At 40.5% G+C, this 118,884-nt stretch overlaps 1 protein-coding gene across 4 annotated transcripts; it reads left to right on the forward strand.

Annotated features, from left to right (window-relative positions):
- The first annotated feature begins 10,820 nt into the window (after window positions 1-10,820).
- Window positions 10,821-70,178, forward strand: map7d1a (MAP7 domain containing 1a). Of its 4 annotated transcripts, XM_036135256.1 has the most exons (19): window positions 10,821-11,203; window positions 27,757-27,954; window positions 35,762-35,830; window positions 36,393-36,413; window positions 40,824-40,987; window positions 41,248-41,359; window positions 43,437-43,541; window positions 44,433-44,555; window positions 44,631-44,776; window positions 51,302-51,432; window positions 52,689-52,927; window positions 54,330-54,612; window positions 55,579-55,759; window positions 56,281-56,385; window positions 59,230-59,280; window positions 59,361-59,421; window positions 61,848-61,929; window positions 62,237-62,466; window positions 69,302-70,178. In XM_036135256.1, the coding sequence occupies exons 1-19, from the start codon at window positions 11,173-11,175 to the stop codon at window positions 69,310-69,312; spliced, it is 2,343 nt and encodes a 780-aa protein (XP_035991149.1). In that variant the 5' UTR covers window positions 10,821-11,172; the 3' UTR covers window positions 69,313-70,178. The 4 variants fall into 4 exon arrangements, with proteins under 4 accessions (XP_035991149.1, XP_035991152.1, XP_035991151.1 ...); XM_036135259.1 differs by lacking the exon at window positions 43,437-43,541; XM_036135258.1 differs by lacking the exon at window positions 36,393-36,413.
- Window positions 70,179-118,884: the final 48,706 nt, after the last annotated feature.

The raw sequence follows: 118,884 nt of genomic DNA on the forward strand, positions 1-118,884 counted from the left end.
AAATTATTAATGCATTTCTCTGTGTAAATACACAGTAAACATTGAATTTATATCATATTAAGCCAATAAAAACATAAAGAACTGAATATAATTTGAATACAGGCTAATTCTTGAAACATTTAACAATTCATTTTCTAATCTTGGGGTCTGTATATTGTGTGCCAGAGGTTCAAGTGGTTCTGGGGAAACCCTGCTGGTCTGGGGTCCCTCTGCAACCGCCTACCTTGGGTCAGCGCTGCTTGCAGGTGCTCGCATACATGTGTTACCTAGAAGATTTTTTGCAGGTCAGGCATTCCTGTCACTCATTTTCCTTTACAGGGGAATAAACGAGAGCAATATGATCACATGACAGTTTTACTAGCACATTCTTTCCATTGCTGTTAAACATCTGTCTGTTCCTGATGCTTCACTGCATTGAAAGTAGACTTGTATCTAAAGCTGCTTCTTGAAAACTGTCTGTTTTTTTTCTGCAAAGGATTATTGTCATGTTTAGTTTTAATTTGTAACATTATTGTCTTGTTGTGTTGTTGGGATTCCACCGGGGCAGTTATGAGTTATCTTTATTGTCTGTGGGGAATGAGGGGATCATTCTTTTACAAGCAATTAACTCGAAGGCAATCCTCTCATTTACCCAGTTCCATTTGGTATGCAAAATTATTTCCTGTGAGCAGCTACTGTAGTTTTTTTTTTTTAAAGCCATACTAACTCAACAGTGTCACTTAAAGAATAGACAGGAACAGCTGTGTGCCTTTTGTCTGTTAGCATGATGATTCCAGCCGGACAGAAATGACCCGTTTCCAATTCTGTGTAGAATTAATCCCAAATGTGATCTAGTTCGAATTAAAAATTAATCCGCTGTAACATATCTGTCGTTATAGGGCTGTCTTTATGTGTCACAGAATTTCTGGGGTTTGACCTAAAGACCTTTTTAGCTGTTGTTAATCTCCAGTGTGTTTAAATCACCCCAAAAGCCACTCGTCAGTCACGTGCCATGCAGTCAATGATATCCAGAAGATAATTAATGTTTAAAAACATTTTTATTCCTCTTGCAAACTGACGTTTAAAGTATTTTTTTTTCATGTATTTTTACCATCATGTTTATTTTAACTGGAAGCGATATTAATGATTTGGTGTAACCTAGGAAGAGTCCTGACTTGAATCTTTTAGAGAATCTGTAAAGGGATCTAAAGATTAGGGTCATGGCAAGGAGGCCTTTCAAGCTAAATATATGGAGCTTTTAATGCAATTTTTTTTTACTCTATTTACATGAACAAGTGGCTTAATCAAACTATTGTCCATACCTGCCTGCTTATCCGTGCAGTGTCGTGTGGGGCTGGTGCCTATCTCCAAGACTCAATAGGTTAGAGACGGACAGGTCACCAGTCCAACACAAGTAAACATGCAGACATAGGAGAAAAACAACAATGCACGTGAACACTCTCCTAAGGGCAATTTAGAGGAACATAGGAACCTAACATGGATGTTTTTTGGACTGCGGGGGGAAGCTGGAGTACCCAGAGAGAACATGCAAAGAAACATCCTAGGCCAGGGATCAACCCAATTCACGCAGCTTCATTTAAAATGAAATGATATTAAAAACAAAATCCAAATCTTTCATATTTTTACAGTTTTTAATTCGCAGTGGTGCTCGATGTCTGCTTCCCGCATGTCAAGTTTGCCTTCCTGCTGCTGATGCTCTTGTGACGGGTCAGTATAAGCTCAGTGAAACTTTATGGTCTCCCTTCTTAAAGATTCAACGAAAGGTCAAGGCGTAGCACCAGCGCCCTGTCATTCTATTTTTCCTGCCTCTGGTATTTCCCTCTCCTTTTATTGTGAGTTGTCATGGAAATGAAAGCTTGGGGGTTGGTGTGGAAGTAGGGGGTGAGGGAGGGGGTGGGGGGGCATCTATTCTTAAGGCAGTAGTGGGATTGGTAGTGGGCTGAGAGTTGTAAAAATGGAGCAATTCATGCACTTAAAAACAGAGAGTGCGGCAGAGCAGAAGGGGGGAGGGTGGGCTGGGAGGAGAAGGAGAAAGAGTCCAGGAAAAAAGGAGAATAGTGAGAGGCCCCGGGGGGGTTAGTGGTGATAGGAGCCAACAACACGTGTTTTTGGTCCTGTTTTCTTACTGATAGCACGTTTTAGAAACATTACATCATGGTTTGCAGGACTCTCTGCAGGAGACAGACTGCAGGGGAATCACACTCTTTATAGTCGACTCTTAAATGAACTCCTGGTAATGCCACCTGTTGTAGGAAAGATTTTTTTTTTTTTAAATAGTGTCTATACACTACTTATTGTTTATGCAATTCTATTTTGAAAGTATAGATCTTTATGCTAATATGTTTTCTTGGATAATTGAATCAGTAAAAAAAATTGCATTTTATTTCTTACTTCCATTGTGCTTTCCCCTCACATTTCATTAGCTTCATTGAGTTGTTAAGTTATTCCTTGGTGATGCATCAATCAGTGCTGATGCCTCACATCCCATCCTGAAAGATGCAAGATTTGTGAGTCTTTCAAACACATTAAAACATCTAATCATATCATATGGTGTAGGACATACTTGGAAAACTATTTGTTTCCTTGCAAATGTTCCACATTTGGCACGTTATAACCACAAACTTAAATTTTGGTTTAAATCTTATTGGGATTTTTTTGTAATCCTCTAACACAGAATAGGATGTAATAGTGAAGTAAATAAGAACATATATGTTTTTACATTTTTTTTTTGCAAATAAAAAACTGAAAATTGTGCTGAGGATTTATTTATAGTCCCCCTGAGCCTACTTATGCCAAAACCATCTTTCACAATGTTTACTGCTTTAAATCTTTTTGGGCCATGGCGTTACCAGCTGTTCTCACCTGGAGACTAAACTCTTTGCCCATTCATCAATGCAAAGTACCTTAAACTCTGTCAGATTGAAAAAAACAGAATATTTGAAAAGCAAAATGTCCGGTCTTGCCACAAATCCTCAATCAAATTTTGGTCAGGGCTGTGATTGGACCAGTCTAACACATGGAAATGTTTTGATCTAAACCATTCCATTGTAGCTCTGGCTGTATGTTTAGATCCACTGTAGTCACTGCTGCCTCTAACAGCTTTTAGTTGAATGGTTAACCTGTAAATCTCTGTTTAGCTCCATCCACTTCCCAATAATTACCAGCTTCACTGTCTTTGCTGAAGAAAAGCATCCCCACAGCATGATGTTGCTACTACCGTGGTTCATTATGAGGAACATGTGTTTAACAGTGCTTTAAGCCTTCCTTCATACATTTTTCATATGTGGTCCTAAAGGTAAAATTTTATATCCCTCAAACCACACCACCTTGTTCCATGTGTGGAGTCTGTTCCACAGCTTGTGGCAGTCCGCAAATGAAGCTTCTTATGATCTGCTTTATGCCACTATCTGTAAAGGCTGGACTTGTGGAGTTTGTTTTTCTCTCCAGATCTGTGGATTGCAGCAAGAAACCAATGAGAGTACAGAAATCCTTGCTGGTGGTGACCATTTACGACGCTGACAGGAGCCAATGCTTTTGTCACAAAAATAGAGAAACCTGACGGCAGAATGATCCAGTGACTTCTGTAATTTGCACCAAGGTATGAAGAAATTTAACAAGTGCACACAAACGTTTCAGCCGGGAATGCAAAACGATAGATTAGTTTTATATTTATTTGTTTCTAACCCACTGCCCTGTTCAGGCTGTTTAATATGCAAAATTTGCTCAAGGGAACAGATTGTGTATTCAGTAGTCTATACCATGGCCTGGGTCAGTGTTCCAGGGACATTCTAAACATTCCAGCTTTTGTTATTTCATTACCAGGATGAGCGTCAGCCTTGCCATTCACAACAGCTGACCTCCAGACTGACTGGTGAGGGCACTGCTGGCTGTGGGTCAAGCTATGTCTGTTTTTTTTTGTTGTTGTTTTTTTTGATACTTCAACTTAAAGAGGACATATATCATGCAAAATGCACCTTTTTACACCTTAAATACACTTCGTTGTGAATTGAAATGTTATTAATTTTGAATCATATCTTTTAAGCTGTTCAGTTTTCTCTGTTTTCTATTATGTTTTTCGAACAGTTATGTCAATATTTGCTGTGGAATAAATAAACAGGGTCATGGACATCTGGCTAAACAATTATGCAAATCCACCATTTTAATTTTTCGGAGCAATTTTGTAGTCAAAGATTTAGGATGCCGAAGTTACAAGTGGATGAGTCACAATGTTCGGTTGTTGGGTGTTTTATCCCACACAATTCCCCCAGCACACTACAAAAATGTCCGAATGGGGTGGAGTGGAACACTCTGTGACCTGTAGGGAGGTCACAGAGTATGCTTCCTTTAGATTAAAAGAGACTGCACCAAAAGAAGTTGCTCTCAGACGCAGTCCTATGACTTGCGCTGCAATAATATTGTTTACAGTACAATCCTGACGTTTGAGAAAATTGAACACTAAATTTCTTTAAAGTGCTTTAATTGCACAAATGTCTGCACTTACAAACATCTGACTGGAACTCTTCTATCTGGCATCTTTAAGGATGATTCTGTGTTATACTCCAATTTAAATTACTATATAATGCAAATTGGTAATATGGTTAAAAAAAATCTAAGTGTCACGTAGCTGTCCTTTAGCGGTTGGAGTACATGAGGTGTGGAAGGAGAGATGCAGTGGCAGAAATTGGTGTGGTCCACAATTTTTATTCATACATTATTTTATTAATTTATATTTTAACAATACCAATGTGCAAAGTGCAATGGAAGTTGGGTGAGCAGTGTGTCTTCTCCAGCAGCAGAACAGCAAGAGATGAAACAGGCACCTTAAATACAATCTCACTAACTGGCTAAAACCATTAAAACTCTCCCAGGGGTATACAAATTAAGATGAGTACATAAAACTATCTAAAACCCTCCATAAACCATAACCACAACCATAAACCAAACACCCAAAGATAGATAGAAACCCCATAGACCACTAAAAGCTCAACTTGGCTCCCCTATGCCTTTCCCTGCCTTGGTCCAGCCCAAAAACATCTTAAGGCACTCGTGTCTGTGCAGGCCTCCTTTAGGTGATGGAGCTGGACACAAGGACAAGGTAAGTAAAAACATATTTCACTAAAACACTTCAAGATGCAATAAAACACAAACACTAAGGACTAAATGGCAATATTGCACACATATTGCCTTTGTTGATACTCTAATTTCTGTCACCCTTCTTCTCCAGAGCCCAACCACTCTATTAAAGTGTTGCAGTGCCACTAGATCTAAAATCAGGAAAAGGACAATCAATAAACACTTATACAATCAACTGTGTGCAATTATTTCTGAAATGTGCAAATATGCTTCCTTAAAGTGCTGTATGCTATCTAAAGTGCTAAATATGCAAGTTAAAGTGCTCAAGTGATAAGTTAAAGATGTTCATTCTTAGACGTAATAGGCGGCTGTTTGTTACACAAAAGGAATCCCACTGAACTGAATGAACACATTGACTTGGCAGCCCTCATCCAGAAAAAAACATGTGGAAAGGCACGATCCCCTTTCAACAGGATGAGACCTTGGAACAAAACTGAGCTATGTATGGCCATCTCCCACAACTGGCTTAAAAAATGCACATGATATAGCAGACACACAGCAGCAACGGCCTCGGGGGACATTCTGTGTGAACAATGAAGAGTTAATTTAGTAGTACCTGTTTTGGTGGCTTCTTCTAGGATAGAAACTACGCTAAACACAATCACTGAGTCACTGGTAAGACAAGGTCAAACACAATGTATCACCTGTGAAAAAAAAACACAAAATAATCGCAGTAATAGCCCAACTGATGGCAGGGATGTTAAAACGTTTCGTATTTGGAGCAGTGATGGCTATAGAGTCTAATAGCTGCTGGGAGGAAGGATCTGTGAAAATGCTACTTTGTGTGTTTAGGATGCAACAATCCGTGCTCTCCAGTTCTGCAACAGCTTCATGCATAGGGCAGGAGACACTGTCCAACAGTGATATATCATCGGCATAACGGAAATCTATCCCATACTAATACTTGTACCAAGTGTCAGCATACATGAGTGTTACCTATTAATGACCAGCATACTCTCTATTCCCCTGTGTGACAGTTTATACAATGATTAAACTAAAAGTATGGGTAAGGTAGGTTTTCACAGATCCACCAGACTCGTTTAATGCTGTTTTTATACAGATTAATGTGATCTGAACCGTTACACCCCAATTTCCCCACAGGTCGAGTCTGAGAGCACAAGATTTCTCTTCTTTGCTGTTGATTTATTTTGAGAGCAATTCAAGGCCAAATGGCCCCTTAAACTTGACTATTTCTGGAAGTCACGACTTATCCATTTCTAAATACATCATGTTCCAAAAGCTCACTTCTCTTGTTTGAATACAATGTCATTTTTCAGTTCAGAGGTTGCGTTTGGCTTAGTTAAATGACTGAAACTCGTCAACAATACAAACAATGAAAACTGGCTGATTTTAATCAGGCACTTCTTTTCTCTTCAATCTCTTTTGCCCTACATTATCTCTAAGTGGGTCTGGGTTCTCCCACTCAGTTCCTCAAATCTTGTCAAGTCTCCTTCATCTGACTCGTCAGCTGTATTCCTTGTTTTCAGGATGTATTGTTGATGCTGATTCAATTATATTCACTGCTACTTTGATGTTTTTTTGTTTCTTTGCATGCTATTTAGAGGCCCTGTACCAGTGAATGAACTGCTCCTGGCAATCAAAGTCCTTTCTTGTGGAGGAAGGGATAGAGAGGCTTTTCCAACAATGTGTAGTGGAGGGGTCAGACTTACAAAGTGCTTTTTAAATTAGAAAGCACAACATTAAGAAATCAAGTCAGGAAAAGAAAGGACATAAAGGCTCCATTACCACTGGTAGTACCAGTCTGCTAAACTTTCTGAGGTCACACAACATTTCAACACATCTAAAAACCAATTATTAGGGGCCCACGGGGTTACGTCTGCTGTTTTGCATCCATCTGACTGTGAATGGCTCATTTACACAGTAAAGTACACAAATGTGTGATAACCTAAGGCATGGTCCCTGACACGAAGGTATGCTTTCATCCTCTGCCTTTTCATTTTCTTATCAGGCTGATACTGTAAACCTTTACTGCCGAATGTTCAGAGCCAGATGTTCAGGGTAACACTTTATACCACATGTTACTTACAGGGTTTCTATGAATTCTGGAAAAGTAAAAGTAAAAAAAAAAATCCTGGTCTATATAATCATGGAAAAAGAAAATAGATTATGGATGTATATTTTTTAAATACATGCTTTATTCCCTATCCCACACTTCCATCCATCCATCCATTCATTCACCTATGCATACATCTATACACCCTAAGGTGTTATTAGTTTTCCTTCCTTCTTTTCTTCTTTCCATCCATCCTTACAGTAGTTGGTTTTTGAATATTCCTTATTCAAAGTCTGCCCCCTATAGAAATCTGTGGCAAGTGTTTATGATTAACTTTTGTATTTGCGCTTTAATGGCTCAAAAGGGACTGAGAACTCTAGTAAATTGAGTCTGGATAAGCAGGACTTTTGAGATCCTAAATCTGTATAAAATATACCTAAATGTTTTCAAAAAGAAACAATCCTCAACAAACTCAAAACATATTTATTGAAAATTAACTGCTCATTTTCAAAATGAAGCATAAAAAGTTTTAGGAATAATAATAATAATAATAATGGCTGAATTATACATATGTGTATTGCCTTTAAATACGCACCAAACCCTTTAATTATAAAAAAGTTTTATTTGAAGAAATAGCTCTGTTGTATTCTCTAATCCTGAATTAATTTACCTAAACTTTGTTGAATTATTTGTATTTCTTCCTTTTTTTTGTTTTATGATGAGAGATTGCTCCTCTATATGATCTCTTACTTTAGAATATGTTAAAAAAAAATGAACAGAGATCCAATAATTAAGCTATTCAGGACAGCTTTTAACATTTTGTGTGTGGTTCCATTTATGTGTTTTTTCTTGTAAAAATATGTTTATTTTCAATTAAAAAACAGAAAATATGTTTTATTTCCTCGTTTCTTATATATACTCGTCTTAACATAACTGATAACATGTCTTTCATCAGTAAATACAAGCACATTCTTGTATTTAATAAATTGTTAGGGTTACTGACATTGGTGATCTCTATGGCCCCAGGATGATACTCAGAATGGAGGCATTTCTAATTATTCTGTGACTTTTTGTGAAGCAATTGACACATATATTTTTATTAAACTTCAGCTTTACAAAACTAGCTAGCCACCGACCCCACAGCTCACCCAACCCCCAGCATCCTCCACCATCTTCCAAAGTCCAGTTGCAATAACAGGTGGCTTGTGGGGGTTTGGGTGAGCGCGACTCAGCAGCTGCACAAAAGGACCCCACTAGGGTCCTTTACATAGGGTGTCCCCTCTCAAGCGTGCCAAGGCGCCTCTGGCCCTGCCCCCACCCACCCAGGCAGATGCTCTGAGCAATCCACAGGTGGTGGATGAGAAGAGACGCTGGACTTCTATCGTTGTGTATCACAGATCAGTTAAAAGGCTTAGTCTTTACCAGAAAGTGATTTTCACCTTGATTAAAAAATATATTTGATCAGACAACACGAGTGCGGGGTTTTGGAAACCCATCAAACATGAACCTTCTAGCTGATTAAAGTGATCTGTATAAGTCCCTCCGCTGTACTTCCTTTACATTTTGACCCATGAACAGTTTTCTCTGTCTAAACTGTAACATCTAGGAAAGATGACCTGGAAGCATCACAACAAAATATAATAAACTCACAAACTTTAACGTTTTAATTGGGATTTTATGTGATAGACCAGCACAATGTGGTGTGTAATTGTGAAATTAAAGGAAGACAAAACATGGTTTTTAAAAGTTGAAAGTGTGGCATGCAATGGTTTCAACTCCCAACTAAATCTAAATACCTAAATGTTGCTGATTCTTCTATGATGAATAGCTCTGGCTCAGTCAGTTGGAAGAGCATCAGTTACCTTGATTTTCAAGTGTTGCTACATATTCTCAATTTGAGTTTTATCTGGAATTTGACTGGACCGTTCCAGCACATAACTGTGTTTTGAAGTAAACCATTTTATTGAAGCTGTATCTGTATATTTAGGGTTTTTGTTCTTGGGGAAGGGAAAATTCCACATGAAGTGGTCTGAACAGAGCACCTTCTTCCACATCTTTGTTGTGCCCCGTTTTTGAATTGATTCTGAAGGTGTGGTGGTTTTATTTTGGTGTGATGATTATGTGGCAGAAACCCTCGTCTTAGGGTAAAAAAGCTTCCTCTTTAGAGTAATTCCACAATATATTTTCCTAAACATATATTCAGCATCGCAAGCTTTTACCAAAACAGTTTCCCCTTTCAGTACAGATATATATAGCTACGCGGGGGCACAAGGGGTGCGTCTTGAGCACCCCCTTAGGCCTTGCAATCTCCATTTTCCAAAACTTAAATCTTCATACATTGCAAATTCAAATTAATTGATACAATCGATTTACTGCCCAGTCCTAGTTCTAATAAGATGACATACGTAGAGAAGATCTGGCAAATGTTTCATGGGTGCAACATACACACTCAACCTTTGCTTCTCAGCCCACAAAAGCATTTTCCTTACAAATGGGGCGCTGTGAAACAGGAAATAAACAAGCTTTCAGACTGTCTAAGATTTATTGCCAAGTCGTGTTGTTACAACAAGTTTTAAAACATTGACCGAGCAAAGATTTTGTGACATTTTGTGATAACTTTATTCAAACAAATTATTTACTGATGTGTTTGCAAGTACATGAGCAGATTTTAAAGCATGTGCACAGTGGTGCAGAAAATAAAATACCATTAACAACAGTGGCTTGATTAATATTTTCATTATTATTATTATTATTATTATTATTATTATTATTATTAGTAGTAGTAGTAGTAGTAGTAGTAGTAGTAGTAATATTAGTAGTAGTGAAGGGAGTTTGCATTTAGAGACTGAAATTATTTTTTAACCCAAAATGAAGACATGATGTGCCGTTGCCTTTCTTGGTCAGATAACCCTGGTGAAAATGGTCTTAATCTCAATGAGTCAGGTTTATCTGGGTAAATAAAGGTTTAAGATATAAAAATGCTCATCCCCTTCTTCAGGTGCTTGCAGCTGCAACCCGCCTTGAAGCTGAGAAAGGTGAGATACTGTGTGCTGCCCGTATCTATTCAGCCGTTGATCACCGGACTTCCTGACTAAAAGAGAATTGCCATTTAGGTCTGAGCTGAACCATGCCTGCTGTGCAGAATGGAAACATCCACATGTCGGCCAGGCGTATCAAATTCCCATTAAATGGAGATGAAAAGGCCAACATCAAGGTTAAAGTGTGCAGCTAAAAGCCGCTTTACCTGTTGATGAACCAATCAATTGCACAGGTATTGCAATAAAAGCACCATGAGTGGTTTCACAATGTGCTCAATAATTAAGACGCACAACAAACCAAATGTGCTTGGTTTCATCTGCTTTCTTTTGTGAGCGTGCGCAAATCTTCTCATCCACGCAAGTTTTCGTAAAAAGAGAATCTCCGACGTTTTGTAGGCGGACGGACCAATATGAACACCAGGGGGGGGGGGGTGACTTCGTTGTTTTCTTACAATAACTAGCAAGGTATAGTTTTTTTAGTCAGATATGCTTTCGCAAACAAAAGCAGGTACTTATATAGAATGTGCGTGCGTAAATGGCATGAGAAATGTGGCCTGCTAAATATGTCCTATAGTAGCTGATCCCCCCTGTTGCGTAAATGGTAAAGTCCGGCGTGCTGAGCGAAGGGATCCTCCAGAGCGGCGCATCAGCTGTGCGGTCGTCGTGGAGAGAGAAACTTCTCTCTCCTCCTCCTCTTGTTTTTTAATTCTCCCGGACAGCCTTTAATTCCCAGCGGTGCACCCAGCTACCAGCGTTCTCGTCCACAGGCGCGTTCAGAGTATTTATCGCCGTTCTGGACCCACCGGGAGAGGATTTCCCGGCTCTTTTTGACAACTGCAGCGACTCCACCAAGTTTCCCCCCCTCCTCCTCCTCCTCTTCCTCCCGGTTTCTGCCTAAGGAATGAGAGGATCGCCGGGGAGGAAGAGCCGAAACTCTCAGGTCTGAGCGAACAAAAGGGACAAAAACGGAGGGAACTGCTGCCGAGAATGGAGGAAAAGACTTCCCCCGGAGCAACACGTAAGTCTTGGCTCACCAAAAACGTTTCAACAAATCCAGTTTTTCCCTCCCTCTCTCCAATAATAAAACAGCATTTTACGCGTAGCGAGACGCAGCTCTGTTCATCCATGTGTGCGTCTTGTGGTGGGCTCCGTTCATTGCGCAGGAAGCCGTGAAGGTTATTATAACACAATTTGCTGTAGATGAGGTAATCTCCCCAGTCCCATCCCATCCCCCTCCTTATGTTTGGATTACATCCCCACTAACACGATGCAGTCGCAGGCTCGCTGGGCTCCGTTTTTTTGCAGGGCATGTTTTTTTTTTTTTTTTTTCAAACTCAGGGGCGCACACAGGTGAAGGGAAGCAACTTTAATTTTACTTTTTTGCCAACGTTTCACTGTGCGGCAGCATACTGCATAAAAATAAGTCGAGAGACCCCAACTTTGAACCAGTTAACCTGCACAGGTAAAGTCGAGACCAGTTACTTTGACTGAAGCGCCTCTGATGCGCAAGGCGGATGGATACAACAGTATTTATTCTGTAGGAACATTCACAGCTGAACTGGAGGAATGAGGTCTAGTGAAAGCTGCTCACTCAGGGTTTGCTTACAAAACTTTTTAACTTGAACCCAAAACTGCAATGCAATCGATGAGCTCTCATCTGTCTAACCATATGAGGCAACTAATGGCATAAAGCCATCTTTGTCTGTTCTGTGGGAGTGCCACAGGGACCGATATCAGGACCATTGTGTTTTTTTTCTTACTATATTAAAGCTGTGCGAGGACGTTAAAATTAAAATGTATGCAGGTGATGCTGTAATGTACGGTAAGGATGTGGATCATGTCTTTTGATACGCTGAAGATGTCAAAGAACTGGCCCTGGGCCAACATTAATTAGCAGATACTCGTAAACTATTGACTTTTATTAAATTTCTGCCTTAGCTTTGTGAGCAGAATAGTTAGAAAGCTAAATTTCAACGAGTGACTTAACAGTGTGATTTTTGGCATTATTTTTCTTTACCTTGCATTCCAGCTTTTATGTTTTCATTTTGTATTCATTTTACATCTTAATTTTTCGGCTTTAAGGAAATTACCCAGTGGCTAAATCTCATTTCTCATGAGATTAAAGGTGCGTAGCCACGTTTGATTTAAACGTCATTAGCTCCATCTGGTTGCATATAAAGGTTTTATGAATGATTCTCAAGTCCTGCTGGCGTATTGGTTATTAATTTGCGGTTTTACGCTTTGTTTTTGCTCAGTTTGTTAGTAAACAAAGCCTTTCATGTTTTTTTGTTTTTGTTTTTGTTTTTACAATATTACCGGAAGTACGTGCTGTGCCTGCGCAACAGGGGTTAAAACAAGGAAGCAGCTAAGGGCTATTAGCATCTCCCAGTGAAACAATGAAGAAAAGTCCAAGATCCAGGGCAAAAAAGCGCAAAAAATATATAACTCCAAGAGGGAAAGACTGTAGTGTTGCTGGGAATACAGTACGAACGTTGGTGTTTACTGAAGCCGACGCTAAACCTGCCGACTGCTCAGATGTGACCGCAGAGTTGATTGACGTGAGTAAATTCTGTTAAAGTTGTTGTAGATCGTTGTCGCTTTACTGCGAAGCATTTCAGAGGGTCAGGCTCGGTCCGGCATTCTTTACAATTTATTTATTATCCAAACCGCCATTATAAAAGTTCTGCAATGTTGTCGGTAGATGTTGCCACGTTTGTTCATCGCGTCCAAAAGGGGACTATTTTTTCGTCTCAACAAGGACTATCAAAACACCATCAAGATGGAGGCTTGGTGTATAATTTTGTTTTATCATGATCAAATGGTTTTTGACTTTTTCTTTTGTTTAAATAAGCACATTACGTCTTTGTTTTTATTTTTAAAGCTTTTGTCGTGTTCTTAAATAAACTGTTAAATATGCACACTTTAAATAAAATACTAATTCATCAGCAACATTTGACACCGTACGAGCGACATCTTAAGTATTTTAATGAGATCATTCTCAGAGCCAAGCCTTGGCTCACTGGGACGATTTCTTCATGCATTTCCAAACTCTGATTACTTCATCGGTCGAGGCCGGTGTCATGCTCCTCCATTCAGCTTTTGCAAATTCCTTGGACACCTGCCAATGTGGAGGCTTTCTTTCTAGTACAACCGCTCTTTTGGTGGCATCTGATGTTTGGCTCCCCACATTGAAGAGCTTGAGCGCTGAGATGCTGCCTGTTGCTGGAAACGGCGTGGACGTCGCACAATGCTGCCGCCGCCTCCTCCTCCTCCGCCCGACAGGAAAACTTCCTTCCTGCTGACGGGGGTCTTCGTGGAGGGTGGCTAGCTTGTTTTGGCTTTGCATCAAGCGGGAGGCTAGATGTGTTCCACCCTGTTTTTTTTTTCTTTTTGTGGGAATCTTGATCCGTGGCCTGCAGAGTAAGGGCTGAAATGTTCAGAATAACACAATAGACATGAAAATGTGACGCCTAGAAGGACATTTCTATTCAATTTTATTTATATAGCGCCAATTGATGAAACATGTCATCTCAAGGCACTTTACAAAGTCAAATTCAATCATGTTATACAGATTGGGTCAGATTATACAGATTGGTCAAACATTTCCTATATAAGGGAACCCAGTTGATTGCATCAAAGTCCCAACAAGCAGCATTCACTCCTGGAGAACCGTAGAGCCACAGGGAGAGTCGTCTGCATTGTACATGGCTTTGCAGCAATCCCTCATACTGAGCAAGCATGAAGCGACAGTGGAAAGAAAAACTCCCCATTAACGGGAAGGAAAACCTCCGGCAGAACCGGGCTCAGTATGAACGGTCATCTGCCTCGACCAACTGGGGGTTACAGAAGACAGAGCAGAGACACAACAAGAGAGACAAACAAGCACAGAAGCACACATTGATCCAGGAATCCTTTCTATGTTATATGGTAATAGTGGGTGATCTGTCTTCTCTGGATGATGTCACAGTTAACAGAATGTCAAACCAGGTGTACCTACTATGAAGAAAAAAGAGAGAGAACAGAAAGTTAAAAGCTGAAGATAAGCATTTATCTTGTTTTCATAAATGTTCAAAGGTGTTTTCCCCCAGCCTTTTCTGAAAGGTTTGAGGTGTAGTGCGTTTTTAAGAACAACTTTCTTACCTATTGAACTTTGTCACATTTCGTCAGCTTACAGCCTTAAATGTCAATGTATTTCTGGAATCGAACTGAAGCGAAGGAACACACCAGACGAGGCAGGTGTAAAGTTGTGGAAAAGCTTTAAGGGAGGATTAGGTTATAAAAACTAAATTCCACACTTTGAACATTTAACAATGCCCCTTTTTAACATTATCCAAAAATAGTGTGGTTTACTGCAAAGCCTCCAATAATTGGCTATCCAGCTAAACTGGCCAAGCAAGAGGTGCATAAATGACAAAAGCAATTCAGCGGTAAATTTAGGGGAGCTGCAAAAAGAGATTTTGATGACAGGAACAGTTATGAGTTTTGCTCTTCTCAAATCTGGCCTTAACCACATGATCATGTTTCATGGTGAAACATGGTAGTGGCAGCATCATGCTGAGGGGATGTTTTCTTTTTTCTTTATTTATTTAAAGACAGGTTAGCTGTTTAAAGACGGGTTGAGCTGAATACAGATCAGTTCTGGAAGAAAACTGTTACAGGTAGGAAAACATTTGAGACCAAGGTAGAGATTCATCCTAACCAATGCGCCTCGAAGGAGGGGCGCAACTTTGTGTGTGTCCAGCTAATAACAGCTAGCGTGTTAGCCGTTTTAACTGGAAGGTTTTCTCCCAGCGGTCCGCCAGGCTTATAATAAGCTTTTTGAATTGATTCTGAAGGTGTGGCGACTTTTATTTTGGTGTGACGGTGCGCCACGATCAAATATATGTAGCGTAAACCCTCGTCTTAGGGTAAAAAAGTTTCCTCTTTAGAGTATTTCCGCAATATATTTTACTAAACATATATATTCAACATCGCAAGCTTTTACCAAAACAGTTTCCCCTTTCAGGACAGATTCAGATTCTACAGGTTCTAAAATGAAATGTTAAAAAGTTTGAGATGAATGCGTTTGCAAGATGCCGATTTATGCAGTGTTGCATCTGACCGACAGTCGGTTATTCTTTGTAGATTTTTCTTCTAAACCTTTTTAAAGGTTTCGCAGGTGCAGCATTAAGCTTTTATCATGCAGGGGCGTAGAGCTGCTTTCTGAAGAAAAGTAAAAAGGAGTAAGAATACTTTGAAATGATCTTTTGTAGCCTTATCTTAGCTATGTGTCGCCCCACACAAAACATGCTTGAACAAGAACACCTGACTGTTTTCTGAATAGTGGGGAGAGGCCTTCCTTTGTGGAAATACAGCCACAAGACGGTTCATTTCATCTCCCCCTTTGAAGGGCTTGTCCTTGGAACTGAGCGGCGGAAAGCTTCGTCTCCGGCCCTGAGAAAATCTGCTCGGTTTGTTTGTTTCTTTAAATCTTCTAATCCCTCTTTTTTTTTTTTTTTTTTTCAAAATGTTTTGTTCGGTTGCTTTTATCAGAACGTCTTTTCTTGTCATTATGCACATGCACAACGAGAATAAAGCCAACTCCAAACAGTGCAGAAATATCAATTATCAGAAATATATATAGTGTAAATATTAATGTATTTCTGTATAAATTGTAAAATATGTATGCAGATAATGCAAACTGTCAGTATTTCACAGGAGTAAGGGTTTTGTGACGGCCTGCTCTTTTTAATTGCAGTACCTGAGCAACCGGTGCATGGTGAGCTAAGATGAGCAGGGACTCTCTATTTCTGCTCCTGGGTTTAACAAACATGGAGAGATCTCGCTGGGATTTAGGTGCAAAAAGTGTCTATCGTTCCAACTGTTGGTGCCAGATATCAGGATGAAAGTACGCGATGAGTTAACGAGCCGTTAATCAGCCTTTATTTTGAGCCTGCCTCGCCACACATATGGCAAAGAGTACGGAAACCGTGCCCACGACCGCCTAATCCTTGTGTGTTTTGTAATGAGGAAGAATCCACCAGCTTTAGCTGTCAGCGCAGGATCAGTAAACTATGCTTTTTCAGCTACAGTAGTCATGTTATGTAATGGGTGGGGCATACAATAGTGTCCCATTTTTCCTTTTTTTTTTTTTTTTTTTTTTTGGGAGCAGCTTTGAGTCTTTGTGAAAAATATAATAGGCAGGGTCCCTCAGACCCTCCTAGTTTTACAGTCTAATTAAAGCCCTTGTTACAACAGAGAGGAGTCTTTGTTTAGCTGCGAGGCTTAACAAGTGAGCTTAAAGTAGTAGTTTGATGCATTCCAGATTCTGTGTGTCTGTGTATTGTTTGGATAGTGTCCATAAATTATGCGGTTTACATCATTAGGCATATGCTGTTGCCTGCCTTTGAGCTTAACACTTTGGTAATTAAGGCAGTAAATACAAGAAATATAAAGCTGTGGTGGAGGTAAAATGTGATTCTTCTTCTTCTGTTTAATAGACACGGTCTATTTCTGGATCACGCACATGAAGCGTAACACGTATCCCATATAATCAAATAACTTCATCATCTGCAGCTGCAGTCCCAAATTTCATTTACGAAAGCCTTTCCAGCTCCCAGCTGTGCAGATGGATGCAAGGTGCAGATTCAGCACATTTCAAAGTGGGGCTCAGCCGCATTGGCTGTATGGAGACAGACATGAAAAGATCCGAAACATCAGTCCCAAAGAAACGGATTGAAGTCACTCCAACTCTGTGGCGCTGCGGCCTTTGCTTGAATCTACAGTGCAGCTTGTTGGCCGTCGCGTACTAGGAGTTGTTTGTCGTTGCACTTTGTTACACTCAGTTAAATATGTTCAAACGTAAAGTAAAGTTTAAAGATGTGGCGTTCAAAATTTACGAATTTCAATCTAAAACTTGTTTTCAGCTGTAATGATTTAATCCAGCTTCTGTTTCTTTTTAAGAACTGTTACTTAAGCCTCGAGAATGGCGTTGAAAGTATTTTTTTCTTGCCGGTGCAGAGTGGACATTGTGTTAGAAGCAGGTGTGACGTCACACTGTGTGAGAGAGAGAGAGAGCAGTAGCTGTAAAACAGGGTTTTAATGTTTTAATACAAAGGTGAAACTGTTTGTGGGGTTGACATTTGTAGTTGAGAAATGTCTTATTATGTCGACGATTAATGCAGTTGGCACAGCTAGTTTTACAAAAACTCCAATTTCCGTGTGTATGTCCTAGAAGCAGGCTTCCTAAACATATCGGCCCGTGACCCCCTAAAAGCACAGTACCCATCTCCACAAAGAAACTCAGAAACTTTGGGATTAATTTCACATATTTGCAAGAAAAAAACCTGGATGTTCTCTGATGTCAAAATGTCATAAATATTCCAGAAAAAACTATTTTCTATGTTTAAAGGCAAAAAAATATGCTATATTAAAACTAGGATATCCTCACATTGCAAAGTCAGAAATCTGTTTAAAAATTTATTTTAAAGTTAGAATGTAGCTGTGTAAAACGGAAATATCTACTCAGTTTATCAACATATTACTTATTGTTTTTTGGACTATAATAACTAAATGAGGTTTTCCCAAAACTTTCTTCCTACATCACTGCCTCCTTCCAAAAGGGGGAACTGCTTCATGGAGAGACAAATGTTCATGTCGACGTGAAACGGCCCAGGTTTAAGGCTGTGGCATAAACACTCCCCCTATGTCTCTAGAGAAAAAAAATGTTTTAAGGAGGAGCAGACTGTCTCCAAAGTTCACATAGACGAGGCCTTGCGTCAGATCCAGTCCGGTCTGTAACACCCAGCTGGGGTAAATCACACCACCCTGATGTTGACCTATCTTAGGTGGGTGAAATGTGGGTCCCAGCCCCCTGGAAGGGCAAATAATGTATCCAGTAGTTTACATTAAAACTTTCATTGGACTTATTGGAACGCCTGCAGAAAAAGATGAAGTTCATACCTCGGTCTAAAAAACAAAAAACAGGTTTACATACTTTTTTTTTTTACAGGGCAAACATGAATCGTTTTAGATCTGAACTTTAACCCCAGCAGCTCAAATACGACAAGGCGGACTCTGCAAATAAACCCTCCCGTCGTGCATATGCTGTGGTTAATCCAGCTAACGCATCAAGAGACCACTATTGGCCTGTGTGAGTGTGTGTTCGACTGGGTTTGTTCATTATGAGAAACACATTTCCTGTTTATCTCTCTCACAACTACGCTCACGTTGCTAAATGTCACAGATTCTTTCAATGATATCCGAAGCCAACGGACTGCGCTCGCGCCCCGGCTGTATTTATCCAGCGCAGAATGTAATCCCACAGACGAACGCCACCAAGGTGCGTTAAATCTGTTCGCTGAAGACGAGCCGTTTTTACAGTCACATTTGAACTTCGCTAACATTTGACTGGTCAATGGCGCGTTAGATGTAGCAGAAAAAACATAAACCATGCAGTTTGGTATGAGATGAATTATGCAGCTGCACCAGTTGGGTAGTTAGAAAGTCATAGAAAGCTAAAGCAGCAGGTTGTTCTCGCTGTTATCCTGAACCGAGGCCCATGCAGCATGCACTTTGATGGCATCTTTTTAGACTTAGACTTAGGCTCAGACAATTTTATTTGTCATTTTGTATGCACAGAGTGTGTACAGAACAAAATTTCGTTGCATACAGCTTGTGAAATTGCAGTAAAAATTTAATACAGCAATTTTTTCTTGTGTCTTTAATGTTGTCTAAAGCCCAACTTTGCTGTCAGTCAGCTGACTTGCAGTCTCCCTGGAACACAGAGGAAGTACAAGTAGAGGGAAGTCTTGATTTGGAAGACGCTGCTCGTTTCTGTCACCTCTATTGAGATTAATAATACCCAGGATGAGCCTCCTTTGCTCTCTGGTCATCTGCAAGTCCAGTCACCAGATCCATCTGCTAATATTAGAAAGCACTTCTTCTCCAGCCAAAGGCCATGCTTGCTGTGTTAGAGCAGTGTAAACCAACCATCCCTTGTCCATGTTTCACCTCTCCTTAGGGGTAAATGCTTTAAAACATTGCGACATAAGCTCAGTTTTTGTCCATGATAAACATTTTTTACATTGTGGGTGATGGTTTTTACCTTCTTAGTGCTGGAGGTAGCTGACATAAAAAAAACCTGTATGTTAACGTTGCTGCCTGCAAATAAGCTGTTTTTGTGTGTATGTGTGTGTGCGGGTGGAGACAGAAATCCTCCAAATGATGGCTCTTGGTCATAATTGCATGCTGAGCAGCCGTAAGATTGCTGCTTAGAATGACTGAAACTTGAGGTAACGTGGTGAAAATATCCACGTTGTCTATGAGAGTACTGAGCAGGAGATGCTTTAGTGTCTTTAGGGCCGGGGAGTGTGTGAGGTGATGAAGGTTGCCCTGTTTGTGCTTAGGCTAGCTTGTTTTGTAGCCCACTAACCACTAAACATCACCAGCTCGGACTACCTGGTTACGGTAAGCTATTTTCAGTTCCGTGCCGTCACACTCCTTTGTGTTGTATAAAATAGATAAAGATTTCCCTTTATAGTCCCACAGAAGGGACATTTGTCTCTGTGTTTACCCCTCCCTTAGGGAGCAGTGGGCTGCCACACTGATCGGCTCCCAGGGAGTAAACTGGAGCTAAGGGACTTTGCTAAGGGACCCACAGCAGCAGTCTGTGGGAATCAAACTTCGTACTTGCAGTCTTCTCAGATCACAAGCACGCTGCTCTAACCTCAGGCCACCATCCCCGTATGCATAAAGGCCTACAATAAAATAATGAATGTTTATATAGAGGAGCTGCATGCAGGATTATCTGTGTAAAACAGTCATCACAATGGCCTGCATGGATGCAATGTTCTGTAGGATGTTATAATTGAATATAATATGCAGAATATAGTATGCAGTCATGCTCTGTATGTCAGTGGTCTTTGGCTAGTTAGATGGGCTTTTTCTGCTTGTGATGCCCAGACCTGACCTTTATCTACATGTTTACGTGACGTCATGCTGCCCTGGTATGTAGACTTAAAAGCAGAAACCTGTGTAGTAGCTACAGAGTATGATGCTTCTTTTTTTAGTGTCATTAGCTAAGGTTCACTCTATCTGCTCCATAAACCCTTAGATCAACACTTCTTGGGCACATGAAAAATGGTATTCTCTTATTATACAACTTTGATTAGGTAGGATGTAATATAAAGTTTTCAATTAGATTATTTTTCTTCTGAAAACAACTTGGATTAGTTCATTTTCAGATTTGTGTGATTTCAGAAAATATTTCAAGTTTGCAAAGTGTTTTTTTTAATTTTTGAATAAAAAGTAACTTTTTTTTGGTATTCACTGCTTATCGGAATTAGGCAAAATTTCTTTTAATAATTACTCAAATGTTGCAGTTAGAGCATTTCTGTTTTTTTAAATTTCTTTTAAAAATATATTCATTAAAAATGTTTGAGTTTTACACCAAACGTTCTTGATATATATATATATATATATATATATATATATATATATATATATATATATATATATATATATATATATATATATATATATATATATATATATATATATAAATAAATAAAATTTCACTGAATAAATATAATAAACACAAATACAATACACACTTGTGTATGCAGACCATAACAGACGATGCACAACCCACCCATCCAGCTGAGCTCGTGGCTCTAATCACCCCACATGCTGTTAAATAAATGGAATGAAATGAAGCGGTTTTAGATGTGGAAAATAAGAGACTGTGAATTTTATGAATACCATGGTGGCTTTAAGTTACTGAGAGGTCAGAGGGCGCTTCCCAAGTTCCCCAGATAATAAAATGTTTTAAACACAAGGTAACAATCCCTTTCTTTTTTTTTTTATTGAACTTAGGAGAACTGAACTATTAGAAATCCTGACCATGCCGATCATTGGTAACTAATATAAAAGTACATTAAGGTCCCTGGACAGAGTTTCAAAGAAACGAATACAGAAGCTCAGAGCATCTGGACTGTAAGTGTTGCATTGACAAGTGTGCACGAGTGATGAGGCATTATCTGGCATACGTTAACTTTAAATGAAATGATGCAAACTCCTCATATTAAGTAAACTCGTGCAATTGCCGTGCATATTTCAGTAGTTTTGACCTTTTCTAGGCAAAGCACTATCAGGTTCAGCTTCCTGTTTGTCTCGGTTCCATTTTTGTGTCACAGCCACATGGTGAAGGTGTGAAAACCTTTGGCGTGTTCATGTTGGTTTTGCTTTGATTTGGGACAAAGCGACCTAAATTGCATAAAGACCGAGCCGGAGGAATCTAACTCTGTCCCACATCACAACAAAAAAATTAAGCAAATAAAAACAGTCCCAAAAGGACGTTTACATCATCTCCACTTAACATGGCGGCACCGGTGACCTAGAAATCCTTCCTGGTCTCCTGACGTCGACGGACCACAGCTTGTGCTTTCTGCAGCTCGAGTCCATCCTCCCCTCTCTCCTACCTCTGCTTACGCCACCGAGGTTAGGTCAGTGTTTGCCGGAGCGTGCTCCCTGGCAGCGGCGGCGGCAGATGCGGGGGTCCGTGGGGAGCCGCTGCTAGTTCAGATAAGCGGCTCCTTTCATCAGCTCGGTGGCACGGAGGAGAGCAGCGGCTAAATGCCTGGCAGTGTTACGAGTCCAAGCCAGGTGACGAGAGGAAAGCTGCGGCAGCCGGTGAACGAAGCATTAGTATTCACCGGTCCGCTGGATAGCAGCGAAGGAGGGTCGGCGTTGTCGGTCAGGGTGCACAACTGCTTCTGTCTCTTTATGAGCCAGGCTAGAGCCCATGTTTGAATGGATCAGTCAGCATCTGGTCGCGTAAAGGGAAATTAGTTGTGATTTTTTTTTTTTTTCTGAGTTTAATTGGTCTTACCTTGGTGGTAAATCTTATTTTTGGTCTGACGCTGTCAAAAGCCGTTCATTAGAAACATTACAAGTCATTAATTATTTACGTCCTTTTTAAATGACTGGTTCGTTAACAGGCCTCTGCAGAGCTTAATGGGATTCTGTGGTGGTGGGGCGATCATTGTAACAAGGTGCGTGTCTTGGGTAGTTTTTTTGCAGTTAAAAAACAAGTGTAGTTTTTTAACTGCATCCTTTCAGAGTAGTTTTCGTCGGTCAGCGATGAGTGTTTGCCCTTCCCACCTTTTTAAACGCCGTTTCCACTTCCAAACACTCCTTTAAACCTTTTGGTCTGAAAACTCACTCGCTCAGAGTTCAGTGTGGCACGGAGCCGCCGCCGCCGCTTGTTGTTTACACTGCGCCTCCTCTGCGTGTCTGGGCCCCTTGCTCTCTTACGTCATGCTTTTTAAAAAAACTTCTGGACACAACAGGGTGAGAGTGGGTGATGGGGAGGGAGGGAGCAATGAGGTGGTTCATTTGTCCCCTGCTCCATCTCAAATGAGATGCAGATCCATTATGTTGCGCGTTTCCCCGACTTCCTCTTCCCTTTTTTAATTTGTTGCACTCTTTCCAGTTTCCTCTTTCCTTTGCAGCATTTTACTCCAAGACTTGACAATTCGTTCTATTTCTATGTTGTCTGTGCAGGATGTTGTATTACAATCCAACTCTTCTGTATCCTGCTGCTTTTCTACTATGGGATGTGTGACCAGAATAGAGCTGTGCTTTAGAGACGAGCTTCTAGCTTCATAAATATTGCACGCCCTGCCCTATATTTTTACTCTGCCCCGTATGCTGGCACGGCAGTGGAGGAACTCGGGATGTTGTCAGATGAACATCAGCTGCAGCAATACAACAGTAGGTCCTTTAAACCCTGAGACGTAATGGCCATTTGGCCTTTTACTGGTATCTAAGTATTAAAAGGTTTCAAACAGTTACTCTTTCAAAACGTCTAAAAATTTACATTTTATAGCTTCTATGATGTTCTTTTTTTTTTAAGCTGCTTGAGAAATTACTGGAGTGACCAAGGTGTTTTTATGAAGCAATGAGTGACGCGTAACTACCCCTCTGCCACTTGTTGCTGCACACTGCTGGTCAGCTGAGTGAAAGCAGTTTTACCGAATTGTATTTGTATCTTTGCTACTCACTTTAGTTTTAGTTTTTTTTCTTAATATTTGCTTAAAGTCTATGTATGGAAACCATAATATCTATAAAATGCATTTTCTATTACAACTGTGGTAACCAGCGTGTGGTGTTGGCAATAATTCTTGCCTTTCTTGTTTTATTAAAAACATAAGGAATTGGATCGAGCTATATTTTCATTAGTTTTCATATGAATAATGTACAACTATTGCATTATTAAAGTTGCTATACCATGACCATCTCATGCCAATCCATGGCTTCTTTGGAACGGGTCAGAGAAAACGAGACAATTTTCTGTTTGCACATTCTGTTTTGCACATTAAAGATATATAGCCACGTAATATGCTTATAAAAACACCAAAAACCATTTCATCATGATAAAGTAAGGATATATACACCAAGCCTCCATCCTGATAATGTTTTAATGGTCCTTGTGGATAAAAATAGCTCCGGCACTGGGCAGGATGATCAGATATAAACAAATGTGGCGGCATCTACCGGCAGTGTGGCAGAACTATTAAAATGGCAGTTTGCTTCATTAATAAATCTAAATTAAATAATGCTGGACTGAGCTGGACTCTGCAAGGCCTCGCAGTAAAGCGGCAGCTCGGCGTGATTGAAGTTCTGCGGTCACATCTGAGCAATCGGCTAATGTTCGTACTGTATTCGCAGCGACATTCCAGTCCTCTTGGAATCATTTAGTTTTTTTTTTTTTTTTCTTTCCACTGGATTTTGGACCATTCTGCATTGTTTCGCTGGGAGATGCTAATAGCCATTAGCCACTTCTTTGTTTTATCCCCTGCTGCACATGTGCAGTGCGTACATCCTCTGTTGTTAAAAATACAGACGAAAAGGTTTATTTAAATACAAATTAAGCATAAATATAGCGTAAACAGCAAAATTGATAATCTTTATAATCTTTCGTAAAACTTTGTTTGCAACCAAAGTGAGCTACTGACATATAAATAAAGTAAATTAATGTGGCTATGCACCTTTAAACACAGAGGCATGCACATATATACGGTCATTGATGTAAATGCACCCTTGCATAGGAATACATAAGTCTGTATACACTTTTATATAAACTTTTATCATCAACATACAGTATCTCTACAGATGGTTTAACTTGTTCTGCAAAGCAGCAGCACAGTGGCCTAAACGGTGTTTGTATAATTGGATTTCTCACAACCGGGTCAAGATGGGGAGGTTTCTTCGGCAATACTTAGTGAATGAAATTCTGGTAACGTTGGTAATCGCCGTCACGACTGAGATCAGTGCAACGAATGGTGCCAGGGCTTCGGCTTATCCCTCTGAGCCAAAAAACAAACAGAAGACAAAAGACAGGCCTGGTCAAAATGCCGGTTTTGCTCCAGCAAAAACCGTGGGGTTGAGTTTTCGGTGCTGCGCTCTCAACATGAGATCTTTGTTACTTGAACGAACGCTTGCATTACCTCTTTCAATACAAATAGATTCACTTGAAGGACGCTTGACTGCACTAATGAAAGTAATAATTGAAACGGGATACTACAAGGGGTGGAAAAAAGGCTCTTGTGGGTAGATATTTATGAAACTGCTCAAAGATTTATTAAAGTGTGAAATTGGATTTCAGCTTAAGCCCGTTTTGTGTGGCAGAATTACTAGTTGCCCCAGTTTCAACATGGCCCTGTTGCCTAAAAAGCCATCAGCTAAACCATAAAGCACTGCGTCATTTTGGTGATGCGCTGCACTTTTGTACTGCGATCAGCAAGCGCTATTGGATTTAAAACGATGAAATAAAATTTTCCGTGGCATTATTCCATAGTTTTCCACTTGTCCGTTTTACAGGGTGAAAATGGGCACTGACTTGTGCTGATTACCTGCTGGTTTCCAACCTGTCATTTAGCAGGCACACTGAGCTCAGGCATGCATGCATCCGCACCCCTCTGCATGGGTTCCTTCACTGTTGGGATTTGACTTGGATATCAGTTTTCCATTCTGCTGGACTCATTTGTATGCTTCTTCGCCTGATACCTGTTGGCTGCTAGCTGCACGGGAAGGGAGCGTTCTAGGCTGCTCTTATGGGCGATTGTCTAATGTTCATTAAAGCGGTTTCCTGAATCTGCTCCAACCTGTATTTATTTTGCAGTCCATTTTTTAATAGCTTTGTTGTTAAACATCTTTTAAGAAAAAATTTTGTTTCACTAATCCTTTCATCTTTTTTTTTTTTTATTAAAGCCTTGAGGAGATTATTACTGCAAATGTCAGGTTCTTGCTGTAGGAAGGAAGCTAATTAAATTGTAGATTTTTAAGAACCTCTGAGACCTCAGACCTATGCACGTAGACTGTAGATTTCAGCATCTTTTGAGGAAGTAGATGTGCTTTGATTCATGGATATAAATAATGTAAAATTATGTCACAGGGGAGTGGACTAATGGTTTTTGGCTGTAGTCCTCCTGCGGTTGCAGTTTCTCTGCGAGGCTTGAGAATAAAAGTGGAAGTTACTAAAGTGAAAGAGATTTTGCTCTAGTACAACAGTAACAATAACCTTAATTGACGTTCCTGTTTTTAAGCTATTATGCATAAGTGCGTGCCACGTTTTTTAAATATCCATTGTTTAATTTCTGCAGTCCTGTTTCTTGTGGCAGCTCAAACAACCTGCGTAAAGAGACTTTGTCTCTTCCTGCAGTATGTCTGTGCAAATATTACATGAGCCATAAACTGTCTTCTCCAAGTTATCTGTCTGTGCAGACAGAGGCCGGCATCAGTCATTCAGCCCTCGTCTTAGTCTCCAGCTCTGCTGCAGTAGCCCTCCCTCTGATCCTATCGCGTCTTTCTCCAAGACAGCCTCAGATTTCATCGGTATTCAGCGGCACCTGCATTCCAGAGGTTGTTGCGTTTTCATTCTTGTCATCGTTGACGATACGGCATGACCGGCAACTTTAGAGTCCGGTTCCCAGGTGTATGAGGATCTAACGCCTGGGACAGCTGCTCTTCTTACCCTCGATGTCAGAAATGCAGTCGGGGAAACTGTGCGGGGATTGCGAGGTTATAAATTCCTGAATAATGCTTGCACGATTCATCACCGGGGGAGTCGCAGTAGGTGAATGCATGCAGATCTGTTGCGTCACTCGGTTGCAGAAACATCTCAGGGATGTGGCTGTTTAACACATTAAAAGTTCTGACAAAGCCAAACGCAGGTGAAAAAAAAGGTGAATACTGTTGGTTAGCCTTGATCTTTCATGGCGTTATTGCTCCTTGCAGTAAACCCGTTAAATGAATAGCTTCGGTTTTTCTACTGAGCTCCTCTTTGTTGTCCCGAACTGAGCCCAGTGTTCATCTTCTGCTCGCAGTTCATCGCATTACCATCCCCCTTTGCTTCCTCTCTCTCCTTGCTGTCATTGCAGTGTTTTGGCTGCTGTCCCGTTGCCATGCAGAGCCCTCAACAATGGCCCCTCTAGGCCTGGGAATGCTTGTTTAATCATGGCTAACTCGGACAATGGAAACATAATGTCTCATCTCCCACCTGAAATCTTTTATAAACTCTGGGAGGTTTTTGCTGAAGCTCAGTCATCAGCAACTTTTTCCACATCCCCCATACCGATGACCTGCTGTTTCCATAAGTGCCCAGAGGCCACAGATTATCGCCGCTCTAAGGCAGAAGCGCATACGAACTGATACAGAGCGCCGTGTAGACGCTAGATCCGAGCTGCCCAGATGGGCAAAAGAAACGAGAGAAGAAAAATCATTCCTCTTTGAGGTTGCGCCGACTTGGCCTTGCTGCTCATTTGCGTGTTTCTATACAAAATGTTCAACAGTGCGGCATCTGCAGAGTAAATCTTTGGTGTTCCAGTGTGACAGCCCACTACTGTCAGAATAATATTGAGCATGTTGCCCCAGTGTTTATACCCCCCCACCCCCACCCCCTCCAGACTGTGCAGAAGTAACTTGGTTCCGCTTGGAGTGCAGGGAATACAGTAGTGGGCGGACAAAGCCAAGTCTCCCTGCCGCGAGCGTCTTTCTTTTGCCGTCTAAGTCGAGACAAACTAATGTTTGAGACGGAGATAAAAGTTCAGCAGACTGCCAAATGTGAGTCATACTGTAGCTGCAGTCCCAAACAACCAGCCCTGCTGCTCTTTAGCCAAACTGTTTTTAGATGTTTGTCTCCGAAAAGAAGGGCAACTGTTCCTGTTTGGTAAAATAACTTCTTCAATAGTAGGATGAGCTGTTGTAGGAGAGTCTGTTATTGATAATCTGCTTTGTCTATGGTGTTACTCAGCTAGGCAATTTGAACTAAAGAATAAATAACACAGTTAAAGTGTTAAAGTTAAGCTGATTAGATCATAACTGTGTTTCAAAAAAGAGGATTTTTTTCCCCCCTCTGAGCCATGAGCTCCACCCAATAACTGCATGGTTGACGTCAACCACGTCGATCTGCCTCATGGACTCAGCTGCAGTTGGAATGAAGAGAAACGAGTCGACTTTCTGTTACTTGTGTTAGCTTTGCTGCCCTCGCTCACTCACCCGTCATTACTCTGGGTCTTTCTTTTCAACCAGCTCCGTGCTCGGCCCTAAAAACTACCTGTTTGAGGCCTGACCCAGAGGGAGAAAGCAGCCCCCTGAAGATGGACAACACGCAGCCGACGGAGTCTCCGGTTAAAAAGGACACGGATCGAAGACCGACGACCCCCGTGAAACCTGACCTCTCTCGATCGCCTTGTTCTCCGGCATCACCAGTGTCCAGGTCAAAAAGAGGTAAATGTGTAGGAGCCACGCATCTCCCTCTTTAATTGTTGCTACTCATGGTGTCTTTAAGTTGCCCTTTTTTGCACTAGTGCCTCGTAGATTTCAAGTTTTTTACCCCATGTAACGAGTTATGAATGTTTTTCTGTCCGTTACCATTTAACCAGAAGCTTTCAGTATTCAGACAGGTCTGATTTGTTTGTCAACATCTTGTCCGATTTATTGTACTAGTTACATTGTAGTAGAGGGTCTGCCAAATTATTGATACTGAGCCTTTTTGCCTAAGCAGTCCAATTTATCATTTCTCAAGAGTCAATACAGCAGAACTGAGGCATTGCTCGTCTTAAACCTTCATCATGACCTGGGGTTTTCAAAAATAATGTTTCAATGTGATTGATACTAACAAAATGAAATAATCAAAGATGCTAATATGTGTCAATCCGTATGAACTGACCCATTCACATTTGCCCAAATTGTAGCACTTCTTCCGACCACAGCGCTGCAATAACAGCCTAGCTGTTCGTCTGAACAGAGAATTGTTTCTGGAAGTTTAAGCTCTGCTAACGTGTTGAGTAAAGCCAGAAAAACACTCGTGACCCTCCTTTATCGACAAGACAAACACAACATATGTGTTCATAGCTTTCCTTTTGAGGCAGGCAGACAAGAAAAAAAAAACTGCGAAATGCTGGATGATGCTACATGCTGGCCATATCATTGCTACATGCTAACTCCACAAGCTAACAGTACAACACTGAAGTTTGAAAGCAACTTAAAAAGTTCAGTAAAGCTCTTGTAGCGTAAAACGTGGCAGGGTGTCCCCCAGAAAACTGACAAAGCCTGGAAGAGGTTTCAGTAACAGGAGGTGTATGAGTCAGAGGGGAGCGTTGCGTGCTATGATGCAGCATTGCGCAGCTCAAAGGGATGCTAATGCTAGCTTAGAATGTAACGGCGTTCAGCATTTAATTTTTCTTGGGAAACTTTCTCTAAAAAACTCTTTTTGTATTTATCTGGTGTATAAAGAGGGCCACATGTTTTCTTCTGGCTATTCTCCACATGTTAGCAGACTTAAAACCTTCCAGCAGCAGCTCATTATTTGGGTCAGATGTGCGTGTGCGCAGCTGCAGGACAGGCGAATGTCTCTGTGCTGCTGTGGTAAAAAGCATGACAGTTTGGTGAGATGTGAATAGGTCATATAAATTATTCAAATCTGAATAATTAATATTTTTAGTATTGATTATATTGAGACATTGATTATTCTGACAACCCTTACTATACCATGTTTGATATCGCTGTTACTGATGTGTAAAAAAGTATTTAAAATAAATAACACCCTGAGTGAAGTGATAATACTCAAGGATGACATAAACCAACACTAGCTGTTTATATAGCCCTTAACCCTTCACCCCATTACCCATCATCTGTTTAGTTGTAAAGGTATTGGAGGCTAATGTGACTATCAAAGCCACAGGTTATGATGGAGCCAGACTGAAGCTGAAAACAGCTGAGAAAAGTAGAAGCCCACTGCGAACTGCCCTGCTGCTGTAGTAAATAAAAATAAAACGTTTGGCAAAATTACTAAAAAGGCAGAATTTGGACCTGATTATTTTTTTTTTTTTTTTTGTTTTGTTTACATTGTAAAGGTTTGTTGTGCTTGTGCCAGATCCATGTTTGTTTTGAAACAGTAATTTACTGTTTGTTTAAAATTATCCTTTTATTTGTTCCTCATTAACATTCAATTGCATCATTAGCAAATTGACGAAAGCCTATTGTTATCTTTTCTAATGCTTTGACACTTGTTATATTTCTTTAAACGAGGAATGAATTGTCCCATACTTATTGTTTTGTTCCCCCAAATAGGGAAGTTAAAGCTAAGTTTGCCATATTCTAATTAATCGTATTTTTGGCTCCTAACCAGAAATAATGCTATGCCTTCAAAAATGTTGCTGCAGTGTTATACAGTATAGAGTATTTTTCTTATCGGTATCAAGTTTGAAATTTTAGTGACAGGACATCCCAACTGTGACCATTATTTAAAGCTGATTGTCCTCTTTGCTTATGAAAACACAACTTTCCTTGAGGCAGAGGGATTATCGGCTGTCCTCTTCAATTTTAAGAAAAGCAGCAAAATAGTCCTAGTGCAAAGATGGTGCATTAATAAAAATAGTTTTGAAAGGGGCACAAAAAGCAAAAATAACAACCGTATTTAGGTTAAAGTTAATATAAATGTACCTCGAAATCCGAAATCTGGCCAAAGTTAATACAATTTCTATAAACTCAGCAACAGTTGTGGAAAATTGTAAATAAAAAAACAGGAGGCTTAAAGATACAGTGCTGTTGTGGTAAAGAAGAAGGTATGGCAGTTTCTCTTACTGTAAAAGTTACACACTCTAGTGCAACCTGTGTGAGGAGTTAGTCTAGAGATTGAGTTCTGTTGTTTTTGAGTTGAAATTTGCTCTGAGATGAATTTGCTTTGACTTGTGGCTGTGTTCTGAAATCCATTCACTGAAGTTGCCACGATTCTGAAATTTAAAACTCGACACAGTACTGAGAAAAATACTCAATATGTGATACCATTCACTACCGCTGCAACATTTTTTGAAGGCATGGGGCTATTTCTGCGAAAGGATAATTATGTACAGTATGACAAACTTAATTTTAAATGTCATAATTCAGACAAACCCTATACATAGGGAAAAAATCTGAGGAGGACTGAAACTGACAGAATAAAAAATAAAAGCAGGTGTATATATAAATGACCCAGTAAATAAATCACAAGAAGTCTGGTTGTGATTTAAAAGTGCTTGAATACACATAGAAAATAGAGGGGGGGGGGGGGATTAAAAATATTTTCCAGTGTAATTAAGGCTCTGGTCCATGCAAATATATTCCGCATCAGCCCTATGTGTCTTTCTGGTCATTTTGCAAAAATATTTTCTTTAGTGATCAACTCCAGAAACAGGGTATGGTTTCCTACGGTTTTCCTGCTCTAATTGTTAGCCTCATTCTTGCTTCACCATAACCCTGTTATAAGTATTCACGTTAGCCTTTACTAACTTTAAAACTAAATGGAGAAGTAAAGAGAGTGCACTGGTTTGTTTCGTTGCCTCACTATTTATTAAGTTTTCCTGCACCGATTCGAAGTGCAGTAGAAGGGAGCGTTGTGTGCGCACCTTGGAGGCGCATCTCAATGGTGGAGCACAAACCGACAGACCCCTGTCATTAAAGCTGCCCGGGTCCCTCCAGCTAACAACGGCTAGCGTTAGCTTATGTTGTCTGGGATGTTTACTGCGTCAGTGTTGAAGATCCAGAGGCCTTGTTGACTTTTTTACGTTGCTCTAAAACACCGGCGGCGTAGCGTTAGCTTAGCATGTAGAATCTTTAAGCATTTCTGTTTCCTTGTCCGTCTTGCCTTGTAGGGAAAGTTCCTTTTGAACAACGCTTCTGTATTTATCTTGTCAATAAAGAGGGTTGCATGTATTTTGCCCTGGCTTTACTCGACGTGTTTGAGTTTAAATTTCTAGCAATGGATGATGAAAATGGTCAGGTGAGGCTGCTGCAGGGAGCCGAGGGGCTGAGTGTCTGTAATCGCAGCCCTGCGGTCAGAAGTGTTACTGTTTTGATACAAATGGGTCAGTTTATATAGATTTCGACGCCAACGAGTATCTTTGAATAATAATTTTTAATTTTTTTTTAGCCAACAACTATATTGCGGTATCGATTATTTCGACAACCTTACCATGCACTTATTCCTGCACTCTGCTAGAGTTTGGTCAGCTCTCTTGAGGCATTCTCAGAGCAACAGTGACCACAGGCTTTCAGACATAAAAGAGAATCCAATAAATTGGCTGCAGCTGCTTCTCAGCTGGCGGAACAATCTCTAAACGTAACGTTATCCGAGATTCAAGTGGCTCAACGTTTTCAGGTTAAATCGGCATACTAAACAAAGTATCTTTACGATATGAACAAATATGCTTTGTTTTGAAGTGGACGGTGAATACCGGAAGAAGACGTGTACTTCATCTATAATCGTGTGTGGGATGAGGAGTCCCATGTCAGTGAGTAATGCCACGAGGGCGGTTTAGTTTGACGTGGCAGCTGCAGCGGAGATGTTTCCTCAATGGCACCACCTGAATTCAAACCCTTAGGAGCAGGTTCCTAGGTTTCTGGAGTGAAAACCTCTTTAGTCTCTCTTTTTTTCTTCTTCCACTTCATCCACTAAAATGTAGGTTTCAATGCTTCAAAGCTTGAAGTAGGAGTGCTTGGTCTATTGCTCCATCTTTTTCATTGCTTACAATTCTTTTAATACTTTTTTTGTTTTTGTTTTTTTTAGGACAAGTCTGGCCTAATTTATTGAAATCTGAGAGTCTTCAGTCTCCGGATTTCAAAAGTGGCCCACTAGTCTTTTGATCCTTTTTGATCCTTCAATGAAATAGGCTTTACTGAATAACTATGAAAAGGAACTTGGAGGTTTGGACCTTGCACTCTCTGGAAATGAAAGCTCTTTGTGACCCGATAATTAGTGCTATAAAAGGATAGGGCTGCCAGTAGCTGCCGCCTGTCTATTGTTTGAATATATTTTAGAGCATTTTCCTATAGTTTTCTAACATTAAAGCTCTTTTAACGCCGTACGTCTAATTTTATGACATCCTACGGGAGTGTTGGAAGTCAGTGGCTAAAAAAAAAAAAAAAAATCACAATGAAAGAAATTCAGCTTTCATTTTTGGAAGAGCACATGTATGTGCAATTTAAAAACCCACACGCTGCACTGCGCCGTGTTTTATTGGCCGTCTGTTCTTGTCTCTGCCGCTGTGCGCTTAGGATTGTTATGATTAAAGTGTCTGTGAGGTGCAAACTGCACCACATCACGCGACACATGGACTTTCCATCTCGCTATAAATATCAAAGTGGGTCAACGGTTGCTCTGTCGGGAGGCTGCAGAGCTGACGGCTTCTGTATTTCATGATTCAAGATTCTTACCTCCCCCTGTTAGAGGAGTTCCCACCTCGATGATGCCGGGCATCTGGGCTATTAAGACGGAGAGAGATGATGCGGCATCAAGACTCAAACCAGGTCAAGAAAGCCATCTGTGCTTCTGTTTCCCAACGGGGCCATGTTGGTTACAGTCCTCACATTTGCCTATAATGTAATATGCTTTCAGATTTTATATTGCTTTTTTTTGTTTTTTTGGAACGGGAGATTTCGGATGACCTCATTAAGTTGGAAAATAGGTGACCTATATTTTTATGTTGGGGATTGAATTGTAAAATGAGAGATTTTGGAACGAACTCTCCAATTCTGACAGATTTACAGTGTCCTTAAAACAGAGTGTAAAAGCAGCGATGATGAAGGTTTCCAGGGTTCTTCTGTTCGTCTTTTTCTGTCGGTCCACTTTCTGTTGAACTTTTTTGTCGGTCAGCCGATTCAAATATTTGTCCAGCTGTTTTTTTTCCCATTCATTTGACAGCGTTTCCATTATTTGTGCCTCATCCAACTATCTTTTCATCTGTCCTTCCATCCATTCATTCGCTCATCCCTCAGTTCATTTGTTTTGTCAGTCTATCTGACAAAGTTGTCTTTCTCCATTCCTCCTTCACTCCACTCTGTAGTTTTTAGTATTTCTGTTTTTAATAATTGCATCAAAATTGACTGAAAACCCTGGAAAGTTTTGGGGAATACTGTGGAATCTGGTTGAGTAGCGTTAGTCCAGTCATTAATACGGTTAGCAAAGCTATTCTTGCTTTATTCTCTGATCTTTTGAAATACCTGATAAATTAAACCGAAACTGCCGTTGACGTTTTAGCTAGGTTCTGCGTGAGCTGTTCAAATGTTGTTACTGGATAAACACCTGGAAAGTGTGGTTGTGATTAGTTAGAATGGCAGCAGTTTTTCTCTGGAAGACTCGCCTCAGTTTGTGGTTGGCATTCTTGCAATAGTTCTGTGTCTTGTGTTGCTTTTATCCCCTGTCGCCTCCAACCGAGCGCCTCCTCTGAGGTGTTTGGAGTTTTATGCGAGGATACGTCTGAGATCCGAGTGTCCTCCTTCAGGCATTAAATATTCAATTCAAACACCCACCCCACATCGAGGTGACATGGATTTGCTGTTCTTTTCTCCTCCTGCAGATCTTCTAGACAGGAGACCGCCTATTCTGCACCATTTGTTTGAAAGATGTGCATTTTTCCTCATAGCAGCAAAACATATTTAAAATGATTACTTTCAGTGCTTAAATAAAGCATCCCTGTTTGTGGTGTATTGCCCGTTGCCTTCATGCATTTCCTTGTTGAGGCATGTAGGCTTTGATTGCTGAGATGCAGTGAAAACGTGTTTGTGTTAATCAGACTCATTGTTTTCGCCACGGTCAATCCTCATAGGATTTAAATGTAGTGAGTATTTGATAGATACTGTACAATATAAATTAGGGCTGGATGATATAGCAAAAAAAAAGCATATAGATAATTTTATGCTGTTGCTTAGCAACCTATTTTTAGATAAAGAACAGACAAACACTGAATTCAAACTCAACCCTTTATTCAACCAACTTTTTACCAAAACTGCAAGTGTTTAAAAAGGAAAAATAAGGCATGCTCTCTGAACTCTTTGAAGGGGGCGGAGCTTGGTTCCTGGGTCTGCGTTTGTGATTGGTTGGGAGGATGTAATGACTGTAATATTAACCTACATGATAGGCTAGAATGTAAAAGGAAGGAAAACTTTTATTCTATTGAACTTGTTATTGACCTTTTTGTTTTCTATCATCAATATACTTCTATCGATCAATATATATTGTTGAATTAAGGTCCAGCTCTAATGTAAATGACCTCTGCAGAGTTAAATTAATTTTGTATTTTCTTGACAAAGCAAATAATGGCAATGTAGTTTAAAATTTTTTTGGCTACTTTGTGCTTGGCTTGCTAGTTTGATTATTAGAGGTGAGCCTTTGACTTACAGCTGTTAGCTAGAGGTGCCTTGCAATAGCATTCATCACCATTTAACTTTGTCACATTTTATCAATTTAAAACGTCCAATCCCGGTGTATTTTAATGGGATTCTTTGTCATAAACCAGCCGAAAGTGGTACATAATTTGAGGTGGCAGCATGCTGTTCCTTTTCTTTAGTTTTTACAAGTACAGATCTGAAAAGTATAACGTGTATGTATTACCCAGATACAGCTCAACCAACTAGCTGCCTTCAGAAGTCTTGTTGTTGATGAACACACCGCAACTTCATGACTAAAGAAGACATCCGATAAGTCAGGCAAAAGTTTAGGAAGCATTTGTAGGAGGACTGGAATAAACGTAAAACATGCCAAGCGCTGCCCTGTAAACATCTCACATGTGTTCATGCAGTGTGGCGCAACATAAAACCTACTGGGACGTGGCAGGGAGAGCATTCGAGTCAGAGAGGAACCACTCTGGCCCGTATGGAAGAGCAGTAAGAAGGTCATTGTTTAAAGAAAGCCATAAGAAGTCATGTTTGCATTTTCCACGACCGGGACACTGCACATTATTTTATTTTAGAAGTCAGATGGGAAAAGAGGGAATAAAATGTTTTTTGAAGCTTGTGTATCCTTTTTCTTCCTCTTCACAATGACACATGACTTAGTGTTGATCTATTACATTATATCTCCCAAAGTATGTTGAATTGAGGGTTTTGATATGATGAAATTAGAAAAAAAAACATGGTTTAAAGGGTTTGAATGTCGTTATAAGGCATAGTGTATAAAAAAGATAAAAGCAGTTCTATTAATCCTGAGTAAACTGGACATGCAGGCTCATACCAGTCCTTCACACCCCCTTCTCTTTCTGTTAAATCGTTCTTATCCCAGATGTGTCGAAGTCGGAGGAGAGACAGAAGCTTGCTAAAGAGCGCCGGGAGGAGAAGGCCAGGTACCTCGGTGAGTGGAAACATTACATGAGCACGTTCTGTGTGGTGAGAGCTCCCCCTGGCGTTGGGGTGGAACGTGTTGCAGCTCGTCACCTCTGCACTGGGCTGGCTGCAGATGACCTGCACACGTTTCACAGACACCTAGAGGGAAGGTAAGAGCCGGCTGGACTTCCTGCAGGAACGAAAAAGATCAAAGTCTATCTGTTTTACAAGTGGCCATCAGTTTATCTGCATGTTTCATGTGAGCAGGAATTGCTGAGATTGTTGCTCAACTCCTCACCCGACTGTCTGTGTCACATTTTAGGTTGGGTAAAAATATTTTTCACAGTCACATACGTGCATGATGGGTGGGTGGGGGCAACAAAAGCACACAGATCCTCTTTATTCGTTACAACTGAAGGTTCCACAGTCTGGTGGAAAGACGCAGCTCTTTTTTTTATTTAGCTGGAATTAAAAATGTAGCTTGTTGAACACATGGCTGACACGTTTTATCACCCGGCTCCACTCTGGCCGTGCACTGCTTTGCATGATTGACAGTTGCTCCTGTCTTCTCTCATTCTTTCCTCCTGCAGAAGAGCTCAGCAAGTTGCAAGGTAAGCCACTCACCTGCGTTTATGTGGTGGTGGTGGTGGTGGTGATGGCCTCCTTCCTCTTCTTCTTTTTAATCCATTCAGTTTTATTCTGGAAGTCTTCACTGTACATAAACTAGAGCTGGGTAACGCACCAAGAAATCTAATTGGTCCGCACGATATAAAGACAACATGAAATAGCGTTTTCGTTAAATTGTGAGGATAATATAATTTTCCTCAGCCTTTTGTTCAGAATTATTAGAATTATCTCACTGATTTCCATGAGCTTCAGCATCTTGGTCACAAACGCCTTTTGTCAGGTGTGGGCATTTAACGTCAAAGTCAGTCTAAAAGGCCAGATAATTAACAAGCAGAGTCTGAATGTGTAGCAAAGCAGATATTTAAAGCTGTTCCATGCAGTTAAAATTCAGTTTACATTGATTTAATGTGGAAACTAAGAATCAGCTTGTATCTAAAGTGTATCAGATTATTTTTTTTAAATGCCTACACACTTTTGTGTTTTTCATTTGATCCGAAAATACGATATGAAGTATAGTGAATTATAAGAAACTCTGTTGCATATTTTGGTGGTCTTGCCCAGCCCTAGGGCTTTTTCTTCCATTTTTAACCCCATGGTGCTTCTTTCTTTTTGGAAATCATTTTTGTCATCTTTTATCCTTCATGACATGTCAAACCCAACCAAATGTAAGTCTCTTGTCTCTGCGAACACCCTCATCCTATTTTAAAGCATACATACAGCCACAAATTGGCCACCTAACCATCTTCCATAATGTACATGAATCATGTTAACGCTGTGCACAGAGGCTGACGGATAACCTGTGTGTGAACTTTGGTCATTGTCCTGTTCCCGTTCAAGAAGATAACATGCCTAGAACCGCAGAACCGCTGATTACCATCCTCCTGGAGGAATTTAAGGCTTTTCAGACATTTGCAGCTAGTTTTAGCTTGGCTGTAAAATTATAGCAAACCATGGTAGTTTTGCCAAATATGACAGAACATGCAATTAAAAAAAAAAAAAAAGCAAGATATAGTATTTGGAGTAAACATATTTCGCTGCACAGTTGAGTTGATTATATCGGCTGTGCAAAATAAATCCACAATGCTGTTTGTTGTTTTAATTTTTTGCAGTGTAGATTAGGGCTGAACAATTAATCACATTTTCAATATAATCGGGATTTAAAAAAACGCAATTTCCAAATCGCAGACTCTGCAATTTTTGTCTATGTAACAATTAGGGAATTAGACACGTCCATTAGGTGTCAGTTTAAAGTGGGTTTGCCTCCACATGAAAGGGAAGACAGTTGCAGCAGTGAGATAATCTAATTTTATTACTTGTTTTATAAAATCATACATAGCATTAAGTACAGGTCAATCAGTTTATTACATAGACTTGTTTGTTGGTTGCACTTTATGTTCAACAAGGATTGATGTCCAAATCAACTAAAAGCTGTTCTCTTGAACAATATTCTGATTAATAGAAACATTAAAAGTTCTTGTTTAAAATAGTCCTTGTTTACAAACATCTTTATTTAGAGGCCATTTTTGTTGCTTGTGGTTATTGCAGAGAAAAGTCAAAATTGCAATTTTGGTTGAAATATATCATATTTCTGCTCTGAGTTTAAATGCTGTGGGTGTTTTAGCAACTAATCTGCACAGTGAAGAAACAAATTGATTTGTTGTTTGTATATGTTTAAAAAGACATGATAAATTAAACTGGGGGAAAAATCGCATTAAATCGCAATATTAAGAAAAAAAATCGCAATTAGATTATTTTCCAAAATCGTTCAGCCCTAGTGTAGATTTCCTCCCATGGGTTACGGTTTTACTTTCAGTAATGGATAGTCTTTGGTCTAATCCGTCTTACTTTCTGAATGCGGTAAGATGCGTTTGGCACAGTTGATGCCGTGGATCGGTCTAATTGGGCGATCACAGGGGCATGCCAGATGGTATGGGTCTTATCTAATTCCCTGTCAGACTGGGATAACAGAAGACCTCCAGCCAAAGCCCGTGTTTACAATGTCGGCTTAAAAAGAGGTTTTGGTGCTTCCGCACAGATACTGGTGCTTCTAGTAACAGAACGCGAGCAGTGAGGAAAGTTTACTTGTATAACGTTTTTTTTACACACAAAGTAATTCCCAGTGGTTTCAAATGATTTATTTATATATATATATATATATATTTATGTATTTATTTATGTATTTATTTATTTAAATTTTTTTAAGACCAATGGAGTAATGTTGAAATTTTGCGTGAAGTAAAAATAAACAGCAAAATGGGAGGAAACAGCTAAGACGTGCTCAGAATGATGCGTTAAAATAAACCTTGACCTGTAGGGGAAAGCTGCAGAAAGCAATGTTTTCTGTTCTGATGGAGACCGTTTTTGCACATTGTGAAGATTACCAGTACAACCATCAAACCTAATCAAAATTTAAACATCCACCAATCTTTCTTGTTTTTTTAAGCTGCTAATCATTTTAAGAATGTAGTACCTGGTTTAGTAGACTTTTAGTGTTTGATTAAATGTCCATGGCTACGTTTAGCTCTCTGATTTTTAAGGTTATTGAGTCGATTATTGATTATTGATCTCTGACTCTGTATGAAATTCTCCTTCGCCGTCATTAATATCATGAACACAGTTCGTAACTGCAGGAGACTGAGGTCATATACTGACCTAGGTCACCAAATTGTGTATCATCCGTTTTGGCATAGCAAGAGATATTGTAATCTGTAATCTTTAAGTAATCTGATTTTAGGAGGAAGCCTATCGATATTTAATAGAAGTATTCTGAGGATATAAACTTGACAAACTTCAAAACTGATTCACTTTTCTACTTTTATTGGTCATTATGCTTAGATCAGTTGTCTGATAAAAGTAGAAAATATATAAAAAAAAATTATACTCCATTTTTACACATCATCTTACATATTGAACTGTTTTCTGGGCAGATATAAATATTTCATGTTCCAGGTCGAAGCTCCTCTCTGGTGATTTTAATTTTTTTAATGACCTTACTGAAGTCTAAATCAATGTTGATTTCTGTCGAGAGTGAGTACTGGATGCACCAGCTTGCATTTTCAGATCTGTTTAAAATTTAAAGCCCCAGAATGCAAATGGCTAAATATCAATAGCACTTAGCTGCTATCAGACTAAATTTAGGTGACGTCTATGGCTAAAGACTTCAGCTGATTCGCAGCTCAGCTCTTCTTGCAACCATGGTTATTATTTGTATTGCAAAAGGAAATGAAATGCATGATTCAAATCAGATTTCGCACCTTTTTATTTAGTAGATTTACTTGTAATCCACTGGCAATTAATTTTGTCAAATTTAAGTTTATTTTATTTAAAAGTGCATTACTGGGTACAATCCATATACAGAGGCATTAGTCTTTGGGCCTTTGCTGCATGTCTTCCATCGCTCTCTCAACCCCATTTCCTGTCTGCCCACTTTGGAATAAAGGCCGCTTGTGCCACAAATGTGTGTCCACAGTGATGAGAGAAGCGCTAAGTGTTTAAATTATAATTCATATGAGCATGTCTGGAATATTATGGGGCGTTTTAGGACCATTCTTAGCGACAGTTTTTCTGCACTGTGAGGAAGAGCTCCCGTCTTGAATATCAAGCTGCAATAAACAGGTCTGCACTGCCGCAGTCATTTTCTTCTGCTGCACAGCGCTGGCAAGCAAGGGCCCGGGCATAACTCAGCTTTTTGTTTCGTTCTCACATGAAAGACAAACTGTGGGCCTTCCAATAAATTCCAAACCCACTAGCCTCCGCAGCGTCTCTTCAGTTATTCATCACAGTCTCCCGAAAACAACAACCAGCACCTCTCTGTTGTATTAAGAGGAATAAGGGGCAGCAGATTCTTCACAGGTTTTTCCTGAGTGGCTTAACAGAAAACGCTGATCTGTTTACACCGGAAAGAGGTCTGTAAAAGGCTTCTCGGTGCCCTTTTTAAAATGCTCAGCAACAAAGAGATGATTTCCATATCAAAGTATGGCTTCAGTGATACTTAAACGGATTACCAAGCTATAAAAGTGTCACCTCTGAAGCATTTGTGTTGGCCTGACTTTCCATTATGCGGCACTCTGTGGAAAAAAGTTTGAAGATTTAAATGTTTTTGACCAAACTAACGGATTAAGCCTCACAGATCTAACAATTTAAGTCGAGCTGCAGATGTGAAGGAAACAAGGCACCGAATTTAGGAAATTTATTTCTTGGATCCAATGTAAAATCTGTTGAAGACTCTTCAATTTGTCCAGGACTTTTTTTTTCTTTTTGCAGTTTTAAAATGTTATAAAACAAAAGCCAAAAGAACAGTTTTCTGACAGGACAGAAGTGAGGAACGGGTAACCTTTTTTTTTTCTTTTTTAAAGAGTCTTCCTCTCCTGAACATGTCCTCTGTCTGGTTGCAGCTGCCAAAAAGAACCAGTGGCTGGAGAAGGAGGAGAAGGCGCGGCAGCTGAGGGAGCAGCAGCTGGAGGAGCGTCGCAGGAAGCTGGAGGAGCAGCGGATCAAAGCCGAGAAACGTCGCGCCGCCCTGGAAGAGAGGCAGAAACAGAAACTGGAGAAGAACAAAGTATGTGTGGCTGGAAACAAAAGCCTCGTCTGTTCAAATCCAAACATTTACCAAAGGGATGTGTCAGTGAGGAAGGTGAAAAGTCGATGCCTGGTTTTTGCTGTAATGGTGCATAAAGTGGGTCAGCTGCAGATGCAGGGATTTATTTGTGCTCAGACACACGTGAATATGATATGTTGCTTGAATCCAGGCTGTCCAGCTGACCGACGTCCGGTAAATTAATTTCTAAGAGCTTGCACCTTTCCATGAATGTTTCCCAGGAACGCTACGAGGCAGCAATCCACAGATCGACTAAGAAGACGTGGGCAGAAATCCGCCAGCAGAGATGCTCATGGGTCGGCACGGGGTCGCCGAACTCCAGCCAGAAAGAGAGTAAGTACACGCAGTACTTCTCAATTAATGTTATAATTCACACTTCATGAGATCAAAATCAATTATAGGAACGGGTTTCTACAGGGTTGTTGATCGAAAACCAAGAAAAATGTTTAGTTAAATATATTGGCTACAGATTCTGATTACTGATGATTTTTTCCCCCCCTCCTAATTACAGCTTTCCATGACTGTGAACTGAAATCTGCATATTTATCCACATCCAGTACTTATGACAAGAGTTTAGATCAAAATATGAATTTACTCTGTAGTGCACAGAAAGTTTAAACTTGTTTAACACATTTTTGTTTATAGCTTAATAATAACTTTAATAATCTCACAAATATAAACCTTTAAGGTTTATATTTGACCATATTAAGACAATATTAATACACTGTTGGCAGTTTTATTGCCACAGTTGTAAGAATACTAAAACCTATTAATTAAATCAAATTGTCAGAAAATGTTAACTTTGTTCATTGTTGAATAAAGTAACAGAAGGTTTACTTTTTTGCTAGTTTAACATGGTTTTACTATTCAAACACAGAAAAAAATATATATGCCTCATTAGCTTTAGTAAATGTGAATGGCCATCTGTGTGTATTTTTTTTACAGAAGGTAAACCTTTACCTGTGGGATTTCCAAAATGCTGCTAAAAATGTCTTTATCCTGCATGCTTCATGACTTTAAGACGTTGAAACAAATAAAACTTATGTTAACCTTGCCTGCAAGCTGAATTCTTGCTGTATTTGTGCGTTCACAAACACACGAGAATCCATCTTGTGCGGCATCAACCGTTTGGGACCGAACCAGAAACTGTTCGGGACAATCATGTTGCGGCATTATGGTTTAAGGCGGGACATACAGGTGGGACCACAGCCGAACCACAATAAACGTGGTGGCGCAGGAGGACGCGCGCGTTGCTGCTGCTATCACATCTGTTCTGTTAGAATCCACAATGCCGTGCCGTGGCCAGGGTAACTTGTTGTGGTTTCTCATTGACACCATGATTGGCTAAAACCAACCTTTGGTAGGCGGGCACTAGGTGTCGATTTGTTCAATCAGCACTAAGAGTTCTGCTGCATTGTCCCTTCTTCCCCAAACGGATTCGATGGGAGCAGACCCAGATTGATAATGTGCAGAACGGAGAGGGCTACACGTCAATCTGGCTGGCCGGGTTAGAGAAAAGCAGTGGCCTGAAAATGTTTTCTTTTTAAACATCTTCTTACAGCTTTTATGCTCCTCTGGCTTTGTTCTTAAACGCCTCACTGATACCTGAAAATAGCCAAATTTCAGTTTTCAGTAACGGCTTTTAGGCCAGAGTTGCTGTGACCTGGAAGCACAAAGTTTATGAATTTCTGAGTTAACATTTGACTGATCAAGGTGGGTCAAGAAAAAAAATCTAACAGGTCTGATCACTAGCTGATTTTTATTTATTTATTGTTTTGGTGCATCTGATTTTTAATTTTTTTTAAACATGCTTCTGTTCATGGATATTAGCAGAAACTTTAGCTTTACTGTCAGATTTCACCTACATTAATTCATTTATAAATTGTTCGGCGTATCTAACTTGCTGTCTGTCACATAAATGGAGCAACTACAGTCTTTCAGCACATTCAGAGTTCCTTCGGTATGCACAGAACCTACGAAAGAGGCATTTTCTTGTTTCTTTTACTTGGAACATAAAGCTATGCAGCCTGACCTCATTGATGGGTTTTAAACATATTGAAAGGATAATGAGGAGAAAGCATCTCTGAAGTTCATTTTTTTTGTTGCTGCCGTCTTCATGTTGAGCTGAATAATTTGGTTAGAGTTGTGTTAAATGTACTGAGTATTGTCTGTTTTAACAAATTGTGGATGCATTTAAAACGGGTTGCTCTTGAAAACGTGACCTCCTGTCTCAATACCGTTTACCTGTTTTAAATAAAGAGGAAATGAATAAATTAAGAACAATGCAGCTTCTCCTTCAAAGAGCAAAGTGTCCTAGCATAACTCATGACGCGGCACTGGCTCCGCTCTCTGTTCTTCTCACCCATGTGACCTCTGTGAACATCTGTGTGGCGCTCTTTTGGCTCCTTAGGCAGATGCTCTGTCTCTGCGGTCAACCTGCCCAAACATGTGGACTCTGTTATAAACAAGCGACTCTCCAAGTCCTCGGCCACACTCTGGAACTCCCCCAGCAGAAGTAAGGCAACATCTGGAACGCCCCGCGCCTTTTTTTAAAAATCTGTCCATCATTCAGCCGCTGCCGACACCCACGAGTCCTTCCATCGTTGTCCTTTTTTTTTTTTTTTCCTCAGTTGCTCCCTTCCACTGTCTTTAATTTCAGCACCTCTCCTGACCTTGATGATTGACAGTTGATCCATTCCATCCTTCAGAACCACATTTTTATTTTTACTCTCCGGTGTTGTTGTTTTTTCTTTCTTTAAAATGCCCTGCATGTTTACATTTTATTATGGGATTATGATTTATTATGGGATTTTTGTTTTCACTGTCCTTTTTGGGTCTTTCGTTGTCTGGTGATGATCATTGCATTCCAGTTGGCTTTTGCGCTGTCCTTACTGGTCCTTTTTGTGTTATCATAAACCACTAGTTTAGGGATATCTTAGGTATGTGATTTACTAATGACATATAAACAAAGTGGAATAAACAAAGCACAATTCTTTGTATGTATAAAACAAACTCTGCTGTTATTTAAGAAGATGGGGAGTAAAAAAAAAAAAAGTAGAAGCTCTGTTACAGGATTTTTTTTTTTTTAACTAGGATTTGTTCATCTTCCCAGAAGGGTTATTGTCAAACAACTTGTTTGTGCATGAACCACAGCGAAGCATTAGGAATAAATGTAGAATATTATCCTATGGCAAATACAATAATGGGTGTCAGATTTTAAGGTAATGACACGGACTGGTGTTTTTTTTTATTTTTTCTTATGTTTGTCTTTAAATGGTTTTTCCTGCAGACTCTTTGTTACATGTGTGGCAACACTTTCTTTGGTGCTTTGTTCCATTGGGGTAACGACAGGCATGGTTCTGAGGCTCAATTTGAATCGTTTCACATTTTATTTTCTTACCCGCAGATCGAAGCCTCGCGCTGACTCCATGGGAAAGCAGCATCGTTGACCGGCTGATGACGCCCACCCTGTCTTTCCTCGCCCGCAGCCGCAGCGCCGCTAGTGTCTTGAGCAATGGAAAAGATGGCCGTGAGTTGCGTTTCGTCAGACCGTGCAGACGGCGCAAAGGTTTAGGAGCTTTTACTGATTATGTTTCATCCACAGACTCTCCTCTATGCCCTCGTTCGGCCTCAGCCAGCCCCCTCACCCTGTGCGCCCACCAGCCCCACCACCGCTGCTCTGACCGCTGGAGGGTGACGTCGAGCACGCCGGACATCACTCAGCGGCAGCACAGACGAAGCTCCACACCCGTATGTTAAAGGCAACCAACACCGGTTCATTAGACATGGCTGAACGCAGCGAGGTGTTCTCATTTTTGTTGCTGCAAATACGCTAAATACATTTTCTAGACCAGCAGAATAGAAAAGATTTGCCACAAAGGTTGGAAACTGTACATCTTTCTTTTAAGGCGAAAGTCTGACTTTTTTTTTTGGACCCACAGTATTTAGTTATTTTCTACTTTGTTTTATTAAAATATTGCATACTTAATTTATTGCTGAGCAGATAGAAAGACAATCATTTTGTGTTTTTTAATTAGGAATAAAAAAGTTATGACCCCTTTCTACTTTCAACTTGACGATTTTGGCTCATTACTGTGGTAAACCGACAAACTAGTTCATAATAGTAAAGTGGACGGAAAAACTCAGCATCCTTTTACTTTTTTATGCCTAAATAAATGTCATAGAAAGTGATTATTTAAATACTGTTTAGTGTGGAAAACTAACGCTGCACCTCACCTTAAACACAGAGGCCCTGTCTGATTAAAGTGCAGAAAGTTAAAAAAATGTTCTGACAGCAGGTCATATCTATCTAAAGCTATTTCTAACATTGACTGGATACACACAGCTCTTCAATAAACTCCCGTCTTTCTCTTGCTGTCGATGTTTCCATCTGGGAGATGTTGCTGAAGTGCTGTGCTACTGGTACCATGTTTACCCTCTTCTTTGATGGGATGTGTTGAGAATTTGGCTGCTAACAAATTTCACTGCAGCTCCAGTTAATCAGATATTGACCCAACCAACAGAAAAACTTGTTTTCCTTCCTAATATCAGCCATTTGCTTTGTGTCATGGTTGAGTTTTGGTTTGGCTTTGTTTTTCTGTTATTTTCATTTTTTCATCTCTTTTGGGTTAGGTTTGACTTTATTGTTAGTTTTCAGTCATCAGTTATTTTCTGTCATTTTTCACTTCACCTCCTCAGCAGTCAGTCACACCTGTTATCATTTACCAGTCAATTAGCCAGATCCTTGTTCCACCTGTGTAGTGCTCTATTTAAACCTCCCTCTGCCTTCAGTTCAGCACTGGGCCGTCATCATTCCACACCTCTCCATGCCAGTCCCCGTTTTGCCCTGGAAGCTTTGTTTTGCTCCTGTTGTTAAGGTTAGTCCTGTCAGTCACTCTAAAGACTGTTTGTTCACTGTTTGTTCCTGGAGAGGTTCTGCTCTGTGTCCTGGTGTCTCCAGAGAACTGCTAACTGGACTAGCCATCCTGGAAAGGCTCTGCTCTGTGCCCTGGTGTCTCTCAAGTTCTGCTAACCTGACTAGCCGCACTGGAGAAGCTCAGCTCTGTGCCCTGGTGTCTCTCAAGTTCTGCTAACCTGACTAGCCGCCCTGGTGAAGCTCAGCTCTGTGCCCTGGTGTCTCCAATGAACGGCTAACCTGAGTGCTTTGAGGCCTGCTAGCCGAGCAGCACCTTGCAAGTGTGGACTCTCTGTCTCCGGGCCGTCAGCTCCTGCCATCACATTCATCCCTGACCTTCTGCAGTCCTGAACCTCCGGTCTTCATCATTCACCACCCAGCATACTTCCTTCAATAAAGACTCAAACTTTTAGTCCCGTGTGTGCGTCCTGAGTTCATCAGTAAACAAAACCTTGACAGTACGGCCCAGTCAAAGGGTGAACTCAGGCGCCATGCGGGGCTTACCTGCAGGAGTTGACGACCCGGACATCCTCGCATATCTGGAGATGTGCGAACGCCAGATGAGGGAGAGGTACGCCAAGATGGCTTCTGCCCGGGACCCTGCGCCACCGATCCGGGTCGACTCCACTTCCCCCGTGGTTCACGTGGGCGTTGTTACAGCTACCCCGGAGCCCAGTGAGAGAAGCCGCTCAGCCTCTCGTCGTCTCGGTCATCACCTCCATGACTCGCAGCTGGCCCCTCGAGTGAGGCTCATCATTCCACCTAGCAGAGCCCCACGCATCAAGGAGAGCCAGCTGTGGGAGTTCTACTACGGTGACCGAGACGACCTTCTGCCCTGCTGGCCAGCTGCCACCCCCGAGATTGCCCCAGATTCCTCATCTGTCCCCTCCCGGCGAAGACAGCAGAACCACCGGCGCGGAGGGTCCGTCAAGGCTAAAGAGGAGGATCCGCCTCCAACCTCGGCGTCCGCTGAAGCCTGTAGCCCGGCGCCGCTCTCTGAAGCCTGTAGCCCGGCGCCGCTCTCTGAAGCCTGTAGCCCGGCGCCGCTCTCTGAAGCCTGTAGCCCGGCGCCGCTCTCTGAAGCCTGTAGCCCGGCGCCGCTCTCTGAAGCCTGTAGCCCGGCGCCGCTCTCTGAAGCCTGTAGCCCGGCGCCGCTTTCTGAAGCCTGTTGCCTGTCACTGCCTGAAGTAGCCGAGGAGAGGGTTCCGCCTCCACCAGTAAGCTCCGCTCTGCCGGCCGCCGAAGGATCTGCTCTGCCGACCACTGAAGGCTCCGCTCTGCCGGCCGCCAAGAAAATAGATCCACCGGCCGACGAGGATGAGCCCGAGGTCTCCGAGGGAGCCGCTTTGCCTCAGCCCGAGGCCTCCGAGGGAGCCGCTTTGCCTCAGCCCGAGGCCTCCGAGGGAGCCGCTTTGCCTCAGCCCGAGGCCTCCGAGGGAGCCGCTTTGCCTCAGCCCGAGGCCTCCGAGGGAGCCGCTTTGCCTCAGCCCGAGGCCTCCGAGGGAGCCGCTTTGCCTCTGTCCAAGCCTCGTGAGGAGGTCCAGGAGGACCTGCCTCCGCCCAAGCCTCGTGAGGAGGTCCAGGAGGACCTGCCTCCGCCCAAGCCTCGTGAGGAGGTCCAGGAGGACCTGCCTCCGCCCAAGCCTCGTGAGGAGGTCCAGGAGGACCTGCCTCCGCCCAAGCCTCGTGAGGAGGTCCAGGAGGACCTGCCTCCGCCCAAGCCTCGTGAGGAGGTGCAGGAGGACCTGCCTCCACCCACGGTTTCCGCCGAGACCGGTAGCTTGGCCCTGCCTCTGACTTCTCTGTTTGGCCGGAGCCGCCGACTGCGGACTCCGAGCCGCTCGACTCTGCCTCGTCGGGGCCGTCCACCACGGCGCCCGCCTCTGACTTCTCTGTTTGGCCGGAGCCGCAGACTGCGAACTTCGAGCCGCTCGACTCTGCCTCGTCGGGGCCGTCCACCACGGCGCCCGTCTCTGACTTTCCTGTTCGGCCGGAGCCGCCGACTGCGGTCTCCGGGCCGCTTGACTTTGCCTTGTCGGGGCCGCCCTCCTCGAGGGTTTAGTCGGGCGATGCTGCTCCGCCGCCTGCCTCGTCCAGGACGACCTCCACGAAGACTTTTTCTTTTTTGCTTAGCAGCCGTTCTTGCCTGAGCCCTTAAGGCCAGTGCCTTCTGTTATTTTTTGGGCTCGATTCCAGTTTTTGATTTACTTAGGATTTTTGGGGTTTTAGAGTTATTTAGGGGTTCTTGTTTTCTTAGAGTTCTTAGTCTCTGTTTTACTTTTGTTTTTCCTGCTCCGTTTTAGGATTCTAGGTTTTGCCTTAGTTTCCAAGCTTTGCTTTGTTTCCTCATTTATAGCCTTAGTTCTCTGGTTTTCTCGTTAGTTTACTTATTCATGTTCTAGTTTTCTTGTTTTGCCTTAATTTCTAGTTTAGCCTTAGTCTCATAGTTCTGCTTAGTATTTTGTTTTGGTTTTGCATTAGTTTTATAGTTTTTCTTGAATGTCTTGATCTTTTTCCTAGTTTTTTTTGTTTCATTTTGATTTTCTAGTTTTTTGCTTCGGTTTTTCTTTTGTTATCCCTACCCTAGTTCTTCTGGTTTTGTTCTATAGGTTAGTTCATGCCTGGTTTTCTAGTTTTTGGTTTAGATCTGTAGTTTCCCAGCGCTCTTTAGGTCCCAGCGCTTCTTAGTTTTGTTTTGGCCCCCTAGCTCTTAGTCCCCTGGCGTGTTTGACGCTCTCCATTCTCCGGAATTTAGACGCCCTTAGTTCCTGGTATTTTTGTTTCCTGGCGTGTTAGGACGCCCTCTGACCCCTGTAGATTTCGTGTTTTTCTGGCGTGTTAGAACGCCCTTTGTCTCCTGGCGTATTAGGATGCCCTTTGTTCCTGGTTCCCTGGTGTTTAGATTTCTAGCGTTTAGATTTAGTGTTCCCGACATGCTTAGACGCGCTCTGTTCTCGATTCCCCGGCGTGTTAGGACGCCCTCTGTTTTCGGTTCCCCGGCGTGTTAGGACGCCCTCTGTTTTCGGTTCCCCGGCGTGTTAGGACGCCCTCTGTTTTCGGTTCCCCGGCGTGTTAGGACGCCCTCTGTTTTCGGTTCCCCGGCGTGTAAGTACGCCCTCCGTTCTTGTTCCTAGGCGTTTTAGATGTTCCTGCTTCCGTCATATCCCGACGTTCTCTTCCCCAGCCCCGGCGTTTTTCCTCACGCCCCGGCAGGTTTACGCCCGTTCCTTCCCTTTGGCGTTAAGTACGCCCGTTCCTTCCCTTTGGCGTTAAGTACGCCCGTTCCTTCCCTTTGGCGTTAAGTACGCCCGTTCCTTCCCTTTGGCGTTAAGTACGCCCGTTCCTTCCCTTTGGCGTTAAGTACGCCCGTTCCTTCCCTTTGGCGTTAAGTACGCCCGTTCCTTCCCTTTGGCGTTAAGTACGCCCGTTCCTTCCCTTTGGCGCTGTCGTGCGCTCGTTCCTTCCCTTTGGCGCTGTCGTGCGCTCGTTCCTTCCCTTTGGCGCTGTCGTGCGCTCGTTCCTTCCCTTTGGCGCTGTCGTGCGCTCGTTCCTTCCCTTTGGCGCTGTCGTGCGCTCGTTCCTTCCCTTTGGCGCTGTCGTGCGCCTGTTCTTCCCTCTGGCGTTGTCGTACGCCTGTTTCTTCCCTCTGGCGTTGTCGTACGCCTGTTTCTTCCCTCTGACGTTGTCGTACGCCTGTTTCTTCCCTCTGGCATTGTCGTACGCCTGTTTCTTCCCTCTGGCATTGTCGTACGCCTGTTCTGCCTTGTGGCGATGTTCGCCTGTCGTGCCCGTTTTTGCCTGGTGGCGATGTTCGCCTGTCAACGTCGGTTAAACGCCTTTTGTTTTGCCTACCAGCATCTGTTAGACATCCTTTTTAGTTCGCCCTAGTGGGTAGTTTTGGTTTGATTTTAGCCCACGATCCTACTTTCCCTCCACCCACCCAGGTTAGATCAGCTTAGTTATGACTCTTGCCCGCCATCCTGCCGTCCCTCCACCCACCCTGGTTAGATCAGCTTAGTTATGACTCTTGCCCGCCATCCTGCCGTCCCTCCACCCACCCTGGTTCGGTCACTTTGTAGTTTGTTTTGTTTGATAGGCCGTCCGGAGTCCGGCCTTGAGGGGGGGGTAATGTCATGGTTGAGTTTTGGTTTGGCTTTGTTTTTCTGTTATTTTCATTTTTTCATCTCTTTTGGGTTAGGTTTGACTTTATTTATTGTTAGTTTTCAGTCATCAGTTATTTTCTGTCATTTTTCACTTCACCTCCTCAGCAGTCAGTCACACCTGTTATCATTTACCAGTCAATTAGCCAGATCCTTGTTCCACCTGTGTAGTGCTCTATTTAAACCTCCCTCTGCCTTCAGTTCAGCACTGGGCCGTCATCATTCCACACCTCTCCATGCCAGTCCCCGTTTTGCCCTGGAAGCTTTGTTTTGCTCCTGTTGTTAAGGTTAGTCCTGTCAGTCACTCTAAAGACTGTTTGTTCACTGTTTGTTCCTGGAGAGGTTCTGCTCTGTGTCCTGGTGTCTCCAGAGAACTGCTAACTGGACTAGCCATCCTGGAAAGGCTCTGCTCTGTGCCCTGGTGTCTCTCAAGTTCTGCTAACCTGACTAGCCGCACTGGAGAAGCTCAGCTCTGTGCCCTGGTGTCTCTCAAGTTCTGCTAACCTGACTAGCCGCCCTGGTGAAGCTCAGCTCTGTGCCCTGGTGTCTCCAATGAACGGCTAACCTGAGTGCTTTGAGGCCTGCTAGCCGAGCAGCACCTTGCAAGTGTGGACTCTCTGTCTCCGGGCCGTCAGCTCCTGCCATCACATTCATCCCTGACCTTCTGCAGTCCTGAACCTCCGGTCTTCATCATTCACCACCCAGCATACTTCCTTCAATAAAGACTCAAACTTTTAGTCCCGTGTGTGCGTCCTGAGTTCATCAGTAAACAAAACCTTGACACTTTGAAGCTCCATAAAACTTCATGAGTAGTGTTTCAGTTGCTTTCCATGTGCCTCTCTCCTCCATGTACACCCGTGCAGGGGACTTCTAAGCTAAACCTGCCAAGCAGGTCACACGACACCATGTAACGAGGAGCTGCAGCAGCCAATACAGTATCTCTCTTACTTTTAACTTCATGGTAAAGGGTGAAAACACCCTTTACCATGAACAAATTGTTAGAGAAAACTCAGATTTATGACATTCACAAAATAACAATCTGGTTTCTGAAATATATTAATTGGGTTTAACACAGGTATTTATTTATTTTTGTATAAAATCGTATCCGTATCTGCAAACAGGTTTTATAAACTGTAGTATTTCTGTATTGAAAAGCTTTGTAAACCCCAAATGAATGGTTGAAATGTTAATTTATTCCAGATGGATAAAAACAAGAAAGAGAAGAGAGACAAAGAACGGGAGAATGAAAAGGAAAAAAAGGCCATCACTAAAGAAAAGGTGCTGAAGAAGAGGCAGTCCCTGCCCAGTATGAGACACAGACCGGATCCAAGGTACAAACATTTATTTCTTTTGTTTAATTTTTATTGATTTACCCAAAGTAAGCTTAAAATGGACAGAATTAAGTAGTTAACAATCCTCTCTTGGCTGCAGTTATCCCTAGTGCTCCTTTTCCTACTAAAAGAAAAAGCCACATGGAGGATTAATGCTGCAGACATTGTGTCCGTGCACCTCATTTCCAAGCGGAACGTACTTGAGTCAAGCATAAACCAGCCTTTACTCCAGCCAAACTTAAACTTGAAAAATGTGCTGAGAGGAGGCTGTGCCCGGCGGACCAGGAAACGTGTGGGGGCAGGGTCTGGGCAACTAGTAAAAGCTAAATAAACTGATTACTAAGCTAATAAATGGTTCACTTCAAAACAACAACAACAAAAAAAAAAAAAACAGGTCCGCAAAACTCACTATTCAAACTCCTACTTGCTATGGAGGCGTACGAGACTGAGCTGCTTTCGCCCCCCACAGCGGCAGAGCTACTGACACGTCGGTTTCTCCAAATTACGTCACAAAAACTTTTGAACCAGTTGCAATAACTGATTCAAGATTCAATGCAAGACCACCCTTGAACCACATTGATGGTGTTTAGATACAAATGCACAAAAATGCAGTAATATGTGGAAAATAATTATCATGGTATGTAGACAGGACTATAAGACAACAATGTTAACAGTTTATTAGCAAAAAGAGTTGATTTGGGGGTGAGTTGCCCTTTAAAAACTGCTTTTTGTTCTGTTTAACTTTTACCCAGATCCCAGTGAGAGCCCATAAAAAAACTCCAAGCTCTCTGAGCTAGAATAATAATCCACTCTTTTTAAACCTGGAAATAAATATTCCTTGAAACCGTATTAAAGAGTAGGTTAACCATGATGCCCTTTAGCTTGGTTCTAATCACTGTGCAGGTTTTTGTGTCTCCCCTGCGTTGACTTTTAATTAACATGCTTGAATAACTGATGAGCCCCACAGATTGGGGAAGCATTTAGAAAGTCCTCTATAATCCCCAGACGGCAACATCTATGATGGATGGATGGAATAACAGCTGAAAAAAAAATCTAGTTTATTTTATACAACAGATATTGGCAGGAAAAAAACTCTTAAGAACCAGACTGGAACCTGCCAGCGGCTGTTTATTAAAATAAATAGCTGCAGTTTGTGTAATTCAGAATCATTTGTACCTAAACAAGTGATTCTTGTGTTCTCGTCTGCTGAGAGCTCTCCTCGATGTTTCTCAGTCTTTCCTCTCCATCTCTTCTAGTCCAAGTCCTCTGTCGAGACAGCGACCGGCATCCCCGGCCACACCCCGGCCCAGAAATGCTTCTCCCAGCCCTGCCGGCTCCCCAAAGCCCCCGTCGACACGTGGGAGCTCGGCTACCCCTAAAGCCCGACCAAAGAGAGCCAGCACCCCGGCCAGAATAGACCACCGAACCTCTTCCCCCGCCCCGCTCGAGAGAATAAAGGAGCCTCGCAGGTCCTCCACTCCAGAGAGACGAAAGAGTGAGTAACTAAAGCATGGAGAACACTGTTTATCATGAATAACGCTTTATAAATCATTGCTTTTTTTGCTGGAAGTAATATGGTCTCTAAAAGATATGGAGACGGATTGGATTTGTTTATGGTTCAGAGTTAATTGTACTACTGTAGTACTGTACTAGTGCATCTGCACATTTATTACAGAATTTCAACATGTCCATCTATCTATAGCCACAGTCAATGCTTGTAAATCTCCACCAAACACTTAAACACTTAAACACTTAAACCTGCAGTAGAGAGTTCTGAGAAAAACGTGGACTTGGCCTGAAAATTTGAACAAACACATCCTACAGCTCCTCCCCCACAGCCTAGCCTACCGTGCTGCTCTGAGGTTTACCCTCGTTTTATTCGGGCTCGGTCTAATTATTTCTTATTAGCTTGCTTTTTGCCTTCGGTCTTCTTGTTTTTACCTTTTATTCTGAGCAGGTGTCACTCGAGTAATTGTCGATTTTCCTGTAAAGCAGTTTTTTTTTTTTCATCATCTCTCTGCATAGCTGCGGCACGCAGGCAGTCTTGAGCTTTAATGGCAGTACGCGGCATGCTGGGGAGGGGTGTCAGCAGCGTGTACATGAAAGTGATCGACATTGCTAAGACGTTCCTCCTGACTCCTGATTGGTTGTTTCTGACCGGGAGCGGTGTATTTCTACAAATGACAGGAAACCCGCTGGGAGGAGAGCAATGGAGCTTGATTTTATTATTTATTCATTTTTTTCACAAATTATCTGTCTCATATTTTACTGTGAGGAAATAACGACAGTTTCAACTAATATGTACAAAACGTACCTAATGCAGCTTTAAAATAAGTCACTGTGTATGCACACATGTGACTTGAAATTGAGTTTCACTTTTTAATTTGAATTACTAAAATAAATTCACTTAATAATAATTTAATTTTCAGATGTTTATCTACTAGCTAATGCATTCTTTTGCTAATTTTTCCTTCCACTCAACCACCCATCTTTCTGTCTTTTTTTTTCCCCCACCACCATTGCTTGATTTTATTTATTTTTCTTCATTGTCTCTAGCTGTCAAGCTCTTCTCTTGTGGCTCGATCCCTGCCTGCATCTGAACAGAATAATCAAATAAATGTAAAATGGAGACTAAAGTAACTAAAAAGCATGTATAATATATTTATATTTTAGGAAACAGTAAGGACTACTAACAATCTGGCATATCTAAGCCACCAAAGAACAGACTGTGCTAATTAACTCGGTTCCTTGGCTGTCCATTTTTTTATTTTTTTTGCTGGCAGTAGAATATTTGACGGAAAAGCGGCTAAAACACCCCGCAAATATTAAAACCCAAACATCCAGTTAAAAATGATGGTTCTTGTTTTAAAATCTTAATATTTCTTTCTGTTTTTCAGGTTCTCCTGTCCCTCCTGCCATCACGTTTTCGTCTGCCGCTTCCACGCCTCAAACGCCAAGCATGGCAGCGGGCTCCAGCGGCGCTCCTTCCCAACCCGAGCCGGTGACTTCGGCAGCGTCTGTTCGCGCCGTGTCGCCTTCACCCTCTCCGTCAGCCAAGCCCATGGCCGGCACCAACGACCCGGAGGAAGCTGCTCGCATCCTGGCAGAGAAACGTCGGCAGGCCCGAGAGCAGCGAGAGAGGGAGGAGCAGGAGCGCCGTGAACAGGAGGAGAAGGAGAGGTCAGTCGGCTCGTGGGAGAGTAGCTCTGCGAATGGAAAGCTCTTTGCTTGATTTCAAAAGAAAAGTACATTTCTATCAGGAATGGTAATTGCAATGCCTTTAAATGCTTTTTTAAATGGATTTGATGCATTTTTCAGATGGACAAGTCACAATGGACATAAGGAAAGCGATTGCATTTAGTTCCCCTTTACTCTTACAGTCATGGACAAAGTTGTCGGTACCCCTCTGTCAATCGAAGTAAATCCCACAACAATCACAGAAATGAGTTGAAACTGAGAAAAGTAATAATACATTAAAATGCATTCAAAATTAACCAATGAAAATCAGCTATTTGCTTTTGAATACGGGAGCCATCATTTTTAGCCAGGCCTCTTTCATCAGTTTGTTTTTTTTAAAATGATTCTGTTAAGCCACGATTCAAAAGCAATGTCTGATTTCAATTGGTTAATTTTCAGGAAACTTTCATTTATTATTACTTTTTTCAGTTTCCAGTCATTTCAGTGACCATTGTGGCATTTTCTTTGATTAACAGATTGGAGCCAACAATTTTGTTCACGTCAGGACGGTATATCGAAATTGTAAAATCCACTGCAACCAATTAATTGCCTTTGGAAGAGACCAGATTTCTTTAGACTCCTCCTGTGGATTTATTTAATCTCAGTGGAAATGTACCTGTTCTGTTAAAGCCTGTTAGCTGTGATGACACTTGGAGAAAACCTGTTGGATGCTGTGAAAAAAAGTATATAGGATGTGTATAGGATGATTTGAGTCAAAACAGGTTTACGTTCAAATGGCCCAGTCAAGGTTCAGACCAAAGACAGTAATTACTAATTCAGTCAAAATTCCATTTTTTTTTGTATCTCAGAATGATGCGTTGCTTCAGTGTGAATCAGTTGTGTTCAAACACAGGTTAAAAAAGTATGAGCAAAAGTCTTATTATTAACTCTTGTGCTCATACGGTCTAGGATCCTGAGAGAGGAGCGAACAGCAAGAGAGGCAGAGGAGAGACAACGCAGGGAAGAGGAGGCCCGAGCCATGGCTGAGGAGCAGCGGAGGAGGGACGAAGAACAGCGACTGCAGGAAGAGAAGGAGGCTCAGGAGAAGGCCAAAGCTGAGCAGGAGGAGAACCTACGCCTACAGAAACAGGTTTGTTTTGGCGGAAAGAGTCAAACCAGCAGTGCTGATGTTTGTGTATGAATAAAACTGGAGGAGAATTGAGTTTAAGTAGAAACTGAGTGAAATCAGCCAGGAAATATGCTTTTCTATTTCGTAGACATGCATCAAGACTCAACTGTAGACCGTCATGAGCCCTGATGCTTTACTGCCCCCTTGTGGCCATTCAAACAGGATTTCGTGGTTAAACACGAGCCAGTATTTAAACACAGGGCCTATTGTTTTGGTGCCTTTTTTTTTTTCTTCTTCTTCTTCCATTTGGATTGTCCTCATGAGGATGTAAAAAGTCCAGAAAGGATCTGTTTTTTTTCTTTTTCTTTTTGTTGCCGGAAAATGTCCTGTTTGTGGTTGTAAACAGTAACAGCATGGAGCAACCACACCCTCGTCACGTAAAGAAAGAAATGTATTTTTGGCTGCCGTTTTCTTTTTTTTCTCCCCCTCTTCATCTGCCTGCACTGAAGTTGTGGTCGGATTCTCATGTGCTTGCGTTTCAGAAAGAGGAGGCTGAGGCGAGAGCCCGGGAGGAGGCGGAGAAGCAGCGACTGGAGAGGGAGAAACACTTCCAGAAGGAGGAGCAGGAGAGACTGGAGAGGAAAAAGGTAGGGCTGTAAATCCGTTCTTCCATCACTCTTCTCTTTACTAAGTTGATACTCGAGTTCAAACTAGACAGGCAACATTGTGAGTGTAAAGGGAAGAATGATGCATCGTTGATTTCAACGAAAGCAACGTGCTCCCAACAACATTAGACTAGGAGAATTAAAATTAGCCGATACAAAATCTCCTTCGCTCCCCCGTGAGTGGTGCAGTTATATCCTGAGCTCCATTTGCTCTGAGGTCTGGCCTCTGACACAACAAAAATCAGGCTTGAAAGCCGAGTCCCTGAAACCAATATGAATGATGTTTTTGGCTTGTCCTGGAAGGGGCTGTCTGCATGCCACGATTTAATAGGCCTTAGAGTGCCTGTGTGTTTTACTGTGGGAGTGTCTATAGGCAAGTTCTAATATTGGCAAGCTAGCGGCCCCAGTCTTATCTGAGTCGGTTTGAGGAGATGTTTGCACAGTTATGATGCTGGAATGAGCTCATGTTCAGGGTTAGCAGCCCGAGATTAGCCGTAAGAGCACGGAGGCCAATGATACCGCGCTTGGGGAGTAAAAAAAAAGATAAAACAACTGGACTTCTATTCCGAAGCAGAAGACGTTTCGCTTCCCATCCAGGAAGCTTTCTCAATTCAAAATGTCTGGAGTAGCGTTGAGTTCCAAGCTTTATAGACAGACATTTTGAATCTACATGTAAGTCTAAGCTCTAAAAAGGTCTCGTCAGCAGGTCTATAAAGTTGGGAACTCCACACTACTTCAGACATTTTGAATTGAGAAAGCTTCCTGGATGAGAAGCCAAACGTCTTCAGCTTCAGAATAAAAGTCCAGTTGTTTTATTTTTTAACCTTTTTAACCTTTTTTTGGGGTTGATCATAGCCTGGATGACTGCGAACCTTCACCAACACACAACCACAAAGTTGTACTGAGCTTTTATTTATTTACTGCTTTCAGTTCAGAACAGTTTACAGGAAAATATGTACGTGTGGCACATGATTATGAATTGAGGGAAGATGATGCGTTGTTTTCAAAACTTCTTACAAATGATCTAAGTAATTTTGAAAAAAACAGAAACAAACAAACACAAAACATTGGCTTGCATTTGTATTCAACCCCATTTTCCGAATAAATTGACAGGACCGTTTCTGTTTGACGTGACCGCGTTGTCCAACATTGTTGTTTCTGATGGGCTTCGTACGCCTGCAGCGTCTTCCTCCCCTCGTGTGAACGGCTCTGGGTTGGTTTGGCCAGGCCGGGCAAAACCAGCTCAGACACAGGAATGCGCTCAGAGGAACATCACGTCCTCCACCATAAAGATTTGGTCCTTAGACACTCTGTTTAGACCAACTCCATAAAGCACACAGGTGGTTGGAGGCAAACACAACAGCCTCAGCAGCTTATTGGGCAAGCAAATGTCTACAGCGTGGAAGCACAGTTTGCTGCTAAACTAAATGAGTGCATAAGCTGTGTGAGAAATAATCTGGGATCTTTAAAAATGCCTCTGTTTTATGAGCGGCAGCTGCAGTTATGATCTAACTGTGTCAGATGAAGGTCAGATCTTGTATCTAACCTTAGTGCATGTTAATGAGGCAGGCAGAGGGGTCTAATTTTTACGGAACCACAGCCGCGCTATCTTCTTACATCACTGCTGTACACTGTTCAATGATGGTATGGTTTCTCCTGCTAAATCCGTAAGACACACGTCATCATTATCGTCATAGACGCACAATTTTATTCTTAGCGTTAACAAAAATAAAAAAAAGTACAGTATGTTTTGTAAAGAAGGGAAATTAATGAACATTGAAATACAAAGCCTAATTTGTTAATTAAACAATTTAATTGGTCAAGTTCAGAAAATCTTTCAATTTCCAAGCAAGTATAAGAAACTAGAGATTATTAGACTTGTCAGATGTAGGCCTGAATGGCCTTCTCAGAGCGTTACCTTGAGAAAATTCAATTGAATTTTATTTATATAGCGCCAATTCATGATACATGTCATCTCAAGGCACTTTCCAAAGTGAAATTCAATCAAATCATACAGATTGGTCAAAAAGATTTCCTATCTAAGGAAAACCAGTAGATTGCATCAAGTCTTGACAAGCAGCATTCACTCCTCCTGAAAGAGCGTAGAGCCACAGTGGACAGTTGTCTGCATTGTTGATGGCTTTGCAGCAATCCCTCATACTGAGCAAGCATGAAGCGACAGTGGAAAGAAAAACTCCCCTTTAACGGTAATGAAAACCTCCAGCAGAACCAGGATCAGTGTTAACGGTCATCTGCCTCTACCGACTGGGGGTTAGAGAAGACAGAGCATAGACACAAAACAGCACAAAAGCACACATTGATCCAGGAATTCTTTCTACATTATATGGTGATAGTGGATAATAACCGTGATGGGTGGCGCTTTCTTATTTTCCATGCCACCATTGTCTGGGTTTTTCACTACCAGACCTGTTTCCAAACAGTAGAACTTGTCTTATATTTTTGTAAGCCAAAGAAATGTGTATTAGCTTTGTTTCAACCGGCTGACCCGCAGTGCACAGCAACCTGTGGGAAATGGTGAAGCGCTGCGACAGTCTATGCTTCATACAGTCAGTGAAATATACCTACAAATCAACTACAAATCCTATTAAAATGACTTTAAATACATTTTGAAATCTAGCGTTGGGGTTAATAACTGAGCCATGCCTACACCAGAATAATCATAGAACTGAATTACTTGATATCCCTACTTTATATGGAACGGATTTTTATACCTCGGGTTACGGATGTTAAATCGAATATTCAGAAAAAAACTGATTTAAAATAGTCTCCATTTCCCCTGAGTTTCTTCCTTTCTTTCCTTGTCAGCGTCTGGAGGAGATCATGAAGAGGACACGCAAGACTGATGGGGGGGAAAAGGTACCAGTAAACTCCACCTTTTACTAAAACAAGAAGCGACAACGCTGCTAAGTGATTGAAATCCTCCTCGACTTTTACAGAAAGAGACTAAATCCAGTTCAGTCGCTTCGGCCAATGACGGACAAGCAGAGAGCAGCAAAGGTAAGCAAACCGGATTTGTTTGCCATTTAAAGAAGGTCTCTAATGAAAAAAATGAAGACATTGTCCACTACCAGCCTTTAATCTACAGATGCTATTAAGAATGATCTAATTAATGAATCATTAAGACATTTAAGACTTTAAATGGGAGAGAAGGCTTTGTCAACAGGGGTCTTTTAGAGTCCACAGGAAGACATTTAGAGCCTCAGTTAATAAACTCAAAGAAACTTTGTAAATTTTAATTTGCTCTGACTCATCCGGTTGCAAACGAGCCGACATGAACCGGATTTCAACCCGTACCCGAGAGCAAATGTTCTTGTCCTCCGTGTGCGGCACTAAACAAAAGCACATCGCTGCCGTATCTTCCCTGTTGGCTCGCATCTGCGTTGGATTCACCGTGAAGCGTGTTGTATTAAAGGGTCTTTAGATGATATCTCTGCCTCATATCCTGTGCAGCTGCAGTTGGACTTGCTCTACTCTGCGCAATAGGACCCACGTGTGCTCACTGATAGCTGTGTCCCCAGAGCCTGAAGGCTGAGAGGGGAAGAGTGGGCTGATGGCAAAAGCTGGCCGCAGTTTAGCTCCGATTGTTGATGCATGAGATGCTACATTTTGGTATCGCATCTATCCGGAATATAATTTTTCGTTAGATCAAAGGATAATTAGCAGCTTCTATGTGGTCTTGGAGATGTGCTGCTGGATCCAGAGCTTTCTGAGTCAGGAGCCGATGTGGTTGGGGGTCTGAAAAGCCCGGATCTGTTTTAATCGGGTTGCCAGTGGCGCTTCGTCTCAGCCGCAACCAAATCCATACGGAAGCTCAGAGAGTGGGGGGTCTGGAAAGATGCCTGAACAGAATTATACCTCACCTTTCCTCCTTGTTACTGCATTTTTTGTTGTTGGTAATTGTACATTTTGAAGTCTATAATGCATGCAAAAATGGATCTCTAGAAATTAAAATGTTGTTGAATTTTTTTCAGTAATTTAAGCTTTTGAATTCATAGCAGCCTAATACCCTCTGCTGATATATTTGAAGAGCTTCAGTTCATTTTTAGGAATTTGGCTGATATTTTTATTTTTTACAGAAGACCAATAATGGATTTAAAAAAAAATAATAATAATAATAAATAAATATATATATATATATATATATATATATATATATATATATATATATATATATATATATATATATATATATATATAAAATATAAAAATGTGACATCATTGCCTCCACAACCAATGGGAAGGCTGCTAACTTGACAGCTGTTCAACAGACTGCTACAAAAGGCAATTACTGAAAAAGCTGACTGTTCTGGGTGCTCCACCCAAACATATTAGCGGAAAGCTGAGTGCAAGGAAAAAGTGTGGTAGAAAAGGCCCACACTGCGAGGAAGGCAAGGACTGGAGTCTAGAGATTCAAGACCCACCAGACAGACGCACCTGGCTACGGACCGCAACGTTCACATTCCTTCTTATGCCCAAATGAAGCAGAGGATCCCAGCTTTCTGAGCATGGACTTCCCACGGTCAGGGATGATTTAGGCAGCCCAGGTCATCTGCTGTTGATGGTCTGCTGTGTTTCATCAACACTGAAGTCAGTGCAGCAGCCACCAACCAGATAAATTCAGAGGACTTCATGCTCTAATTGCTCTGTCTTTTATGGAGATGATTTGAAAAAGAAAAAAAAAAACCCTGCTTTAATGAGCACAGTACTGTTGTACTTGATTGGCCGTCAAACTTCGCTGACCTGATGCCAGTAAGATAATCGGCGTCGTTGGAGTCTCACTGCAGTTGATGTCTCCACCTGACAAAGATTAGTGTCCAGGATGCTACGTTTCATTGATTGGTGGAAACACGCATGAGGAAAAACAAGGGACAGGAAGTCTGAAAAACGACCAAAAATATCCCCCTCATAGGTTTTTGCTTTATTGTGGCAGACCCAGCAGTGTATATATATATATATATATATATATATATATATATATATATATAAGTTTCAGAGATACAGCGTTTTGATTCTGCTAGTCATAGTAACCTTAATTAACAGGAATGCACTTAAAATATATCAATGAATCTGTATTAGTTTAACGTCTTTAATTGAACTATTCACATTAACTTTAATTGTAAATGTGCTCTAATTTATTTAGATTTACCTTCATAGTAATAATAAATAATTTACTATAAAATTGTTTTTTTACCACAAATTACAATATAATTTCTTTTGTCACTTGCTTCCCTTTAACTTAGGGAAATTGATCTGCAGTCTCTGCAGGGCATTCAGGAAAAGGAGCAGCAGCACAAAGTCAGGGCTCCAAGATTAGGAGTTTGAAATGAACACAAGGTCTTCAGTGAAGCCTGTCATTTGGAGGAGGAATGTGGTAGCAAATGTGGCTCCGCCGTAACCGCCGTTGTTTACTTTGTTCGCTGCAGGATCTGCTGACTATCAGCCGAAACTGGACGGGAGCCTGCATAACAACAAGGCGGAGAACGGTCAGAGTGACGTCAAAGAAAGGTAACGCTTTAGTCTTGTTTTGCTCGCCTTGATTGAAAGACCACCATGAAGAGTGTAAAGCCGAGACACCAGGAAGCAAAGCTGCAGAAAACACACATGCAGGAAGTTTGTCTTTTTAGTGGCAAACATGGAAAACCACAAAGGATCAGGCCGTCAGTAAACAGTGTCAACACTCAGGATGATCTGATTTCCTGAACTGTTCACTTTTTCGTATTTTAACACACTTCTGTGTGTAAAGTTACGAAACTTGTTGTTCGACATAGCGAAATGACTCATCGCATCGCGCTCTGTGCTTCCCTCCCTTCAGCCTCCCGGTGGTTAATGGCCTCCAGCCCACCAGGCATGAGAATGGCATGTCCTCTAAAGGAGACGCCGCCCACTTCCAAGACTTTGTCCACCTGACAAACCAGGACAACGCCACCAACGGATCCCGGGACAACTCGGAGACCGGCTCGTCCGCTGAGCCCATTCTCCCCTTTGACACTGAGGAGTCCTTCGTGAAGAAAGCGGGTCCCATGAAGCCTCAGCATGTTGCAGGTACGCCGCTTTAAAAACATTTTAGAATTAAAACCTTATTGGAAAGGACGCTGAAACCAGCAGTGATGTTGTAGGAGACATTAGAGGAAGGACAAAAGATCCTCTGAGTCAGTCTGGGGACAAAAATGTAGATTTCCCGTACATTGCCGTTTTAACCAGGTTAAAACTAATCATTCACCATACAGCATAACTATACTGTACATTTTACAACAGTAGATTTTATTGTACCCTTCCCACCACCTCCCCTTAGATTACTTTTGAGAAATATGTTTGTCCCCCTCCCCCCCAAACTCCCTAAAAATGAAGTTGATTTTCCACCATTGTCCATCTATATATGCTTCTTGGCAGGTATTCTTATAATCTGTTTATTTCTCCTTGACTGGTGCCACATTTGTAAGAAAAAAGCCTTTGTGGTTTGAGCACCATATCCCTCTCTCCCAATGCCAAATGCCTTTTGGTGGGGGCAGGGTGATGGTTGGCGGGCCAACGAAGACCGCCATTGGCAGAGACGAGCTCCAAGATGCCGACGATCGGCCCAACAATGCAGGGTTTAGCAATTAAATTTTGTTTATATAGTGCCAATTCATGAAACATGTCATCTCAAGGCACTTTACAAAGTCAAGTTCAATCATATTATACAGATTGGGTCAGATTATACAGATTGGTAAAAAAATTTCCTAAATAAGGGAACCAGTTGATTGCATTGGAGAAATATGAATTTCTCCAATGTGAGATCAATAAAGCCTATCTTATCTTATCATCAAAGTCTTGACAAACAGCATTCACTCCTGAAGAAGCGTAGAGCCACAGGGAGAGTCGTCTGCATTGTCCATGGCTTTGCAGCAATCCCTCACACTGAGCAAGCATGAGGCGACAGTGGAAAGAAAAACTCCCCTTTAACGGGAAGGAAAACCTCCAGCAGAACCGGGCTCAGTATGAACGGTCATCTGCCTCGACCGACTGGGGGTTAGAGAAGACAGAGCAGAGACACAATAAGACAGACAAAAAAGCACAGAAGCACACATTGATCCAGTAATCTGTTCTACATTAGATGGTAATAGCGGGTGAGCCGTCTTCTCTGGATGATGTCACAGCTAACAGAACGCCAGACCAGATGTACCTACTATGAAGAAAAAAGAGAGAGAACAAAAAGTTAAAAGCTGAAATGATGACAAGCAATGCATAATTGAAGAACAGTAGAACTCAATAGAGTGAGAAAAATAGACCCTGATGTCCTCCAGTAGCCTAAGCCTATAGCAACATAACTATAGAGGTAGCTCAGGGTAACATGAGCCACTCTAGTTATAAGCTTTGTCAAAAAGGAAAACAGAGACTAGCTGTAGTTTTTGGTGGTCGGAGAGGAAAGGTTGGCCTTCCTGCAGTCCTGACCTAAACCCAGTTGAACAGCTGTCGGCTCAGGTTACATGTGTTCACGCCGGACTCAGCGACACGAGCCCATTGGCTGATTTGCTACAAATGCTGGTTGGGCAACGGGGATGCTGTCCCGCAGTAGTGTGTGACCAACCAGGCGACCAGCGTGAGCGTTTGTGGTTGTTTATGGCTCTCCCACGCACTGCCAAGGCCCCCGTTTGTTAAATGAATAAATTGTTAAACTGTTAAGATATCTTGTCTCTTCTTGACAAAGAGGACTGTGCAAATTGTTCATGGGCATAACTAAATTCATTTTTCACACAGATTTGGCACCACTGACAGTGAAAACCTGCTTTTCGACTGTTTCATATGTATCGCCAAGAAGCCTTGTTACAGAAAAGAAATATTTGCCCAAACCCAAATGTAGTTATTTTGCGAGGTGTGGCCTGTACTGAGAGGAAAACCCAGACTTTCAAATACTGAGAGGACTCGCGCTAATCTTAACGCTGAGATTTCTGTCAGGCAGCACGTCAAATAACGGCGGTATAAAAGCTAAAAGGGACAGAACGGTAGCTTTGTTGTACTCTCTTCAGCCGTCCTGCCATCTGATCTGTATCAAAACAAATAGTTGCTAAGGTTCCTTTACAGTAAACTCTGGTTTAAATCTTTTTTTAAACCTCTTGCTGTCCTCCCCTGGGTCCACATGCAGCCTTGTCAGTTATAGTTCCCTTTTTGATTTAACAGTTTTTATCGGTCTGACTGTAGATAAGGGGGCAAGTTGAGGTAAGAAGAAGTAATTTCCGGCTTTATAAAAATCAGCTGGCACCTACACTGCAAAAATGGATCTAAAAATAAGTAAAATGTTCTTAAAGTTAGTGTATTTGTCCTTGATTTGAGCAGGTAAAAAAGATTATTTGCCAATGGAATGAGTATTTTTACCCCTAAAATAAGATAATTAGACATCCTGCACTTGAAATAAGGTGATGGAGATGAAGTGTTCCTATTTTAAGTGCAAAAATCTTATTCCGTCGGCAAATAATCTTATTTACCTGCTCAAATCAAGAACAAATACACTCATTTAAAGAAAATTTTACTTATTTTAGGTTCCGTTTTTGCAGTGTACCTCATGTAAATGGTATGTGCTCTTGTCTTTCCAATTTTGAAGAATGGCTAAAAGAAATGAGCCTCTGCCATCATATTTATACCTGAAGGATACATAAAGACCTGTTTTACCAGCTAAAACTTCCCAGACAGACTGATCAACTTAGAATAAAGTATAAAAAGTCTTCACTTACATGTATGTTATAAAGATGCATTAATAATTTGTTAACATTGACCCACCCCAACAATTGGAAATAAAAAAAATTCTGTCAGATTCTACTACTATAATAATAAATCTGTTTATTTTTAGGTTGTTTTATATTTTTTGTCCTCATGCTACAGATTGCTTTGAGCAACGTCAACTAGAAAAAGTTTAGCACTACACATTTACAGGAGACCCTGTGCTCCTTGCCCGGCGCGGGCTTTAGGAGGCGCTGATAAGGAAGACAAAGCCAGCTTTGTCTTCAGATATAACGCCGGCCGGTCCCGGCCGTGAAGCCACTCTAAACCTGAGCTGCACTCAATCAAACTTGCAATTCATCACCCCCCAGTGAAAGCGAGAACCCCCTCGAGAAGAGGAAGGTGCGGCACGAAGAGTTCGCTTACACTAAAAAAAGGTGGAGATGGGATATGGAAGCAGCGCCGTAGGAAAAGTCGAGGCGACGCGGGGGTATCTTTATCCTGTTGACAGTTTTTATTCACCAGCTCGACTGACTTGGGCTCGGACCCAGGGAGGAATTCCTGAGGCGACGAGGAGCCCCTATCCACAAGTGCCTCACTGCAGGGGTTGGAAACACGACTCCGGGGCAATTAAGCACCACGCAATGCTTCACCCGTACCCCTCCCTCCCGGCAGCAACGTCAGCAGCGCCCGCCTCGTATCTGCCGGGTTTTTAACTCTCACCTGTTACCCCCGAAAAAACGGGCCAGAAATCACAATTCCCGTGCCAGGGAAAGTGGAACAGGGCTTTCTTTGATAACGGCTCAATTCTTTCCCCGTAGTCCTGATACCTTGATCTGAGCGTGGCCTCGTTCTCAGCCCTGCATATCTCTTTCTGTTAACTCCGTCATAAAAGCAGAAACATTTGGCTTCTCGTCTTCACTCGTAAATCTGGATATGTGAGATGCCTGACCTGGCAGTACGAATACACCGCACTGATTTAGTGTCACAATGTAACGCCACATGAGGACGGTTTATATTCAGGCCTGAATCCAGGTTTCGTTTCTAATCCTTAAATCGGAGCAGATGAGCCGGCTTGACCCACCCCACATATCGGATAGCAGTAAAAATGCGTTGATTCGCAGGTTAGCTGCTTTTTCACTGTAATGTCTCAGCGTTTGGAGCCTTGCTGCCTTCTCATTTGATCCTTGTAAACAAGACAGTAAAGATTTATTGGGAACCCGCCCCCCCGCTGCGGCGTGTTTAACATCCTTTTGCATTTAGTATTGTCAACGGGTCAGAGGTTTACACACGCTGTCGTTACTCAGTTCGATGAGGGCAACTCGCCTCTTTGGCAACGGATGTGACCGTTTCGTCTGTTAATGCGACGATGCGGGTGTATCCTAATTAACTTAAATATAAATGAGGTAATTCGTTGTTGTACTGCGATTCAAAAGGTGGGACGTTTGTGACGGGCCTCGACAAAAGCAGGAACAAGTCTCCCCGGGGCGTTTTGTGTTATTGGCAGATCCTGGAAGAGTGGACTTTAAGCTTTTCAATGATGTCAGACTTGTGGAAATCAGAAAAAGGATTTAAGAAAACGTGACCATTTGAATGTTGGCACTCTGCAAAGACGATAAGTGAGAAAACGAGCCTCACAGCTTCTTTAGAGTCACCTGGGCAGCCAGGGGGGCGTTAACTAAAACTGTTAATTTGAATCACTTTACATACCTCGCAGCAACACCTCCCACCCCTTCAATGCCGGTCTGTAGTGTCGATGTAGACCCACTGCACTACTTTTCTATGCAAGGATCATTTCCAGTAACCTGACGCCGCCAGATAGATTTGCTTCGCATATCCATCTGGAAACCTTCCGTTGAAGTAATTTTGGGAAGGGGCGAAAATACTGGTTAGCTGATTGGCCTATGTTGGTGATAGACGGGCCAAATGAACCAATCAGATCAACGAAGCATATGACGTACTCGTCAACATGCTTCGTCGTCGCTCTTATTTTCGAGCGACGACGAAAACACAACCACAAGCCAAGCTACTCTTGCTGCTGCAGGTAAAGGCTCGTTAGCTCAGCAAAGAAATACTCTGTAATTCCGATAAAACTTGCTCGATAGCCACGCTAACGCTAGTTTCATCGGCTGAAGCCGCCATGTTCTTTAGACTGAACTGTCGCTCCTCGTTGCGTCACACCTCAACCCGCCTCAAAGCCAACGCTGATTGGACGTTCGTTTGGTGAACTGCTCCAAATTTTCTTCAACGGAGAGTAGCCAGACTGATCTGCGAGTGAAACCTTGAAAGCTCGCGAGATCAGGATGGTCTCACGAGGCTACAAAATACCAGCACTGAATTACAATATTGGTGTCATATCTGTGCATTGAACAGACATATTTCAGCTGTCCAAAAAGATTACAACACCACATTTAATGGTAACACATGGTAAGTAGGTAAATAAGTAAAAAACACATTTACAAAATTGGTAAATGTCAACTGTTTACGTTTTTTTTTTTTTTTTTTTTATTGCTGCATGTTTTTTGTCTGCAAGCTGCATCATGACTGCATATTCTCTTTAATTGCTCATTTTGTTTTTTAAAAACTTTAAAATGGTGCTTTATGCGTACCGGCGTAATCCCTGTCACTGAATAGGAGTGGTTATGCATTTCTAGACCAAAGACAGCCGCTTCGGGGTTGGTGATCAATGTGTCTGCTCAGAATGCAGGTTCTCAAACTCACCCCGTGTCTGATGGTTCTCATGTCCTGCCGCTGTTGCAAATGATCTCTGGAGAAGGTTTCTGGTTCAGCACTGTGTCCCAAGTGCACAATTCTTTTCCCTTTTTCTCCCGCAGCATTTGCAGTCAAAGTGATGCATCTTCTCCATTTTGCTGTCTCTGTCTTCTGCAAATGTGCTGGCGACAGCTTCTGATATCCTACGTTCTCGCTCCTCTGCCGCAAACCCAAAGCTTTCTTCAACTTCGGTTAAAGTCAGCGGGAAGCCAAGAATGCTCTATAAAGTCAGCAGATGAGAATTTTTCCACTTCATCTCCTTCTGATTCTGAATCTGAAGAGAGTCCGCCGTCGGTGCTGGTGAACATTTACTCCCAGAGAGGAGCGTTGTAACAGCCGCGGCTTTGTTCTGGGGCGACCCGGTCAGCTCGCTCTATCTTCACCAGCCACAGAAACTCAGTTTCTTTTTTAAAGTAACCATATGTTTTCTTCAGGTATGCAACTTATTGGTCCACATGAATAACAAAAGCCTCCGCGGGGCCACGCAAACAAGCTGTAGGTTTCCCCTCCCCAACCTTGCAGATATCGGTCGGCTGGACTTTAAGCTGAAAACAGGCCAAGTTTACCATTTTAAAACCTCAAACCGTAATTTAAAGAATTTTTTTTTTTTTTTTTTGTAACTTCATCTGGCGCATTTCTTAATAAAACTAAAACTAAATTTCTCAGAAACTGAAGGATTTTCTGTGTTTGTGCTCTGCCAACTTGTTCCTGCTTTTCTCGTAACAAGTCTCATATATTCATTACACACAAAGTTGCTTTTTTCAAGCTGTTTCTGCTCATTTTGACAATGTAAGAATTTGGGGATGATTTGCAAGGTGTCAACTGCAGCTGAAGTCGGTGGATTCTTTAAGCTACTCGAGACAAAGCGTCTCGCCTGGGGTAAGGACAGAAAGAACTGGACAGTTGAGCACGGTTTCAAGCTCAAGCATTTTCACATTTGGTCGTCTGTGTCTGGTGGCACCACCGACTCCAGCTGCAGTCCACGCCTTGTGAATCTCCCCCCAAATTCTTGAACGGGCTTTGGCTCAAAATCCTTTCGAGGTTGTGGTTGCCCCTGTTGCTTCTGCACCTTTTTTCTTTCCACTTGAGTTTCCTTTAATGTGTGTTGATACATCTGCCTGAAACAGCCAACTCTTAGATCAGCAGTCCTTCCCACCAGTCTGCAGGCCTTAACAATACAACATTTTTGAGCTAAAAATATTGCTATTGATACTTTGTAATATATTTATTTACCAAGAAACTGATATTTGATAAACTCCTGAAATATATCAGCACTTTCGTTCTAATTGAATTACTAAAATGATCTTTTCCATGATCTTCAAATGTTTTGAGTTGAGCCTGTATGTATGTATGTATGAAATGGTTTATTCTTCTTATCTTAACCTTTAACACTCTGTGCCCCCCTTTTCAGAGGTGCTGTGACATCTTCCAGTGTTGGAGTGATCCGGTCGCCTTAGATTGTCCTGAACCCTGCCAACGTGACCTGTGCCAATCGTAAATCTTCATCTATGCTCTCAAATGTAAAGCCGCCGCTCTGAAAATGAAGGTTCCCACAGAAGATGAACCATTCGGGAGAAAAGGCGGAGCGCGCTGCTGCACAAGGAGCACAGGTGCATCCGTTTCACCATTTCTAAAGATCTTCATGCCACCGATGCAGGACTCTACGACATTCAGCGTCATCCTTGCTTCCTGCTGACTATAGCACAGATGAATATTGTTTTATTTGTTCTTTAGTTATTTAATGGAAAGAAGAATATAAAAGACTGGCCACCACGTCTGTGTGAATACTGTAAATGAACTGCGTGTCAGAGGAAGAAGGAACCACTCTGGTGATTTAAAGCTCTACAAAAGGGAGTCTCGTCTGCCCAGAGCAGATTGTCAAGTTATAATCCAGCTATTCTACAGCCTGGTTTGTATAAAGCTACATGTAGCGTTTTTTTTTGTAAAGTAAATAGGAAAACATTTTGAAATGCAAGCTGATGAGAAGCGGCTTCTCGCCGTCTGTCCACTAGCTTTGAATGATTGTATGAAAAAGCTGTATGTACTAATGAAGTATTCATCTCTGTTGCTGTTCAAAACAAAGTCATCTTCCTACTAAAGGATTTACTCCTGCCGTAGCCACGTGTCCTCCCACACTTGTTCAAGCATGACAGTTTTTTCTCTCATTTGCGTTGAGATCCACTGAACCTGTAGGTGTTTGAAAAGCTATTTGTGCTCTAAATTGACTTTTGCTGTGTTGTAAGGTCAGTGGGAGTATCCTAAATCTTAATAAAGACAGGCAGTCTATGCTAGAGTCTCGTCTCAGTTTCTTCACAACATACAAACTCCATCTACATCTATATGTTTTTTGAGATAAATATGAATTTAGGCCTGGATAAGTACAAAAAGGGAGTATGGATACAATGTATGTAATCCTTTTATAATTAGTTTTTTTTTTTTTAAAGGGGACATATCAGTTCCTTTTCACATCGAAATTATTCACTTGTTTTCTATTTAAAGCAGAACTGCTTTGGTCTGAACATCTGCTTAATTTACCCTCAAGCACCCTTTTATTTACCTCTGTTCTGAGGTGTGCAACTCGTTATGGTGCTGTCTCTTTAAATCTAAAGGAGGCACTTCACAGCCCACTCTGAGAAATAAAAATGCCGGCTTTGCGGGACTTGTAAGCTTGTTTCACTGGTCCGCAACAAAAACTGTTGTAATTGATCAAAAACATAGTAGAGAAAAGAAAAAAAGAATTGAACGGCTTGAAAAGTTTGACACAAAAAGAATTTAAAGATATCTACGCTGTCTCAGGAGAGACTACATTCAAGTTCTCTGCATTCTTAGAGATTCATGTGTCTAAAGGCTAAAAAAGTGGATTTTGTATGATGTGTACCTTTTTTTTAAAACAGGAACCCTGATCCACAAAGTCAGAAGGCCCAGTGTGAAAAATCAAATGAAGCTAAGCTGGAGATTTGAAGAATATCATGTCTGGAAGGGACTTAAAGTCTGATTCTGGGTAGAATCAATACTTGCTACTTTGGATGGTAATATTAGGGTAAAGATGATTTATGTCAATACGTCAACATAGTGAAACCCACGTTCTACAGAATCATTACTCTTAAGATCAGCCCATGTTATGACTCGTTGGGAAGAAAGCTGACATGGCAGCTGTTAAGCAGAACTCAACACCCTGCACGATTAAATTAAATGCTCCAGTAATCCGTTGTCTTTGCAGCGTTCCCCCCTTCCACTCACCTTTCTATTAAAATGATTGCTTGCAGCATTCTGGTCAGCCACCATGTTTAGCGATGACCTTTCTTGGCTTACCCTCCCCTTTTGCGGACCATGACCTAACATTTCTGTATTTATAAGATTGGTCTAATGTCTGAGGGAAGAAAGGGTGTGGGGAAAAACCACCTTCCAAAAATGTGCCCGGTCGAAACATTTGGATTAGTCTGGCCTCATCCCTGCCACACCTTTAACAGTGAAGATCCAAACTATCCTAGATCCTGACTAATTTGGATTTTGAGTGGTGGGCATTTAATAATTACCCAAAATTAAGGAGTGAACCGTCAAAATGCATCCAAGACTTAACATTTTAATTGTTTCAATGATTTTCTTTTTGTTTTTTGTTTTTTTTGTTTTGGTGCAGTAAAAGCTGCAGTTTCTTCACATAGTTTATCATAATGAGGGAGATCAAACCTTTGGCTGATGCCTGTAAACTAAGATTCTTATCAACTGGGTTGGTGGTCTGGAAAGTTTCACAGATGCAACCGGAGAACCTTTTTGTTCTAAATGATAATGCTTTTGATGATTTAGGGATTTGTTGTGAAATTGGAAAACAAGCTGACATGGATAATTTATCAGTTTAGAAACTTACAAATTTGTAAACTTTGCAAACATACATTTGTGAGACTTCATTAGTTTGCGTTTTGTCGGAAGAAAAGGTGTTTTCACTTGGATTTGTGACGGAGAAAAACTTGCTCACCAAGCAAAACCAAATGGTGTTAAACTTCACACACATTGCAAGTGACTTGGTTCAGCTGTCCATTTCAGTTTGGGTCTCCTTTTACAAAATCTCCACAGGTGGTACGTGCCACTCCAGCTGCCGCCTCCCCCTCCTCATACCGCTTTTATTTTTGTGGCCACTGGCAAGCCTGGGACAATGTTTCCAGCCCGCTAGGCAGCTGAAGACACGATTTATGTTTCTCTTCATGCAAACGCGAAGACATCCCGCGCTGATAATCATGCAGAACTGGCGTGATTTAAATGTCTCGAAGTAGCTGTGAAATGTCACGGTGATGTAGGCCGGCCGAACTGAGGACTATAGCTTGTTCACGGTTTATGGTGTGAGGATGGTGTCTTGCCTCCTAGTAGGCCTGATTGGGGGCCTTGTAAAAGTATCTCTACCCGTCGGACATTTCAAAGCTGCAAACTTCACATTACTGGGCTTTCACGTGACAGACGAAAACGTGCAGAACAAAGTGGAAGAAGAAAGATGGCTGGTTTTAAGTTTTTTGTTCAAATAAATATCTGGAAAATATGGCATGAATTTGTATTCAGCACCCCCCAGTACTTTGTTCCAGTGAAGTTTCTCCTTGTCTTTTCATGTGCAAATCTCCTCTGGGTAACATAGAAAATGGAAATTTTGGGAAGTAGGTGATTTAGGAAAGGGATATAGTCAAAAGGGTATACTACTGAATAATTTTTTACATTTTTACTTCTATATGCACATTTTCAAATGGTGTCCTTCCATTATTATCTATTAATAATTGCGCTGTATTTTTTCCATTCCAAAAAGTCTTATTTCTCTTCTGCTTTACAGCTTAACTTAAATGCAGCTTTTATTCATATTATTTAATCTAATATAAGTCTGGTGTCTTCTTTCTAAGTGTTTCTGCCACTGTTGAGCCTGAAATTCCCCATTGTGGGACAATAAACTTAGACATAGACTTAGTCAACTTTATTTGTCATTTTGTATGCACAGAGTGCGTACAGAACGAAATTTCGTTGCACACAGCTTGTAAATTGCAGTAAAATTAAATTACAATATAGGGTGCAGTGCAGCAGTGATTTAAAAGTAAACAATTTAAATGTAGACAATGCAAGAGAAGTCACAGTGTACAGGTGAGTATTTAAAAAAAAACATTTGTATGTGCAGAATTTGTGCAAGAATACAGCTTGTACTTTACAGTAGATTTAAAATACAGTATAAGGTGCAGCACTGAATTTAATAGTAAAACAATTGAAATGTAAACAATGCAGGAGAAAGTCACAGTGTACAGGTGAGTATTTAAAAAAAAACATTTGTATGTACAGAATTTGATTGTGCAAAGGGCATTTGTGCAAGAATGCATTTAAAAAACTAACTGTGGGCAGCATTTGTAATGCTAGATGGAGATGCAATGATGCAAAATGTGCAAATATGCGGATGTTGTGCAGAGTTTATGGGTTAAAAACGTGTTTCTATTCTATTCCATGTTTGCTGTGTTGGCTTCATGGCAAATTCTTAATTTCCTGTCCTTAAAAAAAAAAAAAAAGCTTCTTCCCTTCCACTGCTCTATAAAGTGCACAGAACAAATCTTTAGGCGTCTTCTTCACAGATTCTCCCACCTGAGCTGTGGACCTTTACAGCTCCTCTAGAGTTACAGTGGGCCTAATGGCTCCTTCTTTCAGTGATATCCACACCAACTGGCCCGCTAGTTTACAGGACACACTGTGTCTTTGCAGTTTTTATGTTTTATAATATGTGATATTTGAAGTTTGGAGTGTTTTAGAACCTAACCTCACTTCAACCTTTTCAGCAACTTCATCCCTGACCTGTTCAGTGGGTTCTTTGGTCTATAAAATACCAAAGAACCCACTGAAAATAACAGCATCATGTACACTACATGATGCTGTTTCTTCAGTATTGTTCAGTTATCCACTTGGTTGCACTGGAGTTTAAGGGCATTGGATTAAAAGTAGGAGAATTGATATGCTCGCTACACTTTTCAGATTTTAATTTGTAAGAAAGAAAAAAAACTTTGGAAACATAAATCTTTTCCTATCCACTTCTTAAAAGGACCACTTTATGTTGATACATCTCATAGAGTTAATGAAATTACTAGGCAGTTTGGCCTTTTCCACATTTTGTTACGTTTTAATGTCAGAGTGGGAATAGTTTTGCTAAGCACTGTAGAATAAATGTTTAAAATTATATATTTAGCAAGTCAGGACCCGATCTAAGAAAATAAGATAAAGGTGACAAATGGCAATAATTGGGTTAACAATAGTCTAACAAAAAGGTGCCGTTACATGTTATTAATCTGACTTTTCCGTTTAAATATTTTGTTGTTGTTCTGCAGAATAAAATAATTGTCAGTTTGAAAGATTAAAAGATGGTTACTTAAAGGAAGCAGGTTCCTCGAGCAAAACATAAGCTCTCGCTGACAGTCTCAACTACCGGTATGTTGTCTCTCAGATTCAACGTTGCATCTGTACCTGCTCTTAAAAGCTGTATGGAATCACCCCACAAGAGGGTGTTGCTCTGCATCAGTGCAGGTGATGTAACTGGGCTTTTTTTGATTTTACATTTCAGCTTGTATGCTTTCCACATAGGCACATGTGTTCAGTTGGTCACTTCCCAGTACTTACACAGTTCTTTGAAATGAAAATGAAAAAAATAAAAATAAAGTCTCTGCTTCTTTGCTGCAGCTGAACTGCTTGTCGATCTGTGGTAATGTGTAGTACTTCTCAGAGGGGGTTTGGGGATTAGTGGGCACTATTTTTGGGAAGTGTCGCGGGGCAGTGCACAATTACAGGCCGAGTAGTGCCAGGTTTTAAAATAAGTTCTCACAAAATGAGGGGAAATCAAATGTAGACGAGAGAGGTGATCCAAAACACACCGACGCTTATCGAATAAAGGTTATTTCTGCAATCAGAAGTCAAATCCTGTCAAATTCCTTGTTTGTGTCCACAAGCTTGGCAAATACAGTTGATTCTGATTAAGAATGGTCAGATTCTCCAGGAATAGCCGGACCACCTGGTCTACAGGGTCTCTCCCATTAGCAGCACCTGCTGTGTCCACTCCGCTTTGATTGATGTGAGCATTATCTCCTCAGCGTGCAGAGAAGCCGAGAAGGTGTCACCATTTTGACTCGACGTCTAATTCCCTTGCACAGGAAGAGACGAGCTTCCTTTTGACAGTCAAATTAAAACGGACGCAACGAAAACAAAACGATGCGTTTTTATATCTTAACATGTGAGAGCTTTGCATTTGTGTTTGTAGTTTCTCCGTGCGCAGAATCCAGCCCGCTTCCTCCGGGACACACACACACGCTCCCGTCATAAATCTCTGCACGTGAGGACTGCGAGGAATCTGGCAAATGTTTCAGAACGGCAACAGCGTCGGCTCGGCTACCATTTAAAACAAGATAAAGAAGGGGTCCAAAGTGTGGCGGTCAAACCCCGGTGTTCCACTCCAGATAAGACCGCCGCTGCAACAATCGAGCCTCTATCGCAGCCATCAAAGCCTGACCCCTGCTCAGTGTTTATTCTCACCCCCCCCCCCCCGTCTTTATCTGCTCAGCAACAGGCTCTCATCAAAGCTGCTCTCAGATGGCAGCGTGTTAATGAGAGGCCAGCGAGTGGACGGCCCTCGCAGAAAATCCTGCGCCGCTATCCAAGCGAGGCAACCTCTCAGCTATTGTGACAAGAGATGGCCTGATTAGAGAGTGACCAGGGAACCTCTCAGGTTAGATTATTTATACCATCGACTGGATATGGCTGCTCTTTTAGAGAGCGGTCCCCTTGTGTGTATAGTGTTTCACTAAACCTCAAGTGTTTGAGGAACTGGTGACCTCCCTGAAGCTCTCTGCGCTCATGTCACTGTGAGCCGAAGGCGTCTCGTGCAAATAAAAGCAAGAACGGATAAAGTGGAACAGATTTTATCGGGCAGTTGATCTGTTTTATGAGTGCACTTGCATTTGATTCTCACTGTCTGAGATTCTAAACAGTCAATAAAGTGCGGGTCTGAATAACCGTACTGCTAACAACCGAATGTTGACGTTGTTTAACTCCTTAAAAACTGATTGGCCACAGATCAAAATCTATTTTTTTTTGTGTGTGTTATTCAGAACTGCCACTAATGCAAGCATCAGCATGTTTGTTGATTCACCTTAAGTTGAGTACAGTCAAAGATCAATTACAGGTCTGGAGCATACTCTTTGCATGAATATAAAAATTCCATCATGGTTTAAAACCTTTCTTCTTTAATAGTCTTTTGTTACATTTAATTGTTGAATAAGAATAAAAATACACACAAACAATCTTCAAGTCAGGCCTTCAAGGAAATTGATTTGATCCATTCAAAACCTGACGTCTCCTTTATAAAACATTGCGTAAGATCTATACTAAAAGTCTGCGTACACCCACAAGCCAAAAACATGGCAAAAAAATAAATAAAAAGATTTATAAAGTCATGGGCACGCACCACCACCAAACAATTTGCCTTTATAAATCACAACTGCTCCTGAACGTTTGCACACCAGGTTTTGCCTGATGTCTCCCTTCTACACGTCTTCATTCAACCATAAATGTACAATGCAAAGCACCTCATGAATGGCAATGTGTATTTAAGTGAATCAGAGGATCAATGTTATTTCAGGGTTACCAATGGCTACTACAGAGAAAAGAGCAAAGAGACTGAAAAACAAAACAGAGAAAGGCCTTTATGTGTAAATCTGAGGTGAAAGCACATGTTGTCCACATTAAAATAACTTGTTAAAAAGCGAACCTTTTTGATGTCCAGGGGGGACGAGGTGGGAAATCTGATGGTAGAACACCCAATGAAATGTGTGTACTTTAATTTAAGATTAAAGTTGGTTTATGGGCCTTTTTTATTAAATTGAAAGGCCCCGATGCACTGCAAAAATGGAACTCAAAGTAAGTAAAATTTTCTTGAAATTTGTGTGTTTTTCCTTGATTTGAGCAGGTAAATAAGACTATTTGCTAATGGAATTAGATTTTTGAATTTAAGAACAATTCATCTCCATCATCTTATTTCAAGTACAGGATATCTAATTATCTTATTTTAGGGGTACAAAATACTCATTCCAAAGGCAAATGGTCTTATTTAGCTGTTCAAATCAAGGTAAAATATAGTAATTTCAAGAAAATTGTACTATTAGTTCCCTTTTTGCAGTGTGTTATGGCTCACCAGTGCAAGAAAGAATAACACTGCAGCTTTGAATGCTTATGATGAACTCTATCTAAGGTTTAAGTTTGATATGGAGTGAAATTGAACATCTGAGAGGAATCATCTTACAGTGTGGCTGCAATTCACCAATTCACCACTTCACCATCTGCCTTGCCAATTTCCCCTGTCTCCAAAATCAGCTTATGCATGGATGAAAGTTTGCGTGAGGGACTGCACATTCTGACGTCAAGTTTTTCTTTATAGATCACTGTCTTTGCTTGGAAAGTAGCGCACGCTATATTCAGCCTTTGTGTGAAGCTACGCAAGCTTTAGAAATGAGGTCCCATATCTGTGCATTGCTACAAAAAACATAATCTGGGGGCTAAAGGCGGACTATACATGTTTATATTAACTTTTCAAAAACTGTGAAAATGTTCCAGATTTATTAAGCTTGTAGTTTAGCATCTTACTAATTAGCCAAGCATGGTGACATCATGCAAGCTATCGCTGCATTAATCAACCTTCCATTATAGGGAAAATAGTGTAAAACGTGTGAATTAAAGTTAGAGTGTGCGATTTTTCCAGAAGTTTCCGAAGTCCGTTTTTAAATAACTGTGCATGCACACGACCAATCCCTGCCATTCGGCCCGAACGGCAGGGATTGGTCAGAGTTTTTACAGGCCTGCAGCTGCCACAGAGATCAAATTTTTTAACCTCCTTTTTTTCTGAATACATAATGTATTTACAACTATCAGGATTGAAGGACCATTTCAACCAGTATAACAAAAAGAGTTTCTGAACAGGATTACACATTATAGCATTTAGATTAAGTTCACCATTTAAGGGTATGTTCAGATAGAACGTACAAAGCCATTGTGTTCAGGGTTGGACACCTGGAAGGAGCATTTGTGCGGAAGCAAGCATTATTTTGGAGGTGGACTGGGACATTGTGGGTATAACTCTGGTCAAGGTGATTTTAAAGGATTTGCACAAGTACACATTTCATTGTCAATATTGCTTACATTGACCAGACATTATTGTGTCGTCTTGATAACAGTTGTCTTTTGTAATCGTATTGCTTTTTCAAAGTCTTTTTGGGTTTCCTTTGGAAATTTTTTTTCTTTTTGATCTAATTAAGTTTCAGTCTGCACCGGACCATGACATCATCTTGTACAGTGTCTGTGTGTGTGCTCGAAAAAAACTGAAGAATTGTAAGACAAAGCAAGCAGTGTCGTGCTTAAAAAAATCTAACTACAACCGGTAATGAGTAGTCTTTGAAACATAAAGAAAGGTCACAGGATCTGTGAGATGCATCGTACTTCATATCGTTCAAACAGTTGATTAAAAAAAAAGGTGGCGTGTAAGTTTTTGGTGATCACTCTTGTTCAGGGAAAAATATGTTTTTGCTCCATGTATTGCAATGACTCTTTTAGGTTTTCTGTGAAGATCAGGATGACTGATGGAAAGTAACAGAGAACTTCTTTTATGAAGAACAAGTTACTTAGCTGGCTGCTGAAGAGGCGGCAGGTTGAGATCGGACCAAGTAGGGATGAACAGAATACAGTTCTTTGAGACGGAGGCAGGGCAGCTGATTGCCAAGCACAGCTTAGTTGACCTGTATGAAACATTTGCATCACTTCTGACGTCCGTCCCTTGGAAAACAAGATGGATTATATAAAGCTACAAGTACATGTACACCATGTGCGCGCACAAGTAAGAGTATGTTGTGTGTTGCACCCTCTCCATAGCAACAACTCTGAATCTATCTTAGGGGCCTGGCAGTTACAGCAGCTAACATGCTTCTGACCAGACAGCAAAACAATTAACCTGGTCATCCATATAGATAATGTGCTGTACATTATCAATCGGGGACTGCTCCTATTGAATCCATTTGGGGAAAGGAGAAGAACTCTCAAAGCTGATTGGACAAATCGAAACCTAGTGCCCGCCTACCAAAGGTTGGTTTCAGCCAATCATGGTATCAAATGAAAACGTATGCAGCAGCTGCTATGAGGAAGCACAATAACGTAAGCTAGTAAAGGCACTTGTTGTTCTACTGTCAAAGTAGAACATTTTACAAAACATCCTCTTGAGTTGCCTGCAAGCTGAATTCTCGTGCCGGAGAATTCAGCTTGCAGGCAAGGTTACAAAACAATGGCTCTGCTGTGAAAACTAGATCCTGCACATATCTGAGTAAAAACCTCAAATGCTAACAGTGTTATAGTTAAAAGTGCTAAGGGCTGTTGGTATTAGCCACTAGCCAGTTTGTTTCCATGCAGTCAGTGGTTCTCGGCTGGTGGATAGACTATACTGGCCATGGATTTCCTGGGCTAATTCCCCTGCTGCTGGAGTGTTGACTCCATCTTAAATTTTGGTCTGCTACATCCCATGGTGTCTAAATTTGATATTTGCTGAACAAGAGAAATTATATTTCTGTTTACAAACGCTGGCAACTTTATTAGGTGCACAAGTTCAATTTGTGATTAAAACACATAGCAAATAAAATATTAACATGGCAGGAACTTGATGCATTTAGACGTCAATACTCGGTGAGGCAGCTTTCTGAAAATCAAACAAAGCGTCAGATTGGCAAAGATAGAGGGTTTGGATGGTTTTGACAGTGGTATTGTTGTTGGTGCCATTAAGGTTGGTTTGCGTATTTCAGAAACTGCTGATTAACTGAGACGTTCACACACAACCGTATGTCTGGTTTGCGAAGAACGGCTTTAACATCAAATTATGTTTCGTTTTTGTTTGAGACTCGATGTTGACCCTATGAAATGGAGAAGGCAAAAGGGTGTCCAAGGACATTTGTTTTAACTTACACCATATTATTTTATCGCCATATTGTGTAAGCTGTGGGATTTTTCATAGTTTTAACCAAAGACACTCCCCAAAACTTCTGTTTGTGACAGGCTGCTAAAGCCGATTCGTTTAGTTGCTTCTTTGCTGAGTTTTCTGCTGTGTGGTCAGAGCACCTGTGTATCCCCTGAGTTTAGGAGCCTCTTACAAATCTTTTAAGAAAGCCAGAGGAAACAACCTAAGACCACTTTAAAATCTGAGTAGAAAGCCTGTCTGCTTTGGAAATACAGAAATAGGTACTGTTGCATGTTTAACAGTATCAGAAATTATATCCAATTGGTCCATGCATGCCAACAGACCACATAAAAAAAGTGATTAAAATCCCTTTGGCAAAAGAAAAAAGAAATATAGAAAGGCATAAGAAACTAACAGATGCTTTTCACTAAAGAGATGTTTGCCCTGGCAGAGAACAGCGGATTTGGTCTGAACGACATCAATGCAGTTTCTTTTAGTGCAACCCTACACTGCGACAATGATGCAGGCCGCACAACAGAAATACTTTCCTCCAAGAGGAATGCAGCCATCATCAACACACCTATGAATATCAATGGAGGATATGCACAGTTTCATTTTTGTCCAACCTTGCAAGCTTGGCTATTTTAGTTGGCATGATAACTGAAAATGAGCCCCTGATGGATGCACGCTGCCAGCAACAGTCCTGGCTTGCTCACATTTAGCTCACTTTTCTTGTTCCATTAAAAAAAAGGGGGGCCATTAGAAAGTGAAAGAAGCCCAGTGATTTAATTTGTTTCAATGCGTCATAGTAGTGGCTCAGCAACGCTGGACCACTGCATGCTTTCTTTCCCTCTTGGATCGACTGTAGGTGAGTGGCCTCTTGTTTTGCTTTTGCACACTAACTGGAATTTATGGCAACGTTTTCAAAGCTGCGGCTCCCACCAAATTTCCTGTAGTACACATATTTATGGCCTAAAAATTTATGATGCCAATAAAAACAACATAACAGGTTTAAACTCCCAAAATCAGCTATACAACAAGCAAGGTTCAGTCAAATATGTGCTGTACTGCTTAAACACTAGATCGTTTTTAGAGTATATCAAGTGTGTTTGTCTGGATATGAGGTGTTTGCAAAAAAAAAAAAAAGGAGGACATAAGTGAAATACATTAACCTTCCAGAAAGCTTGCATACTTGTTAAACTGTAAGGACATTAAACATGACAAGATGTGAAAAAAAAAAGCATCGGGCGTGCTTGTGTGATATATGAGAACGACGGTTGGGACCTTGGACAGCGGAGAGCAAGCTGAGAAAAAAAAAAAAAAGTGGCGGGGTGGGTTATGACTGCCCACCATGCAACAGCAACCCTGAGATGAGTATTTAGGAAGTGGAGGGAAAGAAAAATACATTTCACAGGGGAGAAGGTCAGGCCCAGTTCTAGAGCGAGGCAGTAAGTGAAACAGAGACTGAAAATGTTATTTGCAGAAAACACCTGTGTTTCAGTAATGAATGGCGGTAAAGCATTTTTACCCCTTTTAGGATAGATACTATCGTATGTGTCCTGCTCTGCATACATAGTTTGTTCTCATTATTACTGGTTTTCTGCAGGTGATGAAATTACATGTGGATATTTATGAACTACTGCTGATAAAATGATTGGGAACAAAAAAAAAAAAAAAACTACTGAAAAGAAGAAACACCTTATTCTAATGTCATGTTGTTTTGTATTATGCCAAACGTAATCAAAACCAGATACGTACACCGTACGAAAAGACATAACCATTTAATTCTCACTGTCTGATGATGGATCAGACCTAAGTGTAGCTGTCAGTTAAGATTACTAAAGTTGCTTACAGGGGATTCTTGCCAGAATGAAAACTTAAACATTTGAATGTGAAGCTTTTCAACAAACAGGCTTAAACCGGAGGCAACCGGACTTTCGCTCAGTTTTTCTGCAAACCTTTTGACACCTATCCAGAAGTCTTTGTCAATTCTGGTGGCTCGAACTCAAGCAACCTGTAGTTTCGAGGTATTTTTACGCAGATGGAGGCACTTCCTCCTAGGTGCATTCAAAGTCAGATGCAAATCAGTGACCCAGCCGTCACCGTCCTCGGTCGTTAGAAGCTATCGCCCGGTGTGAGTGGAGCACTTGGTCACCTGAATCCTGATGAGACTGCTGATGTAATCTCTTTGGAACGTGTTGGAGGACTGAGCTGTAAACACTGGGGAGTTGGAAGCTCAATCCTCCCGCTATGTTTAGTGATGACTTTTCTCTTTTCACTCCTCCTTCAAATCATCTGTTCTCCTTGTCCAAAATCTGGACATCATGGTCATCAAAAGAGTGCCCTTTGTTGTTGAGGTGCAGGTGGACTGCTGAATCTTGAGCTGATGCCATGGGTTTATGTAACAGTGTTTACTTTCTCCAATGTAGGAGTCTGGACGGGATGGGATGAAATGTTTTTTTTTTTTTTTTTTGGTCTCAGAGTGTTATTAGGTTTGAATTTTTCTGGTATGTTGTGTTTTGAGAAAATTTCCCTGAGTTTCTCACAGACTCCTGACACATATGGAATGTTTTTGCGTCTCTCTATTTTCTCCTTTGTGTTTTTCAGCCAACTTTTTTCCCCCGATTTGACAAACACCCAAACTGGACAAGACTCACATGTAAAAAAAGACTATAATTCTTGATGACATGCGTTTTTAATTGTTAAATAATTTTACAGTGTGATGGAGTAGTTTAGTGATATGGGTAGAGAATTCATCCTTCAGACCAACTTTAAAAGATTATGTGATGACATATGATACTGGTCAAAACCGAGATCGAACTAAGAGAGTTTAATGTAGCATGTCCACAAAAAAATGCCTATCATTTCATCCCTTAGTGGTGTTCATCAGCTTCATTTGTTTATTTCAGCTTAAGCATTTTGTGTCGGAAAGGCATGTTTGACACCTAAACATCCATATTTCCGTAAAGAACATAAATTGTAGTTAATTTGACTTCAACATATGTTTAACTTGTTGAACATACTCAATCTTGAAGTTGTCCATAAATGTAATAATAAGAACAACAGATTGATGTTGAAATCTTTTATACATGACTGATCTGAGAAGTTATAATTTATGCAACATTATCCCTTCAGTTTCCCTCGTAAAGGCATGGGGTCAAGGGTGTTTTCACCCAGAGAAAATGGGAATTCTGTCTGCACTTTTTTTGTTTCTCTTTTTTTAGTTTTTGCCCCCCCTCCCTCCCATCAGCCCAGCTTGAAGGCAATCCCAGCTGTCTTGGTCTTCAGCTTGGAACCCCTGGGTGTGATGTGGCCTCATTTTGTTTCTGCCAAATCTTTTTTTTTTTGTTTGAATGAGTTATAATTATTCGTCTTAGCTCTCAAGGACTCTTTTAGCCACACTGAACAGTTTGGATTGCTTGCTTTCACGGCATTTATTTTAACTGTGCAACAGAAGTAACGAGGCACAGAAATTTAAAAGACCAAGGAGGAAATAGAATTCAAGACAGATGCAAAAAGGGATCAAAAAATAATTATGTTACAATTAATATATAATTATAATATAATTATATATAAATAAAAAAAGAATCAAGAACTACCACTATGTGAACCTCGCTTGACCCTGGATTAAAAACCATAAATTAATGTTTGTGTTTCAAATCAAAGGTTTGGCCAAAATTTAAAAAGAAGTAATCTTTACTGTGTTTTAAAATAGTCAAAAACTAACGCATGTGCCACGACAGTTGGTGAGTCCACCCAGTGATTCAGCAGCAGACACAACCACATTCAAAGGCAATGACTTTAAATTATCTTGTGTATGTAATTACCAGATTCACACATCCCTGTGGAGAAAGCCTGACCCATTCTCCTTCACTACGTAGCCGGAGTTTATTGAAGTCTGAAGGCATTTGTTTTTGCACAGTTGTCTTGAAGCCCAGAGGCTGAATTTCAATCAGATCTGGACTTTGCCTGAGCTGTTGCAACTTCATTTGTTTCTCTTTTATTCCGATGTATATTTAATTCAGGTCATGACGTACTTTGTCTTAAAGATAACATTTTGCAGACTCGCTTTAAGCCACACGTCAGCTGGTGGATTCACGTTTGATGATATAGTAGCACGGTATGGTCCTCTCAGTCACTTCAGTTGCTGCAAAACAGGCACAAATCATCACTCCAACACCATGCCTGGCAATTAGTATGAAGTGTTTTGGCTTGTAGGGTGTGTTTAGTTAATGCTAAATATGGCACTGCATATTAAATTGAATAATTCTCACTCACTGCTAATTATTTGCCTTAAGTTACATGGCTAGTCATTTTGATTACGTTTTTTTTCTGATTTTATCCACTTCTCTATGTTTAAGTCAGTCCGTTAGTTGGATTAAAAGTCGTTAGGGGCCAGCAGGTATTTTGTTGTTTGTTACATACAGCCTGACTTTTGAAAGACCGTATTTACCATTAGTGAAAAAATTATAATGTTTACAAAGTGTTATAATTACCTGGCCAACCTTTAAAAACCGTTTAGCGGGCTCAAGCGCCTGGCAGTGTGAGAAGCTTGGCTGAAATGACTTCTTACCAAAACCCAGAGTATCCTCAACCCTCCGTCCCTGCAGACCAACACCATATTAAAAATAAACTACAGCCGCATACAGAACACCCATGTGGTCCCAAGATCAGTTTCCACTTCATTTTGCCTTTGAAAGTAATTTGGTAAAGCACTGTATCTTCATGGATACATCATGTGTAGCCCCACAGCAGGCTTCTGACCTGGTCATCTATTTGCTCCCTGCTTCTGTCAGCCCCTCATAGTGAAGATTCTCATTTCAATGGTGTTAGCGCAGCAGTACAACAGCTGACCCAATGTCATGAGAAGTGTCTCTCCTGCTCCATCACTTTGGAGCCTTCATGCCCCTCTTTATGATGTAAAGAAAAGTGAATTTGCATCTCGCACAATCTCCTTAAGATTCCCAGTCTGCTTGGATTTGACGAGTCCTGCAGAGTTTTTTTGTCGTTTAACCAATATGACCAAACAAGGAAATATGGCTGGCTTTAATAAGGCAGTGGAGCTGGCATGGAGAAGTGTAAGCTGGTCCTGGTTAGGGAAAATGGCGTTGGTCTTGAAACACTTTGCAAACTTGCATAACTCGGATCCAAAAAAACAACCACGCAGCCAAGACAGACTGCTGTGAGCCAGAGAGCTGCTGCTTTTACCCAACCAAACATTTTCACATGTGTTGCTTTTTGGAACTGGTTTAGAGTCGCATCCAAGGTGAATTCTCATTATAATTAGTTTGTGAAAGAAAAAAAGGGGGAGCAATGTGATGCACTAAGTGTCTGTCAACAGTTTTATGTTGATTACGCACATTACGGTAGAATACGAGAACAAGTGCAATTTGTCATCATATGTCACTAACAACTTAGTGCAAGACAGTAAATGTAGGTTGTTGTTTTTCTGGAAGTTTTAGACTAAGGATGAAGAATTGAGACATCTAAAAAAAAAAAAATTGCATCCAAACTTCTAGTGAGAGAGAAACATTATTAAATATCTAATACAGACAATTTGGTCTCCTGTAAGTCCACTTTATAATAACCAGCATTCATTCATACATTCATTTATTCTCCATTTATGTTTTGTTCCCACCAAATTCTGACACTATAAAATCTGAACGTCAAGGCTAAATTTAAACTCACTGAATCCGGTCTTTTGGGTGTTCTTGTAAGTCACACATGGTGACTTACAAGAGCGGAGGTAGCATCACACAGCATACATCTCGAACAGACGATGTAACCTGAAGGAGCCCAGTGACTGCAAGGTAGTGGTTTGTGAAAGTGTAACCAGACAGCACAGGATGGTGGTGTGTAAAATTACTCTGATGGTGCGAAGGATTGAGAGAACAAGGGCAGGGCAGAGGACAAAATGGTGGAAGCTCAAAAAGGAAGAAAGTTGTGAGGCTTGCAGGAAGGAATTAAACTCTGGGTGGCCAGGATGTGCTTTAAGATAACTGGACAACAGCTAACATGATCAGGGAGACAGGTAGGAGAGTACTAGCTGTGTTTTCTATGTGAAAAAGTTATAAAGAGACCTGGTGGTAGAGTGACGACTCAAGAAAGTCACTAGGAATACTGGGAGATGCAGTGTGAAGGGAAGGTAAAGGTAGATAAGGCCAACCAGACGGGTTACCGTGGCTTGTATGATAGGTTGGACTTCAAGGAAGGAGAGCATTAATACAGGTTGGCAAGGCAGAGAGACAGAGATGGGAAGGATGTTTGGCAGGTTGTGGTGATTCAGGATTGATGGAAATGTATTGATTGGTGCAAACAGTCTGAAAGGAAGATGAAAGGAGTACTTTGAAGAGTTGAGAGATCAAAGAGCAGAAAAAAAGCAACCTTTGTGGACCAGGCAGTGGCAAAGATTAAGAAATTAAAGGATGAATTAAAGCTACAGTTGGTAATCCTGTTTAGAAACACTTTTTGTTATACTAGGTAAAATCATCCTTCCATCCTGAAAGTAGTAAATACATCATGTATTCACAAAAAGGAGGTCTTTGGGAGCTGCAGGCCTGTAAAAATTCTAACCAATCTTTGCCGTTCGGTCTGAAGAACAGGGATGGCTGAGAGTCGCACGATGCAAACTGAGTTAATGTTTATGAGAAGAAGAGGAAGGCCTTAGTAAAAAAGAAATAAGACCAGAGTTGATTTGAGAGATTTTTTTTCACGAGATCCTCCTGAAGACCAGAAGAGCGAGGTAAGACTTTCTTGCGCATGTGTAGTTATTCAAAAAGGGACTTGGGGAAACTTCTGTAAAAATCGGCGACTCTAGCTTTAAGGAAGGCAAAGCAGAAAGTTGCCAGTTGGTCCTGAGCTCAGTGTTTGACCAAGTTGTTCAATGAGATCTTAGAGATCGAGAAGATGCCTGAGGAATGAAGGAGAAGTGTGCTGGTACCAAATTTTAAGACCAATGGAGATGTGCAGAGTAGTGGCAACTACAGATGAGTAAATTTGATGAGTCATCTAATGAAGTTACGGGAATGAGTAGTGTAAAATAGACTGAGGTCAGAAGTGAAAGCCTGTGAGCAGCAGTATAGTTTCAGGAAAAGGTACTACAGATGCAGTATTTCCTTTGAGGATGTTGATGGGGAAGTACAAAGAGGGTCAGAGGGAGTAGCGTTGTGTTTTTGTAGATCTAGAGAAAGCAAATGGCAGGGTGCTGAGAGAGGATCTGTGGTAATGTATGAGGAAGACTGGAGTAGCAGGGAAGTATGTCGGAGTGGTGCATGACTTGTTAGAGGGCTGTGAGACAGTAGTGAGGTGTGCCGTAGGTATGACAGAGGAGTTCAAGGTGGAAGTTGAGCTGCATCAAGGATCGGCTCTGAATCCTTTCTTGTTTGCTGTGAAGAAAAATACTGCAGGTGTAGACAGAAATCTCCTTGGACTGGATTCTGATGTTTGAAGATGACATGTAAAAGTATGTCCAAGCAGGTTGGAGCAGATGCAGAAAAGTGTCAGGTGTGTTTCGTGATAAAATGTAGATAGAGTGAAAGAGGGCATGAAGTTAGTTGGTGTGAGAGAAGATGTGGGGTGACCCCTGAAAGAGAAAAGCTGATGTTTAATACATATATAACTGGTACTAGAACAGCAGCCTTAGGGAGTATGTTTTTTATTTAAAGAATAAAGAATTATACTATTTTTTTCTGGACCAAAAATATGTATTCTTTTTTGTTCCCTTTGGGCTGGATTGGCTTAGATCATGATTTACCAAGTAGACTGGCTGGTAGAAGACGGTAGCAGACAAATGATTCATCTAATGTCTCGCCAAGAATTTCCTGAAGGTTTCTGGCCTTTTCCTAAACAGTTTCCACAGACTTGATTGTGAGCCACAGACTGCCACATATATTTGTATACTGTGATGTTAGAAGCAGTGAAAAAAATGTCAACTGATTTTTATGTTTAGCTCATAGATTGCTTAAAATATTCTTCCTTTTTTTCATTTTTAAAAATAAAAAAGAATATTGTCTCAACAAACAACAGTACTCGACATGTGCTCCTCATCTGGTGTGAAAAAGGCACTAAATCAGCGGACTGAAGAAGGTCACAGCAGGAAATGGGGTTGTGGGAGGATGAAAAAAGTAAACTGCAGGATGGAAACGGAAACCTGACGGTTTAATGCCAGGGAGCTTCTTTATTGCTGAGTTCCCCAGAAGAGGTTAACCTTTTTTTTTTTTTTTTTTCGCACACAATGATCATAAAAAGTGATTTCCCAGAGAACAATCATAATGTTTGAAGGGACTCAGACAGGATGTCCAACTTGGGAGACAACTCAGGTTTCAGGAGGGCCAAGGGAGAACTGCGCAAGCTTGAGAACTGGAGGAAAACCAAAATTGTATTCATCTGCATCCATGGAAAGACAGAAATGTCCACAGCGTCTCATTGCAACACATTAATGAAAATGTTTCACGGGGAAGATTGCTGTTACACATCTTTTCCAAATGTAATTACCCCAACTATGAATGCTTATTGGCAGTAGCTAAAAATCTATTGGACAAATACTTTCCTTACAGAGCCAATAGAAAGTCAAGCAAAACTTGATTGTATATCTAATGCAGCAGCAGCAATGGGATCGTAATAATACGTTTTTATCCTTCCAACAAACCTGATGATTGCATCATTCAGAGCTGGAAGATGTTTACGAGAGGAACAGTCCCAGAGTGCCTCACGAGTTTACAAAGGTGCCGGTGTCGTCAATGCTATTCTCGAACCTTTCTAAACCCCACAACCTTGGATGCAATGTGACATGACGCCCGTGCACTTCCTCTGCCCCTCAACAAGGACTCCGACTCAGCAGCAGCAGCAGCAGCAGCGGAGAGGAAATGCTCCGTTGTGTGTTAGTGAGCCGGGGGATGCTGCATATGTGTCAGTACACAAGCAAGAAAGAGACAGAGTCATGTCTTACATGGTGGCTGCACACTGCATTATGTGTAGGGACAGGGCGTGCATGTGTCTGCAGTACAGATCAGACAGAGTGTAAGGGGGGGGGGGGGGAGGTTTGGGGGAATACCGCTTAACCAAACCTTGGAGCTCCACCAGAAGCCACTAAAGAAGCTTTGAATCCAGCATTGTTGAATCTGGGAAGACTGAACAGGACAGAGCAGAACAGTGGTTCCATTCAAACCGCTCTCCTTTTTCCCCTGGCAGTGACTAGAATGGGTGTAAGATGAGACCACATTCATTGCATCTAAAATGTGTCAGAAGTGTGAAAGCAGAAGTGAGCAGTTATTTTTACAAAAGCACCGAGGCTTCTTTTGCCTAACAGTTGGAAATTAAAAAAAAAAAAAAGTCATACTATTACCATAAAGTACTAAAAACAAATTTGTTTGGATTAAAGCTGGCAGGGTCTGAGTTTTTCCAGGTGGAGTTGCTTCTTCCTGGTTCTGGAGGAAACTGGCAAAGTTTCCATCACCCGAATAAGAGTGAAAGCATAAATGTAGCCTTTTAACTCCAGCTTTCTTCTGTCACTTCTACTTTTCAGCTCGATTACTAAACAGTTTAAATATTTGACTGAATAAAATGACCTTGAATGCTTTCAAAAATCCAAATAAAGAACAAATAAGTACAGTCCACACATGTCAGCAGGGAATAGCAAACACATAAAGTGGAGGAGTGGGGAAACCACGCATGATCAACTACAAACACAATCTGATAATATTTCTGTCTGATTTTGGTTAAACACAAAACAAAAACCTCCTCAAACTGGTTTGGATCAGGAATTGTTGACTGACTTACAATGAGTCATTCTACAATAACAGAATAGTTTGTCGTCTTTCCTTCAGTAAAACCTCATGTTTATAGTCACGGAACAATGAAGCTCAGAAGAAACCCGTACTGATGGTCTTTAATAAACAAGCCGGAAGGTGCTGAAGAAAACTGGAATTAAAGTTGCTGTAGAGCTGGACTCATCTGGCTCTACGTGGTGATTCCACAAAAATGACTTCTCTAAGGACTAGGAAAGTTTTACATGCTTAAAACATGCAGAATACACACATCAGCATATTTAGATTATTTAGAATGGTGTGACAGAGATTGATTGTTTTAATATTAACCATCTTGGAAAAAGTGCTAAAAGAAGAAGCTAATAAAAAAAAAGGTTTCCCCAGCTCATCTATTACAAGATTCAATACATAAATGTTCTATTGGATGAGAGGAAACATCGAAAAAATTAAAATTGTAGAAATAGGCAATTTTAGGTGAATAACTATTTTGTAGTTGTCATTCCCTAACTGATGAAGAGCTGCACATATCTGCCCTGCATTTATTTTACAGAACATTTTAAACATGCCAATAAGGCCTAATACACACCTTAACATACAGCAATAGCTTAAAACAAGCTTTCATAAACCTAATAGTTTCCTAAAAAATGTAAAATTGTTCTCTATATAAAGGGCGAACCTCTTATTTTATAAAGAAGCATAACATCCAGTTCAGGTATTCAAAACACAAGTAAGTCCAGAGATAATCTTTGAATCATGCAATGATCCTAAGTGCTGCCTTTATGGAGGTTTCATAGAAGAGGTTTTGGAAATCCATCTCATTTTATGCAAAGCACTATTTGAATGTACTTTGCATGAAGGGCAGATCTCTCAGAAATGATTATTCTCAGCAAAGTAACAGAGTGTGAGAGAGAATCAAACCCAGATGGGTTTCTGGCACATTAAATGTGGATGGGAGCAAATCCAAGAAAAAGAAGTGATCACCCAACAGTTTTTCTTTGTTTGCAACTCTCACAAATATAGCCTGTTCTCAATTACACACAGCTTCCATTAATGCCGTTCACCAGGTTGATCGGCTGATTATTATCATGACTATATAGACAAAAGTTAATTTAACCTCCTCTTACTTTTAATCCCTACTTTTAAAACAGTCTTTGGTTCCTTTTACAACATTCAAATAGCTGCCCTTATTTGACCAAAAGCGTGTGGCATTTTGGAAACCTTCCTGTTAAATAACATAAAAAGAATTTAGAGGCCTCTGAAAAACACGTTATCTTTTACTGCTCCACACGAAAAGATAAGACAAATGGAGGTTTGGGTATTTTAAGCATTTTTGGATAACTAGTTTAGGCACAATCATTCAACAATGATGAATGCATGCATGAGAAACCTGCCAACAAAATGGGTTATGCGATGTCAGATGAGGCTGCCTCTGCCTACTGACTAAAAAAAAAAAAGCAAAAAAACAAAACAAACGGCTGTAATTTCATTCCAAAATCAGTTTTGATGTGTGTTGGGGACCATTGTGTCCCAATTGTGTTAAATCTTTTACCATCTGACCCCCATCTGTTGAAGAAAAAAAAAAGTTTTTGGATGTTCAAGAACAATTCAGGAACACCAGTGTCCCTGTCCTCAATGAAACGGACTGTACAACAACAGGATGAGACTGCAGACAAGAAAGAAGCCGACACTTTGAAGGCCAACTGAAACTTGAGGCTACCCACACAGACAATTCAAATGCCATCTGGTGAAATGGTGTTCTCGTCAGAGGAGAGACACACCGAGTAAGATTTCAGCAAAATTTTCGCCTGATTCCGGTGCTGTTGCTCGTTTGACATTTTGCCAGCACTTCGTGTGGCCGATGGCGACAATGCTGCATTCGCTTCAATCGCTTCACTGCGTCATCAAATAGGAGCAACTTCTGTCCGCTAGCCTGTTGTTTGTTCAAATCAACAGGGTGGAACGGGATTTTACAGAGCGAGTCACGGTGCTGCGTTTAATGTGGGATGCCGAACAATGGCGCCGGTGTCCCTGGGTCCACCAGATCCTTCCGAGATGGCCCTGACCAGCTCTGGAGCTCAGACAGGAGGAGCAGGAGAACAGAGCAAGTAGCTGGGCAGAGAGAGAGCACCGAAACGGGGCAGAGGCGGCGGCTGGCTGGGACCAGCTCTGGAGCTACAGCAGGAGGATGAATGATGAATGATTTAACAGTCCTTTTAAAGGCTAAATTAAAACAGCTTTTTTTCAAAGCCGCCCACAAAACATCTAAAGAGAATTCCTTTCATCACCCCATGTCAACATAAATTTTTGTATCTTCCATTTTGATTGAAAAAGACTTTGTCTCTGCTGCTCTCCTTCCCCATATGTTACAACAACAACTAGTCCCTGATTGGTTGACGCAACGCGAATTGACAGAAAAGTTCAGATTTTTGAAATCCTGCGAAAGTCATTGCGGATTTCGCTCTGTTCTCCCTAATCACTCCATCCACATCGCTAGCAACATGTCCTCCGCATCATTACTGAACTAGTAACTTCTCTACTTAGCATCCTAATCATCCGCTCCGGTCGAGTCATTCGTGTTCGGTGTGAGTGCACCATTAGATGACAAGAACGATGCAACTAGTAGTTAAGATGACGCGTTCAAACATGTGAACACTGTACCAGTGTTCAAGCATGGTGGTGGTTGCATCATGATGTGGGGCAGTTTCACTGCCAGTGATATTAGTGCATTGTACACAGTGAATGAAGTCAAGGAAAAGGAGAATTTCCTTCAACTAGTCTGTTGAAATGTGGATAATGATCCCAAAGACGGCCAAAAACAGTTTTTGGAATGGATAAGCAAGGAAACATTGAGCCATTGGAATGGCCCTGGCAGAAAAGTGGTCAAAATATACAACCATAATTATGCCAGGTATAGCACTTTATGAAGTCCAACGACCACAACGCACTTTACACTACAGTCTGTCATTCACATATTCACACCCTGATAGCAGTGAGCTACGTTAGTAGCCACACCTGCCCTGGGCCATACATCAATGCCACTGGGTCCTCTGACCACCATCATCAGGCAATAAGAGTGAAGTGTCTTGCCTAAGGACATAACGACAGACAGTCAGAGCAGAGCAGAGATCAAACCACCGACTACATAAAGCTGAATTTTTCTTAGCTTGTTAAAAGAGAAACACAAGTAGTGGTATACTTACAGTATATATTTGAGGCTGTATGTATAATTTTGACTAATTAATAGAGAATATCTACACTGCAAAAACTAAATTTTCCTGAAATTACTGTATTTGTCCTTGATTTGAGCAGGTAAATAAGATGGTTTGCCAATGGAATGAGATTTTTTGCACTTAAAATGGAACAACTCATCTTTATCATCTTATTTCAGGTGCAGTATATCTAATTATCTTAGTTTAAGGGTCAACATACTCACTCCATTGGCAGATCATCTTATTTAGCTGCTCAAATCAAGGATAAATGCACTAATTTCAAGAAAATTTGACTTATTTTTAGCTCTGTTTTTGCAGTGTACCAAAGGACGCACATTTGTGCAACCAGTTCTTGTTTAAATGCATCATTAAAAGTCCACAGTAGCATGCCAAAGCTGTATGCTCATGAAGCGAGTGTGTGAACTGACCAAGCCGAGATCTGGATTAACCAAGACAGACACATTATGACAGAATACAAACACTGGAAAAAAACTTATTTATTCAAAACATACATTTTCCAAAAACAACTGAGACTTCAAGTGTCCAGATTAATTAATGAATCATGCTGTTGATGTGTTTGTGAGCAATCATTTGATTAAGTCAAACTCGAACCAAGGATTTCCCTGCAGACTAATTAAAAGTTAGTCTGCAGGGAAGTCCCACTCAAGGGACAGTAATGTTGCAAGCCTATTCTTGTTCTTGTGATATGTTTAGTGCTCACAACTTCCAATAAGTTAATGTTTGTGAAGTACTGGAAGCATTATAAGCCACTGTATGTTTTGTAAATCAATTCAAAATCGGAGTGTTGAGAATTAAAGGCAAGTTGTTTTTTTTGTTATGTTGTTTGTTTTTAAAAATATTTATTATTGCAACAGTATGGTCCTAATCACATATAACATAATATGGAAAAGCAGGCACCTGGAACTCACAGTACAGTGTTGAAGAGGTAAAGTATTAGTCCGTCCATACAAGGCATACAAGGGGAAAAATCTGCACAACCTCTGACTACTCATTAAAAGAAGTTTAAGCCACATTAGTGACATTATGCAAATGTTACATGGTTTTGAAACTGACTTCATGAGTATTCTATATTCAGTTGCATTAAGTCTAAAATGACCAACTTATTGAGCCATGATGCACTGCATGCTGGGTAGTATCAACAAAGTTCATGTTTTGATTCGTTTCCATGCATAATGCCTGTAGAAACCAGTTGCATGCCAAAGCCAGAAATGCAAACTGGCAAAAACACAGAGACAAATGGATCGGGTGAAGATTGACTGCTGAGTTCTGCAATGAGAGAAACTGAATTAGCCAGTTAGTCATTATGCCAGCAATGTAAACATACCACTGTTATGTCACGGAAGAAGGAAAGGACAGAGGTCAATATTAGCACGTCTGTTTCTCCATTTTCTAGAAAGTAGAGGAACAATAATTACTTGTAAACAATAATGACCATAAGGTATGTTTCACTTTCTTCATTTGTACCGCACTCTAACACACGTGATACACAGTAAGTGGATTATTTATTGTGATCAGTGAGAGGATTTTAGTTTCTCTTTTAAGTTATAACAATAACCCTTTTTAGTATGTTTGATCATGTGTGGTTGTCAGGGATAAGGTTAAGGAAGACCAAAGACCAAAGCCCAGACCGGAGCATATGTCAGAAGTTTAATAATAAACAAGGGAAACTTACAAAATGCTCTTTACCAGGAAATCAGACAGGCACCACCGGAGCATATCGGGTACAGAAGAACCAAGGTGGCAGGAGGTGTGAGTCTGTAAACATGCAGAGAAGCCAGCAAGAAACAGGGAGAAATGGAGACATAATATACTTGGGGGAGGGTGATGAAATGGGACAAAGGACAGGTAAAAGAAATCAGAGGAAATTAGGAGCAGCAGAGCCCAGTAAGGACCAGGGAGCTGAGGGAGAGGGAGAATACTGGGCAGGGGCAGACAATGAGAAACACAAGGAAAAGACCTTGTAAAAAATATAAGGTGAACATGAAAGACTGACAACAGAATCCACAAAATTAATTATGACAATAGGAAAACCCTAAAGAGATCAAGACCTGAGAACATAAACTAGTCAAAAATGCTCACATTAATAAAAGTCAGACGACAAACACCTGGAGACCGGGACTGGGGCGTTTTTGATCACAAGCAAAGATCTTTCAAATAGCATTATGTAGAGCGCCCACACAGTGGTAGAAAGTTTAACAGTTGGTGTCCTTCCTATCAAAATAACCTAGTTTGCTTTATACTTCAGTGAGCCCATGACAAAAATATGTATACGTGGAATATAGAGACTTATATGCAATGGAATGTAAAGCAATTACCAAAAACAATGATCTGACAGGCCTCTATAGAAAAAAGGATCCAGACAAGACTGCACCTCAAATTACCAAGGGTAGAGCTTGCTTCATGCAGCCATGTGACAACAATTAAAGTGTGTGCACTCCTACACTACAAGCTGCAGCTGAAGTCTTGCAGTGATTTCAGTCATCAGCAGCTAACTCAAGGTTATACAAGGTCAAGATGAGTGAACTGAAGGGACCGAGGGAGGCAAATTATTCCTGGAACTGAACAATTTTGAACACAGTTTTATGATACTGTAAGACTACTCTATTAAGAAAATGTTCTATTGGTATCTAATGCTAAATGTTTGTTTTTTTCAAGCAAGATCCACCCTGGCAGACCTCAAGCAAGAAACTTATTGAGAACAGATTTTGTTTTCTGTGTTGACTAAAAAGAATTATTATTATTTTTGTTTCTGCATGACAGTCTTCATATCCTGCTTATTGGTTTGTCGTCAGTCATTATATAATGTTGTGTTGTGCAATGTTATTATTGGATATTATAATTGATAATGTGTTATTCTAATCAAAGGTAAGCAACAATGAAAAAAGTTTCAAATGGTTGTGATTGAGGGCTACTAGCCTTCAATGATTATGTCTAGCAATTGAAAGATGGGTGTTTAAAACTGTGTTTAAAAGATTAGCCACCAATAATTGTTAATAACCTAAATTTACAATTGTGATTGGAATTATTAATGACTAATCATTAATCACAAGTAAAGAGAAATGTCTCTATGTATATCCGTGTTGTTAACTCAAAAGAGACGATTTGGTAACTCTAGAGACAATTTGATCACGGATATAAAAATAACCACAGACGACCACACTTAAGCTAGTTAAAATTCAATAATTCCATGTTACAGCAATCATTCTGTTTAATAGTACTACTTAAAAACCTTAATGACGGAACCAGAGAGGGAGGAAGGGGGATAAAGGGAGAGAGAGACAGAGAGACAGAGAGACAGAAAGTGTGTGTCCTTCTGGAGTAAAATGTCAGCAGACGCTATGAATAAGAGGCAGAGCTGCTTGTGTTATACCTGTAGGGTGGAGTCCCAGGGAGTTGCATGCTGGGAGTTAGAGTCCAAGCCGTGTTGCATGCTGGTAGCCATAGTCCGAATGGCCTTGATATTACGGCATAACAGTTGTGTCCAGTGTACATCATTATCTTGCAAAACTGCAAACATACTTAGCAACTTTTAATGACTAATTATATAGTTATTCTTCCAATTAACCTAGAAACTTGTTCGGGAAGTTTACATGATTATGGCCGGACTCTTAGCACTTATGTTATCTTTGTAAAGCATTTTACATATGTAGCTAGAGTTTGGCACATTTAACAAATTGAGTCAGCATAGCTAATGTCACTTGCACTCCAGTTGCAACTTGTGCTCCTGCATTTTTCTGCAAATCCCCCTGCATCCCATTATGCTCTAAATGTGGGCCTTCGACCATCTGGGTCCTGGATCTTTAAACTGGCTGTAAGTGTCTAGCAAGAAATGAGAATGAGCAAGATTTTCCGTTTCTGCACCAGCTACTGTTGACATGTGCTGACATGCCTTTAAGAAGGGAGCTTTGCTGTTCTGGGGCAGCTGTTAAACAGGAAACAGTCAAAGGCTGAGGTTGTTGCACAGAGCTTGACTTGAATTTTATTGCTGAATATTTTCAAGAAGGGCATGAATTGAAAGGAGTGCCTATGCACAGGCAGTTTGCCCCAAAACGGGGTAAACCTCTGTCACACTTAGCATTTACAGCCTGTAAATTTTTTTATTTATGGCAACTTTGTTTTGGTTGAAAGACAGCTGGTCATGTTTTAACTGTTCAGGTCATGCTGCTAAATTAAATGAAAGAACAACGTTTAGAACCAGTGTTGTGCATAAATGTGTTCAAATAAGCATTTGTATGAATATTTCTAACTTCTTGGGAGGACATTTGAACTTAATGTTGGTCTTTACATGATAAATCTAAGCACAGTTCTCGCCGCCGTCGTTTGACAGCTTTCTATTTGAAAGTTAAGGTTCTGTACTGACAGTAACCTTAACATGAACTTTAGCTTCCTAATGCTTAAATCTTTTGCAACATTTCCCCTCAAACATAAGAGCTTGGAGACTGCCGTATTTGTGTGCATCAAAACTGATTATAGTGAGTTGTTTTTGCTGCCTGGTGTTGTTGCTACTGTGTGAGAGCCTGATGCAGACAGGGAGTGAATCCAGCTGAGTATTATCAGACACAGCTGAGATGTCACTTCTGCCGTGACTTTGATGTCCGACCACCATAAAAGCAAAGTGACAGCACAAATACCTTTGATTTGTGCTCCTGTGTTGAGGTTGTTATAAAACTAGAGCACCAACCTGGTTGGGCTTTGAATAATATAAAACAAATATTGTTTTGATAATCAACTTTTCATTTAAATTTCTAAGTTATTTTGTTTACTGATGGTTCAACCAAGCAGAAATGTACATAAATGCTTGGATTTTTTTTTTCTGGGGGAGGGTTATTTCAATGTATTTATAATATAATTTATGTGACCAATATGAACAAGAGATAATAGAGCAAATGCAAACAGGCTTGCAAAAGTTAGGTTACCAATGCCACACTGTGGCATATGAATTCTGTGATGACGCTGTGACCTATGTGTATTTTTAAACATTGTTTCTTCTTATGATTGATGAATAGACAAGAATTTGCTCATGTTATCATGTAAATGTTGTTCGAAATGCTCCGTTTATGAACTATGAAAGTTAATTAAGTCAATTTTAACCTATGAAAAAATAACTCAGGGCTGGTTCAAGTTAAGGGTGAATTTACCAGGATAACTCATCAACCATAGCTGAAAAGGTGAAAATGATAAAATGCAAATAATCATGTAGTTCAAACAAAATGGTGATTTACAGTTTTATAAACTAGGTTACTCAACAAACAGTAATGGTGCTGTAGACATCTTCAAACCTATCCATGGCCAACAAAATGTTTAAGGAAGTAAAGAAGATGGCAAACAGTTCTTAGTCTCTGTCAGTTATTGTTTAATGAATACCTGCTAACGCTAAGAACAAGCCATTTCTCATTACTATTATAGAGCTACTATGATCCGGTAATGCCTGAGCTCTGTCTCACGTGTCTCAACCTACTGGTCCTACATCAAATCCAGAAGTAATTTAAATATTTTTGACCCGTCAAAATTTATTAAACAATTATTTATATACTATATAGTTATTTTTCAGTAAAAGTTATACTTTTATTCTTCATCCCTATAGACATTCTATGGATGCATTCATTTTGAAAAATGTATCGTTTAGACAAAAAAATTAGCTATAACCTTTAACTAGGCTGGTAACGTTTAACTAAACTACTAAGTCAAGATTTAAAAATCATGAAAAATAATAAAGCATGAAATAGGGAAACAAAATTACAAAGCTGAAACCAATATCCAATAAATTGATGCAGTGATAACACAGTTTAGTGTGATTAGGCACGTTTAAGAACCAAGGTTTGTGTTGATGGATTTGCAATGAGGTCAAGCTCACTTTTATCCTAACTAAGAATAAAAGCTAGGTTGTGTTCAAACAAAAAGTGTACATAGCATAGGGGTAGAGCGCCCCACACATGTAGGTAGGTTTTAGTCATTGACGAGGCTTTCCCAGGTTTTTGGACCGTGGACCTTTGCCACCCTCTCTCTCCCTCTCTTCCCTCCTCTCTCTCTACCCAGTTTCCTGTCAACTGACTGTGAAGTAAAGACCAGTAGGGCCAACAAAAAAAATGGAGTGATGGACTAATAAAACGGCGGCTTAAAGTGGATATAGACTCTTTTTGGCGGTCCTGACAGCAGAAGCAATGATGTAACAGCTGGAACTAGCGGTTCATCTGACAACAAAGAAAGTAGCTGCAGCGCTACTTAGCAACCCTTTTAATTCCCACATGGACCTTTAAGTTCAAGACCCATCATGCGATGCTTATTGTGTGAAATTCTGTTGATGAGATATTGCTTTAGGACTAACCAGCATTGTTTTGCTCTCATAAGAACCTACTTTTTTTTTCCTTAAAAAAAATACTGATAAATATAAGCCAATTTCATGGCTTTCTTTGACTTTTTTCCCCCCACTTTTTTCCTTTATGTGTAAAAGGTCTATTCCCTTTTTCTACTTTATTACTATTAATGGAATAATTACTTTTGTATGCAACTGTTAGTCGGGCTGTTAGCAACATCTGATGTGAATTCCTGAAAAAAGCCTTATTATGAATCTATTTTGTTTTTTTATAAAAATGCTAAAATATTCTAAACATTTTGCACCCACTCTTTGTGTGTGTCACTACTTACCATTCTAGTTTTTGAAAAAAATGTGTTTAGCATTATTTTTAAAGCGTGAAAAGTATTTGTGATAAAATTCAGCACCAAATACCCTTATTTGACTATTTAACAGTCAACACCTGTGAGCGGTTTTACAGGTGAGATTAAAGCGCACGCAGGTGTCAAACTGTTCTCTTTGTGTTGGAAGACAGAGATAAAGCCTTAGCCACACATGATTTTGTAAAACAAATGTTTAGATAAATGAGTCTCACCACAAATAAAAACGGAAGACATTTAAATGCATACTAAATATTGAAATTGTTACTTTTGTTTCAATTGTTTCAAATGTCTTTCATTGTAAGCAGAAGTTCTTTTGCATGTTAATTCTTGCAAAAATGGCTACATTTCCCCTCTGTCCAGAGTCTGGATATTACAGAGTGTGATTTAATTCCTTGCTGTGGAAAAATCTGCATTTTCTAGCCACAAGTATTGTCAACCTTTAAGACATGAAGTGAACTAAATGAACAGCAGCAGCTTAGGGGAACGTTGTAGGGGAACACTATGACCAACTCCAGCATTCTTTGTTGGGTATACAGTTAAATTTAATTAATTGGAATATTGTTGAAAAGTTCATTTATTTTAGTAACTCAATTTGCTAAGGGAAAAACATTATATATTAGCACAGACTGATGATGTTTAAAGCCTTTATTTCAGTTAATTACAGTTTCTTTCCCCAGCTTCTATTTAATAAAAACACAGCATTTAAGATTAGAATATTGCATCAGAACAATGAAAAAGCAAAAGTTTTCATGCAGAAATGGGGACTTAATGAATAATATGTTAAATATTGACAAAGTTTTTCTCTTTCAAAAGGTACTTTTGATCGTGCAAACAAATCTTTTAGAACTGCATATTGTAATGTATTTACTATGATTATACTGTAATGATGTTTATGCTTAGCATGGTCCTTTTTGTTTGAAAGCATCTGTTAGAAAAAAATTTGATGCTAACATTCAAACGTAAGTATCATGAAAGCTGTTTTTTCTTTCCCCAAATTCACTAATTTGGAAGCTTTAAATCATTCCTCTATCGCTCCACTTAATCAGAGCCGTTTTGTCGAGGTAGCTAAACACAGAAGGAACAAGTTTATTTGGAAGCTTGTGTATTTAATAGATGGAATTTATTACTTTGTTGTCTTGTTTTTACTTTCCTGATCTTTGATACCAATGTCCATCAAGTAATCTTCACATCAGCTTGAAGTATTTATTTTTTTTATGTCTTTGTCGGGCTAGTTAAAGTGAAGCCTGGCACCAGAAGCATCTGCCTTTACTTAAAAGGACCAGAGATTTAGCTGTATCCCTTCCAAACTCCAAGGAGGGCTGCTTCTCTCAAGCAGAGGGTTGTGTAACATTTGAAACAGCGGCTACAAGGTCCTCTGGTCTTTCTCATCAAGCACAGCAGAGGGATTAGATGACACAACTAATTCCACCACAGTCTAAAAATACACTTGTCTATATGGCTCGGTAATGAATATGCATATTTAAACCAACCCATATGTTGCATGTTTGCTCCCCCCCACACACACACACACACTAGAGCTACCAGAACTTTGTAACTGATTTCTGATCTCCAGTTTGTGACCTGCTAATCCCAATTTTGGTCAGTTCAGAAGATATCAGAACAGCATTCAAAATATTCTTTCTAGCTTTCCTGCAGTGAGAGGTAATTAGTTATTTAAAATAAAACACAGAACGTCAGAGACAAAAGCAACAGCAAACAGAAGTTTAGTAATATTTTAAAGACAAAATTAATATGTAGCTGGCCGTTTTAAAACGTCTTTAAAATTTAATGTTAGCAATTAGCATGATTCGTGAAGCTAACGTTATAAAACTGCAGTCCCGTAGTGTATCGACTAGAGAATGTTAAATTTGTACCTTAAGTAAAGCATGTTTATAATACTACAATATTTGTTTAGTACAATATGAATAGTGTAGATTATTTTAGTTTTAATCTTCTGGCACCTTTATGTTTTGCACACACTTCTCTTATTTGGAAAAAGTCTAATTTTGGATCATCATCCCGCTGTAAGCGCTTCCACACAAAGGAGTGTTCTCGTCAAGGTGATCCGTTTCAGTTTCCATGCTGCATTCACTGATTGGGGAAAAAAAAATGGATTTTGTCTAACAAGGTCAGGCCCAAACATGCTAAAAGAAAATCATCTAATTCCACTCAACAGGTGAGTTATCCTTGCATCTCTAGACTGCACCTGCAATGGTCACTATTCTAAGCTTTTTGAATTTCCAATGGTTGCATTAACATTTTCATGACTTGCATGTAGAGCAGTTAGCTGAGAATTTTGCTCTATACCACAAACCAGGTTTCAGCATATCTGGGTTTTCTCTGAACAATCTTTCAGTCAACCCTTAAACTGAAGATTACGCGGTGGAGACAATATGGAACTGGTTATTGTCACGATCCCCAGGGATTTGTGCTTGCTTTGGACTGATTCCTGGGATCGTGTCTTCTTCAGTTTTTCATCCTGTAGTGTTTGTTTATTTCTATCTTGTGATTTAGTTATTGTTCCCCATACAAATCATCTGATTGCTTTCACCTGCTCTCCATGACTTTCTCTCATTGTTTCTCCTGCCAAGTCAACTCATGCCTTCCATTTTATGGATCCTCCGTTACGCAACCCCCTGTACAGTCCTCAGTTCCTTCCTCCTTGTAAGTTCCTTATTTCTTTATAAAATGTTGTTATCAACACGACGTCCCTGGACTCCTGCCTACACTTCGGTCCAGCCACAACATCACAAACCATGTAACATGGGTTCATGTAAAATAGGTAATAAAGATGAACGAGCATATAAAGATTTCGGAATTGCAAATTTTACTCTATCGAACATCGCACTTGTTTAATTTCACTTTCTGTGCAACAAACCTGGCTGTTTTAAATGGAATTTGTTCCAAATAATAAGCAAAAACAAAACAAAATTTCTGCAAGCAGGAAAGTTATAAACGTGTAAGATGTGTTCTGGTTGGTTTGCAATTTGAAACAGTTTTAAATAAACATCCAATTAAGCAATTCACTTAAATGTGTAAATGCAATATGTGGCTCTTTGGAGAATATGATGCACTATGCACTCAACTAGGTATAATGAACGATGAGGATATACTTTCCAGAAGTGGTAGCGCCAGGTCTGAACGAGGCACAAGGCCTCCAAGGTCAAGGTTCAGGGTATGTTTGTTTTCCCCAAAAGAGAAATACAGCTGGTAGCAATAAATTAACTCTAAAACATAAACAGCACTACACATAACACTACACTTGTATGCACACTTTCCAATATGAACATAAACAAGAGGAAGAATCCCTGTTCTTATGTTTCCAGCGACCAATGGGAATGCTAACTGTAAGCAAAACTGTCGACAGCTTGGGGTACCGAGCGACATCTTAGGAAAATGAGACCGTCGGTGGGTGGACTACTGCTCATGCTAAATTTACACCTGGCAAAACACACAGAGAAGGTATGACGACGATTCTTCACCTGTGCTAGCATCTGGGTATTTATTTTTATTGAGAAGACTCTTTTTTTTTCTCCTCTGACATAAACTGCTTTGTTGAGTGTAGCTGGGGAGAGGTAAGGTTAGAGTTTTTTTTTCCTACAGTAACAACATGACTAAGAGCCCCCTCACTGGGACCAGGCCAAGCCACAGATGGCTCCGAGGAGAGTGGCAGCCTCAGCTGCTCTCTTTCACGCAGCCCATCCTTTGGGCATCTTCTGGTCCTCTGGGACGCTTTCTGCGGATTCGAGAAGGTGAAACTTCAAGGTGGTTAGTGCGTTTGTTTTTCTTTCCATGTGCGCCATAAACACCCCCTGCTTGATTCAAAAACACATAGATCCACTTGTAGAGATGCTTTCTTTAATCTCTTGTTTCACCTGTTTCTGATCTCTGGCTCGCAGAGGTGAATAAAGTAAAAAAATCAGCACTCGAAGGAAATACGATCCTTTTTTGATCTGATGACATTTCCTCGCTGTTCATACAATCACCAGAAACGAAGACGACTTTCAGTCAGGTTCGACGTTGTATGGAAATTGACACATGGAGCATTATGTGACCTTCAACCTCCCAGTTTACTTCAAGCTATCTCTGGTTGTTTGCATGGCCATACCACCTGCTGTCCCCTCCTGCAGAGTTAAGTTACAAAAGAAGCTGCAATAAATTGAATCCCATTAGAGGGAAAACAGGCACCAACCACCAGCCAGCCCACGATTTTCAAAACTGTTTGGCAGTTCATGCCTCTCATGTGTCTGGCTTTCGTTTTTAGTACAAAACTTTCCAAATCCCCCAGGTACTGATTCATCAAAACCATATTATTGGAAATCTGACCAATGAGCTGCCTCATGACGCAGGAGACTCTTAGATGTAACCTCAGCTAAATCTGCTGGCACACTGCATGAATGAGAAACAGAGAGCAGCAGTTTCCCTCCCCTTTCAGACCATTGTGCTTCATAACATGGGTGTTACATAGTTCTAGGGTTACTTGTGTTAAATTTAACCAAAGGTTTACTTTTTTTTTCTATTTTATTGAAATATCAATGCTGGATGAAAAAAATGGGGTAATTGCAGTCTACTGAAAACATGATAAAGAAAGGAGATAATCTACTTAAAGGATTTGATATGTGGTCAGAAGACTATAAACTCTATAAGCCAAAGAGCCCATATCTTCAGATTATTGGGTTATCTTTATCCCTGCTGGTCAGTCCGTCTTGTCACCAATTTTGAATTGAGAAAGCTTCCAGTTATTTTATTTTTTAACCTTTTTTGCATTGATCATGACCTGGATGTCTGAGAATCTTCACCAACTTTATTGAGATAATGTTGGCATCAATGGTACCTGTTTTTTTTTTTTAATTTAAATACTTTTTTGTTCTTATTTGTCTATTTAAATAAGGTGGAATTAATGGAAATTATGAATATATAATTACACTCAGCCACTGTACTCCTGTTCAATTGCTTGTTATCACAAATGGCAAATTTGGCAATCGCATGGCAGCCATTTGATGCATTTAAGTTTTTCAAAGTGGTAAGAATGACCCTCTGAAGTTTAAACTGAGCAAGAAATAGTTCAGTGGGTAAAAACGCCTCGATGTCAGAGGTTGGAGGAGAATAGGCATACTGGTTGGAGATGATAGAAAGGCGACAAGAACGCAAACAACCACTTGCAACAATGAAGGTATGCAGTATACCGTATCTGAATGCACACAACTTGAAGCAGATTGTCTGCAGCAGCAAAAATTTCACCCAAAGTCATTTCTGTTAGCCAGAATTGGGAACCCAAGGTGACCATTTATACAATTGCGCCTGATTTGTTAAGTCTTGATCTCTGTTGGGACCTTCCGAGGGTAGTGTCAGAATCAGAGACAAATGACAAGAAAGAGTAGATCCATCCTGCCTTGTATCACATGTTCAGACAGATGGTGGTAGTGTTATGATGTGGGGGATAATTTCTTTGGACACTTTGAGACCCTTAATACCAATATGGGGTCATATCAAAATAGACTAAAATTGTTTCAAAACATTAAAGAATTAAGGCAGTTCTAAGAGGACAAGGGCGTTCAAATCTGGAAATAGCAAGGTGAAGCTGATAAAGTTGCCAGTGAGTGTAATTCATAATTATGCTAGTTTTTATTTATTTCAGCAGCATAACATAGATGTAGAGCTAAACAGCATATGACCTAAAACATATGCTGTTTAGCTCTTTTTGAAACCCAACTAACATAAATTCTATATGCATTACACACATCTCCATACATAAAAATGCCTTGGAGTTCATGGGAACCCAATTTGTCATTATAGGATTGTGGCAAAGGTTTTTCCATGGATTTATTTCCAACGCCCAACTGGAGCCAGTGCTAGCTTAGCACCAGTTCTGTTACACTTTCAGAGCCCAAACTATGCGTCCAAAACTCTGAAGCTACTATAGATCATGTCTGTCTTCTTGCAGTTAACAACAGTTCTAATCAAATGTTGAATATGCTTGCATGAACCTGGAGAAAGGGTAATGACAGAACAAAATAAGGCACATTCTTTATAACGGACAGACACTACGCTAGATGTAATAAAGTGTCAAAGACAAACTCCTGTCTTTCTGTAATGATTAGTACAGAGAGCTCCATAACTCAGCCAACACGGAGTTGCACTTTAAAAGATTTATTAAAGATGCGAGTATGACAGGTAGTGCATGAGATGAGGGCAGAACAGACTGATAGGGGGCAGAACCGGGTGCTGGAAAGCTGCAAAGATGGATGCTGGTGGAGGTGATTGATCAGGCTAGTGAAAACGGTCCAAAGGACTAGGCAGAACTCCATGAACTAGAGCACAAACACTGCGGAACATGCATGCAGGGAGCGAGACGATCTGGCGCTGGCATGGCTATGAGAAGCAGGTATATTTAGGCAGGGTCCCAGGTGAATTGACTTGATGATAATGAGCTGCAGCAGGTGTAGCAGATTGAGATGAGTGGAGCAGAGTGTGAGGAGGAAACAGCCAGCCTGCCCAAAAATAAACAAACACAGATAGCATGAAAGTTTCTGCGTTTAATCCTGGTTTTAGGAATGTTAAAAGCGTGAGACACTTATACAGGCTCTGGTTAGGAAAACTGGGTTTTAAATAGCTGGCAAAATGACAGCAGGATCCAAGAACAATACCAAGTTAATTGGATTTGTACAACTGGTGTAATCTGATCAGAAAAACTGTATAATGGTAATGGTATCTTATTTTTAACAAAGATATTACTTTTCTATGGCTTATTCTATTTAATCCCTCCTTTAGTTGCCTTAACATGAGATACAAGTGAGGAATCTTGGGGGGAAAGCTTAATCCAGTATTACTGGGTCAAGCCTATAACCCAACAGTTTGGCTTGAATCGACCATTAGCTGGATCCATCAATATTTGAACCGGACTTGGGTTAATAAAATAACCCAAACTCTGATATTTTTAACCCAGGAGTTTTTAAGAGTCTACATTTTAACTAAGGGCAGAACTGAGCAACATGACTGCTGCAGGTTGAGATTTATAAAAAAAGAAGACAGAAAATATTTTTGGTTACAAATTATTTTTTAAAGTTGGTGTAAAAAGCAAGCTGTAATGAGGCATTGTTTGTGCATAACAATTTTCTAAAATTTGTATCGCTTTAACCTCAGAAATAAAGTCGTAGCCCTCATATCGCTGTTTTAGTTTTTATGGACATTCTAAGTCTTTTTTTTAACATGAAGGCTCTAGTAATAATAAATAGTCCACCTTTTTTTGGGCTCTACAAATGTTAAAGTAAATACAGTACGCCGGTCACAATTTGTTACACAGGCAAATGTTTGTTGTAAGTAGTCCCTAAACTGTGAATGGCTAGTTTGGGTTTTAGACTTACTTCATCTTTTAGGTCAAAACGACCCTTGCATACTCTCCCAAGGTGCCAACAACACAATGAAACCACAGCCTTCTCATATAAAACCGTCAGAGCATAGGGAGAAGAACAAATGTGAGTAAACAAAAGGCTTGTTGCAAGACATTTCCCAGAGTTTAATAATGTTCATATTTGTCACATGACTCATAGAGGCCTGTTCTGCCCTGCGTACTACATCGTATTATATAAATGTGTTTGTTAATGCTCAGTATACAACTTAACCAGGTAGTCTGATTTATGTGAATCCCATGACTTCAACCTGTCATTTCCATTAGCAAAAAGATATCGATTTGCTATAGCTGATGGTGCCGCGCAGCGAAACCCCGTGAGCTAAAGACTCTTTGATGTCGCTCTAGGTTGTGTGCAGTTTTACTCTGAGGAAATAAAAATAAACTTTGCAGGAGAAATTTCCATGAAAGAAGCCGGACTAGTTGGTGAACATGTGCTTTCAATGCAAAAGACATCTTTAAAGCACACAGGCTTCATTGTTCGGAAACATAATGTGTGTGTTGGGTTGTTTATTCGAGATCTAGAAGTTTGATGTGCTGTGACACAGTAAAAACAAACCAGAAGCCTAATTCCCAACAGAAGTTCTTCACATTCATTTTTCTCTAACTCACTGGTTCTACCTTTTGAAATAGTTTATCATTGATTTAACTAATCAATGCTTTGTACGCGTGTGAGATAATTTCCCACTAATTATACTATAAGAAAATGGGCACGTTGTTATGTTTATTGTTTTAAAATTAAAACATTGTAAAGGATTGTATTAAAATATCCTCAGCAAGTCCAAATATTCTAGTAATTCAATTCAACAAGAGATGAAGATAAGTGGATATATTACACACTGTGAGATATAGCACAAGCATTTATCAGGTAATATGGATTATTCAGCTCAGCTGAAAAATAGAATATTGAAGACAACAAATAAAAAAAAGAAGATTTTTAATCCATAAATGTTATGTTATGATCTACACAATAGTGGGAAAAACTGTGAAGTTGCTAGTTGTCTAGCAGACTGTCATTAACACCTTAACAAGGAAGGTAAGTGACAAAATGTCATTGCTAAAGAAGCTGGTTTACAGAGTGCTGCGTCTAAGCATATCAATGGAAAGTTGAGTGGGAGGAAAGAAGGGATAGAAAAAGGAGAACAAGGAGAACTGCAGCCTTGAGAGCATTAGGAAGCAAAGCCTTTTCAGGACTTTGGGGAAGATTCATGACACATGGACTGCAGCTGAAGTCAGTACTTAAGAGCCACCACACAGTGTCTTTCCTGGGCTGAAGAGTCATAGGACTGGACTGCTGCTCAGTGGTGCAAAAACCTCTCCCCAGATGAAGACAGTTCTTGGATTTAATTTGGAAACCTAAGGCTCTAGAATCTGGAGGAGGCACAGAATCTAAATGGGTTGAAGTCCACCATGAAGCTTCCACAGTCAGTGATGATTTGCCGTGTTGTCAACTGGTGTCGAGGTTGAGCCTGGCCTTCTACATAGACATTTTAGAGCATAGATGCTTCACTTTGCTGTATGGAGATGCTCATTGTGTTTTCCAGCAGGAGCTGGCACCTGTCCACACTGCTTGATTGGGCAGCAATCTCGCTCTACCTAAACTGTACTGAAAAACAATGGGGTGCTGTAAACAGGAGGATAAGAGACACACAACCAAAGAATAGAGACGAGCTGAAGGTCACCTGGACTTTCTTAACAAGTCTCCGAAGTCACAGGCTCATGCCCTCCTGGCTACATAAACAACATCACTGACCTGGCTTGAGGACTTTCCAGCTCCCTTTTTCCCCCTACTAATCAGATGTTGCCCTTTCTCATAATCAGAGCCCATGATAAATCTTCTGAACCTATAGAACCTTCTTTGGTTCTCACATTTCTTGCCTTCTTTCTGACTCAAAGCCTGAAGTGTACGGTTGGGACTCAGCTCCCACCACAGAAACATCAAGGAGGTGATAATATTCTCTGGACAGGGGTCATGGTGCCCCTCTAGGGGCGCAGGCAGCTGTCAGGCCTACATGTTCATCTTCTCAGGCTCAGTTGGGTCTGCTATGTTGACAACAAAGAGAACAAGAGGGGTGTCTGCCTAACGCAAGAGAGGTGTCAGATAACCTGACATTTATGGTTACATTAAAGGACAGTGCAGAGATTGGTGGCATAGTGAGTGTCTTTTCACTTTATGGCCAAATGGGAGCATTTATATAGCAGGGTAGCTGGTTGTGAAAGGATGTACCAGAATGAACAGTATATTAAATCTTAAAATATAACGATCGTAAACACTTCCTGCATTTGACAAGCGATAGTGGAGCCGATTGATTTACAACTGCTGAAACACAATCCTGTCTTCCATGAACCGTATTCAACGAGTGGCATATTATGACAACCAACGGCTTGCCAAACATAGATCTTTTTTTTTTCTTCCCCTTAAAGAAATCAGTGCAATGCGATGACAATAAAACACTTAATGGTTGAGCTCCCATTAAAATTATTACAATTTTAATGTGCCATTAGCATTCACAAAAGGTTTCAATTAGGGAATTCCTGATTTAGACCCAGAGACCCAGATGGATGTTAAAAATCAGTCCCATGTATATGACCACAGTACATTAAATCAGTGTGACATGGTCCACATTAGTTTTACGATTGTGTCCCACTTAACTCACAAATAATGTAGTAGATACTGATTTAGTAAGGTATTTTTTTTTTCACTTTGCCTTCAGATAGTTTGTCCCAGTGGGAGTTTTTGCAGTACAGCCATTATCTGATTCAGCACACACGGTGCACTCTTCAGTTAGGGCAGCCATTATCTCAGTGGCAATGAAGATTTGTCAACAAAATTTTACTATGAGTGTGTCGCGTGGATCCATGTAAATGTACGGTGCACTGGAGCAAAATTGTGGCCATAGCTTAATTGTTGTCGCGTGCCCGCCAGCAGAATGCCGTCTGTACAAAGCAGTGCTCTCCTTTCTTAGTAGCTCTGCTGCAATGCATGAGCATCTAAAAACACAATCACTGGAGCTATGTGTCCACTCTGGAGGGGTACACTTCATAAACACATGGAGATGACACCGTCTAATTTTACATGCTGCAAATCTTGCCACTAAGGCACACTGGACTAGCCGTGCTTAAGGGGACTGAGGCATAACTCATCAATGAAATTTAGCTGTGGGTAGTTTCACTTTTAGAATCTGTTCAATTAGCAGAAAAAGAAAAGAAAAACAATAGAGACTAAGCACATATAATTTCGCTTTGTTAATCCATTGGCAGCAACTGAAAAAATTAGTACATAAAACAATACTAAAGTGGCTATCAAGTGACGATTCAAGTGGTGAATCTATTCATTTAGGAATAATTTAGTTTTGGTTTGACTTTTCTTTTGTCTTCAAGATTTTGAATGAAATCATTTTATTGATTTTCTGTGTGAATCGATACGATAATGTAAAGACGTGGACATCTAGCCCAACACATAAAGCTGAAGGTGTTGCCAATTGAAAGCAGAGAAATCATGTGAAATATTGATAGATTAATTGAGGACCATAATACTAGTTAAGTAGCGCTGTCTACAAGGAAGCTTTTGTTTTTTTATCCTGTCACAGTGTATTGCGTGGCCCAGCTTGCTTTACTGTGTGGCTTATGCTAGCATGCTTAATCTTTGTTTTGACGTCACTTGTTTATAAGTTGGTATTTTTTAACGCCGCAGTTGTTAACTGAGTAAGCACAAAACTTTGTTCTCATTCCTAAATTTTACAGCTTTGAGTACTGTTTTTTTTAAAAAAACCAAACATCTTGTTCATAAGGAAAAAACTTTTAATACAGTTTTGTAAGCCATGAACATGAAATAGGCCAGGGTTTTTGCAACCTGCACCCACCTGGCTTTCTGCAGGTACGACTGAAAAACACAAGACTTCTGTATCTGAAACTAAATTTAATCAATGACTCTGGTACTCATATTTTAAAAATGATGATCGGATACTTGAAATCTGATCAGGACTTTTTTTTTTTAATGCAGCTAAATTTAGTGACTTTTGTTGCCCTAACAGCATCTCAGTATGCAGAAAGAAGCACTCCACACATCAACAATTTGCACGTTGCATGATTGAGCCAGTGTCAGAAACAGAAGAAGAGTCTGGAAGCAGTAACAAAAAATTATTATTGTTTCTATTTTTCATATAGTCTTTATTAGCATTGTTTGTGGGTAAATACAATGTAATGGTTCATTAGTGGTTAGATTTTAAAACATTTATCTAAAATACTCAATCTGCTGAGGCGGTCTGGGGGTTATTTTTGCTGACTTTGGACTTTTTTTAAAGACATCTTGAACAGGGCATTTTAGAAAGCAGCATTTGCGAGCATTCATTAATAATCCACACGGAGAATAGTGGAGATAATTTGTTTCCTTGTAAATTAATACTATATATTATTTTCCAGCCATATGTATATGTTTTTTTTACAACATGCATATAAATATGATTATAAAAACAAAAGATTTCATCCCCCACTGTCTCAAGACTGCTGATTAGATCCAATAAGTGATTCATGTTTAATCTCCAAAACTACTTTGCACAAATAACCCCCCCCCCCCTCTCTTTTTATTTTAAAAACCATCTTTGCAATTTCTGTGGATCCTTTTAAAGGAAAAAAAATATCAGTGGAAATACGTGTTTTGGTGTATGAGAAAGTAGATGAGTTACAGGCTTTGCAGTCCGTCGAGCTTGAGGTACTACTGCGTTTGGAACTAATGCAGGATTTGACACGGATTCGTCCTGTTGAGCAATTCTGAACCAAGCCTTGTCTTTTCTATAACTGTGACATTATTTGTGGCACACAAAAGAAAACCATCTGGCAATCCAATTTATGTGCTAGTCTGATTTTTTCCCCCCAAAAAATGTTTAGTTAAAAAAAGCTTCATTTTGTTTACATTGTCTCAAGGTACTGCTTATCCACAGCAGATTCGCAAGAGGTTTTTCTTTGTGTAAGATGTAATCACAACAATATGGTTCTCATCATCAGGCAACATTATGCAGAAAGCCTGGCAAAGAACAGTATATCACAGTGTTTTTTTACTTCATCAGAAGAGTTACGTACATTTAAAAGTTTCCAAAATTGAAATAAAAGAGTAAGATCTACCCCCACTATATAGCTAAAATAACTTCCGTGCTGCCATCTGTAAGAAGGTATCAGTAACACATTACGCCTGGATCTTCCACAGTCCTTCACCTCTGGGGGATCTCAAGTGCAGCTATTAGAACCAGTGCTGAAGGCCTGCGTGTTCAAGCATGCTAGCGATGAGACAGATAGCTCAACAGGTGGGGAGGTTATAAAAGTGGGGGCAGTCTGAACTCTTTTATCCAGGCACAGAGGGAGAAAGTGGTGTCAGAGGGATTGCCCAAAATAGCGCAGCTGGTGTCTTGACAACAGCGATATGATGCAGGCCTACGTGAGAGATGGATGGGAAGAAGGCAAAAGGCATGTTCCAAAGCAAAGCCATCCCATGTCAGGCTTTCAGCATGGGCATTAACAAGGTCACATGAAGAGAGTGGATAACTGGTGAAAATCTATGCTCCATTCCAATGCGAAGAAATTTAAATGCAAAAGTATACACTGTGCCTTGCAAAAAGTTAAATATCCATTGAACCTTTCCACATTTAGGCATTCTGCAACCACACGTTTTAAAGTGTTATTTCCTTGGGATTTTAGACCAACAGAAAGTCGAGCATAATGACCAAATAAAAGCAAAAGGGAGATACGTTTAAAAATAAATGCACATAAAATCTTAATAGTGTGACGTTTATCATGTATTTGTTTGCCTTGGTGTAATTTAACCTCAGTAAAAATACAATAACTTTAACGTCATGAAGACCAAAGAAAATGGCACAAAGGTCAGACATGAAGCTGAGGAGAAGTCTAAAGCAGGATTAGATTATCAGACAATATACCAAGCTTTGGAAATCTTGAAGGATATTCCTAAACCATATTCCTAAAAAAGTAAGGGACAGCTGCATGCCGCACTTTTCAGATTCCAAAAGCCATAAATTATGTTTTACCCATTACACAATTGCGCGCCATTTTCAACGTTTTATAATTTAAGACCCCCATAAAATAAGTTGAGGTTTGTGGTTGTAATGGGACTAAAGCTAAAAAATAGATTTTGGCTATATCTGAGACAGGCTTCCAATCACAAGAAATGATGGATGATGAGATGGTTACAGGTAGTGTAAAAAATAAAAACAGGCTTACCCTGTTAGAGGACAAAATTAACAGGTAAATTGTTCAATGGCTGCGTTGGGAACTGACGCTGAAACCTTCCCTTTTCAATATTTTGTCAAATCAAATGGCATTATGTGACGTCTTCTGCTTAAACAACTGGTGAGCTCTGCTCCATGCAAATAAGAACATCAGCAAAACAACGTAAAAGTTTGGCATTTCTGTTGTTCTCACTTTCGCCTCAACGTCCCCAAAAACCTAAATACATGGGGTCTGATCTTCAAAGATTCCAAATACCGACTGCTAAATTGCGTGGACAGAAAAAACAACAATGGTGCGAGCAATAAGTGGGCGTATTGCAGCTGATCTTCAAAGACTGCGTCTCCAGTGGATAAGACGAGCAAAACGGATTTGGTCCGCCCCGTTTAGATAAGTAAATCGTGTGTACTACTGGCAGCTTGGTGGCTGCTGCAAAATAAACAGAAAGCTTGAATCCTTCACATAATCACTCCGTTTTTATTTAATGGAGAATTTCTGCTATTACTAAAAAATAATGAAAAAAAAAATTGTTTTGTTTGCAGACGTTCTGCTAAACAGAAGATTTTTTTTTTTTTTTTACTTTATGTCTGAGTTTAATAAGAAAATATTAAAGCAGACAAATCACATACATCCGTTGATCATTATTCTATTGGTTTGTGTATCAGTGATGGTGGGCATGTCAAACAGCTGAGCGCTGGAGATCCCTGCAGACCTGCATGGATCAGCCGGTATGGATAATGGATGGATTTGTTACAGAGCCCGTGTTGGAAAAACGAGGAAGAGAGTTCACATGATCAGGCCCATTGTCTTTTACTTCAGCTTGTTTTACATCATATGAATAAACAAAGCAGGTGTCCATGTGTTGTAGTACTAGGTAAATTAGGGCTTTTATTGACGTATTTTTATTAAACTGGGTAAGTACTTCACTAGTATTATACAAATACCAAACAAGACTGGTAAATCATTCCAAATAAATTAATGTCCTAAATAAACAAAAAAAGTCTAACTGGTGTGAAACTTCGCCTTTTTTTTTTTTTTCATCTTTCAGTACATTGCTGTCCATTGCTGGACTCCTGTTATTTATCTGCATTAGTTTCCTAGAATAAATATTTTGATCTGATAAAGTGAGCAGGAAAAGGGTGATGGTTGGAGGCATAGAGTGTAACTCTTTTAATATGCATGGTTGTCACTATACATAACTGTGACTTGTAAGTCAAATCGTTTATCTGGTTAAAAAGGGGAAATTGTTTTGATATGCTGGTGGGAAAAAAAAATGCTGAATTTAGGGCAGTTTGTGCTACCACCAGGGTCAACTGAGGTCACTTATTTTTAGAAGAGGCATATAAGTTCTTATTTATTTTTACAGACCATAAAATATTTTTTTTTCTAGTATTTATTAATGTTACTAATTCATTCTTCCCTCTTCTACAATCCTATTTTCTGCATCACAGCACCAAGACGCATGCTTAAATGTTTTCTGCTAATAGGATTGTACTTTAAATTCAGTGTTCAGCAAGATTCCTTCCTAAAACACACCAAACTTTGGGTGTTTATTCTGGCAGTTCATTCAAAATAGTATGTGTGATTGAGAATGCAAGAAGATCTTTCTTTTATATAGACTCATCATTGTGCAGCAATACTTAAGTTAAAACTAAAAGGTTGTTGAAAATCCAGATGCACAAAACAATGTTTTTGAAAAATGAACTAAACCCTTCAACCCGACTGCAGTAGTTTCTGCGATTTAAATCCCGTGTTGTAATTTTGTATTTGTTATTATTTTTACAATGCTATTTCCGATCACATTCTCCTATCAACGCTTATTCTCAGTAAGAGAGGATTTGACCAGACGTGTACGTACGTACACTTCAAATCAACAACTTGGGATAGAGGGAAGGAAATTGCAATTGGAATTACATTAGATCGATAACTTAAAAAATAAGAAACAAGAGCAAGGGAGGAACAGTTATAGAGAACTTCAGAACGTCAAACATTCTGTTCATAATCAGGTCAAATGCTTAAGTTCATAACCCTTACAAGTCAATACCCGCACATAAATCTGTCTTTCAGGTCCTTTTTTCTCAGGCATTCACACCGTCATTTCTCCCTGATGGCTTCTGTCTTTGATTGTTGACCTGAACAAGTAACTCCTCTTGCGTGGCGCCTTTGCTGCCAAGGTTCTGGGCGATCCTAATTTTCCTAATAACATTTGCAAGAGAATGGCTGAAAAACAGCAAACAAATCTTCAAAGGCAACATCTCTTCCTACGCCACAAATTTGCCTGTCCTGACTTTGGGATCACCAAACATGTAACACGAGAGGTTATTCTGGGGTGATAAAATAAAATAAATAAATCAGATCAGCACAGTGCAGTGCAGGTGGTTTCCAACTATGTTTTCTGTTATTGACAGAGGAGGAGGCTCTATCATGATCTGGGAGTGTTTCCCTTAAATGGAACAATGAAGCTTGCAGTTGTGTTTGTTCAGGGGTTCCAAACCTCGGCTGGACATGCGGAGATGTTGCAGCTGGCGTTCCTCTTGACTGTGGTTCCTCACCTGTGCGCCGATGACTGGGTCTTTGAAAAGAACAATGTTGCTGTTCGCAATAATCATAGAAGCGAATTGTTCAGAGCGTTGCCCTGAGGCTCTGTTGCCTTTGTAGAGGGAAGTTGGACAACTGATTGAGGGCTTTTTCCACATATTTTCATCCGCGTAAACCGCTCTCGTGTTCACAAGTTCCCCAAGTAGCCAATACCTTTAACTCATAGACTATGTAATACAAGTGTTTTCATTCTATAGGGAAGGAAAAACTAGTGTTTCATCGTTTAAAAAGTGGCCAAAAGCAATGAGAAAACAAAACAAAACGCAAATGTCATGTATTGTATGGGTTTTTACTCATATACCAGGAGTGACAACAATGTGCAGGGTGCTGTATTTTTCTTATATTGTTTTTTTTTTTTTTTAATACTTCAGCAATCTGACAGCAAGCAATAATCAGCCTTTCTGTTGAGATTATTTTGGCCAATAGTCACTTAAAAACAACCACAAATATATGTTTGGTAATTTTCTGTCTCAGCTAAATGTCAAATGCAGATTTTAGAACCCACAACAGGAACTATACGGTTTACTGATGTTGTTCCCACGTGTAAAAATCTTATCTGCATGTCTGAATTGAGACATACTGGTCAATTTGATGACTATTCACTTGTTATTTGTCTCCATGTTTTTACTAACCATGACAGTTATAGGAAAATGACTTCACCTGTAAATATATATATTCAGTTGTCCCAATATTTACCTTTAGTTGGGGCAGTTCTGGGAAACTTTACCTTTGGCGCACTGTAATACAGCCCAACAGACCATCCTCTGTCTGAAAAAGCAGTGGTTCAATTTATTCCTTTAATTCTTTTTTTTTCCAAAGTTTAAATTTGAATAATCAAAATTAGCAGGACATGTGTCACATCAAATGTCAACCACAGTGCAATGTTTATGGTAGAAACCGATTTCCATTGCAAATGTATTCTATATAGAGGAGGCTGATATTACAGAGGAATCTTTATATCTCTTTTGTGTAAAACATGGACCAGTTTGGCCATTAAAAGAAGTATGCTGTATTTTATCAACTGGATATGTCACTTCTAGGGGAAAAAAAATTAACATTCAGTCTAAAGCTTTGTAAAAAGGGTAAAAACAAGTAGTCATGGTGATAAGGACTGAATACTTTTGCTACAAATACAGAGAAACATGCATGAACTCCATGAAAGTTAACAGCCAACCCCCTGAAGCAGTAATTGTGGTTAGTGAGCATAAAGTGAGAAAGTTTTCTCTTTTATGGCAGTTATTACCTTTACAAAGCGTGAATTTCAGTGGGAAGAAAGACAGTGCCAACAGAATGGCCTTTTGTGAGCCAGATGAGTAAACTTGAGCTGGATAGGTAGGGAAGCATTGAACAACAGGAAGATGTGTGATGCATACCTGCGCTCAGGGTAAACATGTCGGCTAAAATGCAGAAGAGACAGAATCTATCTGAATGCTGAATTTTTGTTTCAAAGGTTTTTTTTTCAAGTTCTAAGTCATCACTGAGGAGAATTACAACCATACCAGGCTTGCGTCATTGAGACACAGTGCTTTTAAATCTTTCCACGGGTTACCAGTTTGTTAGATCTCCAAGCTACTGCTGTCAGACAACATTTCTCCCATCTTTCTACTACAATCTGGATACATTGTTGCATTAATCTTCACTTTATGAACTCAAGTTCGAGCTGGAGATTGCCTCAATACCCTTCTCCAGGATGAGGATTGTTTTTTTATGCTTGAGTTGGTCTTTCTAAAAAAAAAAAAAAAAAATAATAATAATAATAATAATAATAATAATAATAATAATAATAATAATGGCATTGCTGTTTTGGAAATTGTTTTTTTAAGGACTTGAGTAATTTCAATTTTAAAGTTGTGTAATTTATATTAGGAGAAGGCCTATGCTCACCCAAAGCAGCCAAAAAACACAGATTCTGGTCATTTATTTAGGTGAATGACAGGAAACTTCTACAATGTGAAAAAAGAAAACTATGATGGAAAACGCAATTAGAAAATATATGATCTATAGAAATTTTCAATAATAATCCATCTTTGTCAAAAGTTCAGAGAACTTTCCTGCAAATTCTACAACACTCCAGTAAAATAAATTGTTTGGTACATTGACGTTTCTCCATTCAGCTTCTTAAGGAGCAAAGGACCATAGATATCCATAATAAAGGCTAGATGTCTTACGGCGGAGTCTCAAACGTTATCACCGGCGGCCATCTTGCCTCAGGCAAGCTTTCTGGCGTGCTCTGTGGTACCTAATGAAAGGTGAGTGATCAGCACGAACACAAATACTCTTATCTCATTGAATTCTTGACGGATTTACAAACAGTTTGGTTTCTTACAAACGTTATGAACGTGGCTATAATTCTTGATGCTTGAACATGTCAAAATTGCAGATTTTCTTGTTGAAAAATGACTTAATCATGCAGCGTAGTTGTGCATCACGACACCAATAACGATTGTATTACAATTAATCTTTGGTGTAAATTTGAGGGAAATCAATCTCTCAATGGTCCAAAAAGATAAATGTTCCCCTAATTTCCCCATGGTTATTATAGATTATTTTAATAAACCAACTCTTATTTCAGGATTTGTTGAGCGACGGGCTCTGAAAAAGTTGTCCTGTGATGTCTGCCGTGCCAGCTTGGTAACAGATGCTGCATCTGCCATCAAGGACCAGAGCTACCACCTGCTGAAGTTAAAAAACAATGGAAATCTGGTGATTCCATCAGAAGGCACAGTGATGTGGTCAGGACAGCAGAGTGGGTCATTCGTCAGACCTCATGTACCAGACGATCACAGCCTATCAAAGTGCTAGAGGTTGTGTACATTGTACGGAAGAGGACAGGGTCAGAGGGTGTGTTTGTGCTCAGAGAGCACATCGGAGAAACACAGTATGGCATAGACAGCCACCACCATACGCTGTTAACGTTGGTTGTGTCCTTGTTTTTTAAGTTAAGGCTGCACCACATTGCCAAAATAACTAACCTTAGCTTACAGAGCAACAACATTTAACAGAAGCTCAATAAAACCGTCCTTTTCAAAGGGCATATATATACATATAAATACATATATATACATATATACATATATATACATATATACATATATATACATA

The sequence above is a fragment of the Fundulus heteroclitus genome, chromosome 3 (assembly GCF_011125445.2).
Source record: "Fundulus heteroclitus isolate FHET01 chromosome 3, MU-UCD_Fhet_4.1, whole genome shotgun sequence".
Classification (NCBI taxonomy): Eukaryota; Metazoa; Chordata; class Actinopteri; order Cyprinodontiformes; family Fundulidae; genus Fundulus; species Fundulus heteroclitus.

Bases quoted from the DNA above. Each gene is read 5' to 3' on its own strand.
- map7d1a (XM_036135256.1), top strand. From the start codon at position 11,173: ATGGAGGAAAAGACTTCCCCCGGAGCAACAC. The intron at 59,281-59,360 runs GTACCAGTAAAC...CGACTTTTACAG, and splicing joins AGACTGATGGGGGGGAAAAG to AAAGAGACTAAATCCAGTTC. The intron at 59,422-61,847 runs GTAAGCAAACCG...TGTTCGCTGCAG, and splicing joins ACAAGCAGAGAGCAGCAAAG to GATCTGCTGACTATCAGCCG.